Source organism: Pleurodeles waltl, chromosome 8 (genome assembly GCF_031143425.1).
Source record: "Pleurodeles waltl isolate 20211129_DDA chromosome 8, aPleWal1.hap1.20221129, whole genome shotgun sequence".
Lineage (NCBI taxonomy): Eukaryota > Metazoa > Chordata > Amphibia > Caudata > Salamandridae > Pleurodeles > Pleurodeles waltl.
In genome coordinates, this window is record NC_090447.1 from 70,989,557 (window position 1) to 71,133,735 (window position 144,179).

Sequence of the window (144,179 nt, forward strand, 5' to 3'; positions counted from 1 at the left end):
AGCATTACAACAGCCCCTTACACAGAGAGCAGGTGTGACACAGACATCAGCAGTGCAAGCTTCACTCACACACAGCAGCATTGCAACACTCCCTTACACAGAGAGCAGGTGTGACACAGACATCAGTGGTGCAAGCTTCATTTACACACAGCAGCGTTACAACACCTCCTTACACAGAGAGCAGATGTGACACAGACATCAGCGGTGCAAGCGTCACTCACACACAGCAGCGTTACAACACCCCCTTAAAGAGAGCAGGTGTAACACAGACATCAGCGGTGGAAGCTTCACTTACACACAGCAGCATTACAACACCCCCTTACACAGAGAGCAGGTGTGACACAGACATCAGCGGTGCAAGCTTCATTTACACACAGCAGCTATTACAACACTCCCTTACACAGAGAGCAGGAGTAACACAGACATCAGTGGTGCAAGCTTCACTTACACACAGCAGCATTACAACATCCCCTTACACGGAGAGCAGGTGTAACACAGACCTAGGCAGTGCAAGCTTCACTTACACACAGCAGCATTACAACACCCCCTTACACAGAGAGCAGGTGTAACACAGACATCAGCGGTGCAAGCTTCATTTACACACAGCAGCTATTACAACACTCCCTTACACAGAGAGCAGGAGTAACACAGACATCAGCGGTGCAAGCTTCATTTACACACAGCAGCATTACAACACTCCCTTACACAGAGAGCAGGTGTAACACAGACATCAGCGGTGGAAGCTTCACTTACACGTAGCAGCATTACAACACCCCCTTACACAGAGAGCAGGTGTGACACAGACATCAGCGGTGCAAGCTTCATTTACACACAGCAGCTATTACAACACTCCCTTACACAGAGAGCAGGAGTAACACAGTCATCAGTGGTGCAAACTTCACTTACACACAGCAGCATTACAACATCCCCTTACACAGAGAGCAGGTGTAACACAGACCTAGGCGGTGCAAGCTTCACTTACACACAGCAGCATTACAACACCCCCTTACACAGAGAGCAGGTGTAACACAGACATCAGCGGTGCAAGCTTCATTTACACACAGCAGCTATTACAACACTCCCTTACACAGAGAGCAGGAGTAACACAGACATCAGTGGTGCAAGCTTCATTTACACACAGCAGCATTACAACACTCCCTTACACAGAGAGCAGGTGTAACACAGACCTAGGCGGTGCAAGCTTCACTTACACACAGCAGCATTACAACAGTCCCTTACACAGAGAGCAGGTGTAACACAGACCTAGGCAGTGCAAGCTTCATTTACACACAGCAGCTATTACAACACTCCCTTACACAGAGAGCAGGAGTAACACTGACGTCAGTGGTGCAAGCTTCACTTACATACAGCAGCATTACAACACCTCATTACACAGAGAGCAGGAGTAACACAGACATCAGCGGTGCAAGCTTCACTCACACACAGCAGCATTACAACAGCCCCTTACACAGAGAGCAGGTGTGACACAGACATCAGCAGTGCAAGATTCACTCACACACAGCAGCATTACAACACTCCCTTACACAGAGAGTAGGTGTGACACAGACATCAGTGGTGCAAGCTTCACTCACACACAGCAGCGTTACAACACCCCCTTACAGAGAGCAGGTGTAACCCAGACATCAGCGGTGCAAGCTTCATTTACACACAGCAGCGTTACAACACCCCCTTACACAGAGAGCAGATGTGACACAGACATCAGCGGTGCAAGCTTCACTCACACACAGCAGCGTTACAACACCCCCTTACAGAGAGCAGGTGTAACACAGACATCAGCGGTGGAAACTTCACTCACACACAGCAGCGTTACAACACCCCCTTACACAGAGAGCAGGTGTGACACAGACATCAGCGGTGCAAGCTTCACTCACACACAGCAGCTATTACAACACTCCCTTACACAGAGAGCAGGTGTGACACAGACATCAGCGATGCAAGCTTCACTTACACACAGCAGCATTACAACACCCCCTTACACAGAGAGGAGGTGTAACACAGACATCAGAGGTGCAAGCTTCACTTACATACAGCAGCTATTACAACACTCCCTTACACAGAGAGCAGGTGTGACACAGACATCAGCGGTGCAAGCTTCACTCACACACAGCAGCGTTACAACACCCCCTTACACAGAGAGCAGGTGTAACACAGATATCAGCGGTGCAAGCTTCACTTACATACAGCAGCTATTACAACAGCCCCTTACACAGAGAGCAGGTGTGACACAGACATCAGTGGTGGAAGCTTCAGTTACAAACAGAAGCATTACAACAGCTTCTTACACAGAGAGCAGGTGTAACACAGACATCAGCGGTGCAAGCTTCATTTACACACAGCAGCTATTACAACACCCCCTTACACAGAGAGCAGATGTGACACAGACATCAGCGATGCAAGCTTCACTTACACACAGCAGCATTACAACACTCCCTTACACAGAGAGGAGGTGTAACACAGACATCAGTGGTGCAAGCTTCATTTACATAAAGCAGCTATTACAACACCCCCTTACACAGAGAGCAGGTGTAACACAGACATCAGCGGTGCAAGCTTCACTTACACACAGAAGCATTACAACAGCCCCTTACACAGAGAGCAGGAGTAACACAGACATCAGTGGTGCAAGCTTCACTTACACACAGCAGCTATTACAACAGCCCCTTACACAGAGAGCAGGTGTGACACAGACATCAGTGGTGCAAGCTTCACTTACACACAGCAGCTATTACAACAGCCCCTTACACAGAGAGCAGGTGTAACACAGACATCAGTGGTGCAAGCTTCATTTACATAAAGCAGCTATTACAACACTCCCTTACACAGAGAGCAGGTGTAACACAGACATCAGTGGTGCAAGCTTCATTTACATAAAGCAGCTATTACAACACCCCCTTACACAGAGAGCAGGTGTGACACAGACATTAGCGGTGCAAGCTTCACTTACAAACAGAAGCATTACAACACTCCCTTACACAGAGAGCAGGTGTAACACAGATATCAGTGGTGCAAGCTTCACTTACATACAGCAGCTATTACAACACTCCCTTACACAGAGAGGAGGTGTAACACAGACATCAGCGGTGCAAGCTTCATTTACATAAAGCAGCTATTACAACACCCCCTTACACAGAGAGCAGGTACCCAGGACGCAGCAGGAGGACAAACTGCATCACATGAAAGAAGCAGATTACACTCATTACCTCACCCTGCCCTAAATAAAAGATGTTGTCACGTCCCTGTTCGATGTATTGTATCGAGGATCGTGTAGATCATTCATCTGCAAGAAATTACAGATGACTATTACTCACATTACTTTACGGTTCCTTACATCAAAGGAGTTTCCGCTGACTACGTCACTCTACAGCAAACTACAAAATGAGATTACTTTGATTACACTAACTCGAATGAGGGAATACCCAGATTACCACTCACTGGATTAGAGGCAGAAACTGTTTGATTTCTTTAGACAGGCTGCATTTCAGGAAGTGATCACTCCCCTGTATTTAATTACAGAATGAAGAAACTCTCCTTCATTGACCCTGTGTTACATTGATGGTGATTACCCTGTGTTTGAGTGGAGATTCATTCACTATCTTCACCCCTTACCGGTTTACAGAAAAACTAGTTTGACTGCTTCACTGTACATGACAACACACTGTGATGACTTTACGCTTTACTAAATTGTTTAATTGGAGTATCCCGATTACTTTATTCCGAATTACAAAACAAAAGATTCTATTGGATTTACCTAGACTCAAAGCCAGAAAATATTACAACAATTGCTTCGTTCTGTATTACAAAAAAGTTATTGTGATGGTTTAACCACGTTTTACATTTGAGAAGATGACTTTATTTCGCTTATCATTGATTACTGAAGTTTACTCAGCCTACTTTACCCTGTAGTGGATTATACAAATAGATTACTCTAATTTCTTCACAGCAGGAGATTACTGATTCCTTAAGAGACTACAGAAGGAGTTTGTTTTGGTTGATTATCCTGCAGAATTGTATGCTTGATTGCAGATTCTGATTGCTATCATCATTATACCCCAGATTTCTCTGAAGACGGGTATCGTTCTGATTACTCTGCATGGTTTTACACAATGAGGCTACTCTGGTTACATTGCGAAGTACCTGATTGCAGGAGACACCTTGTGGTAAATGCTCCTCTCAATGTATGTCCGGCCTCCTATAACCGCCTGCTGGCTGGGCTCCTGGAGCGGGCCCTAGTGAAGGCACAGTCTGCCCAACATGGAGGCATAAAATGAACAACTGGACCGCCAGATTATGTAGCTGAAGCTTGCAAATACATTCTTTGTTTTAAAGGAGAGGACGAGATACAACTCTTGGTCCTGTGTATCACAGACAAAGGTAGAGGTGGTGAGGCACCTGAAAACAAGTTTCAGAGTCAGCAGATGAGAAGTAGGCGCTCCTCAGACCTAGAGGCAGGTTTATGGAACGTGGACCTGCACTGAGTTCAGCGCCACTTTCCCTGCGCCCCTTATCACCCCCCTACCGCCACCATGTGTGCGCCGCATTTAAAATACGGCGCACCATGGCGCAGGGTAGGGGGCAATAGCGTCATTTCTTATGACGCTATTGATGTACTCTGCAGGAGTAGTGGCAATATATTGGCGCTACTCCTGCAGAGTACATAGGGGCCCACTATAAAGCATGGAAGCCCCCTTTTAACGCCTGCTCTCGAGCAGGCGTTAAAAGTGCCATAAAAAATGGAGCAAGGAAATCTAATAGATTTCCTTGCGCCATTTTACCGGCTCCCCTAAAGGGGAAACGCTCCCTTTGCATACATTATGCGTGACGCAGGCATAAACTAGTGCAATGGGTTACAGAGTGGCGTAATGCATGCACTTCACCACTCTCTAAATATGGTGCGGTGATTTTGGCCTTGTTTGGCCACATTAACATAAAAAATAATGACGTTAATGTGGCGGAAGTGGCACTAGGAGACTGTAAATATGCCCCCTGGTTCTTAAAATGGTGAACATGACTCTTAAAATGCTCCGTTTGATAATGCAAGACTCGAGCAGACCCATGCACAATTCAGGGCAACATGAATAACTCTTCCTTTTCATACTCTTGTTTGGGGCTCGAGGCACTGCCAGGCAGACTAGCGCCAAGAGGGGGTATCTGTAGTCTATGCTGGATAACTGTACCCATCCTTCCACTGATTGGTCAAATTTCTTATCCTGTAATAGATTGCACTGGCTCTTTTATCTTGTATCAAACACTGAGGAAGATGACATTGATTATTTCACCTCTCATTAGATAACCTGAAATTATATACTTTGTGAGACATCAAAGAAGCACCCTGTTCTGGTTACTTTAGATTAAGAAAAGTAACTACTCTCATTAGTCTTCCCTTCAGTAGAATGCAAAAATAAATTGCTTTATTATGCATCAAATTACAGAGGATTATTAAATACTCTCCCTACCTTGGATTACATGACTTTCCTATGATTATTTTATAATACACGAGAGCTCGCAATCCCTGCATAAAAGACATTCTTTAATCTCATTACAAGTGACTTGTTGAGTCTGTAGTTATCTGTAATCTCCTTACTACAGGTGACTTCTGATGTATGTAGTTATCTGTAATCATGTAATGATGTATCTGCTTAACTAAATGCTTAATTACATTATTACGGTTGAGCTCTCACCTCATGAAGCCTCAAGGCCACCAGCCAAAGTGAAACCCCGTGTAATCAAAGCTGAAGTTTAAACAGTGAAAACGAAACTTGTCTTTTCCATAGTCTGCACTGTTTTTCTAGATGACCAGTGATCAGCAGAAAGGAACATTTCGTGTTCCTACAAATTCTGAGCTGCAGTGTATTCTTTTTTTAAACTGATTCTAGTATTTTTGCAACAGATATCCAGCTGTGCTTTGGTGGGTTGGATCTTGCAATGGGTTCCATTTCTATCCTTCCCATCTGCAAACATCCTATCTCCGTCATATGAAAGAACAATGCAACAAGGATTTGTGGGAAGGGCAACAGTGGAGTAAACATGTATTATAAGGAATAAAGTACCCCTACTGTACGTTATAGGGATACTGCAAGTCACCTCGGAGTTCCATAGCCTTATATAGATACTTTTGATTGTGCCTCTTTCCTCTGCATGGTAACACAACTCCTCAGTGACTTGCAGTATCCTTATAATGCACGGCAGGAGTTTCTTTATTCCATATATCTTGCATTAGATGATAGAATATTCCGCTGGTTGTTATCTTGTGTTATATGAGGGAAGGGCGGCAATCTGATTATTTTCTGTGCACAAGATCACAAAATAAAGCTTTGGGGTTACTCGTCCTTGCTTACATTAAATGAGAGTGCTCAACTTTTTGCTCTGTGTTAGACTATAGGTTGAGATGGCTTTGATTTAAGCACCCTGCCTTAAATTGTTGTGGATTGCACTACTATGCATTAGATCAGTGGCTCCCAACCTTTTGACTTCTGTGGACCCCCACTTTATCATTACTGGAACCCGGGGACCCCCACTGAATCATTATTGGAATCCGGGGACCCCCCACTGAGTCATTACTTAAAGCTGGGGGCCTCATCTTTTAATGTTATTTAATTTTCTAAGCAGTAGTGGACCCCCTGAGGAGGCTTCGCGGGCCCCCAGGGGTCCCCGGACCACAGGCTGGGAACCACTGCATTAGATTACAGGAGGGGATTGCTCTGATAGTTTTACCCTGCACAGGATGGCATGACTCCACTCAGATTGCTTTGCCCTGCAGCAGATTGTGAAAGGAAATCACCAGATGGATGAAGGAAGGATGTCACCTTCACAGAGTGTGATTAGTCCGATTACCTAGGCTGTGTTTGATCTTGGAGAAGATTACTTAAATTATGTTGCTGTATTCTGGATTACAAAAAAATGTTACTTTACAGATTGTGCATTGAATTACCGGAGGTGCTTAGTCAAACTTCTTTACTTTATACTAGTTTAACAAAGGGAATTAATCTGATTTAATGTGCAATATGCTAATGGAGCTTATTTTGATGACTTTCCTCTGCATTTTGATTAGAGAGGGTGATGAATCTAATAACAGTGCTCTTTGTTGAATTAAGGATTACTTTGACTATTTGATTATGGATCAGATTGCAGAAGAGGTCTCTTCTGTAGTGGCTGTAAATTAGTGGTGTTTGGGTAACAGGGAGAAGGCTAACTTAATGTTGGTGTGTTTCAGTGCTCCCCAACCACAGTACTCTCTCCGATGCTGGTGAATGGTAAAACAAGCACTGGTAAAACCAATAGGTCTCTCCTTTGATTGTACTTCTGGATATCAACACCAACAATATAGCGGCATACTAATATTGAGACAAACACCGACGGACAAAATATTGAAAGGTAAGTGCATACAAAGTATAGGTTTACTATTCCTAAATCCACATCTACGAGCCTTGAAGATATATGTACCGTGAAGGTACAGATGTGGAATTAGATATAGGAAAACTAGACTCACCTGTTAATATCTTATTTTCAATCTTCTGTCCTTGATATCCTGTCCCATAAATACCTCTCACTTTGAACCTGTCGGCTTTACCAGGAGCTTTGAAGCATACACACTTTAAAAAAAAGTTGTTGCCATGTTCCAATATTATAAATACTTTGTAACCTTCACTTCTGTGCTTTGCACCAGTGATAGTGCCTTGGAAGTTAACAGAAATTAAAATGAAGCAACAATAGGGAACAATTTAAGCGAATACCAAAGTTTATATTTAATGTATGAGGGCGGACTCACAGAACACTAGTAAAACCACTCACATTCACACACACAAAATATTCACATTCTTAAATCTACACGTCAGTGTAGTTTTCCCACTTTTTGGGGCTCTCGAATTCTAGTTGAAATGCTTGTGCAAAACAGGTTTCCATCTGCGTTTCTTGGGAAGTCACACGATTTTCAATTTTGGAATCCTTTGCCACTTTAGAGTCCTCTGTGGCAGACTCCACTTGGCAAATGCACATTTTTTGCTTCAATGTCCTCACTGTGAAAATATTTTTCTGTGTAGAGAAACGCTTTCTTCTACATCCCCACCACATTTGGCAGTGGTCACCCGGGAAAGGGACTCTGGCGCTTAATAGTAGTAAAAACCTAAGCCTTTCCAGCCTGGAAAGGGGAATGATAGGAGTGAATGCACACAAATAAACTAGTTTGTGGGCATTCACCAACGTCCATGGCACACTAAATGCTGGAATGCCTAGAAATGCCCACATTCTCAGCTCTTCGGGGGATTTATGTGTGTGGATAACCTGGCCATTGTGGCTGCGATCACAGCACCTACAGCAGGGCTTCCGCCTGCAAAGAATCCCATTGTGGATTCCTGGCAGGCATAACTGAGGTAAATTCAGTCTCAGCCTCATGTTTATGCCTGTACCAGTCTATCTTTGTGAATAGGCCCTGTGTTCCACATCAGTTAATACAGGTGGACATTCCTAGTAGTGATTTTATAATCTCTTGTGCTGCAGCGCCTACAATTAATCAATACATTTCTCTTTGATGTATGCACTAGAAGAACCATTAACTCATGAAAGTTTGAGGTATAAATAACTTAGGTTCTCTGTGTTTTGTGGCACTGCATCCTCCTCTCCAAATTAACACATCATTTTTCATGGAAGACAAAAAGAAATAAAAAATATTTCCCAGCATGTCATATCAGCACCCTAATTAGAAAATAGACATCTAAAATAAATATGTGTTACTTTGTTATATCACACAATTATTATGGAACTTCAGTGATGTCAGTTATTGTGATGTCATCAGTGATAAGATCATGTTACATCACTTTTTGGGAAGGTTCAGGGTCACTTCTATCACCTCTGGCATTCTGGTGAATTAACATCCATGACTCTGAGCTGTTTCTGGAGTTCATGGCATCACTGGAATTTTGCTGAATTTTCACATGAAATATTGCTAAAGTTTCTATGGAATGTTTAGCGAAGTTAAAATTGGCCACAGTGCAAATTGCATTTATTTCTCATGATGCTGTCTGAGTTTGAAGCTCAACTGTCCTTCTCTGTTACTTGGGTCGCATAGCACGCACAGAGATGTCCATCATTAGGTCTAATAATCCATGCTGTAATTTTCAGTTGCGTTATTATTACGCTAGCTTGATTCAAAACTGAAAAACTCCTACTTCTACAAAATGTTAGTAAGTATGCTCAGCAGGTCACAGTAGTGTGCTTGTTGTGTCCACAGTAGAGAAATGCTGCCTACTATGTACAAATATAGTGGCAGATGATAGTCTCTTTATTATGTCTATGCTCTGTAGACTAAGTAAACAGACTTTCAGCAACCACATACATATAGGAGATGGCAGTAGTCTATTTATTCTGTCTATACACACCCATCATTTACACTGTGTTCCAAGACACAATAGTGCCTAGAAAAGTCTCCAGAAATGCGGCTAGTGCCAGCCTTTCTAGATTATTTTTGTGTCATTTCAAGTCTGCATGAATGCTGCAGCCCACCTTTCTTCTGGAGTCAGAAAGTTTGATTGAATCGCTCAAGCATATCACTAGCAGCCTCTTGAGATGAGGCTGTACATTAACGTAGGCCTTGGCGGAACTCGCAGAGTTTCACTAACGGAATTCTGCGGAGTTACATAAAAATTCTGTGAAATTTCGCAAGTGGGTGGAATGCAACCATGTTGTGTTGCTCGTGCTGATTTTTGGCTCCGGGAGCTTGTTCTGCGCTGTAAAATCAGCATGAACAGCACCATGCAGCGTGCCAGTCACCACTGCTTTATTCTGCTGAGCAATTAGATTTTCTGCTTGAGCGGCAGGTTTCTCAATCTGAACGGTTGCGACTTGCTGCAACTGCCCGCGCTGAGAAATCTCACCAGAAAGTGTTCTAGTGGCCAAAAATCGCGCTAGGGTAACGCAAATTCTCACTCGCCAACTTAACGTTGGCGAGCCGCATGCAAGAAACCCCCCCCCCCCCCCCCCAAGCGGTGGTTAAAGAAGTTTTGGTGGAATTCTGTGGTGCACGTAGAGTAAGGAGTTGGTCAAACTCTACGAACTCTGCAAGCGGAGTGGACTTTTTCGACCACTCCTACATTAACAACTCTTACCAGGCCTTCAGGGTTGTCTCTTGTAATCGCCCTACACTGGACCTAAACGTTGAAAACCCACAGGATATCCTTGGTACAGGGAGTATCTTTATCTCAGGCCGAGACTATAAAGTTGAGAAAATCAAAGACTGTGAACCAATCCTTAACTGATTTCATAATTTCTCCTAGATTTTGTTTTGGCCCATCATGCCTAGTTTTTTTCCGTGTGGCAGGTGGATGAAATCTCCCAGTTGCCCAGCAGCATTTGCACCTCAGCAGGGCTCAGGTTATTACTGCTTGGATCAGAAGCCACACCCCCATTCCCTTCACCTCCCCAACAGTCCAGCACCTCACCTTCAGTACCACAAAGAACTGTCAGGATACCCTCAGGAGACCACTTCACTCCAAGTAATTATGAACACAGTGGCGTAACAAAGGCCCCTGCAGACCCTGCAGTGCTGCGGGGTCACAGAGCTCCAGGAGTCCCCCTCAGCACAGCACCTGGCCAGAGTAAGTCCGGAGGGAGGGTCCCCTCCATGTTCTTTGCGTTGGGGGGGGGCTCCAGTTTCGTCTCTAGCCCTGAACTTTTCACAACACATTGTTTTCAGGTCTGTGCAAGTAGTTAACTGGAAGCATAGCACTACAATACCCAGAATGCATGAGATGATCACACAAAAATTCAGGACTCGAAACCGTAATACACTGGAAGGAGGCGGTCAGCCTAAGGGAGCCAGATGCACGAGGATGCTGAAACTTGGAATTCCTGTTTAGGGCGAGCACAGCAGCGCGCAAGCACTGCTTTCCCACGTGTTGGTATGTATCTGGGCTTTTAACCACGCCCACCTCACGCCCATCACTACCACTCGTTCGTGGTCTTGCCCTTCAAAAAGCCTTTGATGACATTGGTAAATGCTTTAAGATTGTCCCTCCTTGGGGCAGTTTTGTTACCGCCTTGGCCATCGCCCCGGTTACATGGCTAATTGCACTTTTGCCGATAATGCTAACAGCTCCAACACGAGCAAATGCGAGACCCATTGCATTGCAAATGCTTGTTTTGGGCTTGTGCAAGCTTTGAGTATCTCTTTATCGGCACGTGACGCTGGCAATATCTCGTCACTAGGCTGAGGACACGGGCAACATCCGCCCCACTGTACTGAACGTCTGAGGTCAGCATCAAACCTATCTCCAGACCATTTCTGGTCTCAGACTTCACGTCTCACACATCAGTCAGGGGCAGGGACAGGCTGGATTCTAGGCGCTGCATTTATATTAGCAACTACCCGAGTATTAATGTACTATGAATACTTCAACACATAGTATAGGGGCACCTACCACCTAATAATTTAGGAAAAACGGACTACCTGGTACCAAAAACAGCTTGCTGTTATTGTATAGGTAACACACCATGATTAATGTACATCTTTCTTGCGTGCACAATTCTGGCACAAACTGCAACTCCGAGGCTCATTACTCAGCCACGGCCTTTCCCGGTCCCTTCAGAAGCAATTTCTTGCTTGGTCGCCTTCATATCTTCGAGGTGTTTCAGGGGGTAAAGATGGTGACCTCCGGGCAATCAGAACCTGTCCTCTCGTGAAACAGAATCTCACTTCGTGGTAAAACAGTAGAGAAAATGAGCGTCACAGGTTCACACACCAGTGGGGCCGTATCAGCACTTTATCCTTCCAAGGTTGACAAAAGAGTAGCACTGACTAAGGTAAAAGTTAAATATGTTTCTTTAAGTAGTATCCAGATCCGCGGTAGCTCGGGTGTTACTTTGCACACGTCTTCCGTGCAGGGGTATCTATAGGGACTGTGGCCTCGAGCCAAAGCCTACAGCCCAAGCGCACTGAAGTCTAAATGAAGAACATTGATGGAATTTTGCAGAATTGCCTTTTTAGTAAACCGTCTCCGGGTTATGCATGGGGGGCACCGTGCCAGTCTGCACCACAGCTTTAGGGCAGTGCGACTGGTGCAGCCACACTGGGCCCTGACCTGGTGAGGAGGCGCTGACCTCAGGGGAGGGGAGCGCGGTGTTTAGCAATAATTTAGGGTTTAAAAACACCTGCTGCAGAGTTCCCTGCGCGTCAAGCTTCAATGAAACAACACAAATGTCAAGATAACTCTTGTGATGAATGCTTCTGTTAGAGAGAGGTCAAAGTTTTTGTCTAGTGGCATTTTTCACAGTAAAGTAGCGCAGAGGGTTAATGTGGCTGGTGCAAAGAGCAGATCTGTATTTTATGTGGATAGCTGAGTAGATTACTGCTTATGTCACAGAGATCCTTTCCTAACTGCAGCTCATAAAATACAACCCTCTTATAGGAGTGATTGTTAGGAACTGTCATCAAAGAGCTGCACGGAAACTGCATAAAATAGGTTAGGACTTTATGTTTGTTCCCCAGTCTTTCATTATCTATCCCTAATGTTGCTAAAAAGGGTTGGCTTGGGTAGATATACATTCTTATTAGTAAATCCAGCCTTTACCTGCGATTTAAAACAAATGAAGCACATGCGAGAGAGGGGCTATGGAGAGATGAGGGGCACTTTTGCCCGGTGGTAGTGAGGAAATCCGAGGAGGAGGAAGCCATGGGGTCCGGGGGAGGGGCCAAAAATGATTGTGGCACCGGGCGCCAGTGCTGCAGTGAAACATGGATGGAGGTTTGGCCCTGGTGGTCTGTCTCTGGAGGCAGCAGTCCGGCTAATTTCAAAGAAGAGCTGGAGGCCCCTCCCCCCGCAGGCGGGTGCAGGGAGTGACTGCCCCCTAGAGATTGTGTGGGTGCCAAATTTGAGCCGGGGCAGAGGGGGACACTCAAGAGTCTACAGCCAATTTTGTTACTCAGAAGTATCCAGAGGGTGTGAAAATTGGTGCAAACACCCCCTGCCCCCCAAAACACTTTGAATGAACTAAGATGGCAGTACGGAAGCTTTACTACCTAAGAATAAGATTCATTTCTAGGATAATATTCAGTTCTAGATTGAATTCAATTCTGTGTTACACGCGTAGGGTTTTTTATTGTTCAAATTCCACTTTAATCCTTGAAGGGCTAAAAGAAAATGGAAGAATACTTAAAAATATATATATACATTACACCCACTTAGTCAGGCAAGTGAATGAAATTTAAATATCTTTTACTGTAATGTTAGTGCTAGTATTATAACTCATTTTATATAAATATTACTTACACTTTTACTTAGTAAAGAAAGAAAACATTTATGGGGGCACAATGTATTATAAAGACACATGCTCTTATCTGCCATATTGACACAATCCTGACTAATATCTGTCTTTGTAACTTGGGGATCAATATGTAAATGAAGGATACTCTAGGAAAAACAGTAGAAGATGGCACGCATTGTCCAGCTAAGAAGATGGAGCATCAGCCCAGTCTGTATCCGACAGGCTCATCCCTTCTCCATTTTCCAGCATGCTAAAACCTAGAGCCTCATTATGAGTTTGTCGGTCCGAGGACTGCCAAACCCGTGGTGGCGGTCGGAGCCCTGCAATCCTGGCACTTGGACCGCCAGATTATGATCCTGGCGGTCAGATCACCAGGAGATCGCCGCCACGATCGGGGACGGTGCGCTTTCAGAGGATGCTGTGTGCGACGGCGTTGGCCTCGGCTTCCTGAGGGAGCTGCACTGTTTCCACTGGGCTGACCAGCGTAAACACTGTAATACGGCGTTTCCGCTGTTCAGCCCGGTGGAAACATCGTAATATGACGATGGTGAGGAGGCCACATTGACGGCCGGCTCAAATCCCCCCCCACATATTGGAGTTGTGGCGGTTCAACCACCCAATTCGTAACCAGGCCCAAAGTGTCTCAATGTAACCTGTTGATAAGCCATACATGCAAAGTTTTCCAACCCTTTTTCAAAGCCCCCCCGTTCCGACCCAAAGCGTTGGAACTCTCGTCTCCTCCTTAGCTTCCCTACAAGCATCCTGGGCTCCTTTTCCTTCTCTATTCCACCCCTCTACCCTTCTCTGATGGATCTCCGCCCTCTTTCTGCCCTTGGGCCAGGTTTCCCAGGTCCATGCGTGATGTGATGCTCCAGTCCAGGTTTTTTCTTTGACTTCTGGGACTTGTTGTCTTTTTTAATAATGGCTGTGCTCTCCACATACATATATACATCGTAGATTAGCAAAATCGTCATCTGCAAGGGTGAAAGGCTATTTCTTTGAACCTGGATTTGTGGTTTTTCTCCCTTGCAAATGGGATTTGCTCACAAGAAAATTACCCCACTCTGATGGAATTTTCTTTCAGTAAATCTCGCTCTGTAGGTGGGTTTGTGGAAAGTCCTTTGTGAGCCTTCCAGCAAAAGTTATCACTTAGCAACAATTTGCTAGTATCCTCTCCCTCAAACTAGCTGCAAATGTCTTCAAAGCAAGAGATGGAAGAATTGCTCCTTCAAGTGGGGATAAAAAAACAACCCTAAACTTGATGGGGATGCAGAGGAATTTTCTTTGTCTTCCGAAGAAAAGTATTTTTCTCTTTGAATACAAAATATAAATGTAAAAAAGTGTTCAGGTACACTGGCATTTATTGCTTCATCATTTCAGAGTACAGCAATGTAAGTTACAGTTCCATCTGTGGAAAAAAGCTGCACATGTGAGTATCCCAGGGATTCTGCATGGACTGTTGGCATGTCTGATAGGTTCCTAACACAGTGGTAAATCTGCATGAAATGCATGAATCCCCCCAGAGAGCAATACTATGGCTTTTTTGGTTGGCTTTTTTTGGGCGAATGGTTATTACTTGCATTAGTGATGTTTAGTAACAGACAGCAGTAATATACCTGCATATTATCAAGCATTTCAAATACAAAGCCACTTATCAGATATGGCATTAGCCAATACTTCTAATTTTACTAAAATTATATATACAAAGTACTTATAACGGCTTTCAGCCAGGCCTTTTCATCCATTGGTCTTTTTTTGTGTCATTCACATTTTGTTATTCCACTTCCAGCTGCATACAGCATGGGGCAATGGGTCCGCCCACTTCAACAATTGGCTAACTTCACTGTGAGTGACTTCATGTTGCTCTTTCACAAGGAACACATTCGCACACAAACTAGTTCACTTCAGTGCCAGGTATTACAAACACAATGTGTGCCTTTTAAGACCAAAAAATATCTTTGCTTTTAGCCACAGTTTTATTTAGATTGACGAGGGCAAAGCACCTTCCTAACAGTAATGCTTGCAAAAACCGTGACAAAAAACAAACACTGATAAAGACAAAAGGCTGGCTGTCAACGTAGGCATATTGTCTTTGCTAATGCTTGTTAAATTTGACTCATGTTACACTGCCTAAATTGTTTGCTTACAATTTAATAAACAGCTGAGTATTGTAAGTTATCTTGAGTTCCAGATCCTGAATATAAAACTTATTTATAGCCTTGAAACGCCCCTGTATCGTGCAATATTCTTATGTAATACATGGGCTCTACAATCCCTGTATAAAAATATGTATATAATTTATTTATAATAGGTGGCTTGTGAAATTATGTAGTCGCTCAACTGTAATAGCATATTACAGTTGAATTCTGACTTTGCAATGCCTGCTGGCAGAGCCAACAGCAGGGGAAAGGCAGGGCAGCTCACAGAGTATATTTAAAGCTGTGTTTAGAGAACGAAAATGAAACATTTATTTTCTTTTGTCTGCTCTATTTTATATCTGTACAGTGACAAGCAGAAAATAGATATTTATTACATGTTTTTTGTGCTCCTTAAGTAACTGTAGAAAAGTTAGACTCTTTCTGCATGTTTCTACAGATTTCGAACTACTGTGCCTTTTTTTAAATTAAACTGACCTGCATTAAACTGATTTTAACATCTTTTTGTAAAAAATATCTAACAGCTTTTTTGATGTGTTTAATTTTGCACTGTAGATGCTATTTTAATTCTTCATGCTTGCAACATTCTTTATCTTTCATATGAAAGAAGTATAAGGCAAGGACTTAAGTGGTTTGTGAGAAAGGGGAAGATGTAATCATGTATTGTAAGGAATAAAGTACGTCGTGCCTTACATAACAAGGCTATAGTGTCGGAGGCTGGCCCTCTATGTAGTGTGCTAAGCTAGGCACACTGTGCAAGGGATTCAGGCAACCACACGTTGGTTTACAGGGGTAAAAACTAGATCATCTAATGCTCTAATTTTTAAGGTAGCTTGGTCGAGCAGTTAGGCTAATCTTGGAGAAGTGTAAAGCATTTGTTGTACTCACAGTATCAATCATGCAGCTCACACATTCAAAGGAATAACCTGAGACCAATTTAATCAAATACTTCAGATTTTATATAATTTGTAAGACCAAGATTATCAAAATTGGTTTGTACTGTTTGAAATAAGGATTTTTAAAGTTTAATAAAAATAATCTTTTTGTGTGTAATTATGCACCATAGGAATCAATGAAAAGTGACCTTTAAAAATACATATAAAATCACACAGTTGCTTTCCCAAGTTCTTCTTTTGCAGGTTGGTCGAGGCCATTGGTGGGCACACTGTGCCAGCTGGAGAGGTTCGGGCGGCTCTTGGTTCCGGCGGGAGCAGTGGTGAAAAGTCTCTGGAGCTGGTGCAGGGTCACTGCAGGGGACCACTTTGAAAAGGTCTGTACAGGTAAGTTTAGAGTTGGTTCCTTTGGGTCCCCTTGGAGTGTCGAGATCTGAAGGGGTGAGGGACCCTTAGGGCACAGTAGGTTCTTCGTTGCAGGGCTCAGGGCGGCTGGGTGCAGAGCGTATCAGTAAGCCATGAGCTGTGCGCAAAGATGCCCTTTGGATCTGGAGGTAAGTCACTTAAAGGGTTGCTTGCAGGACAAGGGGGGCACTCTGCTTGGAGGTCTAGGGTGTGCCTGAAGTCCCTCGACTGGGGCTTCCTCCTGGTCCTTTTTCAGCCCTAGGCGGGCTCGTTTTCCTGGTGTCTGACATCAGCTGGGCAATTCCCAGGGTATTGGTACGGATCCACTACTGGAGAACATAGCACCACCACAATTGCCACACTTGCAGGGTTTGTCCTCCTGGTCATTGGTGTGTTGTTGGGTCCAGCTGCGACTTCCGGTTTGGGAGTTAGGTGCCAGTCAGTGAAGTGACCCTCACTGGGTTGCTGGTTCCTTCTTGGTTGCAGAGTGGTACCTCCACTCTGGAGGGAGTTCTTGGGTGATTGGCAAAGCCTGGAGGTCCTCTATGGATCTTGAGGTCAGTCCAGTTGTCCAGCAGCTCCGCAGAGGCGGTGGTCAGGTCCTGGGTGCAGCAGGCAGGGTTTGGCGCCTTTTCTTTGTGCAGCACGTCCACAGTTCTCATGCCTTGGATCTTGTGCTGGTCTTCTTTGTGTCCTTCGAATCTCATTACCTGGTCCAGGGATGCCCACTAAATACTGAATTTAGTGGGTGTTTTAGGGGGGACCTGGTAGTGTCCAATGGGACCCTTACCTTTAAGTGGCTACACCCACTATAGTGGTCACTTCCTTATCCCTGATTGGTTAATTTCCTTCCATCTAAGATGGAGGAAATTAAAATGGAGTGTCCACCTCGTAGGCAACACCTTAGGGGTGGTGCATGCCAGGTGGGGCCACTCCCCCTACCAGTAGCAGCTCACAGGGGTTACAGGGGGCGGGGTGGTGCGTGGGGGGGATATTAATAAAATAAAAAAATACATTTAAAAAAACTTACCTGCAAGCCGCGCTGTCTCCTCAGCAGCAGGCAGGCACAGGCTCCCAGTCTGCCCTGCGCCAATCCTGACACTGCTCAGAGCAGCGTTAGGATCAGCTGGGAGCGCCCAGCCAGGGTGCTCTCAGGCGGACTGGGAGCCTGTGCCTGCTCTCTCCAGCCCAGCAACACAGTGCCGGGCTGGAGAGAGCACAGTGCGCATGTGTGTTTGGTAGGCCCGAGATGGCTGGCCAAACATACATGAGCACTAAGGGGAGTGCACAGTGCACTCCCCTCATCCCCGTCACCCTCAATGCCCCGCCCCTTTAACAACAAAAGGATAATAAATCTAGTTTATTATCCTTTTGTTGTTAAAGGATTTGCAGCGGTTGCTGCTGGTGGGGGTGCGACGCTCCTCAGCTATAGTGGAGGGGGTGTTAGCACCTCCACCCAGGAAGGGCCTTGTTCTACAAACCAGAGAGACAGACCTCTCCCCCAAGGTTTGTAGACTGAGTGTCTGGAGGTGGCAGGCTGAATAGAACCAGTCAGCAACCATGCCAGGTTAGGTAGCTTTTACAAAGGGCACCTCTAAGGTGAGTCCTGGATACATTTAGAGATAAATCCAATACTAGTACCAGTGTGGATTAGTTGTTTGATACCAAACAACCCAGGGTTCAGAGTGGCCATCATGTAGCTGGGAAACTCGTGTTGAGCAGTGTCCAGCACATGTATTAAAAACAGCTGCTCTGTTCACTCACTATGTCCCAGGTTTGGCAAGGACACACTGGGGGCATATTGCTCATGCATCTATGCCCTCACATATGCTATGGTGCACCCTGCCGTAGGGCATGAAGGCCTGCCAGAGGGGTGTCTTACCCGTAGTATATGCAGTGTATGGTGGGCAGGGTACACAGGCAGTGTGCCCAGTTGATTTTGTGTTTTAGGTTTGCACCAGGACACCCAGGCTGCAATGGCAGTGCTGCTGGATCTGGATGCATGGCCCTAGAGGGTGGCACAATCAGTGCTGCTGCCCTTAGGGGCCTACTCATAGTACCTCATGCCCTGGGGACCTAGGTACCTTTAACTTGGGACTTATAGTGGTAGCTAAAGGTGTATCCAATTACCTTTTCAATGTTTTAGGGAAAGCACACTGGCACTGGGAACCTTGTTAGCAGGATCCCAGTGCACTCCAGTCCAAGTTGCATCCAGAAGCCAGGCAAAAAGTGGGGGGTCCTGCAGCAAAGTGCCAGTTTCCCACATATTGCAAGTCACCTCAGAGTTCCATTACCTTATAAAAGAACTCGGCCTTTGGCCTCTTTTCTCTATATGTTCATGGGACTCCTCGGTGACTTGTAATATCCCCATAATATACGACAAAGGGTACTTTATCCCATATATAATATATACTTGGGGTTCTTTCTCCTGCATATTGTGCCATTTTCAATATCCCTTCACTCTTTGTAGGACCTCTGCTTCACTGTAGTTTCACTTCTAAGCTGTTCTTTTTTCTAGTATTTCTGCCTTTTGTAAACATTTCCCATTGGCATCTTAATTCTGTTCTTGACGCTTAGTTCCATTGCGTTTGTAATTCACAAAACTACCTTAGATTTTATTTATTGATGTTTGTATTATATTTATAAGTTATATGAAAATATATCAAGTGTTCTATTGCTTCTGGTAGTGATGCAGGCACTAAACAAACGGAAATCATAGAATTTAATTGAACACCTATTAGGGCTGCAGTGGAGGGGTTTCTATATTAGTGTATCCCTCCATTAGACACATGTGGGGGCAGGGAGAGTGGGAGGGGAGGGGCAATACTCAGGATACCAGACTCTTCTACAAAAATACCTTATTGATTTACATGGTCTGCCAGACTGATTGATAACTGTGCCATCCAGCCTGGGCACGGATCCAATGAAGCCCAGAGGACGGTTCTGGCAGATTCAATACAGTGTTGGATGGAGAGGTGCGGAAAAGCAATATTTTATAATTACCCTGTAGGCGCACATGGCAGAAAATCAAGACTTTTCGTTTCAACAAACCATCTTCCACATAATATACAGATCAGCCCTTGCAATACTGGATATACAAAGAACGCACAAGTGGCCAGGGGCCAGATGTATGAGGCATTTTTCTGGTCACAAACTGCCCAGTGGGCCTTTTGCGACCGGAAAAATGCTTTTTTCATGTGCCAAAGCAAAGTGCGACTCAGTAACTTGTTACCGGATTGCATTTTGCTTTTGCGATTCGGTATTAGGAAGGGGCGTGTTTAGGGCGTCCCTTCCTAATACCGAATCGCACTTGCATGTAGGAATGTTTTGCGACCGTGAATGCGGTCGCCTAACATTGTCAGTTACCACCAACTTCAGGTTGGTGGTAACCCATTCGCAAACGGGAAGGGGTCACAGGGGCCCACTTCCCCTTTGAGAATGGTAGCAAAAACATTTTTAAGAGCAGGCAGTGGTCCCATGAGCCACTATCTACGCTTAAAAAATGAAAAGAACATTTTTCATTTTTCTTTTTTAAACGCATCTCGTTTTCCTTTAAGGAAAACAGGCTGCATATTTTTTTTATTTTTTTTTAAAGATTGCTTTCTATTAAAGCAACCACAGACATGGTGGTCTGCTGCCCCCAGCAGGCCACCATCCCTGTGATTGTGGGGATTCCTAAATGGGTTGCAAACTGCGACTTACCTCATGAATATTAATGAGGCAGATCTCTTGCGACCCATTTTGGAATCGCAAACAGTGTTAAGCACACTGTTGTACATCCTAGTTTGCGATTTCCTAATAACGAATCACACGGATACGCTATTATGAAATCGCAAACCATTTTTTTGATACACCTGGCTCTAGGTGTTCGCCTATATCTAAAGACTATGGAAATACCCGGCACCAACACACACACACATGCATGTGTATGTACACGCACACATCCCCTATAGGGGTTTCATTTCCTACAGCACTTCAGAATTTACCTCAAAACCTACCTGTAAAAAACTGGGTTATTGTTTGAGGGGAGTTGAGGCCCCACTCAGGCAACAACTACAATCATTGTCTGAGTGAACCAACAAACTCTTTAAATTAACCTGTGCTTAACCTTCTGGTAACTTGGCACAAAACATGCAGGCTTAAGTTAGAGACAATGGGTAAAGTAGTTATGCAGCACACACACAGTAATAAAGTGAAAAACACAGCAAAATGTATTTTTTTAGAAAAAGAAAGTACATTTTAATAAATGCAATGATACCAGAATGACAAAAATCCAATCAGTAGAACTAGAGATATTGAATAAAAAATTTTAGGTCAAAATAGCGCAAAAAAAACATAAAACACCAACTGAAGGTATCCGGTCATGCTGGACCAGGACAAAGTCACAAGTTCAGGCTGACCGTGATGGAGCAGAGACTGGGCATAGGATCGAGTTTGGCCAGGAGGGAGTGGTATCCTATGTCCTTGATGCGAGGTCTGCATGGCAGTGCTTTGTGAGGCTGCTTCGGTTCTGATGAAGTTTTCAGCTGTGCGGTGAGGCTTTGCGGGGCTCCGCGTTTCTCAGCGTCGGTTCCAATGAAGGTTTCAGCTGTGCGGTGAAGCTTTGCGGGGCTTCGCGTTTCTCAGCGTCGGTTCCAATGAAGCTCTCAGCTTGGCGGTGAGGCTTTGCGGGGCTTCGCGTTTCTCAGCGTCGGTTCCAATGAAGCTCTCAGCTTGGCGGTGAGGCTTTGCGGGGCTTCGCGTTTCTCAGCGTCGGTTCCAATGAAGCTCTGAGCTGGGTGGTGAGGCTTTGTGGGGCTTTGTGTTTCTTGGTTTTGGATCTGATGAAGCTCCCAGCTTCAGCGTCGGTTCCATGAAGCTCCCAGCTGTGCCGCGAGGCTTTGCAGGTCTAAGTGTTGCTCAGCATCAGTTCCAATTAAGCTTTTAGCTATACGGCAGGGCTTTGCACCAAATGTGATTTAACCTTTAATTAAGCAAGGAGGAGTTCTCTCTGATGCCAGCCAAGTGTCCAGGACCTGGGGGGCACCTCTTGGGGATCTCAAGACTCAATCAAGCAGAGGCCATCACCAGGGAGCAAGCAGGTCCAGATGCAGTAGGTCAGCTGGACATTTGCAGGGAGGCCTCTGACGCTTGTTGTGTCTTTCTAATTCACACAGGATGTCAGTCAACTGATCCTTGGAGTCACATCCCCTATCCATTCATCCTGCCAGGACAGGCCATCCTGTCCACACTTGTTAATGTCTGGAAGAAATACACAAACCCCACAGCATTGCCATTCACAGTCATGTGACCCAGGTCACTGGCAGAAGGCACAAATGGTTGGGACAAGAAAATAGCAACTTTCTAAAAGTCGCATTTTCATAACTGTGACTTAAAATCCAATGTTACCATTAAAGTGGGTTTTATATTAGAATTTGAGTCTAAACAGCAAATCTCTACCTGCTTTCAATCCAAAGTTAGCACTTACGATATTAGGGGTTTTTCACTGCCAGGACATTTAAAAATAAGTACACATGTCCTGCCTTTTAACAATGCATTCTGCTCTATGAGCCTGCAGGGCCTACCATATGGGTGACGTATAAGGACTAAAAAGGAAGATTTAGGCCTGGCAAAATATTTATTTTGCCAAGTCGAAATAACAGTTTAAAACTGCATTACAGGCTGCAACGGAAGGCCTGAAACTTGTTTAAAGTGCTACTCTAGTGGATGGTACAAAGAGTGCTGTAGGCACTAGCAGCATTTAAATTTACAGGCCCTGGGTACGTGCAGTACCACTTACAAGGGACTAACAAATAAATTAAATGTGCCAATTAGACGAAGGCTAATTTTGCCATGTTTGAAGGAGAGAGTACAAGCACTTTAGCACTGGTTAGCAGTGGCAAAGAGCGCAGAGTCCAAATGCCAACAGAAAACAAATTCAGCAAATGGAAGGAGAAGTGTGGCACAATGGTTAGAGCGGCAGACCCTGATGCAGAGATCTTGCCTGGTACCAGGGTTCAAGTCCCGCCTCGGCAGGTCTTGGGCTCCATTCCCCTGGACCAGATAATTCTCACCTCGGTTCCTCATCTAATTAATGGGTCCCACTCTGTAACTCTGGGCAATAGCTTGCTTAATCTCCACAACGGCCCTCACAGCGCTTGGATGCCTGGCTTCACCCTGGGGCTGATCAGGAGTGGGTGCCTCACAGGGAAAAGCCAGGAGAGGTTCCACAGAGTTATGCGTACAGCGCCTTGAGACCCTAACGGGTGAGTAGTGCGCTATACAAGTGCGAAGTTTACAGGAGTGAAGGCAAAAAGTTAAGGAGAGTATCGCGCAAAGGATGTCGGGTCTAACATTCCCTGTGCATATGTATGTAGAATTTGTATAGCAAGAATCTAACCGAGAAGCAGCAGAGCACTGCGCAGGGTCAAAGGTAAATTTGATAATCATATAAGATAGAGTCAGCCAGTGATCGGAGGGGTAGCCGGCTTCTGAGAGTGGGAAAGGAGTGTCACTGTGTTGTGATGCAGTGTTCTTTAAAGAGATGTTTCAGCTCTTTCTTAAATTGGAGCAGGCCAGGCAGTCATGATGAATATGGGTTATGTAACCTGTTCTGCATCCTCCTGCCATCAATAGACAGATTGCTGCTTCCAGTAACGCTCCACTCTCTTTACCCTAATGGGCAGTGTCAGAGTGGGCAGAAAATAGGGTCCAGGCACCAAAATAAAAGTGTCCCGCATTAGTGAATCAGAGAGCTAAAAATGTGGCCTGTGCTTGCAAACAGGGGCAGTTTTGGACTTGTCACACTGTATATGTGTTTTGCAACATATGGGCGACTTCATACATTTGTGCTTGTTGCAGACAATGTTTGTTTTAATATCAGGGACATCAACAGTAAAACCGTCCCACTAACTGCTAAATAAAGCAGCCCACACACTGACCTGTCAGAACAGCCCTTCTGGCACTGATTGGACTATAGACCAGTCCGACCCTGGCAATGCAACGCGCTCTCCACAGGCAGTGGGAACACCCCAGATGCATTCTGTGGTAAAAACACCTTTTTGGTGGTTTACCTCGGGATACAAAAACTGATGGATGATTAAATCGCAAAGTACAAAAACACTGAATAAAAAAGCATTAGGGATTAGCAATAATGTAAAACATAAAACATAATTTAAATGGAAGGATTGCATCAGAAAGAAGTAACGGAATTGGGAGTACTGAGGGGAGGTAATTGCTACAAAAAAATGTAAATAAAAAAATGAATACGTTTAGAAATGTGACAGGTTTAGGTAATTAAAAGGAGGGAAGAAAAGTGAGGTAAGGAAAAAGGGTAAAGGAGGAAATGGTGGTACTTATACTTTTTTTTATTTTAAAAAGAACATTTGTACATTAACCATTGCATTCCCTGAAAACTACACCAGGTTTTTTGTAAAAATAGTAAAAAAGCACTTTGAAATGAGTGACTATAAGGTTAGTTTGAAAGTTATCATTGAACCCATAGAAGACGTAGGGCTGAAGATCCTGTATCTCCAAGTACATCCCTTTCACAATGCACAAAGCGTCGCTGCATCTTGGGCCTTGGACTAGACAATGCTTTTTCTGCAGGATACATGTTGGCATCTGCTTTTGTTAAACGTTTATGTTATCCTGGGACTAGTGATGTTTGGTCTGCAAGTCACTGAAACGATGAGGAAGGCAGGACGCTTCTCCTTTCCCAGTGGATGTTGTTTGTTGAAGTCAACCCAAGTCTGCAAGATAAAGAATTGATGGATGAATGGATATTCCACACTCTTCTTTTTTGGAAGTAGTGTAGGGAGTCACAAGAGTAGAACAAATGGACAAAATGCCCGAGGCCTGCTCTTTCCACAGATCCTCGATCCTTTAGCAAAATGTATTTAGAGATTTGTGTTTGTAAGCAAGTTAACAATGGGGATGCCTAGGTGGCCATACCCTACGTGGCACCAAGTGCAACACTTTCTCTTCATCAGTAGTTACTACCAGGTACCTGTGACACCTGCCAAAACTGGAGGGCGCGTCAGGTGGGCCCCACACAGCTTGGAGCCCAGGCCTGCAAATAATGTCTTACAAGCCTGTGCAGTGGTTAGCAGTGGCAGCCAACAGCTTTAGGAGGGAGGGGGTGGGCAGGAAGCACACACACGCTCACTCATTCTTACACGCACGCACGCACATCCATTAACAACACTCATAACATTCAAACATGCACCACGCACCAAACATTCATTTGAAAACATCACACACTTACCTTCAGCTCTGAGGTCCCAGGAGGGTTGGGACTGCTGCCTTCCCTCATTGGCTGACCTTAGGTCAGCCAGTGAAGGCAGGCAGCAGTCCCAGCCTCGTCACAGAGTGGGATAGGGTCAGTGAGACGTCTGACCCCATCCTGCTCTGTGACGAGATGTCACTGATTGACTCTCGCCCTGGACGCTTCAGGGCTCAAACCTAAAGCACCCAGGTCGAAGTTAATGGGTGACGCTTCCCTCGTCACCCAGGGGAGGGCCTCGAGGCACCTTTGCTGAGCCGAGGAGGTCAAGCCCATAGGAGCTGTGACCTCCTCAGCCCAGCAAAGTTCAGCTCAGGCAGCCAGGAGTCTGCGCAAACCGTGCATGTCTCACTCCTGGCTGCCTGACCTGAACATGAAGAGTGTCTCTCAGGCTGACCTTTGTTCAGCCCGACACACACACACTCTTCATGAGGGGTAAAAGGGGGGGTGGCGTGGCCCCTCCGCCCTAAAGGACGGGCCGGGCCTGGTGGTTAGCACTTGAGTGGTCTTGAGCAAAACATTGTTCTGGTTATTCATCTATTTGAAGCAGTTGTTTCCTGACTCTTCATCTGTTTATGAACCGGATGTAAAGCTTGTACAAGACCCGCCCCTTCCTTCAGCATTTGAATTACGAGAGTGTGGTTTCACTCCGGTGAATGCTCCCAGATATTTTTCAAAAAGCCTTTTGCAACTGCAGCTGCCATTGCTTCAATTTTAAAGAATTATCTGTAAACTTTAAAAAATATACATTGAACTCTTTTGACAAGGATTTTTCAACTAACTTTACATATGTCTGGACTCAAACCATCTATATGGTTGGAAACTGTGTATTCGTTTTTAGGGCTGCCCTTACAGATTTGAGTTATAGTGAAATGCACTTTATTTATTTCTACAACTGTTGTCTGAACCTTATCTTACACACGTATGTGAAGTGAAATATTGTTACGCACTTGTTTCAATTCTTTGTTTTTTATACACATTTGTTGCGAGTCATTGCTGATTTTAAGGAATTGTTGCAGTATGTATTTGTTAAATTCGTAATTTCAGGTGGAGCTGGTCCTGTGTGCCCTGCAAGGCTCTGAACTGATCCTGCGAGTGCAAAGCCCCCCCCCCCCCCCCCACCTGTTGCTGAGGTTGTCGCTTGACCTACCCCTGCTGAAGTTCTTTGCTCTTTGTTTTATATCTGTACAGTGATATATTTGTTGTAAGTCGGTGCTGATTTTTTATGTATTTATTAAAAAGACATAGCGGCTATTCCTCTGAATTTTATGTATAGTTCACTGGCACAATGTATGCATTTGTTGTAAACCACTGCAGTTCTCAAGTATTTGTTGTAACTCTCTGCTACAGGCCTGTAGTGCCGCGAAACCATGTTTGGTTAGTTGAGCGCTCTGCAAGACTTTATAATAATTTAAAAAAGCTAGCAATATTATTTTTTCTGCATAGTATTTATACCTGCAAATGTTTATGTTTTCAAAATGAGGCTTAATAAGCTAGTACTGTTAATTAATTGTTATTAATGCACCTTGTGCTTACAAAACATATTGCACTGGGGTTCCAGGAGAGATATGTAGCCCCAGACCGCACCCGCAAGAAAACTCCACCAGCCCCTACCCCACAAGACTTAAGAACACCCCCGCGCTGGCCAATATTCTCACCTTGGGGTGGGAGGGAAGAGTGGTACGCCTACGTCATCTCACAGGACTACACCGCTGAAAGGGGAGGGGCCAGCTTTCACAGGTGCTAAGTAGAGGTGGGCGAGCCAACCAGTTAACAGCGAGAGCCAAACTAGAGCCGAGCCAAGGGCCCGGCACGGATCTTAGAGCCCGTGCACGTGAACATCACCTAAACTATGGTAATTTAAAATTTTAAAAAGTGTATTTCTTTAACGCGTGGAAGCATTAACATGAATGAGGAACGTTATAGCACTGCACTGAGAAGTACTTGTTAAGAGGGATAGTTTTGTACAACTGCTATTTGTGAGCTCATATATTTGAAAGTGCCTTCATACTCGATAATGAAAAAATAAAAATGGGTGAAATAAAGTATTTGCTTAAAATCACACAATTTAAGCAGGAAGCTGCAAATTATCCGGGTTGTCTGGTTTCACTTTGTACATATCAGCCAAGAAATAGGTCTCTATTTGTCTTTCCTTATACTAAGGCTTCCTTTTTAACTATTAGTTCATTTTCTGCGGTTTTTAAATACAGCGCAAACTCAACCCGAAGGCTGAGGGCTTTACACGAGCACCAGTTACATTAGGCACGGCCACATGCATTGTTTGTAGGCACAGGTGTACTAAGTGATGCCCCCAGAATCTCAAGATGTTGAGCTGACGCGGAGACTTGAGCCTGGTTCCCCAGTTCCAGGGATGCAGGTCTGACAGGAACCCACAACCTGGGTAGAAGGAGGGAGGCAGAAGCCACATGAAAGCTCGGCTCGTTATGGGCTCGAGGTTCCAAGAGGACCTTGAGCTGATCCAGAGCCGACCCCCTGGCTCGGGTCTGGCTCGAGGTTTCCGTGGCTGCCCTGCCCCTATGACAGTGATGCGCACGCGCATGGCAGGTTTGCAGTGAATACGGGATTGTGGGAGGGGACAGAATATTTTTCCATGATAGCAAGGCTTTGTACCCTCTGGTGCCCCGCGGAACCCTTCATGCAATAACGAAGAAGCTGAACGTTTTAGCAGTTTCTGGAGGAACTGCGGTATCTGGAGATCATTCCACCAGTGGAAATACCTCTGCCAGACATTTCCTCCTGAAACCTGAGGGTTCACCAGCAGCTGCCGGCTCTAACTAAGGCAGTAAGGCCCGTATTTATACTTTTTTAGCGCCGCATTTGCGCCGCTTTTTTACGCAAAAGCGGCACAAACTTACAAAATACAATTGTATTTTGTAAGTTTGCGCCGCTTGTGCGTCAAAAACTGACGCAAATGCGGCGCTAAAAAAGTATAAATATGGGCCTAAGTGTTTTGGTACCTACCAGCCACTGTAGGCCGAGCAAAGTCAGTAGGATGAAAACAGTGCCTTAAATGGGAATGCACAAGTGCAGGTACTCACTGTTTAGAATAACTCCTTGCTCCTGAGACGTGCCAGTACTCTCCCATTAAATATATAGTAGCAAGGCTGAGAAGCGCAGGTACTCTCCCATTAAATATATAGTAGCAAGGCTGAGAAGCGCAGGTACTCTCCCATTGAATATATAGTAGCAAGGCTGAGAAGCGCAGGTACTCTCCCATTAAATATATAGTAGCAAGGCTGAGAAGCGCAGGTACTCTCCCATTAAATATATAGTAGCAAGGCTGAGAAGCGCAGGTACTCTCCCATTAAATATATAGTAGCAAGGCTGAGAAGCGCAGGTACTCTCCCATTAAATGTACTGCAGCAGTGCTGAGAAGTGCAGGTACTCACTGTTTAGAATAACTCCTTGGTCCTGAGACGTGCCAGTACTCTCCCATTAAATATATAGTAGCAAGGCTGAGAAGCGCAGGTACTCTCCCATTAAATATATAGTAGCAAGGCTGAGAAGCGCAGGTACTCTCCCATTAAATATATTGTAGCAGGGATGACAAGTGCAGGTACTCTCCCATTAAATGTATTTTAGCAGTGCTGAGAGGTGCAGGTACTCACTATTTATAGTACCTTTTTGCACCTGAGAAGTGCCAGAACTCTCCCATTAAATGTATGGCAGCAGTGCTGAGAGGTGCCGGTATTTTTCCATTAAATGTACTGCAGGAGTACTAAGAAGTGCAGGTACTCTCTCATCAAATGTACTTCAGCAGTGCTGAGAAGTGCCAGTACTCTCCCATTAAATGTATTGTAGCAGTGCTGAGAAGCACAGGTACTCTCCCATTAAATGTACTGCAGCAGTGCTGAGAAGTGCAGGTACTCACTATTTAGAGTACCTGTTTGCTCCTGAGAAGTGCAGGTACTCTCTCATTAAATGTATTGTAGCAGGGCTGAGAAGTGCAGGTACTCACTATTTAGAGTACCTGTTTGCTCCTGAGAAGTGCAGGTACTCTATCATTAAATGTATTGTAGCAGGGCTTAGAAGTGCAGGTACTCACTATTTAGAGTACCTGTTTGCTCCTGAGAAGTGCTGGTACTCCCTCATTAAATGTATTGTAGCAGGGCTGAGAAGTGCCAGTACTCTCCCATTAAATGTATTGTAGTAGTGCTGAGAAGCACAGGTACTCTCCCATTAAATGTACTGCAGCAGTGCTGAGATGTGCAGATACTCACTATTTAGAGTACCTGTTTGCTCCTGAGAACTGATGGTACTCTCCCATTATATGTATTGTAGCAGGGCTGATAAATGCTGGTACTCTCCCTTTAAATGTATTGCAGCAGTGCTGAGAAGTGCCGGTACTCTCCCATTAAATGCATTTTAGCAGTGCTGAGATGTGCAGATACTCACTATTTGGAGTACCTGTTTGCTCCTGAGAACTGCTGGTACTCTCCCATTATATGTATTGTAGCAGGGCTGTGAAGTGCTGGTACTCTCTCATTAAATGTAAAGCAGCAGTGCCGAAAAGTGCAGATACTCTTCCATTAAATGTATTGTAGATGTGCTGAGAAGTGCAGGTACTCTCCTGTTAAATTTACTACAGCAGTGCTGAGAAGTGCAGGTACTTACTATTTAGAGTACCTCTTTGTGCCGGAGAAGGGCCAGTACTCTCCCATTAAATGTATTGTATTGTAGCAGGACTGAGAAGTGCAAGTGCTCACTGTTTAGAGTATCTGCTCCTGAAAAGTGCTGGTACTCTCCCATTAAATGTATTGTATTGTAGAAGGACTGAGAAGTGCAGGTACTCTCCCATTAAATGTATTCTATTGTAGCAGGATGACAAGTGCATGTACTCTCCCATTAAATCTATTGTAGCACTGCTGAGAAGTGCAGGTGCTCACTGTTTAGAGTATCTGCTCCTGAAAAGTGCCAGTACTCTCCCATTATATGTATTGTGGCAGGGCTGAGAAGTGCAGGTACTCTCCCATTAAATATATTTTACAACTGCTGAGAAGTGCAGGTGCTCACCGTTTAGAGTATCTGCTCCTGAAAAGTGCCGGTACTCTCCCATTATATGTATTGTGGCAGGGCTGAGAAGTGCAGGTACGTTCTGTATCAAATTAAAGAAGTGCGGGTACTCAGTACCGGACAGTACCTGTCCATTTAAAGCACTGGATGAGAACATTCACTGGTTGACTGACCAATACTCTGGCCAATATGTCAATTTCAAATTGGGGCACTAATTGGTTGTATTTCTTCGAGACTTAAGTGTTTATGTGACCGAGTAGGGATGCTTTCTTTAAATATGATAAATAATGATGGGATGGCCAATGGTGAGCCAAGCTCCATTTTGAGATCTTGCTTCATATAAGGCACAGCGGTGGGCATGTGCTTTATTTTGTATCAACCACAAAATGTATTAAGTTTAGTTTGATTCATTCTTAGTGACGAAAGTCAGACAACACATTGAGTTGGACTGACTCTTATGGAGTTGACTAACCTGATTTAAATTTCAGTCAATTTCAGTCAATTTTCCATCTTGGCTCTTTTGATTCCAGGTTGCCTTGGGGCCCAGGGGAAGTACGCCTACAAACTCATGAAAGACCTGTTTGCCAACTACTCCAACGCGCTGCGGCCAGTGGAGGACATGGACAAGTCAATGAACGTCACGTTGCAGATCACGCTGTCCCAGATCATCGACATGGTAAGCGTTGAGCGGCGGGTGAGGGACCTTAGTGGACAGAAAAAAGATACTTCGGTCTTTAACTTCAAAAGTTTCCTTACCTGCTAACTCTTCTTAATTTGTAGAGTATGGCTGTCATTCGCACATCAGTTGCACACTTGGACTTATTTTTTCTATGTGTAAATTTGGGTGAAAATGACTTTCAAAGGTTTCACCGCTACACACAAAGTACAACTTAGTGTAGGTTTACAAGGGCGTCTCCCATATCTCACCCTTTTCATCCCCTTTCACTCCCTTTCTTAGATTCACTCACATGGACATGTCCACCTTTCCACATCAGTAAGGGCCAGATGTAGCAAAGGGTTTTTCCCATTCTGTGTCAATGGGAAAATGTGTTCGTACATATGGCCCTACATGTCTTTCTGCAAGGAAATGCTGATTTTGTGAATAAGGATATTCAATTTTCATATAGACAATCAAGTATTCACACTCTTAAGACTCATCTAAGAATTTCAAACATTCAGTCCTTTGTGCCCAGTTAGGCTAAACGTAAATTATAGTCAGTAGTGTTGTTCAAAACCTGGCCTTGATCCAGCCTACCTGGACCAATGTTTATCATCCCAGCCTTAAAATCCCAAGCCATTGAAGAATAGACCCAGAATAAAAATAATTCAGTTTGAACCAGATTAATGAGGCAGCCAGACTCTTTGAGACTGCAAATTACAATCCACATAAATTGTTTTTAATAATTTCCTAAGGAGAAAGGCCCCGGTAATTTCCAAAACTTGGGTCCCTTAGCTCACCAAATGAATCCTCTTCCATTGTAACACTTACACTGGAATTATTTGATCAGAATCAGGAACAAGCCAACTCAATGATTTATCAACTTGTTTTAAGATTGTGCAAGTTTTCTATCCCATTCACACTGTTCCCCATCAAAAACAACAGCATGCAAAACAACCGCCTGGAGAGTTACCAAATGATCCCTAGTGCTTGTAGAGAAAATAGCAGTTCAACAGCCTCAGGGCTTTCGGCATCCCTTTCCAGGCTGGATGGCCTTTCTCCTGGTTGGTAGTTCCTTCCTACTAGGCAGGGGAGGTGAGGTGTCATTTCCTTATGGTTGCAGGGGAGGTGATGTGGCAAGGCACTGGTTCCTTACCACCCTGGGGGTCGATGAAACCAGCAGGTCTAGATGCAAGGCGTCGACTTTGCGGTATTGCAATCACACCATGGGGACACAGGTACAGCGGCGGAGTTGTATTCGGTGTCACGGATGTCTGTGACATGGCACTTGGGACTCACACTGTGGAGGGACTTTGGAGGCCCTGCGGAAGAGCCGGGCCTACGGCGTCGGTCGCAGTCGTTGCACTCAGCGAGGACCATGGTTCCAGTCCAGGCAGCGGCGTGGAGCTGCACAGCATTGCCAGTTCCGAAGTCGCTCTGGAGACGTTCTTGGTTTTTATTTAGTTGCACCTGAACTCACTCCGAAGGGCCCAGAGACTGGAAGTAGCACCACTTGGCAAGTCAGGACTCTCAGCAAGAGAGCCCAGGTGCTGGCAGATGAAGTCTTTGATGTCCCTGAGACTTCTTAACAGGAGCCAAGCTCAGTCCAAGCCCTTGGAGAACATTTGGAAGTAAGATGTAGAAAGCAAAGTCCAGTCCTTTCACTCCCAGGACAGAAGCAGCAATCAGCTGGTGAGCACAACAAAGCAACAGGCAGAGTGGCCAGTCCCCCCTACTGCATCCAGCTCTTCTTCCTGGCAGAATGTCCTCAGCCCAGAAGGATTCCAACTTTGTGGGGTCAGAGGTCCAGTACATATATCGATTTCTGCCTTTGAAGTAGGCAGACTGCAAAGAAACCTCTTTGTAGTGCACAAGTGTAGGAAAGTACCATCTTGCCTCGCATGTTACCCCCATATATGTTGTTTTAGTCTATGTGTCACTGGGACCCTGCCAGGCAGGGCCCCATTGCTCATAAGTGTGCCCTGTATGTGTTCCCTGTGTGATGGCTAACTGTCTCACTGAGGCTCTGCTAACCAGAACCTCAGTGGTTATGCTCTCTCATTTCTTTCTAAATTGTCACTAACAGGCTAGTGACCAATTTCACCAATTCACATTGGCATACTGGAACACCCTTATAATTCCCTAGTATATGGTACTGAGGTACCCAGGGTATTGGGGTTCCAGGAGATTCCTATGGGCTGCAGCATTTCTTTTGCCACCCATAGGGAGCTCTGACAATTCTTACACAGGCCTGCCACTGCAGCCTGAGTGAAATAATGTCCACGTTATTTCACAGCCATTTACCACTGCACTTAAGTAACTTATAAGTCACCTATATGTCTAACCTTTACCTGGTATTGCATTGTATTGTATTGTAATCGTATTTATATAGCACTTACTACCCCTGACGAGGCGTCGAAGCGCTTTTCGGTGAGTAGCACGCTACTCTGGAACCCAATAAGAATTAGTGATGGATTAGTATCGGGAAATAATGAGTATAGTTTTAGTATTATTATGAGTTCATTTGAGCCGCGGATATGAGAGTTTGTTAGTTAGATTGACTGGAGTAATAGAGGGGTGGAGGAGGAAAGAAATCCAGAAGTGTTAATTGGGAGTATATCCTTCATTTACTCAACCCAAAGGCTTGGGATGAGCAGAGGGGGACGGAGAAGGGAAGTAGGGAGAGTAGCAGGGTGAGATAAATGTGGGAGAATTTAGTAGGGTTGTGTGGGAGGTCACGGTAGTAGAGTGAGGTTTTGGTAAAGGTTGGGTGCTAAGTTACTTAGTGTGTGGGCACCCTGGCACTAGCCAAGGTGCCCCCACATTGTTCAGGGCAAATTCCCCGGACTTTGTGAGTGCGGGGACACCATTACACGCGTGCACTATACATAGGTCACTACCTATGTATAGCGTCACAATGGTAACTCCGAACATGGCCATGTAACATGTCTAAGATCATGGAATTGTCACCCCAATGCCATCCTGGCATTGGGGAGACAATTCCATGATCCCCCGGGTCTCTAACACAGACCCGGGTACTGCCAAACTACCTTTCCCGGGGTTTCACTGCAGCTGCTGCTGCTGCCAACCCCTCAGACAGGTTTCTGCCCTCCTGGGGTCCAGCCAGGCTTGGCCCAGGAAGGCAGAACAAAGGACTTCCTCAGAGAGAGGGTGTTACACCCTCTCCCTTTGGAAAAAGGTGTCAGGGTTGGGGAGGAGTAGCCTCCCCCAGCCTCTGGAAATTCTTTGATGGGCCCATCTCTGCATAAGCCAGTCTACACCGGTTCAGGGATCCCCTAGCCCTGCTCTGGCGCGAAACAGGACAAAGGAAAGGGGAGTGACCACTCCCCTGACCAGCACCTCCCAGGGGAGGTGCCCAGAGCTCCTCCAGTGTGCTCCAGACCTCTGCCATCTTGGAAACAGAGGTGCTGCTGGCACACTGGACTGCTCTGAGTGGCCAGTGCCAGCAGGTGACGTCAGAGACTCCTCCTGATAGGCTCTTACCTGTGTTGCTAGCCTATCCTCCTTCCTAGGTAGCCAAACCTCCTTTTCTGGCCATTTAGGGTCTCTGCTTTGGGGAATTCTTTAGATAACGAATGCAAGAGCTCATCAGAGTTCCTCTGCATCACTCTCTTCACCTTCTGCCACGGAATTGACCGCTGACTGCTCAGTACTCCTGCAAAACCGCAACAAAGTAGCAAAGACGACTACTGCAACCTTGTATCGCTGATCCTGCCGCCTTCTCGACTGTTTTCCTGGTGGTGCATGCTGTGGGGGTAGTCTGCACTACAAGCTCCGAAGAAATCTCCTGTGGGTCGATGGAATCTTCCCCCTGCAACCGCAGGCAACAAAAGACTGCATCACCGGTCCTCTGGGTCCCCTCTCAGCACGACGAGCGTGGTCCCTGGAACTCAGCAACCCTGTCCAAGTGACTCCCACAGTCCAGTGACTCTTCAGTCCCAGTTTGGTGGAGGTAAGTCCTTGCCTCCCCACGCTAGACTGCGTTGCTGGGTACTGCGTAATTTGCAGCTGCTCCGGCTCCTGTGCACTCTTCCAGGATTTCCTTTGTGCACAGCCAAGCCTGGGTCCCCAACACTCTAACCTGCAGTGCACAACCTCCTGAGTTGTCCTCCGGCGTCGTGGGATCTCCTTTTGTGACTTCGGGTGAGCTCTGGTTCACTCCTCTTCGTAGTGCCTGTTCTGGCACTTCTGCGGGTGCTGCCTGCTTCTGAGAGGGCTCCCTGTCTTGCTGGACGCCCCCTCTGTCTCCTCACACAAGTGGCGACATCCTGGTCCCTCCTGGGCCACAGCAGCATCCAAAAACCCTAACCGTGACCCTTGCAGCTAGCAAGGCTTGTTTGCGGTCTTTCTGTGTGGGAACACCTCTGCAAGCTTCTTCACGACGTGGGACATCCATCCTCCAAAGGGGAAGTTTCTAGCCCTCTTCGTTCTTGCAGAATCCACAGCTACTACCATCCGGTGGCAGCTTCTTTGCACCCTCAGCTGGCATTTCCTGGGCATCTGCCCAATCTCGACTTTGTCGCGACTCTTGGACTTGGTCCCCTTGTTCCACAGGTACTCTCGTCCGGAAATCCACTTTGGTTGCATTGCTGGTGTTGTTCTTTCTTGCAGAATTCCCCTATCACGACTTCTGTGCTCTCTGGGGAATATAGGTGCACGTTACACCTACTTTTCAGGGTATCGGGGTGGGCTATTTTTCTAACCCTCACTGTTTTCTTACAGTCCCAGCGACCCTCTACGAGCTCACATAGGTTTGGGGTCCATACGTTATTCGCATTCCACTTTTGGAGTATATGGTTTGTGTTGCCCCTGTACCTATGTGCTCCTATTGCAATATATTGTAATTTTACAGTGCTTGCATTACTTCCTTTTGCTATTACTGCATATTTTTGGTATTGTGTACATATATCTTGTGTATATTTGGCATCCTCATACTGAGGGTACTCACTGAGATACTTTTGGCATATTGTCATAAAAATAAAGTACCTTTATTTTTAGTATATCTGTGTATTGTGTTTTCTTATGATATTGTGCATGTGACACCAGAGGTATAGTAGGAACTTTGCATGTCTCCTAGTTCAGCCTAAGCTGCTCTGCTACAGCTACCTTCTATCAGCCTAAGCTGCTAGAAACACCTCTTCTACACTAATAAGGGATAACTGGACCTGGTACAGAGTGTAAGTACCCCTTGGTACCCACTACAAGCCAGGCCAGCCTCCTACATTGGTTGTGCAGTGGTGGGATAAGTACTTGTAACTGCTTACCACTTTGTCATATTGTACTTTTCATAAGAGAAAAATATACAAAACAAGTTCAGTGTATGTACACCTAACCAAAAAGTTTTGCTTTTCTTCTCTTACTCTATCTGCTAAGTGCTGAAAAGTACCTCTAAACTTTCAAAAAGTTTCTAAAAAGTTAAAAAAAGTTTTTTCTGTGTCCTTAAAAAAGTCCTGACATTTTTTATTTCTTTTATCTGTCCCTAAACCTTTTTCTATCATGTCTGGTACAGGTCCTACTCTTGATCTGCCCAGCACTGCTTATGATAACCTTAGCTGGAAAAGTTTGAGGAGTCTCTGCATTGATAGAGGTTTAGGAGTAGGGAAGAATCCCTTTAGAGAATTGTTGATTAACATGCTCATTGAAAATGATAAGGCCTTAGCTGGCACATCAGTTGAGAAGTTAGCAGATGGTTCACACTCTGATTCTGGGGTAGCCCCAGTAAGAATGTTAGATGGTATTCTTTCCAACTTGCCCCTTAGCAGACCACCTAGCATAACTGGTACTAATGTGAGCTCTCATCACAGTAGGGATGTCATTCCTGCAGGTCAGGTTGTTAGAGTGCCAACTGTTAGGGACAATTCTCCCTCTGTTCATTCTCACCATTCTTCTGTGTCAAAGCATGCCCAACCCACCCACCCTGATGACAGAATGTTAGAAAGGGAGCTCAATAGATTGAGAGTGGAAGAGACCAGGCTGAAGCTTAAACAGCAAAAGCTGGCTCTAGACAGGGAATCTTTAGACTTAGAAAAAGAAAGACAGAGGTTGGGGTTAGGACCCAATGGTGGCAGCAGCAGTATTACAGATAGTAATCCTGCGAAAGAGCATGATTCTAGGAATCTGCATAAGATAGTTCATCCTTACAAGGAGGGGGATGACATTAACAAGTGGTTTGCTGCACTTGAGAGGGCCTGTGTTGTACAGGGGGTCCCTCAAAGGGAGTGGGCTGCTATCCTATGGCCATCTTTCAGTGGAAAGGGTAGGGATAGGCTCCTTACTGTGAAGGAAATGATGCCAATAATTTTACAGTTTTGAAAAATGCACTCTTGGATGGATTTGGCTTAACCACTGAACAATACAGGATTAAGTTCAGAGAAACCAGAAAAGAGTCCTCACAAGACTGGATAGACTTTGTTGACTATTCAGTGAAGGCCTTGGAGGGGTGGTTACATGGCAGTAAAGTTTCTGACTATGAAAGCCTGTACAATCTAATCTTGAGAGAGCATATTCTGAATAACTGTGTGTCTGATTTGTTACACCAATATCTAGTGGACTCAGATCTGACCTCTCCCCAAGAATTGGGAAAGAAGGCAGACAAATGGGTCAGAACAAGAGTGAACAGAAAGGTTCATACAGGGGGTGACAAGGATGGCAAGAAGAAGGATGGTAAGTCTTCAGGCAAGGGTGGGGACAAATCTAAAAATGAGTCTTCATCAGGCCCACAAAAACACTCTGGTGGGGGTGGTGGGTCCAAATCCTCTTCTAATCAAGTAAAGAAACCATGGTGCTATTTATGTAAAGTAAAAGGCCATTGGACAACTGATGCCAGTTGTCCAAAGAAAAGCACAAAGCCTCCCACTACCACAACCCCTACTGCTACACCTAGTGTCCCTAGTAATAGCAGTGGTGGTGGGAGCAAACCTACTAATAGCCAATCCAAGGGAGTAGCTGGGCTCACTTTTGGTAATTTAGTTGGGGTTGGTCTTGTTAGGGAGACCACAGAGGCTGTGTTAGTCTCTGAAGGTGCCATTGATTTGGCCACCTTGGTTGCTTGTCCCCTTAATATGGATAAGTACAAGCAACTTCTCCTAATAAATGGTGTTGAGGTTCAGGCCTACAGGGACACAGGTGCCAGTGTTACCATGGTAATAGAGAAACTGGTACACCCTGAACAACACCTACTTGGTCACCAGTACCAAGTGACTGATGCTCATAAGAACACTCTTAGCCACCCCATGGCTGTTGTGAATCTCAACTGGGGGGGGGGGTTACTGGTCCAAAGAAAGTTGTGGTTGCCTCAGATTTACCTGTAGACTGTCTACTAGGGAACGATTTAGAGACATCAGCTTGGGCAGAAGTGGAGTTGGAGGCTCATGCAGCAATGCTGGGCATTCCTGGGCATATTTTTGCTTTAACCAGAGCTCAGGCCAAAAAGCAAAAAGGACAGGGTGACTTGGATCCTGGAACAATGGACCAAGTGCCCCCTAAAGCTAGGGTTAGTAAGGGTAAATCCCTACCCACTATCCCTCCCTCTACAGATGATTCAACTTCTGAGGAAGAAGAATTTCCCCCCTGTGCAGAACCTTCACCAGAGGAGCTGGAAGCAGACACTGCTGAGCTTTTGGGTGGAGGGGGGCCTGCCAGGGAGGAGCTGAGTGTGGCACAGCAGACCTGTCCCACACAAGAGGGTCTAAGACAGCAAGCTGTCGAACAGCAAAATGGGGATGTCAGTGACTCACATAGAGTTTACTGGGAGGACAACCTATTGTATATAGAGGCAAGGGACCCTAAACCTGGAGCAGCCAGAAGATTGGTCATTCCCCTGCAATACAGAGAGTTCCTCCTAACTCTAGCCCACGACATTCCCTTGGCTGGACATTAAGGGCAAATTAAAACATGGGAAAGGCTTGTCCCCCTGTTTCATTGGCCTAGAATGTCAAAGGACACAAAAGATTTTTGTAAGTCCTGTGTCACCTGTTAAGCCAGTGGCAAGACTGGTGGCACCCCAAAGGCTCCCCTTATTCCACTGCCTGTGGTTGGGGTTCCCTTTGAAAGGGTAGGGGTTGACATAGTTGGCCCCCTTGACCCTCCTACTGCTTCAGGCAATAGGTTTATCCTGGTGGTAGTGGACCATGCCACAAGATTTCCTGAAGCTATTCCTCTTAGGACCACTACAGCACCTGCAGTGGCAAAGACCCTCCTGGGAATCTTTTCCAGGGTGGGTTTCCCAAAAGAGGTGGTATCAGACAGGGGTAGCAACTTTATGTCTGCATACTTGAAGGCCATGTGGAAGGAATGAGGTGTAACATACAAATTCACCACACCTTATCATCTACAAACAAATGGACTGGTAGAGAGGTTTAATAAAACTCTCAAAGGAATGATAATGGGACTCCCTGAAAAACTCAGGAGGAGATGGGATGTCCTGTTACCTTGCCTCCTTTTTGCTTAAAGAGAGGTACCCCAGAAAGGAGTGGGCTTCAGCCCCTTTGAACTCCTATTTGGACACCCTGTAAGAGGTCCCCTAACACTTGTGAAGGAGGGTTGGGAACAACCTTTAAAAGCTCCTAAGCAAGACATAGTGGACTATGTACTCTGCCTAAGATCCAGAATGGCTGAGTACATGAAAAAGGCCAGTAAAAACCTTCAGGCCAGCCAAGAGCTCCAAAAGCAATGGCATGACCAGAAAGCTGTTCTGATTTAGTACCGACCAGGACAGAAGGTGTGGGTCTTGGAGCCTGTGGCCCCAAGAGCACTCCAAGACAAATGGAATGGACCCCACATCATTGTTGAAAAGAAGGGAGAAGTCACCTACTTGGTTGACTTGGGCACTGCCAGGAGTCCCCTTAGGGTGCTCCATGTCAATCGCCTAAAACCCTACTATGACAGGGCTGATCTCAACCTGCTCATGGCAACAGATGAAGGACAGGAAGAACAGAGTGACCCTCTCCCTGATCTCTTCTCTTCCACAGAACAAGATGCTCTAGTGGAAGGTGTAGTTTTAGCAGACTGTCTTACTGCTGAGCAGAAAGACCACTGCATAAATCTCGTGGGTCAGTTTTCTGAGCTCCTTTCTACTGTGCTAGGCACCGCTTCTTGGTGTGAGCACACTATAGATACTGGAGACAGCATGCCTGTCAAAAGTAAGATCTATAGGCAGCCTGACCATGTCAGGGACTGCATAAAACAAGAAGTTCAGAAAATGCTTGAACTGGGAGTGGTTGAGCACTCTGAAAGCCCATGGGCCTCTCCTGTGGTGCTTGTACCAAAGCCTCACTCTAAAGATGGGAAAAGAGAAATGAGGTTTTGTGTAGATTAAAGAGGCCTCAACCAGGTAACTAAAACTGATGCTCACCCTATACCCAGGGCAGATGAGCTCATAGATACACTGGCATCTGCCAAGTATCTAAGCACCTTTGATTTGACTGCAGGGTATTGGCAGATCAAGTTATCAAAGGATGCAAAAGCAAAAACTGCATTTTCGACTATTGGAGGGCACTACCAATTCACAGTAATGCCCTTTGGTTTGAAAAATGCACCTGCCACTTTTCAGAGGTTGGTGAATACAGTCCTGCAAGGGTTGGAGGCTTTTAGTGCAGCATATCTAAATGATATGGCTGTCTTTAGCTCCACCTGTATGATTACCTGGTCCACCTGTGGAAAGTTTTGGAGGCCCTGCAAAAGGCAGGCCTCACTATCAAAGCTTCAAAGTGCCAGATAGGGCAGGGGAAAGTGGTTTATCTGGGACACCTGGTCGGTGGAGACCAGATTGCACCACTTCAGGGGAAAATCCAAACTATTATAGATTGGGTTCCCCCTACAACTCAGACCCAGGTGAGAGCCTTCTTAGGCCTCACTGGGTATTACAGGAGGTTCATAAAGAACTATGGCTCCATTGCAGCCCCTCTTAATGACCTCACTTCAAAGAAAATGCCTAAAAAGGTATTGTGCACAGCTAGCTGTCAGAAAGCTTTTGAGGAGCTGAAACAGGCCATGTGCACTGCACCTGTCCTAAAAAGCCCATGTTACTCCAAGAAATTAATTGTTCAAACTGATGCATCTGAATTAGGGGTAGGGGCAGTCTTATCACAACTCAATTCTGAGGGCCAGGATCAACCTGTTGCTTTTATCAGCAGGAGGTTGACCCCTAGAGAAAAGCGTTGGTCTGCCATAGAGAGGGAGGCCTTTGCTGTGGTCTGGGCACTGAAGAATTTGAGGCCATACCTGTTTGGCACTCACTTCATTGTTCAGACAGACCACAAACCTCTACTTTGGCTAAAACAAATGAAAGGTGAAAACCCTAAATTGTTGAGGTGGTCCATATCTCTACAGGGGATGGACTATACAGTAGAACATAGACCTGGGAGTACCCACTCCAATGCAGATGGACTCTCCAGATATTTCCACTTAGACAATGAAGACTCATCAGGTCATGGCTAGTCTTATTGTCCTTCGTTTGGGGGGTGGGGGGTTGTGTAGGAAAGTACCATCTTGCCTGGCATGTTACCCCCATATTTCACTGTATATATGTTGTTTTAGTGTATGTGTCACTGGGACCCTGCCAGCCAGGGCCCCAGTGCTCATAAGTGTGCCCTGTATGTGTTCCCTGTGTGATGACTAACTGTCTCACTGAGGCTCTGCTAAGCAGAACCTCAGTGGTTATGCTCTCTCTGCTTTCCAAATTGTCACTAACAAGCTAGTGACCAATTTCACCAATTCACATTGGCATACTGGAACACCCTTATAATTCCCTAGTATATGGTACTGAGGTACCCAGGGTATTGGGGTTCCAGGAGATCCCTATGGACTGCAGCATTTCTTTTGCCACCCATAGGGAGATCTGACAAATCTTACACAGGCCTGCCAGTGCAGCCTGAGTGAAATAACGTCCACGTTATTTCACAGCCATTTACCACTGCACTTAAGTAACTTATAAGTCACCTATATGTCTAACCTTCACCTGGTGAAGGTTGGGTGCGAAGTTACTTAGTGTGTGGGCACCCTGGCACTAGCCAAGGTGCCCCCACATTGTTCAGGGCAAATTCCTCGGACTTTGTGAGTGCGGGGACACCATTTCACGCGTGCACTATCCATAGGTCAATACCTATGTATAGCGTCACAATGGTAACTCCGAACATGGCCATGTAACATGTCTAAGATCATGGAATTGTCACCCCAATGCCATTCTGGCATTGGGGAGACAATTCCATGATCCCCCGGGTCTCTAGCACAGAACCCGGGTACTGCCAAACTGCCTTTCCGGGGTCTCCACTGCAGCTGCTGCTGCTGCCAACTCCTCAGACAGGTTTCTGTCCTCCTGGGGTCCAGGCAGCCCTGGCCCAGGAAGGCAGAACAAAGGATTTCCTCTGAGAGAGGGTGTAACACCCTCTCCCTTTGGAAATAGGTGTGAAGGCTGGGGAGGAGTAGCCTCCCCCAGCCTCTGGAAATGCTTTGATGGGCACAGATGCTGCCCATCTCTGCATAAGCCAGTCTACACCGGTTTAGGGATCCCCCAGCCCTGCTCTGGCGCGAAATTGGACAAAGGAAAGGGGAGTGACCACTCCCCTGACCTGCACCTCCCAGGGGAGGTGCCCAGAGCTCCTCCAGTATGCCCCAGACCTCTGCCATCTTGGAAACAGAGGTGTTGCTGGCACACTGGACTGCTCTGAGTGGCCAGTGCCATCAGGTGACGTCAGAGACTCCTTCTGATAGGCTCTTACCTTTCTTACTAGCCTATCCTCCTTCCTAGGTAGCCAAACCTCCTTTTCTGGCTATTTAGGGTCTCTGCTTTGGGGAATTCTTCAGATACCGAATGCAAGAGCTCACCAGAGTTCCTCTGCATCTCCCTCTTCACCTTCTGCCAAAGGATCGACCGCTGACTGCTCAGGACGCCTGGAAAACCGCAACAAAGTAGCAAAGACGACTACTGCAACCTTGTATCGCTTCATCCTACCGGCTTTCTCGACTGTTTCCTGGTGGTGCATGCTCTGAGGGTAGCCTGCCTCCTTTCTGCACCAGGAGCTCTGAAGAAATCTCCAGTGGGTTGACAGAATCTTCCCCCTGCAACCACAGGCAACAAAAGACTGCATCGCCGGTCCTCTGGGTCCCCTCTCAGCATGACGAGCGTGGTCCCTGGAACTCAGCAACTCTGTTCAAGTGACTCCCACAGTCCAGTGACTCTTCAGTCCAAGTTTGGTGGAGGTAAGTCCTTGCCTCCCCACGCTACACTGCATTGCTGGGTACCGCGTGATTTACAGCTGCTCCGGCTCCTGTGCACTCTTCCAGGATTTCCTTTGTGCACAGCCAAGCCTTGGTCCCCGACACTCTAACCTGCAGTGCACAACCTTCTGAGTTGTCCTCCGTCTTCGTGGGACTCCCTTTTCTGATTTCGGGTGGACTCTGGTTCACTCCTCTTCTAAGTGCCTGTTCCGGTACTTCAGCAGGTTCTGCCTGCTTCTGTGAGGGCTCCCTGACTTGCTGGGCGCCCCCGCTGTCTCCTCATCCAAGTGGCGACATCCTGGTCCCTCCTGGGCCACAGTAGCATCCAAAAACCCTAACCGCGACCCTTGCAGCTAGCAAGGCTTGTTTGCGGTCTTTCTGCGTGGGAACACCTCTGCAAGCTTCTTCACGACGTGGGACATCCATCCTCCAAAGGGGAAGTTCCTAGTCCTCTTCGGTCTTGCAAAACACCAAGCTTCCTCCATCCGGTGGCAGCTCCTTTGCACCCTCAGCTGGCATTTCCTGGGCATCTTCCCACTCTCGACACTGTCGCGACTCTTGGACTTGGTCCCCTTGTTTCAAAGGTACTCAGGTCCGGAAATCCACTGTTGTTGCATTGCTGGTGTTGGTTTTCCTTGCAGAATCCCCCTATCACGACTTCTGTGCTCTCTGGGGGTTGTAGGTGCACTTTACACCTACCTTACAGGGTCTTGGGGTGGGCTATTTTTCTAACCCTCACTGTTTTCTTACAGTCCCAGCGACCCTCTACAAGCTCACATAGGTTTGGGGTCCATTCGTGGTTTGCATTCCACTTTTGGAGTATATGGTTTGTGTTGCCCCTATACCTATGTGCTCCTATTGCAATCTATTGTAACTTTACACTGCTTGCATTACTTCCTTTTGCTATTACTGCATATTTTTTGTATTGTGTACATATATCTTGTGTATATTTGGCATCCTCATACTGAGGGTACTCACTGTGATACTTTTGGCATATTGTCATAAAAATAAAGTACTTTTATTTTTAGTATATCTGTGTATTGTGTTTTCTTATAATATTGTGGTGCATATGACACCAGTTGTATAGTAGGAGCTTTGCATGTCTCCTAGTTCAGCCTAAGCTGCTCTGCTATAGCTACCTTCTATCAGCCTAAGCTGCTAGATACACCTATTTTTTATTTAAATACATTCGATCCAAAAGAATTTGGACCATTTAAAATTACAAAAAGAAAAAGAACAATCTTATATAGTCATGTAAAATCCATTAGAATTGCAATAGCTCATCATAAATCAAAGTAACAATACTTCAGGATGTTGTAAAAATCTAATAATCAATTAATACATAAAATGTTTCAGATAAAAATTCTTACAGCTAAAATTAAAATCAGACTAAAAATACAACAATTTACAGGTTTTTAGCATAGAAAAACGTCTCTATGAGCTTGTGCGATCTCAAAAGTGACACATACGAAGTAGTAATTTCAAAATAATGACACAGTATATGGCATGTTTAAAAAAAATAGGAAGAGAGACAAAAGAATATAAATCATGTTAAAATCTTGTTAAAATCTCTCTCTGTAAACAAACAGGAACATGGCCTAGAGCTCTAAGGGCCCTTCACGGAAATATGCTTGCGACGGATACACCAAGCCTCCGATAAAAATTTGGAAACTGAAGAAGCTACCAATGTGGATGTTTCATATTTGCATATTCTGATGGCATTGGCTCTATCCAACAGTAATAAGTTTTTACAGAGGAGGATAATCCACTTTCCTCTAGGGCTCTTATATAGAGGGCAGAAGAACAAAATATGCTCAGTTGTTTCTTTATAATGAGGGCAAGATATACATCTGTCAGTTGAGGGGCCTCTGGTTGACCAGTGGGCCATATAATCATTAATAGGCAGGGAACCATATCTGAGCTGTAGATAGAGGGCACGAGCATAAGGTGGCATAGGGAGGTTCAAAAAAGTCTCGGGCCAGGGTTCGTGTTTGAATTGGAGGAATTCTGTTGTTAACCTGCCCAGCCCGTTTTGGCACAGTAGATCTTCATTAACTTTTTCCCAGTATCTTCTTTTAACGAGTTGTTTTGCATTATTGGGATTCAATTCCGGGTGTTCCCAGTAATGGGAGAAACTTATTTTAATCCAGGTAGATTTCATCTCCTGCAACCATTTTATTTTAATTGAGCCCTGGGGAGTGGCTATAAGTTCCCTCACCGCCGCCCTGTAAGGTTCGAGTTCGGCAGTTTTCCAAAGTCGGATCCAATAGGAAAGCGATCTCAGGGCCGCTATGGTTTTGATGCTATTTAAACCTAAGTCGAGCCTGAGAGGAATCATTGGGGTACCTGCCCCTAACCGAGAGACCTGTCTGAGGAAATTGTTTTCTTTTGTTTGTAAAATATCCAATTTTCTGTGTAATCCCCAGAGTTCCGCTCCATACAGGGCCGCTGCACGAATTTGGCCGTTATAGATCTCGGCAATTGTGATCAAAGGGGAACTTGGTGCCTTCCTAGACCTACGTACTAGGGCCCCACCTCTTTGGCTTAAGATAAGTGCCCCTTTATCAATGGCTGCCTCCCATTTTCCTGTGGTCGATAATCTAATTCCCAGATAGTCAAACTCTTCCACTTTCTCAAGCGGGACTGAATTCATTTTAATTCTGGGACGTGGACGTTTTCTTGAAGTGCTATATATCATAAGTTTTGTCTTTTTAACATTAACGTCAAGCCCAAAATCCTTACCGAAAACGCAAAATTGGTTAACCAAACTTTGGATCCCCATGGGTGACTTAGCTAACAGGATTGTATCGTCCGCGTACAATAAGCAGGGGATTTTTGTCCCAGCCAATTTGGGGGAGTCATTTGTGCAATTCTCCAGGTAACGGATACAATTATTAATATAAAGCAAAAAAAGAGTAGGAGCCAGAACACACCCCTGCCGGACACCTCTGTTGATAGCCACAGGATCTGTCAACTCACCCTCCTTACCACATCTAATTAGAGCATAGGTATTGTCATGATGTCGGGTAATGAGGTTCAAAAGACCTGGAGGGACCCCCATATTAGAAAGTGTTGACCACAGCATGTTCCTGGGGATCAGATCAAACGCAGCTCTCAGGTCTATGAAGACTACATACAGATTTCCACCCCCCCCCCAAATCCACATTCTTCCATTTAATTGCCAGGAATCTCAAGACTTGATCAATGGTACTCACAGCAGGTCTAAACCCTGCTTGAAGATCAGATAAGGCATTAGATTCCAAGATCCATTCGTCGAGGTGGCACAAAAGATGTTTAGCGTACATTTTTAGAAAATTGTCCAGGAGACTGATCGGGCGATAGTTTGCTGGAATATTGGGGCTACCTTTTTTAAAGATGGGAACTATCTCAGCCCCTTTCCAGGAGTAAGGGATGGGGGCTCCTGCTGCGATTGCATTGCAGATTCGGTTTAGATAAGGAGCCCATATGTCAGGTCTTGACTTGAATAAGTCGCCCGGAATCTTGTCAGGACCTAGAGCCTTTCCCCAGTTTAGTGAATCTATGGCGGCACTTGTTTCAGCTAAGGTGAATGTGATCGGGGTAACATCTTGGAATGTTGGGACGTCAAGGGGCCTGAAAGAAGCCTCAGATGGACCTGCATATAATTGGCCAAAGTGCTCAACCCAGGCTGTGGGAAGAATTGATGTGCCAGGTACAGAGGCGGAGTCTCCACAGTTTTCTGCTATTAATTTCCAAAAACCTGGAAGTATCTTTTGATTTAGCAGATTCCAAAGTAGCAGCCCATCTGGCCCCTTCCCAGCTTCTGCGTGCCTTGGTGCATTCGATCTTATAATCTTTTCTAGCTGTTCTTATGGATTCAACTTGGCCAGTTTTAAGAGCTTTCAGTAAAGTGAGCTGTGCTTCCCTACAAGAATTCGTAAACCACCGTGCCCGGCACTTTTTCTTAGAGTTGCTAGTGAACTCTTTTGTGAAAAGATGTTTTAGGGAATCGAACATTTTGCTGTGGGCTGCTAGAAGCCTATCACCCTCGTCGTCTTCTTTATAATGGAGGATGCATTTGATTGGCAAGCAGATTGTATATTGAAAAAAGATGTTCGGGGGATGTGATAACAGACTCTCATTTTTAATTGCGTCTATTATTTGATAGAGCTAGCTGTTGGGCATAAGCCTTAGAGTGGGGTATCTCAAGTAAGGGGAATAGGCCTCTAGTCGACAGAATCAGTGGGTCGTGGTCACTCTCTACATGCTCTTGTACTCTCATATCAACCATATGACCCCATAGTCGAATATCGAGGAGTATATAATCAATCTGGCTTCTGGACCCTCCTCGTTTGAAAGTGGGATGCAGATTTATGTCAGAGCAGGAGCGACCATTGCAGGCTCGAAGGCCATATGTTAACGTAATATCAGCCACTAAACGAGCTGTTTTGTTCAGTCTCGGCCTTTTATTAGAGACTAGCTGTGGAATCCCCCAGTAAGCATCCTCTTCTTGGTATATCTCTTGAACCAGGGGGTTGGGCTCAAATGTGACGTTGAAGTCCCCTCCAATCAGAATAAAATGAGATAAATTATTTTTAAGTAAACTATCCAGTAGGAATATAGCATCGCAATCTGCACGGCTGGCCTTGCTTCTGTTGTATATGTTGATTATTAGTATGGATCTCTCCTCGGAGATTATTAACAATAGGGCCTGTAAATCAGGGCAGCCCGTGTCTATTGCAGCAGCTTTACATCCAAGAGAACTACTTAACCATATGAGTAGCCCTCCCGAGGGTCTCCCGGAGGGGGACCCTCGAGCTGGAACCCAGTAGCTTCTAAAGCCTAATCTGTGTTTGGGACCCATCGACCAGGTTTCTTGGAATAGACATAGTAGATGTTCGTCAATAAATTGGCCCCATTCCGAATTTTGTAATTTGCTATCCAGCCCTGCTATATTCTAGCTAAGAACTTTAGCAAGATCATTAAATTTGGTGTATCTAACTTCCTTGGGGGGGTGTTTCATGGTAAGGGCAGTACAGCCGGGGGATTATTCCCTGCTGACATATAGTTACCTGTATCTGTGTTTTCCTGTGTGGTGTGCACTTCACAAAGTGGTAAACCCAATGTATTCAGATCAGGAGGGGTATCTAAGCAGTGGAGCCCTAGATCCCTGGAAATAGTTGTGGAAAAAGGAGCCTTCTTCTTATTAACTGAATGGAGAATGTTTTCTAAAGAACCCCGATTACCAGGGTCCGTCAGAGGAAATAAAATTGCTGAAGTAGGCACATCGAGGACAATATGATTAGTGTGCTCGGAAACGAGGATGTTGGGGTCCTCTCCCCCTGGACCATCACATAGTCAATCTATCTCCGAGAGCGACGGTGATGGATATCTGGGGCCAAGGTCAAGGCTAGACCGTATCTCAGTGTCAAAGGAAACTTTATGAAACAAAAGGGGTTGCCTGTTCATGGATGGCCGTGCGGGTGGATAAAACGCTTGTAGTCTACATAGAGAGACCATGCCTGCTGAAGGATATGGTCTATCTGCATTTAACACAAGCTGCCGTACAAGAACAGGGGAACTGAAATTGATGACAATACAATCCCCTGTACCGATCTTTTCCAGAGAACCCACCCACCCAACCCTTCTCACCATCAAAATTGAGGATGTCATAGAAAATGCAAACCCCGCGTTGGCATGCAGCCAATGGATAACCCTATTTTTGAGCTCAGTAAAAGATTCCAAGGACTTGGTTTTAAGTACAGGCACATTAGAAATAGCCAGAACATATGGACATGATTCCGGGGGAAGTTGCAGTGCTCTTATTCCAGTTGGCCCGATGGTCTGGGTCCTCTGCAAAGAACCAGAGGGAACATGGTCACAAGTGGAATTTAAAGTACCAGTACTAGGCACTGAGTTTGGCGGGAAGGGTATCCTACCTAAAGGATGGACTGGAGCCATCAGCGGAGAAATACTCGGAGTATTTGGAGCTCTAACTGAACTGTTTGTATCTTGATTTATAGAGGACAAGTGGCTCTTACTTATTGAGGCAGGTCGTCTGTTAACACTAACCTGCTCCTGGGTAGGGTAAGAATGGTATGAATGAGGTAAAGTATCTATAGTGACGGAGGATACTGGCTTCTGAGACTTGATAAAAGCTTCTAATTTCTCCTCTATTATTTGAAGGCGGGTCGAAATTGGAGGAAGCAACTTAGAGATCTCTTCTCTTATGAGTACCCTAAGAGACTCATTTGACTGTTGGTCGGTGGAGAGGAGTGGGGAGGATTGATCCATGACCTTATTGGGGAGCTGGGTCGGATGAAGGGGGCTCACGGTCCTGGTACGTTTGTTTATAATGACAGGCTCCCTACGTTGCCTCTTGCCAGGAATCAGGAATCAGGAATCCTCTTGCAGGAATCAGGGGAGCAGATGGAAGAGGGTCATGTGGCGTTTCACCCTGAGACTCCCGGAGGATGCCTACAGGGGAAAGAGAGAGGGTGGTCGATATAGGTAGAGATCCTGTATGCGAGGTGGACTGTATGGGAGGGACGTCGTGGGCTACAATCATGGGTGGAGAAGATGGAACAGCTAAACGGCGCTGCACCAGCTCTATTTCTTTCTCTAGAGCCCCGAAGGCCTTTTGTAAAAAACCATCTAAGGTTTTATTTGCTCCAAGCTTCTCTTCGACCCCCCCCCACACACCGTCGACCCATCTTTCTTGCCTGCAAACTGAAGAGATGCGAATAAGCCTCTCTAGCTACTATTGGAAAACCCCAGACCGTGGGATAATTTGTGCACTCCACAGCCCCTACTGCAGACGGCAAGAAAACAAAGGAACCCCCAAGAGCAAGAAAAGGAGGTGCGAACGGGCACAGGACGAACTTATGCGCGATCCGCGACAGACTTGAGGGGGCTGTTCCTGCCCCAAACACCAGGAGTCAATAAGCGAGGAGGGCCAGGTTCCTACCTCGCGAAAGTCAACAAAGTTCTGTGTGCGCGACCCGCAACAGCGGACGCGCAAAGAGTCTTGAAGGGACTGTCCCTGCCCCAAGTACCACGAACCAGTGAGCAGGGGGGGCCAGGCTCCTGCCATTACCCTGCACAAGTCAACGGGACCCCTATCCACGGGACCAGCACAGCTGCAAGTCTAAGTCCTCACACCTCCAAAGGTAGGATGTTAGGGGGGTGGCCCAGCCCAGCCTCTGTCAGGCGCAGGACGGGCCCGCCCTTGGCCCAGGCTTTGCCCGGGCGCTGCCCGCGCGCGTCAGGTCACCGCCGCCTCCTCCTCCCGAAAACGCGTTTCCCGCGGAAGCGGGAGCGTGAACAAGTTTTTAAAGGGCTCCTGCCCCTAATTCAGGTCACCGCCGCCTCCTCCTCCCGAAAACGCTTTCTTCTACACTAATAAGGGATAACTGGACCTGGTACAGAGTGTAAGTACCCCTTGGTACCCAGTACAAGCCAGGCCAGCCTCCTACAACAAGAACCTGCCTTTCCTGCCCTGGCCCCAGACACAGTCCAGGCGGTAGGAGACTGCATTGTGTGAGGACAGGCACAGCCCTATTCAGGTGCAGGTGTCAGCTCCTCCCACCACTCTAGCTCAGGAAGACCCATCAGGATATGCAGGGCGCACCTCAGCCCCTTTGTGTGGCTGTCAAGAGTGAATTCACAAACAGCCCAGCTGTCATCCTGACCCAGACGTGCATTCAGCAGACAGGCAATGACACAGAAAAGTTAAGCAAGAAAATTCCCACTTTCTAAAAGTGGCATTTTCAAACTTAAAATTTAAAAACCAACTTCTCTAAAAAGATATATTTTTAAATTGTGAGTTCAGAGACCCCGCAAACACCATATCTATATCTACTCTCAATGAGAAATTACACTCAAAAGATATTTCAAGGTAACCCCAATGTTACTCTATGGGAGAGATTGTCCTTGCAATAGTGAAAACCAAGTTTAGCAGTTTTTCACTAACAGGACATGTAAAATACACCAGTACGTGTCCTACCTTTTAAAAACACTGCACCCTGCCCTTGGATCTGCCTTGGGCCTACCTTAGGAGTGCCTTATATGTAGCAAAAGGGAAGGTTTGGGTCTGGCATGTGGGTGCACTTACCAGGTCTAAATGATAGTTTAAAACTGCACACACAGACACTGCAGTGAAAGGTCTGATACATGTTTGCAGGGCTACTCATGTGGGTGGCACAATCAGTGCTGCAGGCCCACTAGTAGCATTTGATTTACAGCCCCTGGGCACACATAGTGCACTATACTATGGACTTACTAGTAAATCAAATTTGCCAATCATGGATAAACCAATCACCAATACAATTTAGACAGAGAACGCTTGCACTTCAGCACTGGTCAACAGCGGTAAAGTGCCCAGAGTCCTAAAACTAGCGAAAACAAAATTCAGCACAGGATCAAAAACAGGAAGTCAGTAGCCAAAAGACCGGGGAAACCACACCAAGAGCTGACAGGTCTAACACTGTATAGCAGAACATTCTGGGTTTTTGGATCAGACACCCCACTGCCATCCCCAGGAGATTCAGTCAGTCCCAGGCACCCTTCAGATTTCTGGATTTTCAGCGGGAGGTAAGACTTCAGTCCAACAGGAGCAGCTCAGCCGTAGACCTTCCACTGAAAGTTACGGATATACCACCAGCCTTATTACGAGTTCCATAGGATATAATGGACTAGTAATACGGCTGGTGGTATATCCGTCACTTTACCGTCACTTTTGGGACGGATTAACACCTCCTCCAAAGTTGTAATAACCCCCTAAGCCTGGACTTGACACCCTCCAGCCCTGCTTATTTGTCTCATACAACTAGAATACAGTTCATTTTCCTGATGCCTGTGTTTGTCTGTTACCAGCCACAAATGGTCGTCATTATTGCAAACTAAACCCCTTCCACATGCGGCTTCGTCCTATATTCTGCCTTGTAAAGTGTCTTAGTATGAAAAGCTGATTTCTGCTTCCAGTGCCCCTAATGCCCGAATGCACACAGGTGCCCATCCCTCAGAGTCCCTTCTCCTTCTTCCTGGCTGGCGCCCAGCGGTGGAGAACCTTCTTCCATCCTGCCCTTCCTCGTCCTTCCTCTCTTTTGCGCCCTCTCTCTGGCTTTTTTTTTTTTTAGCACTTTTTCCTGTTTCTTAATTCCTCCTTGAAAACATTTGTCGACCCTTGTCTTCCGGCCCCCAGCCCTCATTGCCTCTTATGTGTGTGTCTGCCCTTTGTCTCCTACTTGCGTCTCGTGCTCCTTCCTAGCCAGGTTGTGGTAGAAATAGAAAACAGACTACTGCAATATTTTTTTTATAACTTACCCCCTTCTCCTTCTCAAAAATAAAAATAATTTATTCTCACTATTCCTAATATTTTAGAAATTTTGAAAAGTTTCACTCCCCTTTTTTAATCTTACTGGACCAGCAATTCAATCTGTGGTCAGCCATCATTTTGTTCAATGAAAAAGATTATCTTTTCACCAACGTGGGCAGTCCATCGAGGGAGTATCTCAATTTTGCGAAGACCAGGAGTAAGGTCGCCAAAGAGGATTGAGTCACAAGAGCCCAAAAGATGGAGCCCTCGAAAAGAAGTCTGTTCCCCCTTCCCTGCTCGCTTCTGTACCTCTGTGCTGTGGCTTGTGTATTTTGTTTCTTTAATGTCTCACCAATTCACAAGTATCTTTTCTTTCCCCATTCATATTTACCAGGGTGTTTAACTCTTTCCTGTGTCATGCACAGTGTTCAGCCTTTATTTCTCTGTAATGGCCCAGCATGGCATGTGTGCATCAGAAGAAACCCTACTTCTCAGCAGGTGGCCTCAATATCTGACAATCATGTGAAGTGACAGGGAATGGGTTCAAGGTATTTCCCATCGGAAGTCGTTCCATAAAAATAGCGCATGTCCTTGAATTGAGTTGTTTATCCTGTTTATCTTCTGCCTTTCTTTAGTTTAATAAATATGTTACAGGAGAACCACATCGCAAGCAGCGCAAAGGGCGAAGATCCAACAGCGATGAAGTAACAGCCCACATACATGTGAACATGCATGTGGCAGTAGGAGAGGACAAACAACAGAACATGTCTTCTGTGTTGCAGAATAATTTTATGGGGATGTTTAATATGGAGGGGGCAGAAGGGTGATAACATTCTAGACATTGAAGACGCTTCAGTGAATGATATCTGTCAATGCTCAGATTGCTTACCGGCAGGGCCGCTGGAATAATTATGCAGCCGGGTTGAGTAAATGATGCGGCAAGAAAATGTATGTGGCATAATGCAGCACATTTTGTAATAGTATTACTTCATATTTTGTCATTCTTACAATTGTTATTACTGTTTCGGCAGTAGTCGCACCTTATTAGTACCAATTTAATATCCAAATACAGCATTGAACAACAGAAAGGTGACCAGTCACCTTTTGCAATGGGCTTTCCACTGCACAGCAACGTGTCACTGCATTTTTACTAACTTTTGAACCGTTTGAGCTACAAACAAACTTCTTTTAAATTAATTTAATTGTTAAAATCTACAGATTATGCAGCAGCTGATGAATTATGCGGCTAGCATCCTGTGTTTAGTAAATTTTAACCACATTCTTATTTCATATTAATGACTTACACTTAATACATCTCAACTATTTTTTTCTATTGGATTTATGATGATCGCGAAATGCATTTTTATTGTAAATTGTGTGATTAATACAATAAACTTGATTTATACAGGGCAGCCATTCCAAACTGAGCAGAGTCAAAGATGTCCACATTTAACCCATATTGTGCGTTGGGAAGCCCAGGTGGCCACTCTACAAATGTCTGTCAAGGCCATAACACAAAATTCAGGCCAGGGTGTCATATTGGCCTGAGCAGAAAGACCAATAATAGGGTTTGGAAACTAGGCCTTTTCTTACTCATAATGTAAGATCACTGTCAAAGGTACCCCCCTACTCAAGGTGCAGAACATGGGTTCTTGTCCTCGTGACCTTGGTCAGAAGACAACATTTCTGATTTCCCCTGAAAAATTCATACTGCTCTTTCAGTGTCCAAAAAAAAACGACATTACCAACCCCCAGAGTGTAAACTTTGGACTTTAGCTAGACCAGATACCCATATTTAGGTAGAAAATTGAAAAGGTTTTGGGAACAAAAGGCCTAATTTAGATCCTGTCACGCCGCGGCTGCCGCGGCTCCTACGGCAGCCGCAGCCGCGGGCTCGGGTCACCGCAGCGCGGCTTTTCCTTCATGCCGCGGTCTGTGTGCAAGCCTCGGGAGAAGCCGCGGCTTGCGTACAGACCGCGGGGAAAGCCGCGAGTTCGTTCAGGTGGTGTTTTTATGCCTGCCTTTTCCTTTCCCAGCATGCTGCCCACTTCCTCTCTTCCCAGCATGCATTGTTTTTCTTTGTTTGGACGCATGTACCTGATTCACTATTATACTCTTTTCCCCAATCCAAGATGGTGGTGTTTCTACTTCCTGTTTCCTACTTCCTGCCTAGAGGTATATAAGGGGAATCCAGCTGCTTGTTCATTGCGTTGCAACACTCCTTGGTGGTAGTCACACTCTGACTGGTTTCTTCCTGCGAATCCAGTATTTTCCTGACCTGTCTTCGTTTCCAGTCTTCCTGCACTCCGGATCTTCATCTCTAACGCCTTGGTGTCCTCCCTTTGTTTCAGGGAGTTCCCGTTGGAGGTTTTTTACCCTACTGGGGTTTTTCCTCTGGGACTCCTTCTGGAGGGCACGGACTGTAGTGGCCTGCTATTGTCAAACAGCACCGTGGCTACCGGAAGGGGTCGCCCCTACCTCGGCCAGAGCAGAACCTGCCGGAACCGGGGTCGTTCCCCAACTCTTCTCAACTTCGACGGTAAGCCCATTGAAAACCGTGACAGATTGCAACGCCCACAAATCCAGTTGCAGTCCGGAACCATGGATAATCCAGTGGCAAATACGGAACCTACGAGCCAGACCCTGCTTATGACGATACAACAACAGGCTCAAGAACTCCAACAGCTACGTACTGAAAATGCCGTCTATCGACAAGCCTTTGCATCCAGGACCACAGATGTACCCTCAGTAGCTGCCACTACACCCCGTTTCTCCGGGGATCCTAACAGATTAAAAGAATTCCTGGATGCCTTAACGGTTTATTTTGCCTTTCGCCCCTCGCAATTCGTTCAAGACAAGACCAAGGTGGGGTATTTGATTAGCGCCTTATCGGGGCCAGCATTGGCTTGGGCCACTCCTTTAGTGACAAGAAATGATCCTTGCCTATCTAATTATTCCACCTTTATCACTGCTTTTAAACAGATGTTTGAACGCCCTGGACTCGAGGCATCTGCAGAAGAAGCTCTTTGCGAAATCCAACAAGGGAATCAAGATGTATTACAATACATCACCTGTTTCAGACAATTAGCAGCAGAAACATCCTGGGTGGAACGTACTTTGGTGACACTGTTCCGTAGAGGACTCAGAGAGGACATTAAGGACGAATTGGTGCACTCTGCTAGAATAGAGAACCTTAAAGGATTAATGGATCAGACTCTGACGATAGAATATCGGTTGAACGAACGAAGAATGGAGAAAAAGAAGAGTCGTTTGCCATCTCACTCAGTGACGTCTCGCACCTTCTCTCATCGTACCGAGGAAGTCCGTCCTGAACCTAAGGGGAATACCGAGGAATAGCCAATGCAAATTGACACGGCTCGAGGACCTTTATCAGCTAGTGAAAGAGAACATAGACGAAGAAAAGGGCTTTGTCTATATTGTGGTACAGCTGGTCACCTCATTCGCACCTGCCCCATTCGTCCAACCAAACCCTTGGGAAACGCCAACTCCCGTCCTCAGTGAGAAGGGTGAGGATGGGATATCGTGAAATACCTTCCATTTGTTCTTCCAGGGAGGAAGGAACTGCTCTTTTTCTTTTACCAGTTATCCTTCATTTAACTGATGGCCGGGAAGAAAGAACCTTGGCCTTATTGGACTGCGGAGCCAGTGGCATCTATTTAGATGAAGCCTGGGCCAAGAAACGACAGATAGCACAAATACCTAAGGAAGTACCAGAACAGGTACACACAGTGGATGGATCACTCTTGGCCTCAGGACCCGTACAATATACCACCCCTACCTTCTGTCTACAGTTTGGGAAACACCAAGAAAATCTTTCGTTTGATTTAATTTCATCACCACACCACGTCATGATCCTGGGAATTCCATGGCTCACACGGCACAACCCTTACATCAACTGGGAAACAAGAACTATTTCCTTATCCTCTCACTTTTGCCAACACCACTGCTATCCCGCAGGGGATTATTGGTCTCCAAAAAGTCTCTTAGCAGCACCCCCTAAGGTGGGATGTTCTATTAACATCCTACAGGGAGTTCCCAGGCATTATCAGGAATATGCCGATGTATTCCAGAAGCCAGAAAAACCTGAACTGCCACCCCATAGAGAATACGATTGCGCCATCCCTTTAGAACCAGATACAGTGGTTCCTTTCAGGCGAATGTACTCTCTCACAGAACCGGAGAAGCAGATTCTTAAAGAATACCTTGATGAGAACCTACAAAGCGGGTTGATTACTCCCTCTTCTTCACCTGCGGGGGCTCCTCTCTTCTTTGTGCCTAAGAAAACTAAAGATTTGCGTCCCTGTATTGATTTCAGAGGATTAAACAAGATCACTATTAAAGATCGGTACCCGCTACCCCTCATAAAGGACATCCTAGAAGCAGTCAGAGGGGCAAAGAGATTCACCAAACTGGATCTTCGAGGAGCCTACCATCTTCTAAGAATTAAAGAGGGTGATGAGTGGAAAACCGCTTTTAGAACACCCTTTGGTCTCTATGAATATAGAGTAATGCCATTCGGACTCACCAATGCCCCTTCCATTTTTCAAAGGTTCATGGATTCTATCTTTTCTGATCTTTTGCAACAAACAGTAGTGGTGTATCTCGACGACATTTTAATCTTTTCTGTGCATCCAGAGGAACACTCTAAGCATGTTCGCCAAGTTTTAGAGAGACTCCGACAACACCATTTATTCTGTAAACCTGAAAAGTGCGAGTTTGATCAGTCGGAAGTAAAATACTTGGGGTATTGCATAAACCAAACTGGAGTAGCCATGGATTCAGACAAGGTGCAAGCTATATTGAATTGGCCATCTCCTTCTTCCATCAAGGAGACTCAGTGTTTTTTGGGATTAGCCAACTTCTATCGCCAATTCATAGCAGACTTTGCCCAGAGAACCAGCTACATTACTCAAACCCTTAAAAAAGAACATCTAAAGAAGGGCTTTTGTTGGACACAAGACGCAGAGTCGGCCTTTCAGGATTTAAAGAAAGCCTTTATTCAAGCCCCTATTCTACGACACCCAGACACCAGCAAACAGTTCATTGTTGTCGCAGACTCCTCAGAAAGAGCCATTGGGGCTGCCTTATTGCAAAGACAAGACGATGATGATTTAGAACACCCTGTATTCTACCTGTCGCACATTTTATCCGATTCGGAGCGGAACTATTCCGTGTTAGAACGTGAATTACTCGCCTTAAAAACCGCTTGCACAGAATGGAGACACTTTTTGATGGGCTCAAAAGAACCTTTTGAAGCCCGGACAGACCACAGAAATCTACAGTGCTTAAGAAACTTTCAGTGTCAAAATAGCCGACAGGCTCGATGGGCTTTCTTTTTCAGCCAATATAACTTCTATATCACTTACATCCCTGGTTCTCAGAACATCCTGGCGGATGCCTTGTCCCGACGTTACCCTGAGTGTAACGATTCTACTGTACAGAACCTATTTGACGATAATAAGATCATTGGGGTGGTACAGACTTTTTTAGACCAAGTCAAGTCCGAATATGCCAGTCTAGAAGAGACAGAGCTGAATAAGTTGCGTCCGCAACTGCATATAGATCAAGGCTTTTATTATCATGATAAGGCCCTATTCTTACCCACTAAAATAGTACAGACTGAAGCCTTACGTATGTGCCATGATTCCCCTATCGCGGGTCATCGAGGAATGAAAGCTACTCAAGAACTTCTGCTTCGCTCCTTCTGGTGGCCAACACTCAAGACAGATATTGAGGAATATGTATCATCTTGTCCTATATGTGCTCAAGCCAAGACACCCCGTACCAAACCAGTAGGATTACTCCACCCACTACCAGTTCCCCCAGGCCCATGGCACACTATCTCCACAGATTTCATGTGCGCATTACCCTCTTCAATGGGAAATCACGTAATAATGGTAACCATAGACTCCTTCACCAAAATGGCTCACTTCACGGCCTTAAGAAAGTTACCAACGGCAAAAGAATTGGGTCAAATCTTTACACAAGAGATCTTTCGGCTTCATGGATTACCTCAGGTCATTATATCGGATAGGGGTCCTCAATATATCTCCCGATTCTGGAATCAATTCTGTAAGACATTGGGAATCAAAGTGGCCTTATCATCTGGGTTCCACCCTCAAACCAATGGACAGACGGAACGACTCAATCAAGGTCTCGAACAATACTTACGTAGCTTCTGCAATGCTACGCAGAGTAATTGGGCTACCTATTTACCGCTTGCAGAATTCTCCTATAACAACTCCATACACAGCGCCTCGAAGGTCTCTCCCTTCTATGGCTCCTACGGTTTCCATCCCAAGGCCTTTCCATCTCCCCTGAGAGAGAATTCCAATCTTCCTGCCATCTCCTCCTATGTCCGACAGGTACGAGGTATCCAACGTGTTATCCAGTCCAACCTTGTGGCCACTAAGTCCCGCATGAAAAGGATAGCGGATAGGAGACGCTGTGCGGCTCCTCAATATCAGGTCCAGGATAAAGTCTGGCTCTCCTCTAGATTCCTACCTCTCCGACTCACTCAGAACAAATTCAAACCCCGCTTTTATGGTCCCTTCCTAATTCTCAAAAAGATGAACCCAGTGTCTGTGCGTCTTCGCCTGCCTCGGACGTGGAAGATTCACCCTGTATTCCATGTCTCTCAACTTAAACCTTACCTTCCTGATCCTTTTCACAGACAATTTTCCTGTCCCCCTCCTCTGTTGGTTGATAATGTGCCCGAGTACGAGGTCCAGGAAATCTGTGACTCTCGGCTTTTCCATGGGCGCCTCCAGTATCTTATTCATTGGAAAGGTTACCCCATGAGTGAGTGTTCCTGGGAGGATGCCCCTTCAGTTCATGCCCCTCTTTTGGTCCGTCGCTTTTTTCGACTCTTCCCTCACAAACCTGGGGCCTCGGGAGGGGGCATACTGTCACGCCGCGGCTGCCGCTGCTCCTACGGCAGCCGCGGCCGCGGGCTCGGGTCGCCGCAGCGCGGCATTCCCTTCATGCCGCGGTCTGTGTGCAAGCCTCGGGAGAAGCCGCGGCTTGCGTACAGACCGCGGGGAAAGCCGCGAGTTCGTTCAGGGGTCGCGGCACTCGCCGCGCCCCCTTCTTTTGTCTCTATTGGAAAGACAAACGCGGCGGGAGAAAGACCTCGAGTTAGGTCTTGATCCTGTCGCGCACAGCGCATTAATGCGCTTTACATTTCTTACAGCATGTACTTTGGCACTTACCAATGTCTCCAGGCAAAAGCCGAACCCTTGCACATGGTGGTGTTTTTATGCCTGCCTTTTCCTTTCCCAGCATGCTGCCCACTTCCTCTCTTCCTAGCATGCATTGTTTTTCTTTGTTTGGACGCATGTACCTGATTCACTATTATACTCTTTTCCCCAATCCAAGATGGTGGTGTTTCTACTTCCTGTTTCCTACTTCCGGCCTAGAGGTATATAAGGGGAATCCAGCTGCTTGTTCATTGCGTTGCAACACTCTTTGGTGGTAGTCACGCTCTGACTGGTTTCTTCCTGCTAATCCAGTATTTTCCTGACCTGTCTTCGTTTCCAGTCTTCCTGCACTCCGGATCTTCATCTCTAACACCTTGGTGTCCTCCTTTTGTTTCAGGGAGTTCCTGTTGGAGGTTTTTTACCCTACTGGGGTTTTTCCTCTGGGACTCCTTCTGGAGGGCACGGACTGTTGTGGCTTGCTATTGTCAAACAGCACCGTGGCTACCGGAAGGGGTCGCCCCTACCTCGGCCAGAGCAGAACCTGCCGAAACCGGGGTCGTTCCCCAACTCTTCTCAACTTCGACGGTAAGCCCATTGAAAACCGTGACAGATCCTGGTGGATGGAATACTCCATCACAAACGTGACGGATATCCTGCCTGCCGTATTACGATCTCCATGGGATATAATGGGATTGTAATACGGCGGGTGGGATATCCGTCACGTTTGTGACAGAGCACACCCCTCTGCCAAAATGTAAATCAGGCCCAAAGTCCAGGCATTGGTGCACCACTAACACCTCAGGATGAAAACTCAGGTACAAACCCTGGGACGACAAGCTGAAAAATCTTCCTAGTTGACAGTCATAGCAGCAGAACTTCTTTTAAGGGCCAACTATACACAAATGTGAGAGTGCTGAACATCAGGCAAAGATGCCAGGTGGGGATTAGAGATTGTATTATAAGCAGAAGCAACTTAAACCCACAAAATAGCGTGGACGGGTCTCAATGCACTCTACCAGGGTCCAGAAGTGGATAGCCAAGAGTGAAACCCACCAGGCTTAAGTGAAACCCCTCCCACAGGAAGTGTAAAATCCTCTGAGAATTGCAAGACACCACTATGAGACTTTTTTGTTGCATCGATATTGTAATGCTGCACAATACTGGGAGTAGGAATACAAAGTGGTAGTAGGGAGTTGCAGGGCAAGAATCACTGCTTCTGAGAACAAACCTAACAATAGAGATCGGGACACCCAGTTTAAAGACCAACAATGTTAGGCAGGTAGTTATCTGAATCAGAAGGATAGGACCCCTGAGCAATGGAGAAGCGGATGAAATATTCACTCCTGACCCAAGCTCCCTTGAAGGATCATAGGCCATGTCCAGCGAGCTAGGCTATATGTTCACAGAAGTCAGGCGTAGAATATGTTGTAAGAAAATCAGAAATTCACTGAAGAGAACAATGTTAAAGTGAATGTATGGGAAATGCTGGTTATAACACCTTTATTTATACTTAAAAAACGCTGAAATCCACTTAAAAACACTTAACGTACATTTTTTGTTGCAAATTAAAGCCAAAACACTACTGACTGCACTAAATACTATGCTTATTACTCACAATAACTGTCGCAAAAAATAAGAACATCTACATATTTAAACAAGCATTTGCAATGCAATAGGTCTCACGTTTTCTTGAGTTAGAGTTATTGGCATTGTAAATTCATAACCAGTCCTTTCTTGTCACATAAGTTGGTCAACCCTGTCTTACAATTTTGACTTTTCCTGACATGTTTTGGTGGTCATAGGCGGCTACTAACATCAGAAATCACAAGCCCTTGAGGAGAGACGATGGAAAATGAGGCTGGAAAAGTATTTTTTATTTTATTTTAACAGAATGAAGTCTTGCAAGGGTTCTTGGCTCGCATTTCAACAAAGCTTCAATGAAGTTAACAATAGCAGAGCAGACTGAGAAGATTGATGGCGCCAATAAAGGAGATAAGCAATGCCCTGTATGCGATGTCCTGAGTGCTGGCAGGGAGGGGCCCTGGAGGAGAGACTCCAGATGCGAGGCTAAGCAGGTTTCACATCATTGCTTCTAGGTTTAGCTACATTATACCAGAAAGGGCATATTGTGGCTTTCGTGAGCAGTGAGCTAAACGCCCGGGTATAAAATAAGCTTATTTTAGGAGCCAGCTTAAAGGAGGACAGCTCTGGAATAAAGCCAAAACAAATGTCAGTAACAATGGAGGAGGTGGGAGGAAAGGAATGCTGCAAAAAACTCAGGCAGCTACCAGCCTAAAACATCCACAGTGAGAGGGGAGCACCAAAGAAATAACAAAAATAGTCCGTCACAGCAACAGATAAATAAACCAAAGTGGAATGATACAGTAGTTGGTCACTGCTCTGAAACAGAAAAAGGAGGGAGAAAAATGCAGAACTGACCACTAGCAAGCAAGAATTTTTAAAAGGACACTGCAACCAACAAATGAAATCGCTTTAAGCCTTAAGAAGTATACTAAAGGTATACACGAGGTCAAACGCTTACGCTCGACCTAAAAAACACATAGTCAAGCTGATAAACAATATTACATTCGCAGTCATCTCTTTCCCAGAATTAAGAGTAATTAGATATCTAATGTCATCCGTAAGATTATTGCTTGCCTGGCTGTTGTGCGAGTTATGGAAGTATAGCCAGGCCTGTTGGAATTATGCGACTGTGCGACCATGTCGTTTTTCGTATAACTGTAGATTTGACGCATTTGCCACATAATGCTTTGTCTGCTGCATAACCTGCAGATTTTACCCAAAAACATTTTGTTCCTAGCTCAAATGGTTTAAAAGTTACTAAAAATGCAGCAAAAGGCCCTTTTCAAAGCTTGACTGGTCACCTTTCTGTTAATTATTCCTATACTTGGGTGTTAGACCGGCACTAACGAGGTCCAACCAATGCCCAGAAAGTGCTAACAAATATAAAAATGACAAAATAATGAAACATTACTATCATAAAATGTGCTGCATCACTCCACATAAATTGCCTTTTCTTGCTGCATAATATACTCAGCCCTGCCACATAATTTTGTCGTCCTCTGCCAGGTAACTCTAGTGGCCCTGTGTAGAGCGAACCCTAACGTGAGAATGTCAGTGATTTTGCATTGAATTTATAACCATAAATGTAATTTAACTGTGGATTTAAAGTGAATTTCTGAAGTATTTTTAAATATAGGTCAAGAAATTATAACCAATCCTAAAGATAATTTCACTTCAACTTATGGTTTTTCACTACACACACACACACACACACAAATATGTACATACTTCTGATATCCAATCACTCCCATCTCCACTGATTCCTCCCTCCTTGTTCCCTTGAAAGCAATAAAGAAGTGATCACCTTGCTGCCATAGACACCTTTTCTGAGACGTTCCTTCCCCTTCCCTCCACAATGTTAATAATACAATGCATGACATGCTTCCAGCCTCCCCACGCCACTCTTGGGGCTTTTGTTCCAAAATAGCCAATAAAAAGATTCTTAGTGTCCTGCATACAATACAGCCAGCTCCCTTGTGTTCCCACTTCCCACTAATATTTAATAACATGCCGGGCGCTCTGCCTCCCTCCCCTTCTCTGAGCACACTGCTCTGGCAGCCACTGTGGCTTTGCCAGCCTGACTGCACAGCTGCCAGCTGAAGCAGTGATGTGCTGCCTCTGAGGGTAGTTGTAGGCCTGGAACAGCCAGGGAATGAGGGTGGATGGTGGGTCACCAAAACCCACCCTTCCTTAGGCCTGCAGTGACCTAGGAATGGTGTGGACACAAGAGTGGTGTCAGCACTGCACCCGCACACCCACTGAGCCCCTCTTGAAGACCAGGGGGACGCGGGGAGGTGGTTGCGCAAGTCTCCATCTTTCGCTGCTGCCCTCAGGTATGTGTATACCTGCGGGATGCTGAGAAAGGTGGGACTGATGACCACATTTATGTTTCAGTGGCAGAGAGGAAGTTACTCTATGCAGCTGAGGTGCACAATAGTCTACACACTCTCTGTTTTTGCTAGAGCTTAATTTGTACTAGTGCTAGCAGCTGGGGCAACCTGCACCAGGACGTAGTATCAGACTTTAACCCAGACCAAGAAAAAGGCAGAAAAGACAAAACGAAGGTACAAAGACTAAAGCAGTGACAAGGGGAGAAGATGGGGATGAACAAGACCTCTGAAGCATAGGGTAGGTAGCCTTGGCATTTAGCAACGCCGGCAAACAGTCCTCACTCGAGCTGCAGCCTGTACTGATACAACTCACTGACAGAACTCACAAAACTCTTGTTAATAATTTTCCACCCCAGAAAGCTGCCTCATTGACTCTTGTGTATAACCCAGTCCATATCACGGTTCTAATGCGCCAGAGTCCACACCGGTATCTGCATGTCTCTCTCCCCCTGACCTCCTGTCCCTATGTAGCCAGTCGCCTCTCAGTTACTGCTGGAGAAACATGCAAAGGTGACTTCTATTGGATGGGGGGGGGCAGGAGAGGGGGACACCCTCCTGAGAATGAGAATAGTCAAGGTGGCACATGGTGGAGGACAAGACAAGGTCAACTCTGGGCTATGACGCGTTTACAACACTGCTGCTGTCAACCACCACCACTACCTTCCCGGGAGGTAAGATTTAAAAACCCAATTAGGCGCCGCTCTCAGCTCATCTGCAATCAATGTCTCAGCGGGGTCTCCTTTATGCCTAGAAAGATAAAGCACTTAAGGGAGCCACATTGGAAAATAATGTCCTGCGGCAAAACTGTTGCAGTTGGATGTCCACCTTGGTCTGTGCCAGCGGTCTGTGCTGCAAGACTTTTTAACCTCTCACCATGAAAGACTGAAAGATTCCAGATCTGCGGGAACCTTGTCTTTTCCTTTGTTAGGTCGAAGCCTACAGTTTGCTAAGGACATCTTGGGGACATTCAGGAAGCTTTCCTGGGAATGCATTCCGCCCATTGCTTACAGTTGCCTTTGTGGCTTGTAACTCACATTTTCTGGTTTTCTATTTGCTGGCTTTATTTCTTTTAGGGTGTTCAGGTTCAGTTCGTCCTTCCCAAGGAGCAAAGCCTTTTCACACTAACTCTTCTTGTATTCTTTAACGAGTGTTCCTTTATGTGAACATGCCTGTAAATCTTGTTCTTATCTTTTCACATTTGCTGTGCATTCAAAGACAGGGGTCAAATGTCAGGCTCTGTCTTCAGAGGGGGCTTAGTGTATCTTTTCTTTCTCTGACTTCAAAGAGATAATATTTATGTGACAATCTTGCTGGATACTAGGGGTAGAGGGAAGGGTTTTTACCAACACACAGCAACATTTAAATGAACTGTGTAAGTATTTCAGAATATATTAGAATTATCAAAGCACAAATGCAGTACATTTTGTATTAATTGTGAAGCATGTTGGAAACAAATGCTTTAATATAATCAGAACAAATCAATACACTGGATGATACCATTTCCACACATTATTGTTTGTGCACTGTATAGTTTTATTAGTAAAATTATATGTCTGTGCAAATGTAAGGGTCATTTCAGTTGAAAATGTGTTGTCTGTAATGAAGGTGTGCTACCACACCGTGCATATTCCACTCTATGCCACTCCACTCTGCACCACTCCACACCACTGCAGTCTACTCTGCACCACTCCACTTTACACAACACCACTGCACTATGCGCCACTGCACTCTACTCCAATTAGCCTGCACTCTAAGCCACTTCACTCTACGCCTCTCTACTCCACTCTGCACCACTCTACTTTATGCCAATGCACTCTATGCCACTCTACTCTACACCACTGCACTGTTCGCCACTGCACTCTACGCCGCTCCAGTCTAGGCCACACCAATCTACTCTGCACAACTCCACTGTGCGCCACTGCACTCTACGCCGCTCCAGTCTAGGCCACACCAATCTACTCTGCACAACTCCACTGTGCGCCACTGCACTCTACGCCGCTCCAGTCTAGGCCACACCAATCTACTCTGCACAACTCCACTGTGCGCCACTGCACTCTACACCGCTCCAGTCTAGGCCACACCAATCTACTCTGCACAACTCCACTGTGCGCCACTGCACTCTACGCCGCTCCAGTCTAGGCCACACCAATCTACTCTGCACAACTCCACTGTGCGCCACTGCACTCTACGCCGCTCCAGTCTAGGCCACACCAATCTACTCTGCACAACTCCACTGTGCGCCACTGTACTCTACGCCGCTCCAGTCTAGGCCACACCAATCTACTCTGCACAACTCCACTGTGCGCCACTGTACTCTACGCCGCTCCAGTCTAGGCCACACCAATCTACTCTGCACAACTCCACTGTGCGCCACTGTACTCTACGCCGCTCCAGTCTAGGCCACACCAATCTACTCTGCACAACTCCACTGTGCGCCACTGTACTCTACGCCGCTCCAGTCTAGGCCACACCAATCTACTCTGCACAACTCCACTGTGCGCCACTGTACTCTACGCCGCTCCAGTCTAGGCCACACCAATCTACTCTGCACAACTCCACTGTGCGCCACTGTACTCTACGCCGCTCCAGTCTAGGCCACACCAATCTACTCTGCACAACTCCACTGTGCGCCACTGTACTCTACGCCGCTCCAGTCTAGGCCACACCAATCTACTCTGCACAACTCCAGTCTGTGCCACTGTACTCTACGCCACTCCAGTCTAGGCCACACCAATCTACTCTGCACAACTCCAGTCTGTGCCACTGCACTCTACGCCGCTCCAGTCTAGGCCACACCAATCTACTCTGCACAACTCCACTGTGTGCCACTGTACTCTACACCGCTCCAGTCTAGGCCACACCAATCTACTCTGCACAACTCCACTGTGCGCCACTGTACTCTACGCCGCTCCAGTCTAGGCCACACCAATCTACTCTGCACAACTCCACTGTGCGCCACTGTACTCTACACCACTCCAGTCTAGGCCACACCAATCTACTCTGCACAACTCCACTGTGCGCCACTGCACTCTACACCACTCCAGTCTAGGCCACACCAATCTACTCTGCACATCTCCAGTCTGTGCCACTGTACTCTACACCACTCCAGTCTAGGCCACACCAATCTACTCTGCACAACTCCACTGTGTGCCACTGTACTCTATGCCACTCCAGTCTAGGCCACACCAATCTACTCTGCGCAACTCCACTGTGTGCCACTGTACTCTACGCCGCTCCAGTCTAGGCCACACCAATCTACTCTGCACAACTCCACTGTGCGCCACTGTACTCTACGCCGCTCCAGTCTAGGCCACACCAATCTACTCTGCACAACTCCACTTTGCGCCACTGTACTCTACGCCACTCCAGTCTAGGCCACACCAATCTACTCTGCACAACTCCACTGTGTGCCACTGCACTCTACACCACTCCAGTCTAGGCCACACCAATCTACTCTGCACAACTCCACTGTGTGCCACTGCACTCTACACCGCTCCAGTCTAGGCCACACCAATCTACTCTGCACATCTCCAGTCTGTGCCACTGTACTCTACACCACTCCAGTCTAGGCCACACCAATCTACTCTGCACAACTCCACTGTGTGCCACTGTACTCTACGCCACTCCAGTCTAGGCCACACCAATCTACTCTGCACAACTCCACTGTGTGCCACTGTACTCTACGCCACTCCAGTCTAGGCCACACCAATCTACTCTGCACAACTCCACTCTACGCCACTGCACTCTGTGCCAATACACTGTACGCCAATGCATTCTGCTCTGTACCATTCCACTCTACGCCTGTGCACTGGTGGTGTAGAGTGGAGGTGTCCCTCATTCCCACAACACAGGTGATAGAGCGTTCCGTACTAATAATTTACCTGTATTTGGACGCTCTTTAGGCCGATGAACCTTTTGTCTAAGTGGGACCCTCGACACCCTTAATCAGTCAATTTCATTAAATCAATAATCAATAACGAACATAAGCAATACCATGATCGACATAACACTTAACAATTAATCCAGAATAAATTTCGGCGAACCCTGACCTTTCAGTCAGGAATAACCACACCAGTTTACTCAAAGTTAGTGAATTTATTTCCCTATATTAACAAAGCTAGCACAATATAGATGTGTCTCAACACCAAATGATAAACATAAATGAACATTAATAGCTGTCCATAGCGGCGAAACAAGTGCAGTCTATGCAGCATTTGAATAACAAGGCATTCGATAATAGCAATGCAAATCACTAAAACTATAATCTGTAATGAACTAATTGCATACATTTAGTCAGCATAACAAGGTCTCAAATTGCATCGTGCAACAAAAGGAATCCTCATCTAACCTCAAATTAACATGGCATGTGGGACTTCATGCAAAAACAATTTAGCAACATTAATTTAGAAAAACTCCTAACTAGGGATCTTGTCAAAAATCAGCAGTTGGTTACCTAAAAGAAACACAATGCAATTGTACAATTTCCTTTCATATTTACCAATTACGATCAGCATTCAAGGAAGTCTTCGTCTCACAGGTACCGTTTCTCGATCAGCATGGGACGGGGCAAGGGCAAGGTGAACGGGGCAATTGCCTCACGGTGGCAAAGTAAAACTACTACTTCATGCAAGGGATCAAAGTTAAAGTCTCTAGGGCAAGAATCATTTAAAGTCTCTTTCTCTCGATTAGAGAAAGCATCAAAGTCTCTTTCAAAATGGCGTTGCAGCAAGGTGGGCCATAATAGCTACGAAGTCTGCAAAATGGCGGGATGTCCAATAATGGCTGCAATGGCTACTTTCCTCTCGTGCACCTGGTTTAAATAGACAACAGTTCAAATCCAGTAGGGTCTTCCATTGGAGGGTTCATAGGTTAGCTTCAAATTGTCCAATCAAAAACGACAGTTCTCAAGCTTTTACTTAAGCATACATTATCCTTGGAGATGGGTACGCAAGTTGCAACATTTTATACCAATTAACTCACTTTCAGAGCTTCCATTGTCCGCACCTGCAGATCGACCTTGGAGTAAAGAGAAAAATGCCAAGCTGGCACGAAACCTTAAGATAAGCATGTGAACGATCTCAGTGGAAAAGTACAGCTTCAAGCAAAATACACGTTTATTAGCACATTGGAAAAATACGAGCATCTAAACCGTGTGACCAGGCAACTAGGCCGAAGCCTCTACTAAAGTAATGCTAAGCTAAAGCATTTCAAACAAGCAAATCATAGCACACGTTTACGATTATGTCGGATTAGTGCAATTCTAATACATCACGTTATATAAAGCACGCTTATAAATGTTGGCAAACTACTCTGAGGGCACATTTTGTCCCCGTACAATCTTTATTAGTTGGGTTAAAGTCACACATGATTATTACAGTACTATGTTTAAGCGCTAATAAATGAAAACCTTCATTTTCTGCTTCATCAATCCCTCCTCTGATGACTACTTGTCATCACACAAACTATTCCCACAAATTTTATTCCATTAAAATTCTGTCAGTTCTCTTTTCCTTTTAGTTCCCCTAGTTCTTTCTTTATATTCTTCTGCCATTCTTTTCATCACTTTCTCTTCCTTCTTTCTTTTAATTCTTTCCATGATCATTTTTATTCCCCTTTTTATTCCCCAAATTCCAAATATGCAAATCAGTACAATTAATATTCCCTGTATTATTTTTAGTAATATTCCATTCCAAATTCCCCCAATCCAATTTCCCACTGAAGCAAGTCCTTTTCCAACCTTCTCCCACACTCCTGGTTCTTTCAATTCCTTCAAATCTGCACTCTCCTTTGTTAGATTAGCAAGCATAGTTTTAATTTTCACACTGTTATCTGGAATATACGTACAACAGTGTCGTGCACCAAGCATTTTGCAAACGCCGCCATCCTTTGCTAAAAGAATGTCTAAAGCAAGCCTATTTTGAAGAGTCATAGCTCTTTCCGCTGCAAGTTCAGCATCTATCAGGATTATAGCACCTGAAAACTTTGTCAACATGTTATCCACTATAGTAGACAACTTTCTTATTTTGATGGAATTCAACACAACTCCCAATGAAGGGATCATGGCTCCAAATATATCTCCTACCACAGCAGCTGCGGTCTCTCTTTTCTGGATACGATGGGATCCAGATGTCTTTTGAATCATCAATAGGCCATCCAGTTGATAAACCTTTGGGAACACTATACCCAAATAACATCTCCCCCACCATCCCTTTGGAAGACGATAATAGGCATTATACCCACAAATGTAATATACACCTGGTATGACAGGGTCAAGTCCGTTCATCATGAATGTCCATTTGGCCTTAAAGATAAACGTATGTTTACACTCACTCGCTCCTACAAAAATGTTATCATAATAAGATTCACCTCGGTATATACAAAATTTCCCTACATGCCAAGCATCTAAAGCTATTCTCCCTTGTGTTTTTATTGCGGCAAAATCATAATGATCTACTGAAGTCCTCTTACTTAGCTCCTTTTCTAATTTCGCATTCATTTGTGCCCTTCTATCATCTGTGCGATCTAAAAAGCTTATTTCTACTGCAGAGAGCGAGCAGGTAAGGTTTTCCCTATGAGCGTGAGCCGTTTCAAAAGGTAGCATTGGCTCGAAAAATTCCCTCATTATTTTAGCATCCCAATCTTTAGCAATCTGGCTTAGCTGCGCTATTATAGGAACATATGCAAAGGTAACATCATAATTTGAGTAAAAATACTGTATGTTAGTTTGACCATAAAATCTAGACATTACTATACTACATGTAATCCCGTATGTAAGAGGCATGTGGTGATAAGTCACCCCTTCCTTTACTGATGTCGGTATCTGTGTACACACATAACAATCTTTCGCATCCATAGTCTCAACATATTCTGTTAGCAAGCGATAGAAAACATTATATGAAAGCTCCTTCTTATCATGCAAGTGTCTCTCATCTAATTCTAATCTTTTCAATGCGGTTAGTTCAGTGACAGTAACAGGAGCAAAAGTAGAAGCGTCAATTTTCTCATTCTCACCCTTACCATGCATTGCAAGCACTATTGCCATAATTATTAGTACACATGCAATTACCAAGCCTATACACGCATATTTACAATATTTCTTTCTACTGTTTTGCGTCATGATCTGTATAGAATCAGAGAGCTAGAAGCACCTATAAAGAAACTATTTAGCAATTCAGTTACGAAGCTGAACGAGCGCAATGTTCACACAGTTTTCTTCAAGAGGCCAGTCACTTATCGGTTAGCAGCATTTGTCTCAATTCGGCAATAACTCAGTCTTTTATCGGTTTAGCAAATGTCTCATCCGGTTTAGCAATGTCTCAGCTGGTTGTTTGTTTCACGTTATATTGTAGCAAGCGATATCATTTATCACCCTTTCAATCAACACTGTCCATAAAACTTTTCTTTTCTATTGGTATCTCTTCTTCTTCGTTCTCGAGGCTTAGAGATACAAACTCGTCAGTCCAATCGTCATTGACTGCATAGGCCCATTCTGGACCGGAATATCTCCTGTTTGGTATCCTTTTCCTTTTCAATTTTGCTTCTCTTTTCGATTCTGCTTCGCTGGTACTTTCCTCTTTGGCCAAGTCTTTCCCTTCACTTGAGGTTGGTACCACGACAGACACTTCCTTTCTTTTCTCTTTCACTTTTGGCCTTTCTCCGTCGTTCAAACTTTCTTCAGTCCTTTGTTTTACTGGTGATATACTTAGTCTCCTCTTTGCACCATGTCCATTTGATGGACCTGTGACCCTTTCTGTGGAAGTTTGAACCTTTTCGTTCTGTCCTGCCTTGTCCCCTCCTTCTGGGGAATCAATCACGTTCTCTTTTTCTTTCTCTGTATCGTCTGCTTCTGGGAAAGCCCTCCTCTGATCAGGCTCTCCTGCTTTTTCACCTTTTTCGAGCCCTTCGTCACCGTTACTTTCGTCAGGCTCTGTATCACTTTCAGCTGCTTCAGGTTCTTTGTCACCCTCAGCTGCTTCAGGCTCTTTGCTACCCTCAGCTGCTTCAGGTTCTTTGTCACCTTCAGCTGCTTCGTCGCTGTCTGAACTTTCTCCTTGGTCTTCCCCAAGTGAGTTAGTCTCTTCGTTCTCAGAGAATATTTCTCTCTCTCCTGTTTCTGCCTGTTCGCTTTCAGTTCGGTTTTGTTCTGTCTCAGCACTCAGCACTGTTTTATCAGGCACTGGCAGTTTCAGCGCTTCAACTTCCTCATCTGTGGGACACAACACTTTCTTTGTGTGACTGGCGTGAATCCAGTTGGGAACTCCCGCACACTTCACAGCGGTAGTTGTCGTCAGGATCACTTGGAAAGGGCCTTTCCAACGGGGTTCCAGACACGACTTCCTCACATGCTTCTTTACCACGACCCAGTCACCTGCTTTCAGTGCGTGTCCTGGACCTTGGATCGGTGGTAAGGTGGTTGCTTCCACCTGGTGAGAGAAAGAGCGAACCACATCAGCCAGACCTTTGCAGTAGTCTAACACCATATAATCTGTAATATTCAAAAGCGCGTTTGCGGGAACTGCAGGAAGTCTCATAGCCCTGCCCATGAGAATTTCGTGCGGAGACAATCCAGTCTTTCTGTCAGGGGTGTTTCTCATTGACATTAGCGCCAAGGGCAATGCGTCAGGCCATTTCAAATTTGTCGATGCACATATTTTCGCCATTCTTGATTTCAGTGTACCATTCATCTGCTCCACCAGTCCTGATGCTTCAGGGCGATAGCTACAATGCAGTTTTTGCTCAATGTTCAGCGCTTCGCAAAGTAACTTTATCACCTCATTATTGAAGTGACTTCCCCTATCTGATTCTAAAGAGATCGGGAATCCGAAACGTGGTATCAACTCTCTCAACAATAGCTTTGCAACTGTAAGGCTGTCATTTCTACGTGTGGGGTATGCCTCAATCCAGTGACTAAAAATGCACACAATTACCAACACATACTTCAGACCTCCATGCACAGGCATCTCAATGAAGTCCATCTGCATTCGACTAAACGGGCCACTTGCTCTACCAATGTGGCTCGCGTTCACAACTGTTCCCTTTCCTGGGTTCATCTGCTGGCAAGTGACGCATCGATGGCAAACTGCTTCTGCAGCTTGACGAAATCTGGGGTTAAACCAATCAGTTTTGAACAATCTTATCATGGCATCTCTCCCTAGGTGAGCTTGCCCATGATAGAACCGCGCAAGCTGTGATAAGAGACTGTTTGGCAAAACAAATTTTCCCTCATTTGAAACCCATAACTCGTCTGGTCTCTTTATACATTGTGATTTAATCCAGGAATCTCTTTCATCCTCCCTGACGTTATTCTGTAGTGCTTTTAATTCATCTATTGTATCTACAACTTTCAAGGCAAATGCTTCAGCTGGTTCGAGTTCTGGTTCATTTATTGAATTCCATTCATCTCTGAGTAATATACAGTTCAAGGCACAAAATCTTGCGACTTGATCCGCATATGCATTTCCCAGAGAAACATAGTCCTGTCCTTTCGTATGAGCACTACACTTTACCACTGCAACTTCGGCTGGCATTTGAATGGCGTGTAACAATTCCCTTATTCTCTCCCCGTTTTTCACTGGGGATCCTGAAGAAGTCAGGAAACCTCTCTGTGACCATAGTTGTCCAAAGTCATGCACAATCCCAAACCCGTATTGGCTATCAGTGTAAATGGTGACTTTCATCAATGCAGACAGTTGACATGCTCTGGTGAGGGCTACAAGTTCTGCTACTTGTGCAGAATAGACTCCTTGAAGCCATCCCGCTTCCAAGACACCTGTTACAGTACATACAGCATATCCTGCTTTCAAAATTCCCATCCCATCTCTTAGACATGAACCATCAACAAAAACAATTTGGTCATTTTCATCAAGCTTAGTATCCTTAATGTCAGGTCGAGGTTTTGTGCAAAATTCAGTCACCTGAAGGCAGTCATGCTCGACGTCTTCAGCGTTCTCAATTTCAGCATTTTCACCAGGAAGCAAGGTTGCTGGATTCAACGTAGTGCACCTTTTCAGCTGCACGTTCGGTGAGCCCAGAATTATCGTTTCATACCTTGTGAGTCTTGCTCCGGTCATGTGTTGCGTTCGGGAGCGTGTCAAAAGTATCTCAACTGAGTGAGGGACCATGACTGTTACTGGGTGTCCCATCACTATTCCTTCACTCTGAGTGAGGCTGATACCAACTGCTGCTACGGCGCGCAAACACCCTGGAAGTGCTGCTGCGACCGGATCCAAAGTAGCTGAAAAATACGCTACTGGTCTTGTTATGCCACCATGGGCTTGAGTCAAGACAGACAAAGAACATGCATCACGTTCATGACAAAACAATGTGAAAGGCTTTGTGTAGTCAGGCATACCTAAAGCTGGAGCCCTGCACATGCATTCTTTCAATTCAATAAAAGCATCCATCTCATCTCCTTTCAGCTCAATTTGATCCAGGGCATCCTTCTGGGTCAGTTTCAGTAAAGGCTTCGCTAAAGTTGAGAAGTTGGGAATCCACTGGCGACAGTAGCCCACCATTCCCAAAAACTTCCTCACCTCACTCCTTGTCTTGGGTGGACTCATTTGAAGTACACTTGTAATTCTTTCCTTCATTATTCTCCGTGACCCTTTCTCTATTTGGTGACCCAAGTATTTCACTTTCTTCTGACAGAACTGCAATTTGGAAGGAGACACCTTGTGTCCATTCCTTCCCAAATGGTTCAACAGAGCAATGGTATCGGCTGTGCAGCCACTTTCTGTCTTTGATGCAACCAGTAAGTCATCAATGTACTGTACTAGGGTTGACTCGAATGGCAATTCTAATGCTTCCAAATCTTTCTTTAAAATCTGATTGAAGATGGACGGTGACTCAGAGAACCCTTGAGGAATTCGACACCAACTGTACACTCTGTCTAGGAATTTGAAACAAAAGAGGAATTGGCTGTCCTCATGAAGAGGTACAGAAAAGAATGCTTGGGACAGGTCGATGACTGAGAACCACTCAGCATCGCAAGGGACTTGAAACATTATCACAGCTGGATTTGGTACGACAGGGCAACACTTGACTATGATGTCATTTATTTTCCTCAAGTCCTGCACTAGTCGGACCTTCCCACTTGGCTTTATTAGTCCCATTATTGGTGAATTACATGGACTGTTTAACACTTCTTTCAGTACCCCCTGTTTTACAAATTGGTCAATAAGTTGAGCAATTTTCATGAGGGTGTCTTGTGCCATGTGGTATTGTGGGGTCTGGGGAAAGATTGCATTGGGCTTTACAGTCACTTTCACTGGTTCCACTCCTTTCATCAATCCCACCTCTTTCCCTGTCATATCCCACACTTCCTTTCCGACTGTTTCCCGTAATTCAGCTGGAATATCTTCTTCAGTTATCATTGGGAAAAGACAAATCAGAGGATACTCTTCATCGACAGTTTCCATCTCATCCCCCTATACACTGTCCTCTTCTTCCCCATCACTGCTCGTCTGAATTTTTATTCCCTCGTTCGTACACATAATTGAACAACCCAACTTGCACAACAAGTCTCTCCCTAACAGTGCTATCGGGCTTGAGTCGCATACCACAAACTGATGCACCCCTTGATAGTTACCGATGCTGACTGGTACCGGATCTGTTATTGGGTTCGTCAGGTGCCTGTTTGCTACTCCCACCACTTGAACTGTCCTCCCTGAGAGTGGCAAATTTGGTACTTCACTGCTCTTAACAGTTGAACGTGTGGCTCCTGTGTCAACCAAGAATGAGACACGATGACCCATTACTCTTCCCTCTACGTACGGACCCTTTTGATCAACTTCCAAGGATGCTGCAAGCACACAATCTCCTTCTTCTTCTGAACTTTCACTCTCCCATACATTGTTTATTCCACTCTCACTGTGTAGTGGGAACTGTTGTACGGTGCCATTTGTACTCATTACCTGACCCGAGACCTGTGGAGGAACCATCACTTGCTGCTGACTCATTGGTGCCAAAGGTATTTGCATTTGCTGATTAGGTACCATGGGTAACTGCTGTTGCATTGGCTGCATTTGCGTCACCTGCATACGAGGCATCTGCATCTGCTGCGGCTGCATAGGTTGTAATCCCTGCAACTGATTTACGGTCTGAAAATTTGGGTTTGGATCTCTCATTTTCGGTCCCCTCATTGTCTGAAATGCATTGACATCATTGTTTTGCTGACCAACACCTGCACCTGCACCTTCCTGCACCACCATCGGGCACTCGCGTTTCCAATGACCGACAATTCTGCACACGTGACACGGCATCACCTTCTTCATTGCCTGCACACCATTCACAACAGTGTTCAAATCCGGACCATTATTCACAAAACCTCCTCTGCCTCTGCCTCTGACCTGTGGCTGAAACGCCATGTTTCCCTGCAACTGCGGCTGCGGTTGCGGTACCTGCTGTTGGAACCCTTGCAACCCTTGCAAACCTTGCAGACCTGTCTGAGCTGCTTTAAGTTGCATCATCATCACCTTCTCCTTCAACCTTTTCTATTTAACTTCAATTTCGTCGCTACAGTATTTCGCATAATTCAACACCTCATCAATAGGTTTCAACTGCCAACAAATCAAATGCGACTTTATCATCTGGCTTATCTCTGGTCTCAGCCCTTCCACAAATCTAAACACGAAATGAAGCATGTCCTTCGCCTCTATTGTCTCTGTGCCACTGTAGTTCTTAAACGCCTTCAACAACCTCTCATAGTAACTGTGAATCGACTCTTTAGCCTCTTGGGCAGTTCGATCTATCTTCTGCCAATCCACATTTTTCGCGGCAACCTTCGTCTTCAAATGCTCAATCACCTTATAGTACAGGCTCATCACCATAGGTGATGGTGCACCCGTATCCCTGTCTCTCTCTGGTTCACTTGTCGGCCAACCTACAGCTCTTTTGCAATCCTCCCACAAATCTGCCGGAACCACAATCTCAAAGAGGGTGTTCAGGTCTTCCCAGAGACATTTTGCAAGCTTCACAAACCTATCAGTCTGTTGATACCATTCAATCGGCTTCTCTCTCAGTTTGGGAAAATCATCCGTAAATGACTGAATGTCGCATCTGTGCCATGGTACATGTATTAATTTTCCCCCTGCTGTCTCCCTCATTGGTAACATGGTTACTGCCTCGCTACTCTGTGGTCTTTTCTCATTGAGCTCTGTAGCACTGTCCCTCCTCTTTTCCTTTCTCCTTACCCACCTGCTTTCCCACTTGTCTAAGCACCTCCACACTTGTGCACTCTGCAGCAATTCTCTAAGGTGCGCCTTCATGCCTGCTGACCTCATGTGTTCAAAATCTGTGGTCCCAAAATCCAATCTATAGCTCCTGCTCAAGTGTTTTGTCTTGTCTATATCCACCCCGTTTTTGTCAGCTATTTCTTGCAAGCTTTTATGTACCTTGTTCACTTCTTTCGTAATCCTGGGACATTGATATCTCAGCTCTTCTTCCGAATAGGACTCCAACCTATTCACACCCATAGTCCCTTCCACCAATTCTTGTGCTTCCATGTTCAACCTGACCCTATTCAGATATTCTTCTCCCTTCCCACTGGCTGAGCTTTGTGTGGAATTCAGACTGTTGAACCACTGTGTCAGCTGTTGTGCATTCAACCCCATCAGTGTAGCATTCACATCGACTGCCATCGATGGTTGTGGCAACTTTTCAGTATTCGATGACAGCGGTATCATCAGTGGGGGACTCGACCTCACCAGTGTTGACTGAGCACATATGGGACTAAACTCCATCAAGGACCCAGATCCAGTTGGCTGAGCCGCTATCGGAGTTATCCCTGGAGTGTTTTCTATGCACCTCCTTTCTGTCCCATTCTGCAGCATTGATCCCTGACCGCTCATACCTAAGTTAGGCTGACTGTACAAAGGTACCGGTGGACCTACAGTAATGGGTAGGGATATTGCATCTGGGTTCTGTCCATTTCCCATGTTCTGAGACATGTTCATTCCCACACTATGGGTCATCATTGCCGGCATGCCCATCTGACTCCCCGTCATCTGAGCATGTGCATTTCCCCCCTGCATCTGCTTTTGAGGCATCAAAAACTGAGTTGATTCGGCTTGTGCCAATGTCGGGTTGTGACCATTCTGTACTCCCCTTACGGTTGGATCTAGAATCATTCCTGCACCGTTGTCACTACTATAGTATCCTGGGATCTGCGGCTGATAATTTTCTACTTGTTTCAACATGGGCACATCTGGATATATTCTCCTAACCTGCGGTATCTGCGGGGTGAACAGTAGACTCGGGTCCTTAGATCCCGATGAAGCTCCTGAACTCTGAGTTTCATTATTCCGTACCGATGCCGGAGGGGCAGAACTGGTACTTGGACCTTGTCCACTCTCTGCATAAGGTGGTGGACGGTCGTTCAGCAATTGCATGATTAACTCCTCATCCTCTAACTCCTCTTCCCTTCTCAACTTTTCCTCGTCCTCTCTATCCTTAGAACACCTCCTGTTTGTCTTGCAGGTAGCTTTCTTACCTGTTTCCTCTTCTTCCTTAGTAATTGCGGGAAACAATTTTATCCCCTGCAATACATCTGACCTCCACACCTTCTGTGCATTATCCCACCTAGCATCCGCTAGTGTCTTTTCTACCTTCCTTATCCTGGTCTCGAACTTATTTTGCTGTTGCTGTCTAGCCATTAGTTCCCAAATTGCTAGAGCCTCAAACTGTGCTGGCCTTGGAGGTACCTTCATGTCGTACATCGCGAATCTCAAATTCTCTAGTATCCTTATATTGAATGTCCCATGGATCGGGAACGCTACGCTCCCATGTTTCTCTGTCAGCTTGTGCCATTGCTTTAGCCAAAGGCACGGAGCTACCTCTTTTTCCTCCATTACAATGTAAGCTGGTGTACCTTCGGGCGGCGTCTCCTCTCCTACGCCCGCTTTAATGTAAGACTCCCCCTTCATCGCACTCCTTAATGCTTTAAAAAATTTCATTTTCTCGTCTTTTATTTCACAAAATTTGTAATCAATAGGTGACTTTAATTCCCGGAATACTCTTCGCTTGCCTTTCCCCTTCCAATCGAGCCCCACGGACTGCGTCCAATCCGTGCGCGACCCTTCTCTGCAACCAACCTATCCCAGCGCGGCTCCTAGTGACGTCACACTCACACACACTGTGGCTGACAAAGCCTCGCGGCTAGTCCTCCTTCACTCAGCTCCTCTCGTAACAACTTCTTGCACAGATGATAGAAGGGCACGACGACTTCCCTACTTCTACACTCGGAGTCGCACCTCCGCTATCCTCTAAAAAGAAAAAAATTCCTCGCAACCTTTTCACACAATCTGCGGCAATAAGCTATGCAAGCGCAAAACCCTAACTTCACTCATACCATCACTAGTTCCGCCAACGCTGATCTCACACCTCCATTCTCTCCATTCGCAAGCTCCGAGATCCCGGGAAAGTCGCGGTGGACCTAGCCCATCATCATTTTCTCAATCTATTTTACCCAAGAAAAATCTAATTCAACTTCCTGAATGGGGTCTCAAAGGGCGTAACCGTCAACTCAACACCATGTACTTTAAGAGTATGGGGTCTCAAAAGGCGAAACCGTCCTCTGCTACCATCTACTGATAGAGCGTTCCGTACTAATAATTTACCTGTATTTGGACGCTCTTTAGGCCGATGAACCTTTTGGCTAAGTGGGACCCTCGACACCCTTAATCAGTCAATTTCATTAAATCAATAATCAATAACGAACATAAGCAATACCCTGATCGACATAACACTTAACAATTAATCCAGAATACATTTTGGCGAACCCTGACCTTTCAGTCAGGAATAACCACACCAGTTTACTCAAAGTTAGTGAATTTATTTCCCTATATTAACAAAGCTAGCACAATATAGATGTGTCTCAACACCAAATGATAAACATAAATGAACATTAATAGCTGTCCATAGCGGCGAAACAAGTGCAGTCTATGCAGCATTTGAATAACAAGGCATTCGATAATAGCAATGCAAATCACTAAAACTATAATCTGTAATGAACTAATTGCATACATTTAGTCAGCATAACAAGGTCTCAAATTGCATCGTGCAACAAAAGGAATCCTCATCTAACCTCAAATTAACATCGGCATGTGGGACTTCATGCAAAAACAATTTAGCAACATTAATTTAGAAAAACTCCTAACTAGGGATCTTGTCAAAAATCAGCAGTTGGTTACCTAAAAGAAACACAATGCAATTGTACAATTTCCTTTCATATTTACCAATTACGATCAGCATTCAAGGAAGTCTTCGTCTCACAGGTACCGTTTCTCGATCAGCATGGGACGGGGCAAGGGCAAGGTGAACGGGGCAATTGCCTCACGGCGGCAAAGTAAAACTACTACTTCATGCAAGGGATCAAAGTTAAAGTCTCTAGGGCAAGAATCATTTAAAGTCTCTTTCTCTCGATTAGAGAAAGCATCAAAGTCTCTTTCAAAATGGCGTCGCAGCAAGGTGGGCCATAATAGCTACGAAGTCTGCAAAATGGCGGGATGTCCAATAATGGCTGCAATGGCTACTTTCCTCTCGTGCACCTGGTTTAAATAGACAACAGTTCAAATCCAGTAGGGTCTTCCATTGGAGGGTTCATAAGTTAGCTTCAAATTGTCCAATCAAAAACGACAGTTCTCAAGCTTTTACTTAAGCATACATTATCCTTGGAGATGGGTACGCAAGTTGCAACATTTTATACCAATTAACTCACTTTCAGAGCTTCCATTGTCCGCACCTGCAGATCGACCTTGGAGTAAAGAGAAAAATGCCAAGCTGGCACGAAACCTTAAGATAAGCATGTGAACGATCTCAGTGGAAAAGTACAGCTTCAAGCAAAATACACGTTTATTAGCACATTGGAAAAATACGAGCATCTAAACCGTGAGACCAGGCAACTAGGCCGAAGCCTCTACTAAAGTAATGCTAAGCTAAAGCATTTCAAACAAGCAAATCATAGCACACGTTTACGATTATGTCGGATTAGTGCAATTCTAATACATCACGTTATATAAAGCACGCTTATAAATGTTGGCAAACTACTCTGAGGGCACATTTTGTCCCCGTACAATCTTTATTAGTTGGGTTAAAGTCACACATGATTATTACAGTACTACGTTTAAGCGCTAATAAATGAAAACCTTCATTTTCTGCTTCATCACAGGCACCTTTGCACCATGGTACTAGGATGCTTTCGTTGGCGCTAGGCAGCAATTTGTGTGCCACCGCAGGGGGAGGGAACAGAAATGCGCCGTATCTTGAAGATTTGGCGCTTTGCTGCACCGCCCTGTGCCACGGGCCTCGTCAATGTCACCCTTTGTTTTTTTAATGCAAGGTGAAGAATCTTCTGAGCTCTGCCTGCTCCATGAAGGTTAATCACAAAGCCAAAAATGCAGGAGTTCATCTGTATGTTTATATGTATGTTTGGATGTATGTGGTATTCAGAGCTAGCCTTCGCTCAGGTGGAGCCCATGGCGAAACCAAATTTGGTTCCTACTCCTAATTATCCTCTTTAATTATCTATGCATACAAAATATTTGGGAGGAGCAGGAAGAAGGAAAGGGGGGGAAATTAAGGAATTAAATGAAAAGTAACAGATAGTAAGCAGATGTGGTGAAAGCAGCCCTCACAAACAGTGTCTAAAACACACATTTCGTCTGGCCCAGGTCGAAGGGAGACTGCTTTAGGCATCTCCTGCGCCCTTCTGGGAGTTGCGCCCTGGGCGTAGGCCCAGCTCGCACATGCCTAAGGCTGGTCCTGAAGGTATTTGTATAGCGACAATATAGGCACAGTCAGTTTGGCACTCTAAAGTCACAGGAAGTGATAATCTCAGAGTGATTCTAGGTGGGGATCTCAGGCTCTGACAGTGGAGTTAAATTGCCACTTCTTAGTGATGTGGTGTTCTTTAAAGAGGTGTCTTCAGCTTAATCCTACATTGAAGATGGGAACCGGTGGTCCTGAAGGGTACAGGACTGGAGAGCTATTTCCCTTGTTAGCACTGGGACCCACTATACTATTGCTACACCACACGTTTTGTGGCGGGGTCCCTCACCATTCAAGGGGCCCCCGCTTAGCCCCAGTGCAATGAATATCTATCAGATGAGCGATACTCGTGGGCCTCTAATATTCTGTTCGGGAGCCCACCAATTTATGATACACCACTGCGCGGCACAGGATGGAGGCCACACCTACAGGACAGAACTGTACCCCACTGCGTAGCACAGGATGGAGGCCACACCTACAGGACAGAACTGGACCCCACTGCACGGCACAGGATCGAGGCCACACCTACAGGACAGATCTGGACCCCACTGCACGGCACAGGATCGAGGCCACACCTGCAGGACAGATCTGGACCCCACTGCACGGCACAGGATCGAGGCCACACCTCCAGGACAGAACTGGACCCCACTGCACGGCACCGGATGGAGGCCACACCTACAGGACAGAACTGGACCCCACTGCGCGGCAGAGGATGGAGGCCACACCTGCAGGACAGATCTGGACCCCACTGCACGGCACAGGATCGAGGCCACACCTACAGGACAGAACTGGACCCCACTGCACGGCACCGGATGGAGGCAACACCTACAGGACAGAACTGGACCCCACTGCGCGGCAGAGGATGGAGGGCACACCCACAGGACAGAACTGGACCTTACTGCGCGGCACAGGATGGAGGGCACACCCGCAGGACAGAACTGGACCCCACTGCGCGGCACAGGATGGAGGCCACACCTACAGGACAGAACTGGACCCCACTGCGCGGCACCGGATGGAGGCCACACCTGCAGGACAGAACTGGACCCCACTGCGCGGCACAGGATGGAGGCCACACCTGCAGGACAGAACTGGACCCCACTGCGCGGCACAGGATGGAGGCCACACCTACAGGACAGAACTGGACCCCACTGCGCGGCACAGGATGGAGGCCACACCTGCAGGACAGAACTGGACCCCACTGCGCGGCACAGGATGGAGGCCACACCTACAGGACAGAACTGGACCCCACTGCGCGGCACAGGATGGAGGCCACACCCGCAGGACAGAACTGGACCCCACTGCACGGCACAGGATGGAGGCCACACCCACAGGACAGAACTGGACCCCACTGCACGGCACAGGATGGAGGCCACACCTGCAGGACAGATCTGGACCCCACTGCACGGCACAGGATGGAGGCCACACCTGCAGGACATAACTGGAGCTAGATACATTCTGCTCCCTAGTTATGAACATCTCGGTGCTGTGTAAATCTGAAAACCGTCTTCACCAGACATGTTAAGGACCTTGCCCGGTCTCCTTTGCACCAGCTTGTGCTACTTTGCGATGTACATGGCCTTGCCTCAATCTTCCTCAGTTGTATTGCCTACTACCAGTAGAGATTGGAATCTAGCAGCTATTTGGGGTTTTCTGCAGGAAGGGGGTGGAGCTAGCTATAGTGCAGCAGGTGCAGTGTCACAAGGGCACCTGACTATGAGATGTCCACTGCTCCCCAGTTGCAGCTTCCTTTTTCTATTTATCCATGGTGCTGGGCGGCCACTTTCTTTGCTTGCATTATGTCCCATGACCAGGGCCGGCTTTAGGCCGCACTAGGCACTGACCTGGAGGGGGGCACTGATCTAAGGGGTAATGAGCAATAAAGTAGGATTTAAAAGCACCTGCTGTAGAGTTCCATCTGTGTCCAGCTTTCAGGCAGCAATAAAAATATCAAGGTAATGCTTGATTAATGTTCCTGCTAGAGAAAGGGTGACTAGAGTTTTGTCTAGCGGCAGTTTTGACTCACCATAATGAAGCGCAGAGGGTTAATGTGCCTGCTGCTAAGAACAGATGTGTATTTTATGTGGATAGCTGAGTGGAATAATAAAACCAGCGTTTACCAGTGCTTTAAAACAAATGAAATGTATGTGAGAGAAATAAGGGGCACATTTGCTGGTGGTTGCAAGGAAATCCAAGGAGGAGGTTATGGGGGGGGACTGGCAAAAAAAGATTGTCGCAGCGGGCGATGCCAACGCTAAAGCCGCCCGCCCATGGCTCGCATGCTCTTCCGCTGTAGGAGCAAATAGATATATCACTCCTGTAACCACACCCCCTAGACTGATCTTTTAATTCTTGGTGTGCTTGCATGGATGTATTAACACACTGTCACAACGGAGCACCTTTGTGAATACTACATGATTTTCATTTGCATTTTTACCTCTGCACATTGGTGTATAACACTCTTTTGAAAATTGTGCACACTTCCCCAGCACATCAGGGCCACCCCGGCTCAGTCTTGAATTGCGTAAGAGACTGAAGTCCTGGCTGTTCACCTGGTCTTGGCCATGTGTTCGCCCCCCGCTGCTTCTCATTCAGCGCCTGGATACCCCCGGTGAGCCGTGTGCTCTACGAATGCACACAACATCACATAAAATAACAAACACACACCCCAACACACAACAAATACATATTAGATTACATCACAGCCCCCGGGCTCAGTGCGGCCGCACCCCACCAAAGCCGGCCCTGGTTACATCCCGTGGCTCCCTGCCCCCCATGCAGATGACTGAGTGCCCCCTATAAAGAGAGACACCGAGTCGCCCCTTTAGGCAGGAGGGTCACCACCTCTCACACAATGTGCCAGGGTCCGGGGGTCAAACAGAGCTGAGCGGAGGCCACTGGCGCCCTCCCTTCCCCATTCACTCTCCTCCTGAAGGAGGCACCTGAGGTGGGCGGGGCTGTAGGCAGTGCTTTAAATGGAAAAATAGAAGTGCAGGTACTCTGTACCAGAGTACCTGCTTGTTTCTGAGAAGTGCCGGTACTCTCCAATTAAAAGTATTACGTTTTTCTTGAGATGTGCCGGTACTCTCCCTCTCAAAATAAAAAAGTTCCGGTACTCAGTACCGGAGAGTACCGGCCCATTTAAAGCACTGGCTGTAGGTTCCTGCAGGAGGCCGCAGGCGGAGGCCCGCCTCCTCGGTGGACTGCGCTAGCAGGCGGTTCATCTTTCCGCTTTTTTCTTTCCTCCCTTCCTTCTTTCTTTCCTTCCTTTTCCTTCCTTCTTTCTTTCTGTCTGCCATTCTCCTTTCTTATTTTGTTTCTAGGTTCTTTCTATCTTTCTTTCTTTCCTTCTTCTTTCTTGTTCATTGGCTATTTTGCTCTCTTTCTGTCTTTTTTTCATTCTCCTTTCTCCTTTCTTTTGTTCCTAAGCTCTTTTGCTCTCTTTGTCTTTCTTAATCCTCCTGTCTTCTTTCTGTGTTTCTGAATTATTTTGCTCTCTTTGTGTCTTTTTTCTTCTTCCTTTCGTCTTTTGTTCCTAAGTTCTTTTGCTCTCTTTCTTTCTTTCTTCATCCTTTCTTCTTTTGTTTCTACTTTCTTTTCCTCTCTTTCTGTCTTTCTTTCTTCTTTTGTTTCTACGTCCTTTACTCTATTTCTGTCTTTCTTTTTTTATCCTTTCTTCTTTTGTTTCTAGGTTCTTTTGCTCTCTTTCCCTCCTTTCTTCTTTTCTCCCAAGGTTCTTTTGCTCTCTTTTTGTCTTTCTTCTTTTATTCCTAAGTTATTTCTTTTTTTCTTTCCTAGGTTCGTTTTCTCTTTCTTTTTCTTTCTTTCTTTCTTTCTTTCTTTCTTTCTTTCTTTCTTTCTTTCTTTCTTTCTTTCTTTCTTTCCTTCTTTCCTTCTTTCCTTCTTTCCTTCTTTCCTTCTTTCCTTCTTTCTTTCTTTCATTCTTGGTTCGTTCATTCTTTCTTTCTTCCCTTTCTTTCTTTCTTTCTTTCTTTCTTTCTTTCTTTCTTTCTTTCTTTCTTTCTTTCTTTCTTTCTGTCTTTCTTTCTTTCTTTTTTTTTTTTTCTTTCTTTCTTTCTTTCTTTCTTTCTTTCTTTTTTTCTTTCCCCACTGCATTGTTTTCTAGTTTTCTTTCCACCCTTTGCTCCTTCTCTTCCTCTGGGATATGGTCTTTGAATATAACTCATCTCTTTTGTCTCCCTGCTCCCAGGATGAAAGGAACCAGATTTTGATGGCCTACCTGTGGATACGGCAGGTGTGGTTCGACGCCTACCTGCGCTGGAATAAGGAGGATTATGATGGGCTCGATACCATCCGTATACCTAGTAGTTATGTATGGAGACCCGACATCGTCCTATATAACAAGTAGGTCGGACTGGTATGGAGCGGCATCATTTCGCCTTTTTCCCCCTTTGAGAGCCAGGGCGCAGGCTGCGGACCACCCTGGCACCCCGCGGACTGGAAGGACTACGCAGTCCCTCATCCCGAGGCTTCTAGCAGCTAAGTGTGGCTTCTGGTTTGGGTATCTTGGCGATGACAAGCGTTGGGGTGAGTATGTGGCTCTGAGGGACTCACTGTTGTCTTCTCCTTTGAATCAAAGTCTCACCCTGGTGCTTGGAGATGTGGGTCTCAGTGGAGAGATCCAGGCTCCATTTACAGGGTGTGAGGTGAAAACCAGGGGACATTGTGCCCCAGTGATGCACAGCCATATAGTCACCTCTGCAGTACCACTGTTCTTCTGAAATGAAAGCTGTTCTCAAGTAAGACAAGGCATAAGACCTGTCCTTGCAGAAAAAAACTGAGGACCAGCAAAGGGTGCAAAGCCAGCTGTCAGGAAGCATCCATTGACCAGGACTGAAGACTTTGGTGGGCAAGAAGGACTCCAGGATCTGAAACTGTCTAGTCATGCTTAGCTTGAAAGCCTCGCCATGTTTGGGCAACTCAGTGTGGTTTGTTAATAAAAGGTGCAGTGAGGGCTCTGCTGTCGTACTTATAATTCACATATATTTGATGCAGAGCTACTAAATTTAGAGGAGTCTTTACGTATTGCGTAGTTTGCACACAGTAGAAGGACAAGCTGAAAATGCTGCAAGGTAGGGGGTGCTGATGACAAGTGAGGGAAGGGAAAGTGGCTTTAATGGAGAAAGAGTGGCCGTGCAATGTGCACTCTCCAGGCCGTTCAGCTACATCTAGGAACACTTTTTGGATCCTAGCAAATTTTTTCAATTCTCTGCATGTGTTTCGGTCGGTGGAAATGCTTTTCCCACCTTGGCCTTCCTCAGGGCAACAGTTATTGCACCAATTATTTTGGTCAGAAACACAAAAATACCTTGGAAATGCAACCCTGCATGTCACCTTCCAATACACTTCTTGAAAAAAGAGTAAGACAGTGTTAAATAATGTATGTATTAAATTATGTATATAATTAATTCAATTTCACATATAGAAAATGGTAGGATGATTGACAGAGTTCCACTTTCACATTTATTATAAAACATCAAAACAGTTAATCCCCCTTATCAAACATACACGTCTATAACTGGCGCCTTTTAAGCAGCTCACAATGTTAATAAGTGTTCGTCATAAGACATGCAAGTGACTCATAACTTTTTATTATGTTCTGTTTGGGAAACATCAGCGAAAAACTCATTTTAGCATTACATATTTGTATCTATCACACACAGAATGAGCTCCTATTGATTCAATGATCAGATGTGGAGTGTGGGGTAAATAGTTTTGTGGTCTGCAACTCTTATTATGAACTGAACATGAGAGCTGATCCTGCCAGGATTCAGATTTGCAGAGATAAGAAGAATTATCTATAAATCTCACAGAGATGTATGCATGTTTTTATAAAACGATACGCTTTCCCTGGAGATCCCGTGCTATGGAGAATGTACTTTTAACAGCAAGCCCCTCTACAGTGGCGCGTCTGCTGCTCTCCCCGTATGTGAGGAGGAGGAGGCGAGATGCACCAGGGGTTAGAACTTCCTGGATCCAGCCATCCTTGACAGTGAGGGGAATCATGTGATGGGGTGATGGAAGCTCTGTGGGGAAGGTGCAAGTCAGGCTCTGTCCCATCTGATCACATCCTGAGGGGGGAGCCAGGTCTGGCCTGCAGGGTAAGTGCGCTGGCTGTGCTGAGTAGCCACAGCTGCTATTGCCCGGAGGAGGCTGAGGTTTGCCATACCTCAGTACCATAGAATGAAGACGTAGGTGTCAATGAAGGCGCACCGGGTATCCCCACGGGAAGTGGATGTGCTAAGATTGGTGTCAATTCGTTGCCTTGTGGTGGTCTCCAGAGCAAACACTTGCCCCAGACTGAAGGCCTCCTTTAGATTTTGGCAAAAGAGTTACGCCGTCGCAACGGTGACAGATAGCCTGTCTGCCGAAATATAAATCCCATAGGAAATAATGCGATTTAGATTTTGGGGGACAGACTATCTTTCATTGTTGTGACGGAGTCCACCGAAATCTACATCAAACCCTTACTATTGTTTTGCGTTGTGAACATTTGTGGTGAAAGTTGAAGTGAGCTAGAAACTACCAATAATGCATGGAATGCAGGCATAGCGTGCAGGAACAGCACAAACACCCCTTGACAACCCATTCAGCCGTAGCTTGGTATGGAGTACTAGTGCTACAAGAAAGGAATACACAAACAATGGCCCAAAGGAGATTGCATGATAATTCCACACATAATACTTTTTTTTGCAGAAATGACGCCTTGTGTACGATTTACCCTTGAGCAGTCCTTTGCTTGAGGTGACTTGTACACAAAGGTGTGCCTCAGGTATAAACTTCCCTCCTGACACTGCAAGCTCTGCCTCCGCACCAAGGCACAATTCTAAATTGTTTGAACATCATGGAAGTGAGAATTTGTTTACATTTACCTGTTTCTATGACATAATTACCGTGGGAGGCAGAGACACAACACAGGAGCCATTTTGTCTGATCACAAATGCATCATGGGACAATGTCTTGCTTTGGCCGGAATGGATCTAGGTCAGTTGTTCCCAACTTGTGGTCTGGAAATCCCTGTGGGTTCGCAAAACCTCCTCAGGGCATCCTTGACTGCTTAGAAAATTAAATAATATTAACAGATGAATAAAGTGTACAGCCCTCCGGGCTATCAAACCATCACACAAAACCGTATAGGCAAGAGAGGAGGTGGACTAGCTATTGTTTTCAAACAGGCAATAAACCTCTGTAAAACAGACAACATTTCCATACAAGGTTGTGAAGCGCTCCTCACCAGATGCCACCCTACTCCAACTTCCTCCTGTAACTTTCTCCTCCTTTACAGACCTCCACCTAACAACGCCATATTCCCAGATGCTTTTCTAGATACATGCTCAAACCTTATTACACTATACTCCAACCTATGTATTCTTGGGGATCGAAACATTTGGTTTGACAAACCCAATATGCCCCATCCAAAAGCTATCACCACTGGCCTAGTCGCATTGAAAAAAAAAAAAACTGATGGATTAAACCCAGATCTGTGACTGGGGGTGAATGTTTGATTTGTTCTACATTCCGTCCATCAACTGTCCTTTTTGCGTTTGTCGCCCCAAGTGGGAAGGGTATGCCCAGACGTGGGTCCCGTGCTCACTATGCCACCATATTCAAGCTAGCCTGGCTGAAGAGGGGTGATACCCCGAAACCGGTCCCAGGATGCTTGTTTCTGGTCCAGGGAGGACCTGGTCTGGCAGTTCGGGCTGGACTGTTCCCATGGGGAACAGGGTCAAGACTAATTTGCATATGACTAGGTCCAAACTGAAATGGCATGGTGAGCAAAAAAACTGATGGATTAAACCCAGATCTGTGCTTGGGGGTGAATGTTTGATTTGTTCTACATTCCGTTAATCAACTGTTCTTTTTGCGTTTGTCGCCCCAAATGGGAAGGGTATGCCCAGACGTGGGTCCCGTGCTCACTATGTCGCCAGATTCAAGCTAGCCTGGCTGAAGAGGGGTGACACCCCGAAACTGGTCCCAGGATGCTTGTTTCTGGTCCAGGGAGGACCTGGTCTGGCAGTTCGGGCTGGACTGTTCCCATGGGGAACAGGGTCAAGACTGATTTGCATATGACTGGGTCCAAACTGGAATGGCATGGTGAGCAAAAAAACTGATGGATTAAACCCAGATCTGTGACTGGGGGTGAATGTTTGATTTGTTCTACATTCCGTCCATCAACTGTTCTTTTTGCGCTAGTCGCATTGAACCTACATCAGATTGTACACAATCCCACACACATCGCTGGACACATCCTAGATGTAATTTTCGCTAAGCCTGAACTAGTTACCGTTCATAGCATCACGCTAATCACTTGGTCAGACCACCATTTGATAACTTTCCGACATAAAACTCCACAAATCAACACACCCCACAACTACTTACATACATGCACCTGTCGACCATGGAGCAAACTCAATTTGGATGACCTAGAAGCACAACTAACAGCCACCACAGATCTAGATACAATTAATTAATTTAATTAATTTATAAAACTTTATAAATGGCTACAGGAAGCTTTTGTTACCCTAATACCACTCACAAAAACTAAACACGACAAAAGAAAACCAACACCTTGGAGAAACACAGATCTTAAAAAGATAAAACAACAAATCAGAAAGTTGCAGTGGACCTGGCCCAAAACAAACAACAGTCAAGACATACTGCCGTGACACAAACTTAACAGAATATACAAATCATCAATCAAAAAATCTAAAAAAATGGACTACTCAGACAGAATTCAAAATGCTAACTCTACAACCAAGGAATTTTATGAAATTCTCAATGAATTTCGAAAACCTACATGCATGGAAGGAAGTCATTCCACTACTCAAGATTTCACAAACAAATTGGCAACTCACTACACAACCAAGGCAGACACATTGGACTCCTATTTAAAACAGAAGAAAACCATCAGCACCAACCCCTTTCCTAAAATACGATCTAAGAATAAACCAACCCAGCCTCTACAGTCCTTCCAACAAATATCCCAAGGTGAATTGATGGATTTGGTCAAAGCAAGCAGGCCTTCCGGTTGCCCTTCGGACCCTTGCGCACCACAAATCTTCAAGAACATTCTTCTATCTACTTCTGCTGCCACACCTGTAAGAAGAATCATCAACAACTCTTTAACTACAAGAATTTTTCCTGTAGACCTGAAAAAGGCATACACACGACCATTATTAAAAAAAAAAAAACTAGACCCGCAAGACCCCAACAACTACAGACCAATCACAAATGGACTTTTCCTGGGCAAACTGATAGAAAGAGCAACATTCACCCAGATGTCATAATTCATTGAAGACAATTCTATACTTTCAGACTTCCAAACTGGATTCCGCCCAGGAAGAGGCACTGAATCGGCACTCATAGCAATCTGGGATGATCTTAAAAACACAGTCGATTGCAATGGAGTTGCTGCACTACTTCTCTTGGACCTCTCGGCTGCCTTTGATACGGTTGACCATGACACCCTAATTCAAAGACTCCATGAAGCCGGCATACAAGGGACTGCTCTTGACTGGATTACTTCTTATCTTCAGAAAATATCTAATATCATCTACTCACCCCCCTTCTCGTCCAAGCCCTACCTCACAAAAGCAGGGGTCCCCCAAGGATCAATCCTCTCACATTTGCTTTTCAACATCTACATGATATCATTTCCAGAACTGATCAATGATTTTCATCTCACATGCTACAACTATGCAGATGACACACAAATACCACTTAAATTAGAATGCCCCCAAAAACATTGAAAACTCACAAATCTTCAGTTGCCTCAGAGCCGTTGATCAGTGGATGACCTGGAGCCATCTCAAACTAAATACCTCCAAAACAGAAATACTCATATGTGGTGACTGGAAAAGTTATGACCCTCTGTGCATCTGGACTGATGATCTCAGACCACCTCCTCAATTATCCAAGGAAGTTAAAAACCTTGGAATCACCATGGATTCCAAATTAACTATGAATGCCCAAGTGGACAAATTAGCACGAACAAGCTTCATCACCTTGAAGACTCTACGACGCATCTTCCCCCACCTCGGATTTCCACATAAGGTGCAAGCTACTATCTCGCTTGTACTATCCAAACTGGATTATGCCAATGGCCTCTACCATGGATCATCTCTATCTATTATGAAAAAACTACAACGTATTCAGAACTCCGCAGCCAGGCTACTATTACATGTAAAGCCCCAAGCCCACATCTCCCCCGCCTTGAGAGCACTACACTGGTTACCCGTTGCCAGAAGATGCACTTTCAAGCTGCTTTGTATCACCCACAAAGCTATACATGGAACAGGACCACTTTTTATCAGAAACAAAATAACCAAATACATCCAACAAAGAAACCTCGCCTCAAGATTGGCACCCCGCCTTAGAACACCACCATACAAGAAAAAGACTATAGGTGGTACATCCTTCTCAGTTCAAGCAGCCAAACTATGTAATTCATTACCCCCAACTATAAGAGCCACAGATAACTTTCTTGTATTCAGAAAACTACTCAAGAGTTGGCTCTTTCCTTCATAACCACCATATTCATACCACTATGGACTGCATATGGCTATGTTGATAAATATTTTTTCTGATTATGTGTATATTTTTAGTTATGTATAGTTCTTTAGAAAATATGTATTGCTAGTATGTCATAACAATAAAATACACACACACTCTTTAAACCTGTTAAGTATATTTACCCATGGTTCTAATTATGTATTGTATGTCCATATATGTGTGCATATGTGTGTGTATTCATGTGTGTATGTGTGTGTGTATATATATATATATATATATATGTATATATATATATGTATGTATATGTGTATGTTGTTTCTGTGCTTGGCTTGTTCGTGGGTCATTGCATGGCTCCTGGGTGGGTTGTTATATACTAGATATCTATGAATCCCTGCTCTCATCTTATCACACTTATCTACCCACCATCATATTTCATGTCTCTATCAATCTATCCTCCATCCCCACTCTGACTCATCCCAAATCCAGTCTACTACTTTCATCTCCTAAATAACCCTGCCTGAGCTCTCCCCTCCTCTTCCACATCTAACTCACCCACACCTCAGTTTACTACCATGATCTCCCAAACAACCCTACTAAATTCGCCCTCATTTCTCTCACCCTGCTACTATGATCTCCCTAACCCCTTCCACAGACTCTTCCCTCCTCCATCCCCCTTTACTCATCCCAAGCCTAAATCCTATTACCATATACTCCCAATTAACACTTCTGGATTCTTCCCTCCTCCACCCCTCCATTACTCCAGTCAATCCAACTAACAAACTCACATATCCGCGGCTAAAATTAACTCATCATAATACTAAAACTGTACTCATATTTCCCGATACTAATCCATCACTAATTCTTATTGGGTTCCGGAGTAGCGTGCTACACGCCGAAACGTGCTTCGACGCCTCGTCAGGGGTAGTAAGCGCTATATAAATACTATTACAATTATAATAAATAAAATGGCTAAAGGGACAATTGAACATTTTAAAACGTACTGTAAATGTCAAGGAATTTGAAATTAGAGGCTAAAAATTAAATTAGTATCCACAGATTGATTCGTGGAGCCGCGCAGGTGCATGAAACAGAATATAGTATGGACGATGTGTGGCTTCAATAGAATTTAGAAAAGCTCCAACTTTCCTATTAGAATTTTTTTGTTTTTATTTGTTTGCAAATCAAATAAAAAGGATTATAATTTGTGCATGTGTTTGGCGGGACAGTGTTTAAGCCAGGGTCCAGCAATTACTCAGCGAGGGGCCCTAGGGTTCCAGTAATGACTCAGTGGGGGGTCCCCAGCTTCCAGTAACGATTCACTGGGGGTTCCCGAGTCCCAGTAATGATAAAGGTGGGGTCCACAGAAGTTAGTATGTTGAGAACCAGAGGTCTAGTTACACCTGGCCTTAATCTGCTGCAGCAAACAGGAGTAAGCTCTTAGCCTGCAGGAAGGCTGCTCCTAGGGCCGCCCATGGCAGTGCAGACCCACAATGCACCAGGCTTCTGCGTGACGCTATCTCAGGCTGCACCAATGCTAGGGCGACGCTTATCGACCAAGGATCAATGGGTAGAAGGCGAAACCCTCCTGAGTAGAGCCCCAGACGTGAGATAAGAGGAACATGCAGAGGGGGGGAGGCGGGGAGATGTGGAAATGGTGCTCGTGAAACGCAAAGTAATTGTTTGATTATTTATGGGGGTAAAACTTTATAAAAATACATAATAAAAAAAGGAAAACATTGTACAAGCAGCAACGGTGAATGATCCTCAAGTAAATGAAAACAGGGGGAAAACCATTATAATGTTGAGAAGAAGCGCAGGAAACATGATCCACGATGCTGGTACAAGATGGAAACCGCTGAAAGGGTGTCTGACGTCATTAGCAGGTGAAAAGTGAAGTGTGCCTAGAAGCCCGGAGAGTAAACCTGAAGGGGACAGAATAGGAGGAGATGGACAGGGCGGCAATGCACGGTCAGGTTTCTAGTACTTGAAAAGTAGCGCAAAACAGCAGCCCCAGAGGCCGCTTCACAGCGCTAGAAGACTTAGCGATATAGGCTCATGGTCGCTCCACTAAACGGTTGGTGGAATAAAAGGAGTTAGTTTAGGGTTTGCCTAAAAATCACCAGTTTATGAGATCTATGGGAAGTTCTGATAGGCTGAAGGGTTCCAGCCCTTGCAATAATGAGATAAAAGGTACAGTTTGAAATACGTTATTATTGTTTTATCTAATGTAAATACAAGTTCCAGTTTGCTGGTTGAGGTGGACACACACATTCCATCAGTAGGTAATTTAAGCTGTCTACGATGCACAATGTGTTCCACCCAGATGTGTGCACATACGTGCATTTTTTCCTTTTGTCTACAGGGCATTAACAGCGAATAAAATGCCATTTCGCTACAGACCTGCAGGTGTGGTCGTGAAACCCTCCTGGTGTTATACCCAAGGCCGCTGGCAGGGGGCAGTAACCGAGTGTACACAGGGCTGGCTAAGTTATGAGGCAATGAAGGGCAAATTATACTGCATGTTATGTGGTTGACTGACATGCATATAGAACATTCAGTAACATTGTTACCTAGCTCATGTCATATTTTAACACACCTTGATACGAAAGAGTTAGCAATGCTTTATAAATAAAGCTTTCAGAAGAAAAAAAGCTATATTCCTTCAGAAAATGCATTCGAAAATGTAATTTAGGCAACAAATCATGAATCTGTCTTGCAAGGACACACTGGGATGCCATTCTATACCACCGCCCCTACTTACACTATGAACTTATTTTAATCAAATATGTTTGTTTTTAATTTGGTGCATGCCAGCTGTCTCATCTCTTGACTTCAGTCTCGGTGCACCCTGTGGTCAGACTATCAGTCTTGAGGAAGCTTCAATGTCCATTCAGAAACAGTCCAGAAGATTGTAGTGCATGGAATATGTCTAGATATCGCTCTTTCGAAGGTTCTTTAAGATAAACACATGAAGCCATAGGAACATTCAATATGTTTGGTATGGGTCTAATCTCCCTCTTGAAAGAACTGCTGATGCTAGAACAACCTATGAAAAAAACGACAGCTTTGAGAACAGCGTCTGCCATTTAAACATGAATTTGTGTGACCAGCAGAACAAACCATCTTCATGAAACAGAAAGAATAATTGTTCCTACATCCTGTCTGAATTACATTTAAGTATGTAAAGTGTTTGTTTCCTGATGCTGAAAAAAGCCCTTTGGAAGTCCACGAACTAGGAATATAGAACTGAAAGCAAATGTTTTTAAACATTTGAAAATTGTAGATTTTGTCAGTTTGCTGTAAAATTTATGCAAAAATGTGCCATCCCAGTGACCTTGAAGATGAAGAGTAAGTTCCTCCCTGCGACATGCCGGGTTCAAGGGGCTTCAAGGAACCTTGGAGAGCTGTAACCTTATAAATTCCTCTGCTTACTCATGAACTGCAAAGGTGTGTTTGCAATAGTCTTATACTGTCAGGTAAGGGGGTTCTCTCTTTCTCTCTCTCTCTATATATATATATATATAGTTGCATTTTAGAACAATGCATGCCTTTACCACACGTGCCGTTTCTCTGCAATCTTTACAATGCATGCGTATTTACCACGCATTTCTTTACTTCGCATTACGTTACGACGACATGCCTTAGAGAAAGCCCTGGACTTTGGAGAGATATAATTTACTATCCCAACTCCAGTGTGCCCACCAGTAGGGAAATATTTGGACTTTAAAGTCCAATGCCGCTTTCCCTACAGCATGTCATTGTAACGACAAGGGTGGTAAAGGAATGCACAGTAAAGACACATTTGTTGTAACGGCTGCGATGTAGCTGCAGCGCATGGTTCGACCATTGTGGTAAAGGCTGTTTCCCATATATATATATATATATATATATATATATATATATATATATATATATATATATATATACATACAGACACACACATATATATGTACGCACACACATATACATATATATACATATAATAGATAGATAGATAGATAGATAGATAGATAGATAGCCAGAAAGACAAATAGATAGATATGTCATATATATTTATATATTTTTTTAAAAACAAAAGGCTAAAGTTAATTTTATACTCTGCTGCAATAGTAATGGATGCTGAGAGGCTGTGTAGCCGTTCCACATCTATTTTGCTACCAAAATATACGTCCCTATTTAAATTGTGTACAAAAGTTCAAGGAGGGAAACCAGGCCCCCAGCCAGTAACTCAATCTTGGTGTCTGGTCTCCTGAGAAGCATCAGGTTCTCCTCTTGTGGTCTATGATATCCGCCCATTCCCTGAACACCTGGGCCGGGTTACGCAGCTGAAATCCATCCCTTCGCCCATCTCTCCTCCTGTATGTCCACTACATACGACGACACCACACCGACACTGAAACTCAAGCGTTGGTACATGAGTGAACTCGGTAATTACTCCCAGAGCTGTGGCACTTCAGCTGCTGGGAGCCTTGGGTCCTTCAACTAAGGGACCTCCAAGAAGCAGGGTGTTTCCGGGGACACTGGTGGGCAGCTGCCACACCTGGATATGTCCTGCTCCGCCATTCCAGCGATCTCCCACCCACCGCTGCCGCAACGCTTGACCACTGGTGACAGCCTCCCAGGATACCATTACTTATAATTTTACTTGGCTTCACAGGGTGCCTTTTAACTCCCTGCCAGCGTCACATCTCCTCTGAGAAAGCATAGTGGGTGGGGCATCCACCGTTATACAAATGAGCAACTATGATTCCGCGGGAGGACACACTGGGCCTGTGTAAATACCCGCTTGCTGCCAGCCGGGACGCCATCTTGGCCGACTTCCATGCGGGTTCAGAGCCCACTGACACACCACGCGAGACGTATGCATCTCCAACGCCTACACCTCCAACACCCACGCCGCCCCCTCCAATGCCCACGCAGCTACTTATACCACCTCCTCCACCCCTCCAAGCATGTTCCACCCTAACACAGCATTTGGTAATGCACCCTTTCATTAAACTGTTTATCTACACCGGTATTCACCGCTTCTCCCACATTTATCCAGTAATGGCATGGACCCCATTGTTGACGTCCCCTACCTGGGAATGCTCCTCCCAAATGTTTTTTTTCTTTCAAAGTTTCTGTTCCTATGTCATGCTCATTGAATCTTCTACACCTCATGTTGCTGTCTTTCTGTTCATGCCAATGTACACTGTATGTAGAACGCGCTTGTCTCATATGGCTGCATTGTTATAGATGTAGAAATGCAAATAAAAAGATTTTTAAAAATGAGGAACCCTGACTCCAGAGTGCGCTGTGGGCGCTACAGGGTGGAGCATGTGCCTAAGTAAGTGAACCCCCACAAAATTGCTGGTTTGTGGGCATGCTCAGTCTTTCAGTAGGGATGTTCCTGCTCTAGACATGATCAGTGATGCACTCCCGCAAAGGGCGGTAGTAACTCCCTAGGCAGTAGTAGGACAGGGTAGTAACTGATAACACCACGAAAAGTGGTAGAGGATAGTGGGGAAGTGGTCCCTTCAGTGGCAAGCATGTTTTTCCTGTGGGGAAACTAAAAAAGTTAGCTAAGGCGCTTATGCGTTATTTTAACTTATGTTGTGCGCCTGCTACATTTATGTAGCCATGTTCAGTGGCTCAGCAGACAAATCCACTCACTGCAGGAAGCTGTGTTTGAGCTCGAAAATATCTGTAAATCAGCACCAAGAGGTTTAGGGGGTGAATGTGTGCTTTATAAATCCAATCCATGTTATGGATGGATCTCAGCTTCTCGGAAGCGCTCAAATGCCTGAGTATTTACCCATCCACAAATGTAATAGATATAACTATAAGCACAGGTGAACTCAAGGGTGAATATATCCTGTTACATTTAGGTACATTTACACACGCGTCAATAAGTGTGCATCTGGGTAATCCTGTAAAACTACATCAGAAAAGTCTTTCCAGGAAGAGTACGTACTAGAACCACTTGTGAGAAAATCAAAATCAAAAATATACTCTAGGTTAATATACCCTAATGTCCAGTCAGTTTTATCTTTCAGTTTGCAGTCCTGCAGATCATGGATTACACAGCGCGTGGGTAGTCTAGGACTTTCAGAGCTGATAAAGGCTTAATACAGTCTGTGAGCTTCACCAACACTCAGGCTTAGCCATCAAAACAGTGTCCCACCAAAGACTCTCTAAGGTTTTCCTTGGCTCTCCCCTTCATAGCATGGCCAGGCTTAAGGCCAAGCCCTAGAAAGGGTCTGGAAATTGTAGGAAACAGCCATCACAAATAGAAAAAGCTTTTGAGAGCTAAACCCTATCTTACTAAGGCCCATAATTCCAAATTTATCAACTGAAGTTACTTGGTAACGCGGAATTACAACTAACATAGTACATCGGCACTCAGGATGTTTCTCCTCAGACATTTCAGCAGCTAGAACCTGGCAAAAGGTATGGTGGGAATCAGGACATCATTGAGGGATTACCACAGAATTTACTCCAACACTACCTAGTTTTCAGGGGATACCCAGGGCACAGCTCAGGACACCATGACATTACCACACTGCAGAATTAGTAGAGAATTTCACCCGCAAGAGTGAACATTCATGTTCCCAGCTCATGCAGAAAGAGGGCCTCAGAGTTGTGCGGCAGCCGAGGAGAATCCACCAGTGGATCTTCCCCAGCTGAACTCCTGTAGGTATAGAGCGTTTTTGAAAAATCACTGGGTTTTCCATTAACACCCAGCCATAAACCAGGTCAGAGAAAAATAAGGGATAGTAAATGATTGTTTTATTTTCTATGCCGGGGTGTCAATGGGAAAATCAATAACACTTGAAACAGGATTAAAAACTGTCCTTTCCTTAAATATAGTTTTTGGGTTGTTTTAAAAATATATATTTTACCATACTTACCTTTTAAAGTCTGAGCAAGAAAATACTAAAGTGTGGATGGAGGTCTTTAGTCGGTCAAGACTCTAACGTGAGCTTGAGTTGAAAGGGGTCTACCATGAGGTTTGGGATAAGTGGTAATGGTTACCTTAACACTGAGCTTTTCTTTCTTGGAAAGTTGTTTCAAACCATTCTCATGGGGGGGTGCATAAATGCCTTCGGAACCATTGGTGCAGCGGAGGTCACTGCGTCCCTGGCTGGCTTCACATGGCTTTGGACTTGTCCATCGTGCTGCCGCCATAATATTAATATTTGGTCCGATTATCGAAATGCTGGTAGCATACCATCCAGTGTACACTGCTACCTTTTACCGAAAGACTGACAGTACCTTGTGGAGTCTACCAGTACCTTATGGACTCGGCCAGTACCTTGTGGAGTCTGCCAGTACCTTGCAGGAGCACTCAGTGGGCTTCTGTATGGGGATGTGACCCATGTAAGTGATTCCACCCCTTTCTACTTCTCGGGGTGTGATACCTTTTGGGTTGTATGTCAGAATATCCAATAGAAGTTCACCAATGGGTTGAATTTTTGTGGACAATTTTAAGGACACGATATTTTTGTCAGATGATATTTATATCAGACAATAGTCCACAGAAGGGTAAATGTGGCTCTTCTACTGGCCCCACCATGGCGTAAGGAAGATACCTCAAGATCTTGCAGATCCCAGGGGAGAGGCCTTCAGAGCTTCTCTGCAAGAGGGCAGTGGGGGAAACCACACTACCTTTACTGCCTCTGCACCACTATTTGCACACTGCTCAGTGTAAATGGTTGTGCGGGCAGTAAACCATCCTGCTGCCCATTTCTACAGGTAATCCCACTCTAGCAGGAAATTAAAGGGACCAGCCAGTGATCTCTTTAACCCATTTCTGCATCTCTGCATCTCTAATAGTCATCAGCAAGGGATATTCCAGAATGATCCTTTGTTTGATGATCTCTGCATGAGTTTGGGGACTTAGGGCCTGATTTGGATATTGGCGGACGGGTTACTCCGTCACAACGGTAACGGATATCCTGTCCGCTGAAATCTAAATCCCACAGGACATAATGGGATTTATATTTTGGCAGACGGGATAGCCGTCACCAATGTGATGGAGTAACACATCTGCTGAGTTCTAAATCAGGCCCTTAATCATTCTTTGGGTGGCTCTATTAATGCCCAAGTAGATACTAACTACCTAACCAGTGGGCAGTAAATGACCAATAGCGATGCCCCTCCTCTCCATGGCACTCAATTAACGAAGAGCAGAGATGCTATGTTTTTATTGCTAAGGTGCAGAGGATGACATGATCACTGAAGTGGGTTTATTCTAAAGGGAAGATGTTTGCATGGATGAAGAGCTGAGGCTTTACCATTATTCCCTCCTTGGATAGTGATGTCAATCACATCATCTTTGCTTCTCTGTTTTTTTCTCACCCACAGTGCAGATGACCAATTCACGGGCTCAATGGAGACAAACGTTGTCATTAGGTACGACGGGCAAATCATGTGGGACTCACCCGCCATCACCAAGAGCTCCTGCAAGGTGGACGTCTCCTTCTTCCCCTTCGATGGACAACAGTGTCGTCTGACTTTTGGCTCGTGGACTTACAATGGAAACCAGATCGACATTCTCAATGGCCTGGACACCGGCGACTTGACCGACTTTGTGGAGAACGTGGAGTGGGAGGTGCTGGGCATGCCGGCAAAGAAGAACGTCATCACCTATGGATGCTGCTCAGAGCCCTACCCAGATGTCACCTACACCCTGATCCTGCAGCGGCGGGCCTCCTTCTACATCTTCAACCTCCTGCTGCCCTGCGTCATGATCTCCTTCCTCGCGCCCCTGGGGTTCTACCTGCCTGCCGACTCCGGGGAGAAGGTCTCACTGGGGGTGACGGTCCTCCTTGCGCTCACTGTCTTCCAGCTGTTGGTGGCAGAGAGTATGCCACCTTCTGAAAATGTGCCACTGATAGGTGAGTTGATCAACCAAAGGGTGCACATGACCTGGTTTTGTTTGGTCTTTTACATTTGTGTTGTAAGCTGATAACTTTGTTTCGACTGCTCAACCAAAAGGCGGACATGAGCTGTATGTGTTTTTGTTTGCTTTTGTGCTGTAAGCTGTTAACCTAGTTTCGACCACTAAACTGGTTTTCAGTTTAGCTAGAATTCTAGCAGAATATTTAAGGGCCTGATTTAAAGCTTGGCAAAGAGGGTTATTCCGTCACAAACATGATGGATATCCTGTATTACAATTCCATTATAGCCTATGGAACTTGTAATATGGCGGACGGGATAGCTGTCACGTTTGTGACAGAGTAACCCGTCCACCAATCTCTAAATCAGTCCCATGGTGTCACTGCCCTCTGCGGATAGTTAATGAGATAGAAACGAAAAGCTCTAATGATGAGTCTCTTGCCAGCCAACCTTAATTTCAAATAGAAACAAAAATCGGACTGTAATAAAGGCAAAGATCCTTCAATACACAGCACCTTTTGCTGCTATGAAAAAGGAAGATAGGATGAGAAGTGGTCTTTAATTAAAATAGGCATTAAAAGAATGAAAATAAGTGTCCTGTCCAAGCAACATTGAGGAGAAGCCTCCAACAGGGTAAGGATCTTTGGAGAATAAGAAGCAACACGCAGGGGAAAGGGGTAATGGTGTGAGGGCGTAACAAGAGGTGGTGGTGGTGGGGGGTGACAAAGTGGGAGATACAGGATAGAGAGAGGGGCAGGAGAAAGGGTTGTATGCCAAAATATTGAGGATAAAAATATCGACCTACAGAAATATGGTGAACACAATATCAATTCTACTATATTATGTTTTAAGTATGTAAAGGCAAGTACAGGTAGTAAGTACACATTTACTATTCTTAGCTTCACTTGTACATACCTTGACGATTTGTATATCAGGGTACACTTGTGGAGTGGAGAAGATTAAATCTATACTTACCAATCCATACTTAATTTCACAATATTGTGGTAGTCAATATTTCGCCCACAAAATTTTGGTAGGTCAATATTAAAATCTCAATAGTTTGACAGAAAACTGTTGGGGGGGTGGACGAGGAGGGTGGTGCAGGCAGGTGTAAGAGGAATGACACATGGAGGTAAGAGGAAAGGATGGGGATTAGGAATGAGAGGGGTGGTGGGCCTGAGAAGCAAAGAGTGAGACACACGGAAAAGAAGGGTATGCAAGAGGGAGGTGCGGGAAGGAGGAATGAGGCGCATGACCCATAGAAAACAGGTAGGACTGTGAGGGAACAAGCACGAGAGGACACAAGAAGGGAAAAAGAAAGGTGTGGAAACAAGCCTTCACACAGAGGAATATAGTTGTAAAATGCAATTCAATGCCTGCTCTTCATTGGAGGTGAAAGGTAAATCCCAAAAGCTTATAGAATTAGGAGAGAAAGAAATACTCCAATGGGCTAAGCCAAGATTTGATTGACTAACTTTCCAGCCAATGGCTGAAAGAGGCTGGTTAAAAGAGTCTGCTCTAAGTTTGATAGCTTCAAGAAGTCTGTTTGACAGCTGTGCTGTAAGACACAGATGTAAAAATAATTCGCTCTGGCAAAAAATATATCACTTGTAAAAATGTCGAGCATGTACAGAAATATTTTTAAAGAAGAAAAAGTTTGAAAGAAATGTACATTAAAAGTAACAGAATTCCTATTTAATTGTCTGAAACTAATAATATAGATGGTGCACCATGGGAATGGTCTTCCAGAAGCAGATATTGCTTGTGTTGATGATCCGACAAGAAGCCTAGGTCAAGTGGAAAACATTAGTAACGTGTTATTATCTTTTCTGTTGCAGGCAAGTATTACATTGCAACAATGACAATGATAACAGCCTCAACCGCTCTAACTATATTCATCATGAACATTCACCATTGTGGTCCAGAGGCTAAGCCTGTCCCCAGGTGGGCCAAGAAGTTCATCCTTCAGTACATGTCACGGATATTTTTCGTCTACGAGGTGGGAGAGAGTTGTAAAAGTCCAAAGTCTCAGCCGGAACCTGAAACGATGCCCAAGGTGCAAGTGATGAATGGGCAAGCCAAGAAGCAGGAGTTCAAACCCAGGGCGGAAAGCTTTCCTGAGAACCTTGGACCAAAAGGGTCGGAGAAAGCAGATGAGCCGGAGCAAGGCAACAGCAAAGCGTCCAACGGAGCCTACGGCAGCTGTAAAGAAAGGGACAAGTTGAGCGACCCAGAATTTCTGTGCGGAAGTGGCAAGGATGGCAAGTTTAAAAGCTGCCCCAAAAACCAATGCCTGTGCCATAATGAAAGTCTGCTCAAAAACATTGAATATATGGCCAACTGTTTCCGGGAGCAGAAGACGGCTCAGATACGGACTGGAGAGTGGAAGAAAGTGGCCAAGGTCATGGACCGCTTCTTCATGTGGGTCTTCTTCATTATGGTCTTCTTCATGAGTGTGCTCATCATGGGCAAAGCCATCTGAGGGACCTTGTCCATCAGCTGGACCATTACCGGGAGGTCTAGAGGTGCACCACTATGGCAGCACATGGGCCCCTGCAATGCTCATGACTTTGCTGTCTGAAAACCTATGAGGAGGGATAGTTACTATCACGCATCTTTTTTGGAGCAAGGATGCAATGCCACTTTAGTTCTGCCATCTGCATGTTCCTCACCAAAGACATTGAGATGAAACCACTGCTACCGTATAACCAGTTAAATCTAGAAGGTTATTATTCTTAAAAGGACAAATAAATGGCATTTAGGTTTAATGTCACCATGAGTTGCATTGGTGGACTATTTATTGATAGGCATGAGGTTCATACAAGGTTTATTACTAGAAACAGGGGGAATGAGAAGGTATTTTAAGAATAATATAGATCATTGAAGAACAGAGGTCACTGCTTCTTTATGTACTGCCATGAAGACTAGGCGTTCTGGTCAACTGCTCATGTTTGATGTACCGCTAAATGCTCTTTATCTTCAGTAAGATCCCTTTGGAAACAATGCTTGGGTAAAGGGCCCGGAAATATAACTGCTGGCCATGTGATTCTATTTGTTTATAATAAAGGCAGCATGGTCCTTGGGTTCATGATGAAGATCTGAGTTCATGTGGGTTCATCCCAGGGGACGGTGGGGAGGAAAATGGATTCTCTAGTTGGAGTGAGTGGTTTTCGAGAGCCCTCGTAAAGGCATTTGCAGACGCAGCACCATTAAGGTCCCAGTAGACCAGTAACAGGGTGAGGTTAGTGAGAATTGAGGGAGCTGTGAGGTAGCAAGGGGTGTGGGGCTTGCAGCTAAACAGGTAGCATTGGGTTTTCAAGCAAAAGCCATGAGCAGGAGTAGAGTGTACAGTGGTTTGCGTAGGTTGGGATTAGGCCAGGTTTAGATTAAATCTGACTACTTGACCAACTGAAGAGTGGGCTCTTGTAGACATTCACCCATCCTGACTGATATCTGTAGGGGAGGTTGGGGAAGTTAGGCCCAGCAAGGTTAAAAGGAAGCAGGTGGTGTACTAAAGACTTTCTAGGGATTGAAGGCCAGAGCATTGGAGATACAATTGCAGCACTCGATGAGTCAAAGATGGAGTGCGGTGGATCAAGGAGTGGATCATTTGGCTCATGCTCATGTCAATGAGTGACCTGAGGGCAGTTCAGACAGTGTAGCAATGTTGCAGGTCACAATTAACATCAAAGCTGTGGTCAGAGGGAGAGCGGAGAGTGGAGTTGGGGAGAATGGAAGGGGTCTGGGTAGAGTCAAAGAAAGGAAGTAGATGAGCCTGGCCTTTCAGGTTTGGTGGTCAAACAGCTCTTAACCTTTTACGTTCATTGTGACAACAGCAGTAACTTAAGTGAGGACTGAGTTAACATTTATGGCATTTGAATAAAAGGAAGATTTGTCTTTATGAAATATGTAGCTGCAGAACTAGAGAGGGGGACTGCTCTCCAGTTGAGGTTATGTAGATAAATGCACATTTAAATGTATTTAGTGGACCAGGACAGACTCTTGGTGGACTCGCATTTGTAGAAGGAAATTGAATTGGATTGTTTTTCTATGTCAAAGAGTGCTGTTGGAGTGATGCTCAAACTTGACATAGTTGTAAATAATATCTTGTAGATGACCTTGTCAAAACCATGGACTAGCGAGGGAAGATCAGCTGAGAGGAGAGATAGTTGTGGTTGAACAAAGTTATGAAGTTACGTTCACAGGTAAATATACTCTTGGTGAAATGCATTCTTCAAGAGCACAGGTGCAGGGGTTTTCGGAGCCTGTGAGCCTGTGACTCATTTTTAAAGGTCTTATATATCAAGTGGAGGAGAGAGACCTAGTGAGAGCTTGAGTGGTGAAATGATCAGCAGGTGACTTTTTAGTACTTGACTGTGGGAAAGATCAGTACCACAAAGTGTTGGAGTGGCAAAAGACTGAGGGTTTTAAGGATCTCAAAGGAAAATGATATAAAATGGCACAGGTGAAGTTGGCTGATTGAGAATGACTTTATTGTACAGGGGTAACTTCTGAAGATAAATCAAGACGTTGAAGCAGATTGGGGACCAGTAGAATAGGCTTTGCTGTATCCATGATTTCTGGGCTTCTTTGACACCTTCTGAGAGGGGGAGGCTGTGAGTTTCTTTAGGGTGTCTTTCTTTAAAGAAGAATCAGGAGAAGCACAGAAGCTTGAGAAAGAACAGAGCTTGGGGAAAATGTTTTTGGAGTGGGGGGACAGAAGAGGTAATTTTTATGTTAAGCATCACCACATCAGCAAAATGTCTGAAGCATGGATTGTGAGTCTTCCGAAAGACAATTTACCCAGCCAGGTGAAAGAGAGTAAGTTACATGTGCCTCTTGCACATTGACAATGGTCAGAGAATAAATAGCAAGGTGGCAAGGTGATGGTGGTTGTCAAGTGTTTTAGCTGTTAAGTTTGGAAAACAGTGAAAAAATTTACATTGGAAAAAAATGAAGTGGCCGGATTTTTCAGCGATTCTGTAGAGTGGGTTGTTCAATGCCCAAAAATGTTTTGGGTGGAACTTCCTCTTTAAAGTAACTGTTTGTACACGTGAGAGCTAAGGCTTGGGTGTGAAGTGCTTTCCTATATATGAGCAGGTCCACTGACTAAGGACTGGAAGCTTCCTGGACTTTGCCTCATTTGAAGATTTTCAGAGGTTTCACATCTGGCTTGAGGCACTTGTCTTATCTGTCATTTCTAGACCAGCATCCACCAGGAAGATCTGACCGAGAACTAGTTTGGAGGGCTCAGGCAATATAACCCCAGCTGGGTGAAGTTCAGATGAACACTGGATGCCTGTTATCAAGCGCACAAACCATGCAGATGTATCCCAAATGATACTGGGACCAGAGTGCAAGAATAGAGATTCTTAGTTATGCTAATTTTGCATTTCAAGCACATTGTTTTCAGAAACTTGCATGGGCAAGAACAGTTGAAACAGCCATTAAAGATTATTGATTTCTACAAACAACTGGCCTGACACTGATGCTTTTCTGATTTATTAATTAGGACTTCAGTAGACTTTACCATGTGCAAACTCAATAAATGTCAGGAGGGAGGTCACAGTCCCTTGGGCAATACAGACAATGTGCAGAGTTATCCTGCATAGATGGAAAAAAGGTTAGTTCATTGTACTTTTGTGAGAACATAACAATCAAACCGTGTCCTTTACCGCTGAATCCACCACAGAATGAGGTGTAACTTCTGGTCACCTGCCGCAGGATTCCACCAACTGCCCTGCCTCCTGCCACGTGCTGCATGACTTGGATCTGATAAGTGTGGAGGGGGTTCAACTCGGCAGAAGGGGCACTTGTGATCATGGTGGTTGGTCATGCAGCGGCACCTTGGTGGCCTATACTGGAAGACATGGTGCCCTGGAGCACATTACTCGTGATCTTATGGGAAGCTCTAATGTCACCCTACTTGGAGACCAGATTCTGTTTTTTTTGTGTAAGCTCTTCAGAAAGTTATGTGGAGCTGACCATTTGGGCCATTTGAATTTCCTTCACCCACAGATGATGCTCAGCATTCTGGGTATTCTATTAATTTGTCAACAGTTTGCATGCAGCCATCTGTGGGCTTACTTCAGTTTTTGGTGGCGCTTCATTGCACTTATGGCGAGCACACCAGCTGCTCAGGGTGTGGACGCGATAGGCTATATTTCTCTCACTAACCTGGCGCAAGACTTGATGGAACTTTTGGACAGACATGCATGGGAGCAGGCTGAGTGGGGTGGGTGTACCTGTTTGTGTAGCATATATGTATGTGGGTGTTTTGTGCAGGGTTTGTGTGTTTGTGTTTGTGTATTGTGAGTGTTTGAGTGTATGTAATGTGTGTGAGGTGAGTGTGTTTGTTTGGTGTGTGTGAAGCCCTTCATCTGGTTCTTGCTGTAAGGGACAGTCTTAGTTGCTCCCAAACTGGTTTCCCTGCTGTGGTTGTTGAGGGTACAATTATAAGTGTGCCATTCGACAGAGGTTGTTCTAGTGTTTGCGTTGGGCATGCAGTGACAATGGTTGTTCTAGTTTTTCTGTGGGGATGCAGTGGAATGGCAGCACCCTTAGACTGAAACTAAAAAGTGGGACTGTTCCTACCTCTAACACCGTCTCATGAACTCACACTCCATTAATTCCTCTCTAGGGTGAGAAGTGTGAGTGATTGATGTGCCAGGTTAACACCCCCACTCCCACTTCATTATCACAGGGCCCACTCCTTGAGGGACAAGACACCCGCTCTACGCAGTGAACACATATATGTATGCGACCTCGCTGGACCACATTTACAGGTGCACGCTCTTTGTGAGCAGGTACTCACACAGCATGTAGCATGAAGTCCACATTGCAACTCAAGGGCAAATTACATGACAAGCACAACAACTGTTACTTTCCAACCTAATTCAACAACTCCATTGCTCAAGCTGTTTCCTGCACATTAACATGAGTCCTTGATGCTGTCTCCTCCAGCACAGATCAAGATCAAATAACTCTGTAACATCTACCAAGTCTTCCACACCAACAAACTGGACTATCTTGTTGAAAAGACCAGCCCCACCCTCATGAACTTCAGGAAATAACTTTTAACCTTTTCTCCTTGCATCTCCCCTCCCTGCACACACCTGACATAAAAACCACATATTTTGTGCCTCTGTAAACCACACATCTCCACCTGTATTTGCTGACCTAAGGAAGGCACTACGTTGCCCTCCTGAGATTGTTCTGTGCTCTCTCTCTCTCGCTCTCTCTATCTCTACCTTCCAGGAAGAGTGCTTTTTGTACTTGTGTGCAAATCCATTCAGTAGTTTTTAATTTATTAAGGGAAAAAGAAATGTATATATCTAGGGATGTGGAGGGTCCGTAAATCTGACGGATCGCATGGTGAGATCTGATTGGCTGCCGACACTTCAACCAAGAAGTGTTGGCAACCATCTTGGGACTCGGACCTAGCCGAGTCCCAAGAAAAAGTAAAAAAAAATAAACAAAAAGGGTCAGGGTAGGAATACCCTGACCTCCTAGGCCTGGTGGTGGGGTCCCACAGGGACCTCGTTGGGGGCCAGAAACTATTTTTATAAAAAACGTTGCCACAAATTTGCGGAGGACCCGCAAATCCACAGCACAAATTCAAAACAAGCCACACTTGTTTTTTAATCCCCCCACCAGTGGGCTAGATTCTCAACAGGAACCACTTACAAATATAAACATAGCAGGTGCCCCAGTTGAAGCTTCGCTTCTGTAAAGGGCAAATCCTGCCAACATCTTGAACTTATCCAAGGCAAAGCGTGTTTTCTCTGCAATTCCACGTTGAGAAACCACCTCAAAAACTTGAAGTAGGTGAATGCATTGTTGCTCTATTGAACCACAATCTCTTCTGTAGTGACTGTGATGAGTGGAAACTTCCCTTTTATCTCCTGATGAGAGCTGAATCCATTCTTCATTCTTTTAATTACTATGAGTAAGCAAATGTGCAAAATGACCTTGAAGCCCATTAGCCACATTAGGACCTGCTCAAATATATGTTAATGGTATGCAACAGTCTCCCCGCCTGTTTCCAGCTTGATTTCCATCTAACCAAAAGGCCTCCGAGCGTTTGTGATGCAGAAGAATATGACCGCATCCCCACTAAACAAAGAAGCACTTTCTTCATATAATTAAGAGGAAGTTCCTTTGCTTGTTGGCAATTCAACTCTTGCTGTCTTCTATAAACGAGGATTCCTGTTGGCAAATATTTCAGTATGAAGAAGGTCGAGGAACAACCACATTGTCAAAATTACACCACACAAGGTCACTGAAGACATTACCTTGTGGTCCTTTACGCAGCTATAGTGTAGGATATGCACTACACATTTACCCAACGAGGTAGCACTTACTAATTAGACAGTAGAAAGTACTCCAATGGGTCAACATTTTGTGCAAAACTTTGGACTCTTCTCAGATAAATAAGCAGGGGAGGATCCACTCTGGCACCGATGCTCATTTCAAAGAAATTAAACATCAACAGTAAGCACTTAAAAGTATAAACATAGCAGGTGCCCCAGTTGAAGCTCCACTTATGTAAAGGACAAATCCTCCCAACTTCATGAACTTATCCCAGGCATAGCAAGTGTGTTTCTCTGCAATTCCACGTTGAAAAACCATCTGAAAAACATGATGGAAGTGAATGCATCATTGCTCTATTGGAGCGCAATCTCTTCTGTAGTAACTGTGACGAGTGGGATCTTTCCTGTTGTCTCCTATTTAAAGCAGAGTCCATCCTTCATCCTTTTTAATTACTATGAGTATTCAAATGCGCAAAAAGACCTTGAAGCTCTGCCTGTTTTGTCCCACCGGTATGTGTTAGTGGTATGCAGCGGTCTCCCTGCCTTTTTCCAGCTTGATGGACACCTTATTAAAAGGCCCCCCGAGCATTTGTGATGCAGAGAAATATGAGCGCACCAAACAAAGAAGCACTTACTTCATGTAATTAAGAGGAAGTAGCCTTGTTTGGTGGAGATTCAACTCTCTGTAATCTTGCTGTCTTCTCTATACAAGGATTCATGTTGGCAAAGATTTCAGTAAGAAGATGCTCGAGGAACAACCACATTGCCAAAATTACACCAAACAAGGTCACTGAAGGCATTACCTTGTGGTCCTTTACGTAGTGATAGTGTAGAATATGCACTACGCATTTACCCAACGAGGTAGCAGTTACTAATTAGACAGTACAAAGTGCTCCTGTGGGTTGACATTTTGCCCAAAACTGTTGACTCTTCTTAGATAAATAAGCAGGGGAGAATCCATTCTGATACCGATGCTCATTTCAAACAAAATTAAACATCAAGGGAAGCACTTAAAAATATAAGCATAGCAGGTGCCCTAGATGAAGCTACGCTTCTGTAAAGAAGAAATCCTCCCAACTTGAACTTATCCAAGATAAAGCGAGCATGGCCCCCACCCACTTATAAATATGTCCCGGCCCCAAGAGATGGGTTCCTGGGGTCAGAAATCGCCCGAGGAGTGTGGATACGTGACCTCCTCCTCATTTGCATTGGGGCAGGCCTGGGTGATGGGGTCCCCAGGGCCATAATTTGGTCTGAGGAGGGGCCCATGTGCCCCCTACCCCCAGGGGGCCACATGCCCCACTCCCCTCATAAATATGGCCGGGTCCTGGGAGATAGTTTCCCCAGGGCAAGAAATCGGCCCAGGGAGGGGGGTGCATGCCCCATTCCCCGTTTACAATAAGGCCGAGCCCTGGGAGATGGGGTTTCCGGGGCCGACATATGGAGGAAGGAGGGGGCCCCTGAAAAATGTGGTGGGACCCAGGGGATGGGTTCCCGGCGCCGAAATCCAGCCAGGGAGAGGGGCTCCGTGCCTCCCTTCCAGGTTGGATGCCCCTTGGTCCACTTCTTGCTGCATTAAAAAACTTAGCAATTCAATGAAAAAAATCAAAGGTTATGGGATGTTATAGTTTGGAAATAGAATTTAAAAAAACCTTAGAAATTAATTAAAAAAACACAAAGGTTACAGGGATGTTATAGTTAGGTTCACATTTTAGACACATAAAACCATAGAAACCATAGAGGTATCTCAAGTAACTATACCTCGTGCCCTGAGGGAACTATAATTCACACCCTCGCCAGGCACTGCTAACTACCCCACATATTACAGCATTCAGAATATCTTCTATGATACCTCTGCAACATTTGCTGTAAAGTTATTGATGAGAAAACTGCGCATGGCGGGTGCATGAATTATAGTTACCTTAGGGCACAAGTTAAAGTGATATTACTATCACAAAATGTGCGTCATTGTGCTTTTTCTTACCGCATAATTTACTTAATCCTTAACGTAATCCTGCATAATTTGCCCCCCCCCCACCGCATAATACCAGAGGCTCTGCATATAACCCAGGCCAAATGGTCTCCATTCTGGCCACCTGTCTCAGAGAGTCAATATTATATGCCTCACCTATAAAAGCATCTGAAATCTGACTCCTGGACACCTAACCTGGAGGATTATCCACGTGACTCTATGCTAAGGCTCAAGAATAATCTTTGTTTTATAATGGCCAGGGATAAAAGGTAAGTGGAAAGCTGGATGGACGATCTCTCATAAATGCCCTTCTTTCTAGAACTCCATTTCCAGTAATATAGAGCACAACTCCTGGCCAAGCCATTGAAGAGAGCCCTTAAAAGGAATCTTTTGTAAGTAATTGCTTAAACCCCGAGCAGCGTAATAAATGTAATTAATGAACTGTCATTGATTACTTCCATAAATGCCAACATTATAGAACAGGAAAGTGATCCCTATTGATTTATATTGATGCACAGGCAATTTCAGGCTGGAGACCGTTAAAAAACACATTTTTGCTCCACAAATCAAGTTCCCTGTCTGACTGGGTGCTGCTGTCATGTATGGTTACTTAACTTCACCAGCCAATCAAATACTGCTCACGATGGGCTTGAGGGCAGTACGTTGGGTCTGCGGTGCATGCGTGAAAAATACCTTGTAATCCACAGCTCAGAAATTCTTCCTTCTTTCTTGATACATCGTGTTATTTTATCTCGTTTTACCTTAGATACCCAAAGAAAGATATTTCTTAAAAACATAGGAGCTTATTTACGATCCCCCGTGGCACAGGGCAGAGCAGCAAGTGTCTAGCTGCTCCGCCCTGCGCCACCGGGAATGGGCAGAAATCTGCTGTATCTGCAAGATTCGGCACTTTTCTGTCCTCTCCCCCGCACTGTCGCTAAAATTAGCTGCCTGGCGCCAACGCAGGCACACTTGCACCAAGCTGCAAGGGTGCCTGCGTTGCAGGGAATGATTGTTTATGTGCAGGAAGGTGTCCGTTCCTGCACATAAGCAATGAATAATGGCAATTTGTTACTCCTATATGTGCTGCAGAACGCAGCACTCATAGAAACAGCAAAAACGAGAAGCAATAAAATATTTCTCCTTGTGGCGCCATGCTGAGCCACCCCTGGGGCGGCGTTAGTTTTTGGTGCTGCCTCAGATATATGTTTCCTTGTAAATCTGGAGCAGTGTCAAAAGCAATGGGTGCTGTGTGGCTACGTCCACAGCAACACCAATTGCACGCCCCTCTGCCGCAGGAAACCGCGTCGGGTGGCCACGTTTACAAGGCGGTGTTGAGCCACGCAATGTGGCTTAACAGCACATTGTATATATGGAGAGGGGCACAGCGCCACCGGAGCGTTACAAGAAGTGGCCTTCCGGTGGCGCTAGAGGCTTGTAGATGTGCCCCATAGTGTCTGTGACCCGAAGCAGCGCAGCAACGGCTTCAGCCGCACGTCGCTGTGGACAACAGTTTCAGCAAGAGCGCATAATTCTGGTGTTCTAGTTTCCGCTCTCGGTTTAAGACTGTACATTAATCCTCTTAAAAGCAATTCACAATGTTTTCAGAAATTCTCTAAGTGCCCTCTGTTTCGCCTCTTTTCTCAGTTCTGTTTCCAAGTTATGCTTTCCCATTAGCTTGTTCCCTTAAAGTTTGTGCCTTTTCTCTGGGCACCTGTTTCCTTTCATCTTCTGCAGCTGAGCAGTCACCTCGCCAAAGCACAGCATCCCTTCAGCTTCTTATCAAGCTCCAAGGCACTCACAGCATTTGGCTGGCCTGAGTGTTGTCTCTTGGACTCAAGTCTTTCCTCACTCTCCGCTGGGCAAACGCTCTTATCAAGCCAGTGACGTGCTGCATGCGTCATATCTAGGCGTTTCTGAAATGTCCTGCTTTTACTTTTCATGTTAAAGGGTGAAACGTGGTGGCTTGATCAGGATCAAAAGTGTGTAGGACTTTGGAAATGTGTGTCAGGGTACGTCTCAGTGATGCAGCAAGCATTGTAACATGCACCTCTGAGTATAAATGTATAGCCTGGGCAAATGTATGACGCATCACCAAGGCAATCTATCAATGATTATCGATAATAAATGTTCTTTCCCAAAAATATATTCAACATGAAATTTGTATTTATGTAATATTTAATGTATCTGTCTTAAAAAATATTTGTTTTTTCTTTGTTTCTATTTGCACACCAAAAACTTGTATTTTTCCAAATTTTTCATACACTCTATATGGCATACCTCGATCTGCCTTGTCACCGCCTTCTAAAGAGAGAGTTTTTAAATTGAAGACACGTCTTCAAGATAACAGTTGTTGGGCCATTAACTGCCTTTGCCCCCCTCCACTGATGGTCCTCCCCAGCCCTGCCTCTGATGCAGTGTAGAGAAGGGATGACACCTCAGTTAACTGACTGACACTTGACAGTCGATGAGCGAGCAGAGCCTGGGTGATGGGTTTGCAGTGCTAGGCCTCTCCTCTCAGCTGTGAACCTCATCACGTGACCCACGCAGAGGGTCCCCCAGGCTCCCCCGCGCGCTCCACGCTCGTGTTAATTAGTGCTCCGGCAAAGGTAATCCGATTAAGGCGGGAAGCAATTATGCGCGCGCGCTCTGCCTCGTGCCCGAGAGACGCTCGACGGCGCGGGAGTCTGGGCAGGGCGCGTGCGCCGTACTTCTGCAGCCTTTATCAGCGCGCGCCAGGGCAGGGCCCTCCACGCTGGGCCATCGTGGCTTTCTGCTGGATGAGAAGAACCGGGCCACCTGGGCATGCTCCAGGCACACAGGCTGCAGGAGAAGGAACTTAATGGCATGACAGGGAAAGAAAGCACTCCTTTCAGTGAAGGAGTTATGCGCCGGAAAAAAATGTATTCTTCAATAGGAACACAGCCGTGCCACAAAACCACATATACAGCTTTGCCAGGTCCGGGTACTATGCCCAGGTCTAGGTGCAGTGTTGTACCGGGGGGGACTGGGTCAGTGGCGCATCAAGGGTGCCATGGGTCCTATTGCAAGGAAGAATAAAATGGGACCATGCAGGGCACAAGTTGGGGGTACAGGGAGGCCACTCATTATTTTCCCAAGGTGGACGAGTTGTGCCGCACTGTACTATGCTGAACTCATCCGGGTGTAATGTTTAAACACCGCAATGAATTCAGCAGCTCCTGCACCTTGTCTGCTTTCCTTCTGAGCAGCAACATGCAGGCAGCAGTGAGGGGGGGTGGTTATTTTCAATTCGAGCTCGGACCAAAACAAAAGGCCGAAGTTAAGTGGCCACCAGGCCTCCCTTGGTTTTTGCTGGAGTTACCTGGAGCCTCACACCTACTCGCAAATGTAGTGGAGGGGAGGCCCAGGCACACAGCGTGCAGTCACATCACAGGTACTTAAGAGAGGTGTGCATTTGACTTTGGTCTGTCCCTGTATATAAGAGATATGCATGCCTGTAAGATCCTGGGTGGCCATGACCCAAGCGCTACTACACAATACCCCGCAAGGCCAAGAAGCCACCTCGTAGCTAGAACCCGAGAGAGATTAAGATAATGGTGACATATTGCCATATTTACATTTTCCAGGTCTGAACCTATCCAGATACACATATACATGGGGTGGGGGGGGGGTCCCCCTTACTTGTGACTCCTACTGCACTGAATAGTCAAGTTCCAGGGGGTGGGTGAGGGATTAAGAAATGCAGTTGAACGTGTAAAGTTGTGGTCTGGTTATATCATGTTTAAGATTTGTTTACTTGTCAAGAAGGTATTGCATAAATGTAATTTATGATCTACAACATAAGTATTTGAACCTGATACATCGTATGTACCGAAATGCTAAATGACAATAAAGAAAATCTCAAAAAATGCATGCCTGTAAGAATGTCAGATATGTTGGTCTGTTCCTGTGTTTATGCAAACAGCAATTTAAATATCACTATTTTGTTTTATTTCTTTTATAGCGCTAATTATCCCAATGCAGGGTGTCACCACACTTTACACCACATATACACAGTTAAAATAAATCATATAAGTGTAAATCTGTATACTGGATGTGTTACCTAGGAAGTGAGGGTTACACAAGGTAGGAGTCACATGTCCTTTATAGCTCACTGTGCTATATTAGAAGAATTACAATTGATGAACTGCAAGTAACGGAAGGATCTCCGTGTTAAAAGCAGAAGCCCACTTACCTATCTACATAAAATAAAAATCTGTAATGAAATGCTTTGCAGCAGACACTTTAACCCTCAATGTTACTTTGATTCAATACTGAGACTAGATACGACACACAATTCTTCGCAAATGTGCTAACCACCAGAGTTATCTTACCTTCACTATTAGTCCCTGAGATTTACAGAGCATACGAAGCTCACTGCAGCAGGTGCCTTAACCCAATAAGATTTTTTTAAATGCATTATTTGTAACCAATTAAGCAGAACAGATTTGTTGCCAAGTTTCTCATTGTGTCAGTTTCTTTGTGGCAGAAATTTTAAAAAATAAATGTTGAAATTGAGGTTCAGATTTTGCGTTGGGGTTGTGCCAGTTTTTTGACACAACCCCAAAGCAAAATCTCATTTGTTAAATCTGGTAATTCACTCAAATGTACTCCTTATGGACCTGCTAAACGTGTGTGGTTTTAAGATCAGATGTCACTTGTGATTTTTCTTCCTGTGAGGTTATGGGTTGTAATGCCACTTCCTGTGATGTCACGTCCTGTGCTGCCATTGGCGATGTCAGTTGCCATGATGTCACATGCTGTGATGTCACTTGTATACTGTGTAACTTAGTTAGTACCCCACTTATTTTTTTAGGACTTGTGCCCTGGGATCACGTATACCGCGGGTGGGTAATAACTGGGGTATAGTGGGTCCCTCAAACATCTGGGCCCTGGTACCCTGCTGCTCCAATGATAACTACATCCCTTGAGCGGTTAATAGGCCGCACAGGCGGTTGCCATGGCCCCCTCCTTGGGCTGCTACAAGTAACATTAGCAGGGAGGCTCTAGATAGTGGTACCCATGTAATATATGGGGGGTAAGTGAGAGTGATAAAATATACCAAGTCTTTAATGCCAAAATGTATTGAAACAGCCTTTTTTAACTTAGTACAATACCACGGTTGTACTCATGGGGTGGGGGGTCCACTCCTCCTCAGACGCAGGGCTTCATGCAGAATGATTGGCATTCAGTCAAGTGGAAATAAGCAGGGGTCCACCTAATGGGTATATTTTAGCATTTTTCTCAGCATCAAAGACCAGGCAAACATTCTGCCAATGTAGAATCCTAAACTGAGGATTTTATTATTTTGTCTACATTTTTCTAAACCTAATACACAAACTTCATACATCAAATAAACATAAATAATATCTATGGGTAGGCTTTGTTTGGACAACCTGTTCAATGTAATCATTAAAATATGAAAATAACAGATTATCAGGACCCAACAATATGATTTCAGCTTGTAAAATAAAAATGTCTAAATTAACTTGATTTGTTTTAGCTGAATGAGCATTTAACCAACATCTCCTTTAACTATTTAATTTCAAATTGATAAATAGAAAAGTATGCATGCAACGTGAATATTTGAAACTCCGCTGGGCGTTTGCCGCAGACATATTTAAAATGAAACTTCAGGACTCTCCTTGAAAAGATAGAGTATCTTGATCGATCAACGGGTAAAAACAGTATGACGTTGCAAAGGCAAAAACTGTGATGCAAGAAAAGGCTGCAGCGAATACTTCGAATCCTGTCGCACGTTCCTGTGGGCATTGTTCCATTCCATTTTTATAGGTGGCTTTGGGCCCTTAGGCGCTAGGCGGGGAGTGACAAGACTTCTTGCACAATAGCCTTGCTGGGTATGGCTGGCCCAGGAAAGTGAGGGGTGTGCTAACTATGAATGACTCCACTGGAGTTTAAGTAGGGTACTCCACCCTGACGGTGGATGTGTGTGGGATGAGGGTGCTCACCTTGGAACCTCTGTGGGGCAAAGAGATGGTGGTATAAATGGGTCAGGGCAGCTGGGATAAAAGAGGGGGCACAATTGTGGCAATACACAATACAATAAGTGGCAGTATTGTTCCAAAACGCATGGGGCCATGAACTACAAACAAGCACTTGTTAATGCAAACACGAAACTGATGTATTGTGAGCCCTAGACCCCCAATGATGTAGCATAATGACACGAAGAAAGGAGTATGGGCAGTATTTGGAGCGAGGGCACACGCACTCAGCTCCTTTTTGTTAGCTGGGTCACTTTGCTGGTGACGCCTGAGATGGATGAATGTAGGGACAGCATTGAGGGAGAGAGCACTGCAGTGATGTGTTCTCAAGACACTACTATAAGTAATAACTTGTACACGCACTATCACCATTGGGCAAGTAAATATATTCATACCTTGGAGTGCACTCCTGCCCAGTGTTTAAAGCCTGATGGGTTGAACCTAGGGGCGTTGAAGAAGGAGGCCATGCTCTGAGATTGAGTGATCAGATCTTCAAAACCAAAAACTGGGACAAGTCACAGACAGTGAAGTAGGATAATAAGTTGGCTGTGTTAGAAATGGGATCTCTAGTTGGCAGCGGTTTGCACCCTGTCCATGTAGGGACCCTCACTCTTGTCAGGGTAAGGGAGTCACGCAGCTAAAATAACCCCTGTGCACCCCCTTCGTAGCTTGGCATGAGCAGTCAGGCTTATCTCAGAAGCAATGTGTAAAGTACTTGTACACATACACACACAGTAACAAAGTGAAAACATCACAAAAGTACCCTACACCAATTTAAAAAATAGCCAATATTTATCTGAGTAAAACAAGACCAAAACAACAAAAATCCAACACACACAAGCAAAGATAAGACATTTCAAACATTAAATATTAGTATAGTGCTTAGAAACACAATAACTCCAACTTGGGCTATCATGACGTCTTGATGGAGTCATTTCCAACAGTCCGACACCACTTGTGAGGGAGTGCGGGCCGGTCATGGAGTCACATGGACCCCAGGGACAGTACCTTGTAAAACGAGAAAACAAAGACGTTGCATGAAGTTGGGGAGATGAGGTGTCGCTGAAGCCAGTGCGGTGGCAGTTCCTTACTGGTACCATGGAGGTGAGGTGTTGGTTTCTTACTGGTAGGCAGGGGAGGTGAGGCGTCAGTTCCTTACAGTTGAAGGGGAGGTGATGCAGCGTCCTTACGACAAGGCAGCATCGATGAATCCAGCAGGTCAAAACATAAGGGGTCGACTTTGCGGTGTCGCCACAGATGCTGCGGTGGAGTCTGAGTCAGGTGTCACGGTCACCGGTGACACGGCACTCGGGACTCACGCTGTGGTGGGACTTTGGGAACACTGCGGCGGCGTTGGGCCTGCGGCGTTGGTCACGGTACTTGCATTCAGCGGGACCATGGCTCTGTGCAGGCAGTGGCATGCAGTTAAACAGCGGCACCGGTTCTGAAGTCGCCCTGGAGTCAATGTGCTTGTTTCTTCTTGGTTACACCAGAAGTCACTCCGAAGGGCCCAGGAACTGGATTTGGCACCACTTGGCAAGTCAGGACTCTCAGCAAGAGAGCCCAGGTGCTGGTAGATTAAGGCCCTCATTCGGACCTTGGCGGGCGGCAGAGGCCGCCCGCCAAAGTCCCGCCGTCAAAATACCGTACCGCGGTCAGAAGACCACGGAGGGTATTATGAGTTTTTCCCTGGGCTGGCGGGCGGTCTCCAAAAGACCGCCCGCCAGCCCAGGGAAAAACTCCCTTCCCACGAGGATGCCGGCTCGTAATAGAGCCGGCGGAGTGGGAAGGTGCGACGGGTGCTGTTGCACCCGTCGCGTATTTCACTGTCTGCAAGGCAGACAGTGAAATACATTTTGGGGCCCTCTTACGGGGGCCCCTGCAGTGCCCATGCCATTGGCATGGGCACTGCAGGGGCCCCCAGGGGCCCCGCGACTCCCCCTCCCGCCATCCGGTTCCCGGCGGGAGAACCGCCAGGAACTGGATGGCGGGAGGGGGAGTCGGAATCCCCAAGCCGGCGCAGCAAGCTGCGCCGGCTTGGAGGATTCCTTGGGGGCAGCGGGAAACCGGCGGGAGACCGCCGGTTTCCCTTCTCTGACCGCGGCTAAGCCGCCGCGGTCAGAATGCCCCGCGGGGCACCGCCGGCCTGTCGGCGGTGCCACCGCGTCCCGCGGCCCTGGCGGGTCGTAATGACCACCTAAGTCTTTAATGTCCCTGAGACTTCTTAACAGGAAGCAACCTCAGTCCAAGCCCTTGGAGAACCTTTGGAAGCAAGATGTGGAAAGCAAAGTCCAGTCCTTTCACTCCCAGGACAGAAGCATCAAAGAGCAGGCTAGCACAGCAAAGCAGCAGGCAGAGTGGCAGTCCCTCCTACAGCATTCAGTTCTTCCTGGCAGAATGTCCTCAGTCCAGAAGGATTCTAATTTTGTGGGATCAGAGGTCCAGTACTTATACCCATTTCTGCCTTTGAGTAGGCAAAACTTCAATGAAAAGTATTTGTAGTGCACAAGACCCTCCCTTTCCTGCCATGGCCCAGACTCACCCCAGGGGGTTGGAGACTGCTCTGGGTAAAAGACAGGCACAGCTCTAGTCAGGTGCAAGTGTCAGCTCCTCCCACCACTATAGCTCAGGCAGACCCATCTGCATATGGATGGTACACCTCAGCTCCCTGTGTCTAGAGTGAATACACAATCAGCCCAACTCTCAGCCTGACCCAGATGTGTCTTCCACAGACAGACAGAGGCACAGAATGGTTAAACAAGAAAATGCTCACTTTCTAAAAGTGGCATTTCCAACCTTACAAGTAAAAAAACAACTTCACCAAAAGATGTATTTTTAAATTGTGAGTTCAAAGACCCCAAACTCGACATCTCAATCTGCTTCCAAAGAGAAATTGCACTTAAAAGATATTTCAAGGCAAACCCATGTTAAACTATGGGAGGGATAGTCCTTACAATACTGAAAAACAAAGTTAACAATATTTCACTATCAGTGCATGCACAACACACCAGTACATGTCCTACCTTGTCCATGGGGCTGCCTAGGGCCTATCTTAGGAGTGACATACATGTAGTAAAAGAGGAGGTTTGTGCTGGGTCGAAATGGCAGTTTAAAACTGCACACACAGACACTGCAATGGCAGGTCTGAGACATGTTTTCAGGGCTACTCACGTGGGTGGCACAATCAGTGCTGCAGGCCCACTAGTAACATTTAATTTACAGGCCCTGGGCACAGCTGGTGCACTATACTAGGGACGTACTGGTAACTCAAATTACTAATTACGGATGAGCTAATCACCAATACCATTTAGACAAGAAGCACTTGCACTTTGTGCACTGGTCAGCAGTGGTAAAGTGGCCAGAGTCCTAAAGCCAGCAAAAACGAAATGCAGCACATAGTCAAAAACATGAGGTCAGAAGCAAAATGTTTGCAGCTAACCCTGCAAAAGGGCCATTTCCAACAGCAGCAATAATGAACATGGAAGAAAAAGAAAAGTAGGTCACTTCAGCTTAAAAGATAGACTGAAATGGTACAGACCACAGAGAGAAAACACAGGCTGCAAGTAAGGCAAGAAATGCAAGTCAGACCGTTAATAATTTATAGTGGTTTTAGCCATGCCTGCACACAAGGGTAAACTAAATGTGTATTGGCTTGTTTTCATACCCGTCTTCAAAAGTTGCCTGCCACAACATTCCACAATTAAAAGGCCCAAATGAGCTTACTTTGTAATACTTGTAAACTTGGGGCCATATTTATGACAAAGTCACTTAGCAAGTCGCCTTTCTGCGCTGAGCTGTGTGACAGGGAAAGGGCAGGAGTGTGGCGTATTGAAAAGAACACAGCGCATTCCTGGCTTTGTCCCTGCGCTGGTGCCATTTTGGCTGCCTAGCACCAAAACCAGGATGCAAGGGTGCCTGCGTTGTAAGGAGGATTGTTTTGGGGCAATTTCCTGCACAAAAAAATTTCCCAGATGCATTTTCTTCTTTCTGTGTGTGCTGCTGAATGCGACACACATAGAAAGAGGTAAAAGGAAGGAGAAATAATATTTCTCCTCGTTACGCCTCACCAGGGAAGGCGTAGTATTTTGGCTCATTCCCAGGTCTACCACTTAAGGTGAATCTGGGAATGCTTCAAAATCCATGGATGTTGCATGGGAACATCCACGCAACACCCATGGAATGCCTTTCTGGGGCAGAGTAACGCAACACAGTGATTTGTGCTGCCTCGCATCACTCCAGATTTATCAAGTCACTCAGGGCCGCGCAAGGCGGACTTACGTGGCTTGATAAATTGCATTTTGGGCTTGCCTCACGCATGCACCACTTTGCATGGTGCAAGAGTGACACAATCCCAGTTATAAATATGCACCATGATGCCTCTTGTGTGCCTCAGTCTTTCATCCTCCACAGAATGTAATACCAAGTGATAAATGTTTGTTAGCAAATGTACAGTGTTTGTTTCAAAAGTTGTTCTCTAGACTTTTCTTAACTACCATTGACCCTTCGCTGCATGTAAACCAATAGCTAATGCTGCAGTAAAATGAAAACTGATTGACTTCATATTACCTTCCTCAACTGCCTCCACATCTGGGGGTTCTGCAGCCCCTGTAGCGCCCCTCGGTCAAGCAGCCCTGGCTGGGTCCTGCACACTGGTGGGTTAAAGTTCCCCTGCATTTTATTCTCGCCTGTCTCTCTGTATGCCATTGCTGCTCCATATGTATGAGGCCTAGAACAGGCTTCAGGTGGGAAGCAAAGGTAAGATACAAAAGCTACTAAATTGGAATGAGTAGTTGAAGGTCACTTTCTAATCAATCAATCAAAAAATGTATATAGCATGCTACTCGCCCGTGAGGGTCTCAAGGCACTTGGGGGGAGGCTTGGGGGGGCAGGGAGGGTCACTGTTCGAACAACCATGTCTTGAGGTTCTTTCTGAAGAGCAGGAGGTCTTTGGTTTTGCGAAGGTTGGTGGGGAGGGAGTTCCAGGTTTTGGGGGCGAGATAGGAGAAGGACCTGCCTCCTGTGGTGGTGCGTTGGATGCGGGGGACTGTGGCTAGTGCGAGGTCGGCAGATCGGACATTGCGAGTGGGAGTGTGGAAGTTCACTCTTTCGTTGAGGTAGGTTGGGCCGGTGTTGTGGAGGGATTTATGTGCATGGATGAGGATCTTGAAAGTGATCCTCTTGTCTATGGGGAGTCAGTGAAGGGATGTGAGGTGTGGTGAGATGTGTTCGTGGCAGGGGGAAGTCCAGGATGAGGCGTGCGTCTGTATTCTGGATTCTCTGGAGTTTGCGTTTGAGTTTGAGTGTGGTGCCGGCGTAGAGGGCGTTACCATAGTCTAGCCTGCTGCTGATGAGTGCGTGGGTGATGGTCTTCCTGGTCTCTGTGGGAATCCATTAGAATGTTTTTTTCAGTGTGCGAAGTGTGTGGAAACAGGAGGAGGTGAGTGCATTGATTTGCTGGGTCATGGAGAAGGAGAGGTCCAGGATGATGCCGAGGTTGCGTGCGTGGTTTGCGGGGGTGGGTGCGGGGCTTAGGGTGGTGGGCCACCAGGATTCGTCCCATATGGTTTTGTTGGGGCCAAAGATGATGATTTTGGTTTTGTTGGAGTTGAGCTTGAGGTGATTTGTTGTCATCCAGGTGGCGGTGTCAAAGAGTGCAGCGTGGAGGTTGGTTTTGGAGGTGGTGGGGTTGCGGGTGAGGGAGATGATGAGTTGGGTGTCATCTGCGTAGGAGAGGATGGTGATTCTGTGTGGTCGCAGGATGTTGGTGAGATGGGTCATGTAAATGTTGAAGAGGGTGGGGCTGAGGTAGGACCCTTGGGGAGCTCCGCAGATGATTTTGGTAGCAGTGGAGTGGAAGGGTGGGAGGCGGACTTTTTGGGTTCTATCAGTGAGGAAGGAGATGAGCCGGTCTAGGGCTTTGTGTCGGATTCCTGTGTTGTGGAGGCGTGTGTGGAGTGTATGGTGGCAGACAGTGTCAAAGGCCGCAGAGAGGTCTAGGAGGATGAGTGCGACGTTCTCGCCAATGTCGACTCTGGTTCTGATGTCGTCAGTACATGCGATGAGGGTGGTTTCCGTGCTGTGGTTCTTGCGGAACCCGGATTGGGAGGGGTCAAGTGTGTTGTTTTCCTCAAGAAAGTGGGATAGGAGGGCGTTAGCTAGTTTCTCTGTGACCTTGGTGGGGAAAGGGAGGAGGGAGATGGGGCGGTAGTTGGAGAGGTCCTCCGGGTCGGCTTTGGGCTTTTTTAGGAGTACGTTGATTTCTGCGTGCTTCCAGGGGTCTGGGAAGGTGGCGGTGTCAAATGAGGAGTTGATTATGTCACGGAGTATGGGGGCGATGGTTGGACTGGCTTTGTTGTAGATGCGATGAGGGTAGGGGTTGGAGGGGGATCCAGAGTGGATGGAATTCATGTTTTTTTTAGATTCTTCATCGGTGGTTGGGGCCCAGGCGGTAAGTAGGTTGGGGGGGCATGAGTGGGGTCTGTGTTGGGTGGGTGAAGGGTGTGTGTGGTGGGAATGTGTGGTATGAAGCTGTTGTGTATGTCCAGGATTTTGTGGTGGAAGTGGTTTGAGAGGGCGTAGCAGAGCGGCTGTGTGTGTGTGGGGTCTATGTTGCTGGCTTTTGGTTTGGATAGCTCTTTAATGATGGTGAAGAGTTTTTTGCTGTTTTGGGAGTTGTTGTCAATGCGTTCCTTGTAGTGTGCTCTTTTGGTGGTGCGTATGAGTTGGTGGTGGGTGCGAATGGAGGTTTTGAGGGTGGAGAAGTTGGTTGTTGAGGGTTCTTGCCGCCAGGCTTTCTCCGCTTGGCGGCATTTGCGCTTGGAGTTTTGGAGTTCAGTGGTGAACCAAGGGGCGTTCTTGATGTTGCGGCGGTGATGTTTTTTCTGAGGGGGGCTAGTGTGTCTGCGCAGGTAGTGATCCATTTGGAGAGGTTGTGGGCCGCGGTGTTGGGGTCGTTGGTGTGGTGGGAGTTCTGTGCCAGTTGGGAGTTCAGGTGTTCTGTCGGGATCTGATCCCCCATGCGGTAGGGTGTGGTGTGTTGGCGGTGGTGTGTGGGGGGTTTGGTGAAGGAGAAGTGGACGCAGTGGTGGTCAGTCCAGTGGAGTTCGGTGGTGTGGGTGTAGGTTATGTGTTGGCTTGAGGTGAAGATTGCGTCAAGCGTGTGTCCTGCTGAGTGGGTGGGTGCTGTGACCAGTTGTTTGAGTCCGAGGTTGGAGAGGTTGTCTATGAGGGAGGAGGAGTTGTGGTCTTGAAGGTTCTCCAAGTGAAAGTTGAAATCACTGAGGAGGATGTAGTCTGTGGAGGTGTGGGTGTGCGTGCTGATGGTGTCGGCGATGGTGTCGCAGAAGGCGGGGCGTGCTCCTTGGGGTCTGTAAATTAGTGTACCTCTGAGGGTGGAGTTGTTGTTTATGTGGATTAGGAAGTGCATGTGTTCTGCGCTGTCGAGGGTGTCTTGGGAGTTTGTGGTGACTTTAAAGGTGTCTTTGTGCAGGATGGCGATGCCACCTCCTGGCTTGTTAAGGCGGTCTTTGCGTTGGAGTTTGTATCCCATGGGGGTGGCTGTGGCTATGTTGGGCTCTGAGGAGTGGTTTGTCCAGGTTTCCGTGAGGAAGACGATGTCAGGTGAGTGTGATGTGGTGCGATCCCAGAGTTCTATGGCATGTTTGCGTAGGGAGCGAGTGTTGAGGAGCAGGCAGTTGAGATGGTTGTGGTGGGTGGTGTTGTTGTGCTGTACAATGGTATTGTTGTGGGGTGTGTTCAGGTTGTGAGGTGTTATGTGGTGGGGCCGGTTGGTGGGTGTGGGGGCAGTGTGGGTGTATACTGCGTTGAGGTTTTTGTGTTTGGCGGGGGGGCTCTGCAGTTGGTGTGGGGTGTGTGGGATGTGGAGCAGAAGAAATGACAGGTGTAGCAGGTGAAGGGGCCCTGTGTGTGTGGGGGGCTGGATTGGGTGCAGGTGGGGCGGGCCTGGGTTGAGGGAGTGGAGGGTGAGAGTGGAGTAGAGTTGTCTGGGGGGACCAGGGGAACTGGCGTTTTGGCTGGGGGGAACAGGGGGACTGGCGCTGGCCGTGGTCCAGGCACGGATGGGTGCAGACAGGCGCAGACGGGCTTGCCTCTGGCGCGCCATCGGCGCGCAGCAGCTGCCATTAAGAGGGTGGGGTGTGAGGGTGGAGCAGCTGGGAGGAGGGGGGGCAATGGGTGTGCGCGGGGGAGGGGCCGCAGGTGAGGCAGCGGCAGGGAGCCAGAGGACTGCAAAAACGGGTGGGAGGAGAGGGAGAGCGAGGCGAGAGATGAACGCGGGGGGCAGGGGCTCAGAGAGCGCAGAGAGAGGAGCGCTCAGAGCAGAGGGGCAGAGAAAGGAAAACAGGCTAACAACAACAGGCCAATAACAGCGAATAACACAAAATATACAATGGCATAGAAATGTAAGGAGGCATAGACAGAATACTATAGAGCATGAAAAGGCATAAAACGGAAAGCAGAAAATACCAGAAATAGACACAAGGATCACTTACACGGTCGTCGGAGATCGGAGAAGCTTACCACTAGGCACCAGGGATGAGGCGCAGGCGGGAGCCTGCGGGTGGAGGAGGGCCTCGAACTGCTGTCCAGGCGGCAGTTGGGGGATCAGGAGCACGGGGGCAGGCTGGTGGAGCCAAATGGACTCCTGGCCAGAACTTTCTAAAATGGAAGGGCAGGCAAATCAATGTTTGTGTCTGGAGGGGGCGTGGAAGGCGATGGGGAGGGAATGTGGACACCACATGGAAATGCATTAAGCATGATCATCTGCCTTTCGTAAACCCCAAAACATGCAGGTGTCTCTGTTCACGCACAATGCTCCTGAAATAAGTATGCAAACATCTGCTGGGAGCTGTCATACCCACATTTTCCACTCTTTATTTAATTTTGCTCTTTTTCCCATTCCCAGTCTGTCTTTCTCTCATCGCTCCGTATACGTACATCTCTTTCATGTCTCACTCTCTCCCCCTTCTTTGACTTTTTCTCCTTTTTTCCTTACCTTTCTCTTTATCACAACCTAAGGGGGTACATTCCTTTGGTTCAGTGACGTATGACTGTGAGAGTTACAATGGAGCGCCTGGTGTCTTTAGAACTAAGGGCTTGCAGCCCAACCAGTCATGCCAGCTAGTCCCACAAGAGAGGGCCCTCATGTCTCTGGAGGTGTGAACCTGAGGTCCAGGGAGGAATGGCTGTTGGGCCTTAAGGAAGAGCCCTCATGAGCTGGAAGGTGTGGACCTGTAGACTAATGATGTGTAGCTGTCAGAGCATAAGGAAGGGCCCTCGTGTGCTTGGAGCTACTGGCTTGCAGTCCAATGACATATGGCTCTTAGACTCACAAGAGAGAGCCCTCATGTCCTTGGAGGTGTGGCCCTGATGTCCAATGAGGTATGGCCAGCAGATCCCAAAGGGAGAACCTTCATGTCCTTGGTGTGGTGGGTCTGAGGTCCATCTAGTTATGGCCATCAGGTCATAAGGAAGAACTCTCATGAGGTAGGTGTGGAGCAGTAGTTCAATGAGGTGTGCCTGTCAGATTATAAGGAAAAGACCTCATGTGCCTGGAGAGGCAAGCTTGTAGTCCAATGACATATAGCTCTTAGACTTACAAATCAGAGCCCTCATGTCCTGGAGGTGTGGCCTAGAGGTCCAATGAAGTATGGATGTGAGAACCATAAGGAGGGCCCTCATACCCTTAGATGTGTGGGAGTGAGGTCTAATGAGGTATCTCCGTTAGGTCATATCGTAAACCCCTGAAGGCCCATCTCTTCAATCTGTAATACCCTTATCCCTCTCCCACCACCCCACGTTACACTGGTTGCAGCACCGGGACACTCTTTCATAGTAGCTGTCACGTTTTACAGATAACATCATTCATTCATAAGAAAGCGCCCTCGTGTGCTTTGAGCTAGTGCCATATAGTCCCCTGAGCTATGGATGGCGGACCCACAAGTCGGAGCTCTTGTATCCTTGAAACTGGGGGACCACGGTCCGACGAGAGTTTGTTGCCAGGTGAGGAGGAGGCGTACGGGCATGAGCTGCATGTAAGGTGATGGGACCAGGATGCTTTGGTGACTGGAGGTTCACCCCCATTCTCAAATAAATGGTGCCTTTAACAGCAATAAGGCAGGGTCTTTATTTGTGCCAGGTTCTATCACGAAGAATGACAGAGGAAAGAAGGAATAGGAGAAGGACTTGTCCTCCAGAGTGCCACCAGCAAGGAGGGACTCAGTGGTCCTAGAAATCAGAAATACCTTTGCTATTACCATGGGACTGGTGTGTTAATATATAGTAAAGCCCAGCGTGCACTGGAGCCTGTGCAGACCATGACCAGGGGATAAAAACAAGGGCTAGAAGAGAGCTCAGGCGGAGAGGGAAGGGATCCAGTATAAACATCACAGCATAGACCATGCATGCAGCACACTGTACAAACTGACATGTCATGTGACACTGAAGTAAAGGGGGTTAATATTGTCCATATCAATGGGGCTCATGTGACTAGCTTTAGAAGGATGAATGGCTGAGGTGGCCCTGTGGGGATAGAATGTGTGATCCGCAGAGTGTGACAGCCCACAAAGCCATCTTAGTGTCTGATTGGAGTGATACAGAAGGTGAGAAGGGTGAGCCAGGGGGATGCAGAGGGATGCAGAGTTCGACAGTGATGGCTCCAAGGTGACAGGCTGAGAGGGGATCAGAGAAGAAATATATCTGCATAATGACAGAGCTTGAGACCAAGGGCAGCTAAGAGGCTTCTGAGTGAGAGAGCTGGGGTTGTGCATGCAGCATAGTGCTTGCATAAGCTAAAACCGAGCTTGTGGTAAATCTAATAAAGATCACATTAAAATGTAAATGGGAGCACTAATTCAATTCTTAATGAAGGAGAACAGTGTGAAATGCTGTCAGGACAGATGTGCAGCTCAGATTCGCCCCGCCAGCATTCTGTCCGCCCCCTGCCACAGCTGGAGGGGGTGGGTGGCAGGATTGCTGGAGCTGCAGATGCGGCAGTATGATGGCGTGCCTACGTGTCCCTGGTGTTTGTAGTGCCTGGTGTATATCTGGTTTGTCTATGTGGGTGTGTAGAGAAGGTCTGTGTGTGCTTTGTGTGGGGGTGTGCATGTTTGTCAACTTTGTGCACCTATGTAGTGTGTCTAGGGAGCTTTATTGTGTGTTTCTAAGGTGGTGTTTCATTTCTGTTGTGTATACGTATGGCGGTATCTGTTTGGTTTGTGTTTGTGGTGCATGTGTGTTTTTTGTCTTTATCAGTGTTTTATGCGTGTGTGTGGTGTTTATGCTTGGTGTGCAATGCAAGTGGGGTGGCATGTCTTTGGTGTGTGTGTGCGTGGGTGGGATGTGTCTGTGTGTGTTTGTTGTGCGTGTATAGTTTTTGTCTTTATCAGTGATTTGTGTGGAATTGATGTGGAATTTCTTTGGTGTGTGTGTGAGTGTTGTAGGTGTCTGTGTATTACTGGTGGTGACTGACCCCATTTGGAGAGAGAGGGATGTGCCACAGGACAAGAGACACTGGACCTCAGCCGTGTTAACTGACTGCATTTACTATGAGGCACAGGGGTTGGACTTTGTTGCTGGATTGTAGGCGCTGTGCTCCCTTTCTTTGTAATTTTGTCTTTTAGACGGCTCCCTTGAGCCACGGCTGACGATCCTTGGGAGGCACCTGTGCGCCATGAGTGGTACATAAACCTGAGAAGACATTTGGCAGCATTTCAAGCAAGCCCCTATACCATGCTGCTCCCTGCTGATGACGGGTTAAACCCAGAAACACCGTCTACAGGGATTTACAGCATCTGCTGAGGTGAAATACTTTGTTTACTTTCTGAACGGACTACGAATTAGACTGCATTTGTAGGCAGTGTGCTCCCTTTCTTTGTAATAATGTTAGTTGGGGTTGTTTGCCTCCAGCGTCGTCAGTTCCATCCTACTACAGCTTGGCAAAGTGGTCCAAGGACACCCCTTCCACGCTGGACTCTCAGGGCAGCTGCGGGAAGCAATTCAAGGTGTCTCCGGGCCGTGGTGTGGTGGGGAGAGACTCAGAGCTCAAACAGTCAAACAATAGACACAACAAGTGACTGTGTATTTTGGCTGGACAGCTCTCCTAAGTGGGTTGCAATAATCTCAACAAAGATCTACCAAACTATGTTAGGTTCTCATACAATGTTCTGTCCAGGAGTTAGCTTTGCCTGGGATGAAGCACGCTAAGGATCGCCAAGCACTGTCATGCAGTCCTGATCTGCACTTTGCAAGCAATCGTGCTCTCAGTCGCAGCGGCTCCTATGGGTGGCCCTGCCACCTCTCCCTGTCAGGTCAATGGAAACTCCAGTGGTACAGGCAAAGGCACTCCAATCTGGTTGGTCTGGCCCTTGAGGCAATGGAATTCCTTCCTTTGGTCCGTGATGCAGGGTGAAGGTCCTAGGGGTGAAGCGAAGGGAGAAGGTTCCATTGGCTTGACTTGGGCATGCAGGAAGGCTGGGAGGCCCTCAGACACACTTCTGCACACTTCCACAGCGTTCCGCTTCTTCTGGTCTGCTCCTCTCTCCGTACTCAGTGGAAAAGCTTCTCCTACTCAGACAGTTCCTGGGAAACATGTCACTCCTCTCCTCTCGACAGGCAATCAAGCTCCCGGGTGTCAGGCAGACCCACAGCTCTTCAGTATGATACACAGACTTGAGGTGATGTCCTCCCAGCTCCAGGAGACTGTCTATCTGCGATACCAGCCCTGGATCACAGCAGCTCTCTGAATACTGTGCGCAGGACGAACATCCTTGGTCAGTGAAGAAGCTTGCAACTGGAACAAAATGGTAACATTTTGGGTCCCACTTAGATACACAATTTCCAAACATGGAATGTGGGTAGAATGTCTAAACCTTAGGAACTAGTTTGGTGTTGTTCCTTTTCAATCTTCATTTTCTGACAGCAGTGCAGTCTCTGGGTGTTATTACGACATTGACAGAGGAGTTTCCTCCATCACAAATGTATTACGATCTCCATTTAATATAATGGATCATAATGCGGCGGATGGGATATCCCCCACATTTGTGATGGAGGAAACCCCTCCGTCATGGTCCTGATAAGTCCCTAAGTCTCTGTGTAAGGTGATGGCTGTCCCCGCAGGTAGTGAAGGCCGGCTCCAAGTAGGAATACTCATAACATAAGCACAATAAGTGTTAACCTCTGCAACTGCTTGAATGGACCACTCAATGGAGAGACAACATGACCAGGCTCAACCCAGAAACGCCTCTTCCTTTATCACTGAACCTGCTGATCCACCATCAACCAAATGCCATGGTCAGGGAGGACTAATCCGTAATCCCCCGCTGAAAAGGTTAGCATGAGTTTCTAAAGGCGACCCCCTCATTTCTTCACATTTCAGTGTCTTGGGCTTCACCCCCCCATCTCGTGAATGCAGGAAGTACACATCCACTGACTGTGGGACTGTATTATAAGGTCAGTCTTGTGTCATGTCAAACCAAAGGCACACGTCCCAAATGACAAAGACTGTAGCCTTGTGTCCACCATAGTGTGTGCTTTGGGTGACCCTCCTGAACTCAGAGCCAGGCCTGGGGTCTTGTGGCCAGCTTGGGCCCAGGCCTCCGTGCACACACATGATCTGGTGTGTACTGGGACCAGAACAAAATGAGGATACCAGTTTCATGTGTAGTTGGACTACTCAGGGCATGACTGCAGGTCAGTCTACAATGCAGGGGACATTCCCATCCCAACAGGTGGCCTGTGGGATTTATGTGTGTCTGTGTTCATCTGCAACGATGAATTGGCATCTCTCTTTGTGTGATGTGTGTGGCTGTGGAATAAAGGGTATGTGTGTCTGCTGTATATATGCGTGGTGTCTATCTGCGTGTATGTGGTTTGTGGGATCTTATCTTTTGTGGGAAGTGTTATCCGTGTATCTGTGAGGTGTGTGCATTTGAGAGCAGGGAGAATGTGTGTATTTGACATTGGTGCTGTGTGAGTGAGTGCGATGTGTGTGTATATAGATTGTGTATGTGTGAGCACATATTGTGTGTCAGCGGTGCGTTTGTGTCTTGTGTGTCTGTGACGCCTCTGTGTGTACACATGCATAGGTGTATAAATGTGCTTGAATGGATTTGGTTGTCTGCATGTTGGTCTTTGGTGTTTGTGGCTGTGTGCTTGTGTGAGTATGTCTGTGTTTGGGAAAAGATTTGCAGTCAAGACAACGACACCCCCTGTATTTGTGTACTGAACAATCTGCCACCGTCTCCTGTGATTTGGGATCTCTCCACAGTATTAAACTCCTCACTGCAGCAAGATAACATGCAGAAATGCAATTTCATAAGACTCATTCGTACAGGCCTCGGGGATAACATTTATGCCAGGTAAAAGCAAGCCAATCTGTTCAGATTAATGTCAGATTTCTGCATGCATTATGCTTGTACGTGACACCAGGACTAGAGTAGAGGGGCGCATTTGAGCTGAGCTGAAATCCGAATATTGACAAAGCGAAACTGTTTGACTTTTATAGTAATTGCAGATACACACCTTCCAACACACACATTGACCTAATATAGATGACACATGCAAACATCCATGCACCCCCAGACTAACACACATACAGCCACACCTGCACACAGACACCCAGGCCCACAGAACAACCGCCCGCCCCACAGACAGCTCCCCTGACATGCAGACAGACAGACACACAGACCAAGAGACTTGTGGCCAGATTTACAAGGCCCTTCCACCCTCTTGCGCCACACTAGCATCATTTGCTTTAAGCTAACGTGGCGTAAGGAGGCAATGTTCGCCACGTCATATTTGCAAAGCAGCGCAATGCATGCATTACACCACTTTTGCAACCCCTTGCGCCACATTATGCGTGCATCAGGCATAATGTATGCAAAGGGGGTGTTCCGGCGTTAGGAGGCCAGAAAAAATGGCGAAGTGAAATCTCCACGATTTCTCTGCGCCATTTTTGGCTTCATTTTGAATGCCTGCTCAAGGCCGGCGTTAAAGTGATGCACCCATTTTAATCAATGGGCGTCCTTGCACTGTGCTGCAAGAGCCTCCATATTTTTGGCACTAGTGCAGCTTAGCGTCACAAGAGCGTCAACATTTTTGACACTAATGGCCTAATGTGCGCCGTATTGTAAATATGGCGCACCTATGGTGTCGTTAGATGGGGCAGGGGCGACGCTAGAAAACGGGTGCATCAGCACAGATGCGCCAGTTTCTTGTAAATATGACCTTGATATGTTGGTTTCATGTATAGCGCTTTACACTGCTCTAAGGCCAAAGTGCTACATGTGATGGGAGAGTACAAAGGCGGGAACAAGAGAGAAGGAATCAGGAAGGAGCTTTGTGGATGGAGTAATGTTCCCCAAAACCTAGTAGTTGTAGGTTGCCGGCCAACTACAGACAACAGACAATAATTTAGTATGTAGGAGATGAAAACTTACTTCCTGTCACATGACGATTGCACACTCCCCTCTTTTTATCAATGCAAAGGAGATCTACAGCCACTCTGGTGCATGTTATGCCATGTTGGCATGAATGGCACAAGCATCATAGCCAATGGACCTGGGAAGAAATTATGAGACCTGCACAGCACCGACACAACACAGCTGTTCATGGGTACATCTGTTGTTCAGCGCCAAGAGGCCCTTCTGGGTGAACATGCGCTTTACATATACACATGTTATGGTGTGTTTATGTTACTTACTTGTACGGTGTAAACTAAAGCATGAGCTGAGCATCAAAGATAAATGCAATGTAACACAGATGATCTCACCTACAAGTTGTTGTGAATAGTGTTTTTATTTCCCTCTTCACCCTTTCAAGTCTTCCTTTAGTGATATAAATTCATGGAAAATGTTATGAACAACTGGCTCTATCGTGAACAATATTGACAATGTGTTTTAGGTAGATATTTAATTACCTCATATTCTCATCAAACATCCAGGTACAAAAACACCTCCGAACCTGTTTAGGAAGCTGCTTTAAATGGTGTAATTTACTCAATTCGCACTTTTATCTAGTTATGTCAATAAAGTTACAACTATTTCTAATTTTGCAAACTTCTTCGTTGGTACCTTTGTGTAAATATACATTATTTGGAGAATATGTTATATTCAAGGTGATAACTGACTTACTCCTGTTTCTGTAAATTTACTCTTGTATAACTTACAAGCAGGTTAGTGATTATTTTTTTATTTTATTTCATTTTCACTCGTGTTTTCCTCCTTAAACCAGTGATGTAACTCAAAATGATGCCCCCCACGCCCCCATGCAGACTGCGATGAAGGGGCTGAGTCTCTCATATCTTACAGATATTCCTTGTGCTGAATGGGGGTCCCTTGGAGGGTTGGGGGCCCCTGGATGGATGGCTGGGGTCCCCCTTGCACTGCAGGGGCCTGTGTTACGGCCCTACCTTAAGCACATTTTCCATGCACGACCCCCCATATTGACATAACTACTACATTTATGACATGCACACTTCCTCAGCAGACGTTTCTTGGCACGTGCCTTAGGGAGCTGAGGCAACGTGAAGGAGATGGGTTTTCAGGGCCTTTTGAAAACTGAGAAAGTCTCATCCAGAGGAAATTCCAGATGTGTGGAGGCCCTGGACAGAAAAGGCAGTAGCACCTTTGGATGGAAGCTTCCAACAAGCGATGAATAAAGGGTGAGCATCTGTGCTCAGTGCTGCCACTAAGGAAGACTCCCCCATGGACACCGTCTGCGTTGGGCGGACCTGAGAGGTCCAGGAGCCTGCCCTGGAAAGCCTTCCATGATCTTTTAGGCTTTGGGCTTTTATCCATGAAGATCAACAGACATCAATCGATATCGGGATAAGATGGCACATTTAAATCAAAGTTCTTGGGCGCTCTGAGGTCTGTTCCTCTCCAGTCTGACAAATTCATTATCTGGCTTGGACATTCCTGCCCATGTTCGGTTTGGCACCAACTCTAAAAACCTCAGGTGTCTCAAATTCTTTGAATCAAACCTGGGTCCAGCCTGTTCCTCCTGCCCGATGGATGCTGCGCCCTCTGCCTGTGGCTCATTGTCCTCATCTTTTCTTGGGCTACCTGATGAAGGGGTCCCATCTAATTGTTTCCTCTTGCTCATCACTCCCTCTAATTCTGTGTCATGTCCTGTACCATTGCTGGGGGTATCACATCGAATAGGCTTCCTACTAATGTGTCTGTATTTATTAGCCCTGACTAGCTCAACTTTTGAGGGTCTCAGGCAAATGTGGTGCATTACAGAGAAAAGCCATAGATAATCTAGCAATGTTTCCGAACGGATCTGTTACAGGAGATCATGGGGTGGGGTAGGGAGAAGAGATCCCTCTTTTCTGTTTACTTGAGGATCTCCTTCCTTCAATTGCACTTCATGTTTGGTGACTCTTGAGTAAGCTTGAAAAAATAACTGAAGCCCTCTTTTGTAGGATTGTTTGGTGGCCAAACCATCAGACTGCCAAGGGCAACAGAGGGAGTACCTTGATAATATGTGGAAGACCAACCACCATACTTAGAGAAGTCCACTGACCTGGCGGAGATCTCTTTGTCTTCTGCAGATCTTCTATTTTTAATGCGCCCACTCAGAAAGTTGTTTGTTCTGCAGAAACAAACTCCCAAAGCATAAGTTTGGAAGTAAAAAACAAAAAATAAATGTCTCTGACAAGCTTGGACTTTTCTCTCAGTGTTTTGAGGTAATTTCCTCAGCTCCCAAATTCAAAGTGTGAATGAGATGTTGAAAATTGATGAGTGATTAGGCAGAACAAGAATGCATGCACCACCACCATCACTTATATATTTCTTTGAACTTTGAAACTGTGATTTTCTTTCATTACCTGTAACCGTCCAGTTAGATCTGCTGAGTTCACTGCATAATGCCACAGATGAGTTGCATCTCTGATAGGTGTGTTGTGTATGGCTTCCATATAAATATAAACCTGGCTGTTCGCTGCTGTGATGTCAGAGCAATAAAAACATGTGTGTTGAATCCTGTGCCTGGAAGGACTCTGATCGATTCCCTCCTTCAGGTCTCTGGGGTCTCCAAGCTGGCTGAGCTATCGGGGATGCCAATCTGCCACCTCCCACATCTCCCACTGCTTTCTCCATTTGTCTTCAAGCCTGTGGAGCTGGGTAGATGTGGGTGATGCACCAACTCACTGCAGCACCATGGATTTTCTCTCCTTATGCACCTGCCAGCATAGTGCAATTTCTCCTTTCTTAAATGGAGAGCTGAGAGCATTGTCTTCTTCTGGGAGGAGAGGGATGAAAGACTTAGTGGGAGTTGCAGAGGGTGAGAGGACATCAAGTGTGGCTTTCTAAGAATTTGTCTTGGGGTTAACAAAGCAGGTGAAGAATGTGGGTGGACACTTGTGCATTACACAAAGTACCTCAGATGTGCAATGGGTGTTTGCGTCCACTTAATGCGCCCCTCTGGCATTTGGGTATTACACAGGAGGCTGCAAACATGTGAGCAGTCCCTTCTGTAGTACAGATTGTGGCATTCCACATGTAGAGCTCGTGGCTGCCTTGGAGGCAGTGCCTTATCTGTAGTTGGGTGCACTGACCAGGTCCATGCTCATGTCACCCTGGTAAATCCGTGGGCTCCCTTGCACTTCGAGTGATGGCATAATTTTGCCTGATTAGAAGTGCACGCAGCCTGAAAAGAACTGCAAAGTACACTTCAGTGCCAGGGCTGATGTGTCTGGACTACAGGGCAACCCCTTCATTTATTTTTTATATATTTTCTACAATTGTTTTTGCACTGTGCATATGTTTGCAAAAAATAAACAATGCACACTTGGCAAAGCAAGGCTTAATGGGCTTGCCAATGCTTGTTCAATATTGAGGAAAACATTGATGAGGACGGGCTCTTTGTGTGTGGCCCTTCCATCACTCCTCTTCTCCTTCACAACTAATCCATGGGATCATCTTAGAAATGGAGTGTCCAAAAAAGCCCAGATGGGTACTTATCAACAACAGGGAGTTTACCACCTCTGGGCTTAAAGGGCTCTTGTCCACTGTGACAACAATTTGAACACCTGAATGGGATATGGCCCTTTTATAGTCAGCTAGCCACTTATATATGGTGTAAAATACCCCCTGCTGCACATCATAATGATTTTGTAAGTCACAGAGGAGATCCATAACCATATAGAGGAAGAAGGCTGAAGGCTGAGTTCCTTCATAAGGGTATGGAACTCCAAGGGACTTGCAATATCCTCATCATATAGAGCAGGGGGTACATTATCGCTTATAATACATTGTCATACCATTACCTTTCCCATAATCCACTTAAACCTTTGATACATAACTCCTTCATATAAAAGAGAGAGCATGATTGTAAATATGAAGAATAAAAATAGATTTTCTAGTGCAAAATCAAACACATCAAAATGCTGTGAGGTACTTATTGCAAAAAGATATTAGAATCAGTTAATACAAGTCATTAAAAAAAAGAAAAAAGGTGCAGTAGCTTGGAATGTGTAGAAACATGCAGAAATATTCTAACATTGCTATAAATAGCTAAGGAGAGCACAAAATAAACATGCTGCCACAAACATCTCCTTTATTATTATCACTGTGCAACTAGACAAGCAGAGCAGGAGGAAAAAAAGGCAAGTTTCATTTCTTTCTTTAAACAGCTGTTTTAATTATGCTCTGTGACCTGACCCACCTTCCCCCTCCGCTCCCGGCTCTGGCAGCAGCACTGTGACGTCAGAACTCAACTGTAATACGTTATTACACTTTATCTGACGTCATTTTTTATAAATGCCAACTGGGTGCGTCACAAGTTGCCTATTATAAAGAAATTAGAGACAGGTTTTTATACAGGGTTTGCAGAATCCCATGTATTATGATACAAATCACTTGAGATTGTGATGAACATGCTCTGCCCATCGTACGCGGGTACGGAGTACGGGGTAGTGAAGGTTTTAGAACGTGATCTGTACTCACTAAGCACAAGCTACAAACACTGTGTACATATACCAGCTATTGGTGATGGACCGATGACAGTTGACTACACAGAGTACTCGGTCATTTGTTAGATGTCCTGTTACTTGTTATTTACATTCAGATCTATTTAAATTTGCATGATTAATTAAAATCTTTCCAAAAAGAATGATTAGAAACCAAACACAAAATTAAAAACATTCTCTATACGCTTATGCTGTCATGAAACCAAAGTGAATTATAAAAATTCATTTAATTAAATACATCTGGATATGAATCATTATGATTAGCTATCTATCTATAACTTATTTTTGCAAGGAGAGAAATTTATATCTACCGCCCGAAAAATAGAAACTGCACCCGTTCTCACATTGATCCAAGATTAGGACTGGATTAGACAGGGCTTGCATGTGGTTTTGTCCGTTATTATAACAGTGGTGTAACATAGGCCCCGGCAGTCCCTGTGGTGTGAGGTGGGGGGTAACCAAGCTCCAGGGGTACCCCTCAGCACAGTACCCTGAACTGAGAGCTCCTGACTGAGTCGGGGGGGGACCTCCATGTACCTTGCAGGGGGGGCCCCTCAAGTTTCGTTGCGCCACTGTATTATATATCCATAAGGCATGCAGTGCTCAGTCTTGTGATACACACTGAAAACATGAGGACTCTCTGCTCCCTTGCTCTGTATGTGCCACTTTCATTTTTCAGATTGCGCCCCCCTTTTCCTCCTGCTCCCTGTCCTGTCCCTGCCCCCTGCTGTCTGCTGCACTGGGGGTGGCGGCCGAGTCTCCTAGTCCATTCCTGCTCTGCCTAAATAATTCAGCAGCATGTCTAACTTCATTAAGGAAAATCCGCCATCTTCACTGAACTATAAGAGTTACAGGAGTGGGAGGGGCAGTGGGGGGAAGCGGGTGTGGGAGAAAGACCAGGGGAAGAACGGGAAAAAGCTGAGTCGGCGAACAGTTACAGAAACCAAACAGATAAACAAAGCACATGCACGCATTGGATGTAGGCCAGTGGCGTGCAAACTTTTTAGAGCCACAACCTAATTTTTAGAACAACAAACTGTTGCGACCCGCCTAACGTTAATGGACGTGAGGCAGGCGAGTTGTTTCTTGTAACTAAAGCATCCTGTGGGAGTGCAGTCAGTTACAGACAGCACATTTTCCACTGAAATGGCTACTAGGTATTCACAGACATATAGTTTAACTGATAACACTGCACTGCACACAAATGATAGTGGCCCTCATTACGAGTTTAGTGGATGGGAACACCCGTCTGCCAAACTCCCGACAGGGTCGCGGCCACTGTAGTGGTGAACTCCCCGCCGGACCCATTATGATTTTCCCGCCGGGCTGAAACCAAGGTTTCGTCCCATCAGCCCAGCGGGAAAGTGGTGGCAGAATTGCTGGCGGCTCGTCAATGCTGCCGCCCGCCGGGAGCACCAGCACCCTCGTAATGCGCACTGTCTGCATATCTGCATGGGTAGTGCAGGGGCCCCCCTGTGGCCCCTGCACCTGTTCTCCGCCAGCCTTTTCATGGTGGTGAAACCGCCATGAAAAAGCTGGTGGAGAACCAGGTTGCAATCAGCAGGGCAGCGCTGCGTACAACGCCGCCCTAGCTGATTGCAACCTGTAACCACTGTCAGCCCGTCAGGATCACCGATCCTAGGGGAGATAGCAGTACCCTGGCAGCCAGACCGCCAGGGTCATAATGTGGCAATCATACCGCCACAGCAGCGGAGATCCAGACCGCCTCCACGAGTGTGGAGGTCTAGTAACCGCCAGACTCATAATTAGGCCCAATGTGTTGAAATTGTGTTTCAGTGAACACTTATCATGTGTGCACCCCCAAGTAAAGTGTCTTGATTTGTCTTGATCCTAATAAAATCTTTACTTTCATCACTTGTCATAATTATTATAAAATGTGGTTCATTTCTAGTTTCTTAACTGCTGAATGTATACAGTTGATTTACAGGTATTTACATTTTGTTGTGTTACCAAAAAATGACATCCTACAGCCTTTCCTTTCACACTACCTGCAACTAGGCCTGGGCAGAGTTCATGGAGTCCGATTCCGTGGAAATCCGTGGAGTTAAAAAAAAACTCTGCGGAATTCCGTGACCTGCGGAGTCCTAAATGTGCCCTATCTCGGAAGCGCTAAGCAGGGTCCCAACCCTGCTTTGCGCTTCCGAAATCGGGCGCATTCAGTAGAAGGCCTTATGTGCAAGAGGCCTGAAACTGCAGCTTTCTTTCGCTGCCTACGGCCCTGGCCTGAGTTCAGGCCAGGGCCGTAGGCAACGAAAGCTGCTGTTTCAGTCCTTGTTTGTGCACCAACACAAACATTGACAAAAAAAGAGAAGAGGACTTACCTGGGTCTTTCCTGGGGGGATCCTCCTCTCTGACCAGTCCTCCTCAGCGCGGCTGCCTCCCTCCTCTGCTCCGGTGCGCGCTGCAGCCCAGTTATGGGCTACACAGCGTACCTGCAGACTGTCCTCGCTGGCGCTGTGCAGCCCATTTATTGGGCTGAAGCGTGCACTAGGAGAGCTCCTCTCTGCCGGTGGGGCTAACGGAATATTTTGGACAACTCCGCGCTCCAAGCAGAGCGCGGAGTTCCAAAAACTCCGTTAACTCCTCCAGCAGAGTGGAGCACCCCGCACACCCCTACATGTAACCCAGCAGAGTTGCCACATAATTAACTTTACTTTTCGCTCTCTGACCTCAAAATGAGAGGAGTTTGTAAACACCAATCCCCATGTTAAAAAGCAGCAATTTGTCAGAGGACATAGCCTGATATTTGACCTCTATCTTTGAAGCATTGCAAATATAACAGGATAAATACAGAATTTAAAGGCATCTTTATTTATTGCTTGGACTTTGCGACCCACCAAAATCGGCTTGCGACCCACCAGTGGGTAACCACCCACAGTGTGGGAAACACTGAAGTAGGTGAACTTGATGACACCAGGGGTAGTGCTGGTGTGCACTGATGGGTTGTTACCCCAAGACAGGGAAACCACAGAAAAGCATAGAGAGACAAGGAAACCGTACAAATATTGATACACCAATCTCACAGTGGTCATTTAGCTAGGACCAGGACATTAAAATGTGTTGAAATAAACTGTGTAAGTGACGCTGTTGGACAAACCCCGAGGAAGATCCTGAAACATGTAAACACCTTGATGTACAAGTTTAAACAGAATAAGCACAGAGAAAAGGCCACTTTGAATGCGGCTTAGCTCAATTTAATAGAACATGTTCAGATCCTAAATGTCTTAATAAATATTTACAGAACTGTTAAGTTTCATACATTAATATTATAAATTAGTATTCACAGTTATAGGTGTTACACTGCTATATTTCCACTTCTTTGCTGACAATTAATCTTAGTGCATCTTTAATGAATTCCAATTTTTATCACAATAATTACATCATGGAATTGGAGCCAAAGCTAATGTAAAATCCTAATCAATTCCAGCATTCCCTAGCCATCACTGTAGTGCGAATATTAAATGGGGCTCACCCTTTATTCAAATTGGTACTTCAAATGTTTATCTTCTTCTCAGATCCATAAAATAGGTTGCTATGATGCTGGGCATGGACTATAGAACAGACATGACCAGAACAAGGATATGTGGCTGTGACAAGTTTGACGTACATTTTTTTTGTCGATCTCTTCCAAGAATTGCTCAATCCAGGCAGTTATTAATTCACTGGTTGGTGATTTTAACACTGTACTTTACTTTCAATTAGATATAAAGCTGAGAGATAAACTCAGGAGCAATGTCTCCAGGTGATCACTGGTAGGTAGACTAGGTCTGGTCAGTGTCAGGCTCAGTCAAACTTTCTTCTGGCATCCCTACCATGGCTCCTCAAGGCTAGACAGGTGGCTCGACTCACTTCATGCTACCAGGTGGGTCCGGCAATGCGTCCTATCATCTATCATCTTGTCTGATCATGCTCATTGTAGCGGTGAGGGTCACACGAAAAGTCAATCGAAAGATGTTTTTTTGGTGCAAGGAAATGGCCAAGACGGAAAAGATCTGGCAACTCCCAGGTTCAATCACCAGATGAAATAGCATCGCAGTGAACACCTGAAGCCACCATTCCATTCCAGAACATGGAGTACTACCAACATAAAATATACAAGCATTGACAAAAGCAAATAAAGACACTGTATCAAATGTAAATAAATAAACTGTAATACTCTCTCATTACTACAGCACCGTACCCTTTCTGAACAGAAGATGTGTTCTACTGATGATCACCTGGACTAATACATAGAAAGGTCACTGAATTTGCCTGGAATTTGTTCTTTGTGCTTGGAAGCCATACTGCAAAATTTGAGAAGAACTATTACACTGCACAGTTTCCCAGTTTTACCTGCATACAGTGCAATTTCAGCAAAAACAGTGACTTCTTCTGAGCCTGCACAAAAAAGTAGAAAGCGTCCGTGATACAGCGCCAGGACACAGAATCCCACAGACATGGACCGACAATGTATAGCAAACTTCATGGACGGTGTGAACTGCACAACCAAACGACCCAAGGCAATCTGCAGGTTATAAAGTTTATTTACTACATCAGCTGCTTCTTCAAACAGCAACACAATTTGCTGTCACCAACCTCCCTGAAGCGACTAGCATACATAACACTTAGGAGGCGTCTCCCCTATGACCAGGTAGATCATCAGGAATGGGACCATATCCGACACCGATAATACATTTATTAGAGAACTTCTTTCTAGGTATCTCGAGAGAAAGATCAGGGCAGTGCAATCCTGGTCCACAATATTTATCTCATGGTCTAAGTAGGAAATCTTTATTCAGCTGATTCCTGACATTTGACTAAGTAACAGAGTGGCAGGAAAGTGTGTTAACCGGCCACCATTAACTTTTATAACCACAATCAAATCCTCATGAGGTCCAAAGATATCTCCATCCCTTCACATGCATGACATGGGGAGGCACCGGACCGCTGAAAAGAGGGATTTGGCCACAGAACAATAAGGCAGGCGCTGGTGAGAAATCATGAAAGGTAACTTGAAAGAGCAAAATCAAGGAAAGGATACAAAGAAGGGAATTATGAGAAAAGAAGAAGGGAAGAATAATTGACAATATAAACGAAGATGGAAGGAAGGAAATAAAGCAAAATTATTTATTAGCACTGAAGAGACGCCATCCTGTGATTTTGTATGGAACAAAAGAAACAGAGTAAACACCAATAACCACTGATTTTTAAACTTTTGAAAAACTTTAGAAAACACTGAAAACCCCCACCAGAGTTCAGAAGAAACAGAAACTGAAAATAGGAATGCCTAACTAAATTAGATGCATTGACTATGACATCTTTTTGCATCCATTATAGTAATTATACTACAATCCTAGTTCTAATGTCAGGGGGAAAGAGTGTGTAGGTGAAGGTATTATATGGTATGACTAGGTAGTCTTACCAGGGAATACCAACACAATACTCAGTAGTGGACCTCAGATTCCCTCTCAGCAAACCCTTGCTCGGTCCTGGTAGTGTGGCAAAGAGCAGTCAGGCTACTTAGAGGAACGTGTGTAAAGCATTTCACATTACCAACATGGACGCTAAGTAAATGACACAAATGGACAGAAATCCAACACCAATTTAGAAAAATAGATTAGAATTTAATTTTAATTTTAATTTAGACACCAAAACGAACTTTGTAGCTTTTTGTACAACCGGAGTTGTGAATTTTTAAGTCTTTATCAAATACAGCACTTTTTTGTAGATTTAAGGGGCTTCCATCGAAGTCAATGGTAAAAATAGCAGAGTGCACTCGGCACTTGTAGAGTGAGTTCCGATGAACCCACGGGAACTTAAGGTTCTGCGGAGACCTAGACCAAGATTCAACAGTCAGCGTTTTGTTCCCTTGCCCAGGGAGTCCGGTTGCAGGGGTGACTTGGCTGTCCTTGGTGCTGAACAGTCTCAGTGGCTGGTGCGTTTTGCACTCCGTTGCAAAACCGGACCTGGGGGTGGACTCACACTCTACCCTTCGGATGTAGAGGTCTCCAGGCAGGCGACAGACAACCCTTGGTAGCTGCAAGGGTGGTCCACGGCCTTTCTGGCGGCTGGGGGTCATTTGGTGGGGAGTAGAGACTTAAAACTTGGCACGGGCCTCACTCCCACTCTTTAGATTCTGGGCACTAGGTTTCTTTAGGTTCAGACATGCAGAGCCTGTCGGGTCACAATTCTTCGATCTCAGCCCACCTTTATTTCTGCAGTTTACAGGAGACTGGGACCACCAGTCAGGGGAGTCTTCCTTGGATTCTCAGTGTCCACTGGGGGCCCTCTTACTGGGACTAATGAGTCTTCACCTCGGGCACACGTCGGGCACGCAGTTCTTTGCGCTGGGGGTGGAGTCCAGGTCCTGTTGTTGGTGCGGACTTCTCTTTGTGCTTCATTCTTCTTTTCCAGGTAAGATCTGAGTTCTGGTGCCAAGGGATCCCCTTAAATCTTGGTTTAGGAGGTGTTTATGGGTGTGAGGGACAGTGGCCAATGGGCTAATCTGCCCCTGAAGTGATGACTTCCTGGGGGAGTGCATCACTCTTCTACTCAGAACCCACTATTCTTAGGGTCTGCCAAGATGGCAGAACCCTCCCTCAGCTGTGCAGACCTCCTAGCCCACCCTCAACGTGTAGTTAGTCCTTTGGAGGTGGACGCCTCCCTCATATCTAATTTTCCACCTTCCTCGCCGGGCAGGTTGGGAAGGGATTTGTCCTCCACTGGGGGGACAGCTACTTACACATCAAAGGCGGGGGAAGCCTTTGAGGCCCACCGCCCTGATGCCTATCTCACTAGCCAGCCCGGGTGGGAGGAGGTGTGACCCTTTGTCTTACATCCTGCCAAGGTGCTAGCACCACCAGGAGGAAGTCAGACTCTTGTCTGTGGTGGCAGTGGCTCGGGAGACCCTGCTAAAACAGTACAGGACTCGATAACTTGGTGGGCACCCTCTAAGGGTGCCACTTGGGCATCTGCTTTTTAATGATAAACATTGGCATCATGTTCAGGGTTAAAAAGCACAGTGTTTGATACCAAACACGACGGGATTTTGCTGGGCCATTGCAGAGCTGGACATCTGAGCAGTGGTCAGATGCCAGCCCATGTTATCCAATGGACCGCCGGTTACTCAGGCCAGCATCACATTTTAAATGCCAGCATGGAGACATATGTGCTCCTGCGCATATGTCCTCACTCATGGGACAGTGCACCCTCGGCTAGAGGGGGCCTGTCTTCGGGGTGACTGACCTGTCCATGGGCAGAAACAGGGACTCCCCCTGCACCTGCTGTGGGCAGAGTCTCACT

The 144,179-nt window shown here is 45.8% G+C and overlaps 1 protein-coding gene across 1 annotated transcript; it reads left to right on the forward strand.

Annotated features, from left to right (window-relative positions):
- The first annotated feature begins 30,566 nt into the window (after positions 1–30,566).
- Positions 30,567–103,353, forward strand: CHRNA10 (cholinergic receptor nicotinic alpha 10 subunit). The gene is made up of 4 exons (XM_069203731.1): positions 30,567–30,699; positions 85,378–85,532; positions 100,047–100,579; positions 102,419–103,353. Exons 1-4 carry the CDS (start codon positions 30,592–30,594, stop codon positions 103,060–103,062), a joined length of 1,440 nt encoding a protein of 479 aa, XP_069059832.1. The 5' UTR covers positions 30,567–30,591; the 3' UTR covers positions 103,063–103,353.
- The last annotated feature ends 40,826 nt before the right edge of the window (positions 103,354–144,179 follow it).

Excerpts from the sequence above, each read along its gene's own strand:
- CHRNA10 (XM_069203731.1), top strand. The coding sequence starts at position 30,592 with ATGAAAGACCTGTTTGCCAACTACTCCAACGCGCTGCGGCCAGTGGAG. Across the intron at positions 85,533-100,046 it reads GACATCGTCCTATATAACAA|TGCAGATGACCAATTCACGG; the intron begins GTAGGTCGGACT and ends TCTCACCCACAG. Across the intron at positions 100,580-102,418 it reads TGAAAATGTGCCACTGATAG|GCAAGTATTACATTGCAACA; the intron begins GTGAGTTGATCA and ends TTTCTGTTGCAG.